Below are 144,179 nucleotides of genomic sequence, written 5' to 3'. Positions count from 1 at the left end.
CGTGTTCATCTGCTTTCCCGTATCACAGAATAAGTGACTTCCCCGGCAAATCTGTCCAAAGCCTGACAAAATTCAGAGTGTATCACAGTCTGCACTTACCTTTATCCCACTGGTAAAATTGGTTCCCATTTTATTCAATCACTTTATTTCATTTATTTCAAAGTAGTTTTGCAGTAGTTAGACTGGTCTGTACTTCAGTATTTGCATTTCTTCAGTAAGGAGAAATCCTGAATAATTTACAGTTGTTTCATGACTGTACCTTTACATGCAAGGAAAACTGGATAAATCTACAGGGTTCTGGGTGAGATGTTGTTTTCTTTTTTATGCAGCTTTCAATAAATTAGAAATGCAATTTACTTGAGAACTTTTTCACGTCTCCTTGTTGAATAGTGAGATTCATTTTGGCAACTGGAAAAACTTAGATTCAGTGCCACCATGTAGATTTTCAGTTGGACAGAATGATGCCATTGCCTTGTATATTATTACAGAACAACCACATCAAACTATGCAAGTGTCCTGTAATATCATGATTACAGTGTTAGGCTCATACCAGTTGAAAAATATGACTAATTGAATATTAGAATATTCCTTCAATTATATGTTTGGTTGTCCACATAGATATAGGCAATCTGTTAAAATACTATGTCAATTTGTATTATGGCCAGCTTGGAAGGCTCCTGAGAATGGACGGGGAGGCTGGAAGTGCACGTTTTAGTAGTTATTGTGGTATCACCTCATCCTGCCATCTCATCAGAGCCTGCTCGTGGGGAAAGCTATGGAAAAGAAAATCCCAAAGAACCCCCAGATTGGTGCTGGTTATCATCAGGGACATGGCTGCTTTTCCAGCCATTCCTCACTGTGGCACAGAGTGGCATCCTGTGGCAAGATGAGCCTGTTTTGGATGGTGGGAGAAACAGTGGAGCTGGTCATGACCCAGCTTCTATTAGTGTCTTTTTGTGAGAACTTCTAAAATCATAGAATCATTTTGGTTGGAAAATCAAAACCATCAAGTCCAACCATTAACACATCATTTCCAAATCTACCAGCAGACAATGCCTGTAAGTGTCCCATCTAGACATTTACAGGGACAGTGATTCCACCACTTCCCTGTTCCAATGCCTGATTACCCTTTCGGTGAAGCATTTTTTCAATATCCAACACAAACATTCCTGGCACTACTTGAGGCCATTTTTTCTTGTCTTGTCTCTTTGCTACCAACTCCTCACCTTGCTATAACCTCCTTCCAGCCTGTCTGCAGGGCACCCAACACTCCCACCCGATTTGGTGTCATCTGCAAAGTGTCTGAGGGTCATTGCTGAAGATGTTAAAGAACTGACCCCAGTTCTGAGCATTGGGAACACCATTGGTGCCTGGCCCCAGCTGGGTGTAGCTCCACTCCTCAGCACTCTCTGGGCCCAGACGTCCAGCCAGTCTTTTACCCAGTGAACAGTGCGTGTCCCTGTCCAAGCCATGAGGAAAATGCTGGGAGAAACAGTGTCAGAGGCTTTCCTAAAGTCCAGGCAGACACATCCACTGAGGGGTCACTCTGCCCAGGAGATCAGGTGGGTCAAGCAGGACCCATAAAGCCTGGCTGGCTGGGCTGCTGCCCTGCTTGTCCTGCACATGGTGCACGATGGCACTGGAGAGGATCTGCTCCGTGACCTTTCCCGGCACCGAGGTCAGGCTGGCAGGCCCGTAGCTCCCTGGATCCTCCTTCCAGCCCTTCCTGCAGGAGTGTCACCCTGGCCAACTTCCCTTCACCTGGGACCTCCCTGGTGAGCCAGCACTGCTGGGAAATGATGAGAAGTGTCTCCATGAGCACGGCCACCAGCTCCCTCAGTACCCCTGGGTGGATCCCCTCTGACCCCATGGACTTGAAATTCTTTTTGAAAGAGCGTGATTTTCTACTGCCAAATTGCAGCCTCTGTAATTATATTCTGGCTGCCTCCAGGAATCCTGCTATTTCAATTGATTGCATAAATAAATAAATAAACAACATGCTTTAAAAATACTAACTGGACAGAATGGCAGGAGGCACAGGGGTGTGGCCATTTTGTTTGAAAAAGCATACTTTATTTTTTGATACTTTTGCCTGAAATAGCCTCATATTTTCAGGTCAACTTATGGCCAAGAAAAACACAAGTCAAACCAAAGCCCACAGGAAACTCTAACAACTCTAAGAAAGGCAGCTAATGAAGGTTGTAGAAAAATCACTGTGAATGATATCATTGACCACTGGCAGTGGGAAAATCTGAGGACTTTAGCTGATCATGAACAGGGATTGGGGAAATGAAATGTTAAAATATTCTGAATTTTTATTTATTTGTCTTCTGTTTTCTAAGAATCCTGGGAAAAACAACTTTGTTATGATTACCACCCATTGCTTTCTGACTTTTAAGGTCCCACAAATGCAATTTATGCCTCTGAGTTGCTATAGATACAGGACACGAAATCTGTTCCTGGCCTTGCTAAAGTTGCTGGGAGTTTTGCCATTCAGCAGGGGACAGATTTCACCATAGATGTTCAGTGCCACAACCTTGGCTCCTGACAGAATCAAAATGCTGCCACTTCGAAGAGCAACATTTTGCAAAAGAAAGGAGCCCCCATGTAGCTCTTTGTAGAATTCCTTCTGTGACTTTATTGGCATGGTGAGTGCTGGCACAGGGTGAAGAAAGTGCACGAGATAAGAATTTAGGTGGTGCATTGGAAATAGCTTTCCTCAGGTTTGATGTGGACTTCTTGCTAGAAAGCAAAAGTGAGGAAGCACAGAAGCAAATCGAGAGTGCTCCAGGTGATATTGAGCTGAACTTATTAGATAACAATCATCTTCTGATGCCACAAAAGGGCTTTGTGTTCAAGTGTCTTTATGTGACTGGCCCTAATCTTTTGTTAATGCACCTGAATGCCCTGGTTTGTGGGCTACGGTTGTATTGCTCTCCTCTCCTATCTTTCAGAGACTTGATTGCATTCGTGTGCTGGACTACATTTTCACACAAAGCTTGTATCACAGATCACCTTTCCTGCTGTTTCTGAGCACAGACTGTGCTTCTGTGGTATCTGTTGCAATGATTTTAATAGAAATGTGATACTGGGAAAGCAGGAGAGATATTGTATATATGGTTTCCACTGCTCAGAAGTCAAGAAGCACATGCCATATGATGAGGTAATTCTCAGCAGACCTCAACCCGGGGAATGTGGAGAGTAGCTGCACTACCCTGATGCTTTCCCTGTAGCAGAGGTGGGAGCTGGTTTCTGAGCTGTTCCTGTGCTTTGGTGTGAGGGCTTCCTCTGAGCAGCAGTTCATGGCACAGCCTGTCTGGTGCTGTGCTGCTGCTCTTGGGGCTCAGTGCTGTAACACACACGAGCCCCAGCCTGCCCTTGCAGATGCAGATAGTCCCACAGAACTCTGCTTTAGTGAGATCTGCTTTGGTGAGATCACCAAAGCTAAAATTGGAGCAGAGGCAAAGTGAGCCAGGGCCAGGAGTGAGTGAGCCCAGGACAAATCCATAGCTCTGTGTCCCAGTTCAATGCCTTTTGCACCCAACTCGGTGGGTTGGGGCACCTTTCCAAGCTCCAGCATCTGGCTAACACTGAAATTAACTGGCTGAATTTCAGTCCAAACAAACTGAAGGTGACATAGGCAGGTGTTGCTGTGGTTCATCTCATAGAGATGGTGGAGGAACTGTGTCAAATACCACAGTTTCCACAGTTTTCTCCCTATCATTGTTCCCCAGAGTCCAAAATACTTTACAATGTTAAATTATCTGTATTAAAACAGTCTCTCCAATACAACTGGAGACCACCCAGAACTGATCCTAGATACAACAGCATTCTCTCCAAGGAGATAGGCTGAAATTATTTGGAGTTCACTGCCCATAGGGCATATTCTGAGCTGGATTTATGCACGCAGGCAGTGCTCAGGGGACTTGTCTCAGAGCACTCTGTTTCTGGCGTGCTTTGTTTCCATTTGTGTAATGGAACCATTTAGAAAATAAATAGCAGTTTAAAAATAAGTGAGTGATCTTCATAGCTGATGTTTATCCAGGATAACTGGCATCCATGTCCATGCTAAAAAACCTTTGCTGGCTTTATGAATCTGTTTATTTAAGTATCTGTATTTGAAATGAGGCTTATAATATTTGCATGCTGAATAGCATAGAATTTCTTTCATCAGGAAAGCTTCTTCCCTATATAATTCTATGCTGAAAAGAGGAAGCTGTGCTTTATAACAAAGCTTACTGACATAACAAAGAAAATGAGACCTGTCAGATTCTCAGTAGCACCAGTTGCTGCAGTTTTCTTTTGCTCTGCCTTAGTCTTTTGTCATAGAGTCCAGATGTGGTGTTAAATCAAATCAAGAGCCTGAATTTTGTTCAGCTGTACCTGAAAAAAAAGTGTGGGAGGCCGTCACTAGAGGACTTTAGAGAGAGTTTTCTGTGTGATCTTTAACTTAAAGACAAATGTCTTATCACACATTGATTCTGTATACACAGGTTTTATGGTCAAAGGCAATGTGGAATATTACAGGAGGGTTAGTAACAAATTAAGAAGATAAGAAGATGTGAGACACTTTTAGCACCTGTATGTTTTGTCTCTGTATGGATTGTCCTTCACTTTTACATTAGTAATTTTATGAGTTTCCCATATAGTCCCAAATGTTCACTTCCTCAATGGAACTGCCTCCATCCAGGTCCCCTTTTGGGCTGTGAGTGTTAAATGTCGTCCTGCTGAAATATACCTGACACTCATTTCAGCTGTGTAAGCTGGTGTCCATGGTGCTAATAGGAAATACAACAACACAAGTGATGTAATTTCATTATCTAAAGCCATTTTGAAAAAGCTTGGATCTTTCTTAACCAGCCCTAGTGTAAGTTACATTGGAGTGAGCTTACTGAGGGGATTTGAAAGACAGTCGCAGGGATCAGACACCGAGAGTTCATACCCGTACCAAAGGAACAGAAGAATTACAATGCTCTGTGGAGCTTTGATTAACTGTCTCCAGAGTAAATACAACCTCTGGAAACAAAAGCTTTCTCTCACACCAAGCCCCAGAATTGGCAACTTTAGCACATTCTCTTTGTTCACCTCCAGGATGGCTGGCAGGTTCAGCCAAAGGAGAGGGACTGTAAATTACAACAAAAAGGGAATTAGAAGATGTTGTTTTAATCAGGCTACTGAATGACTTAACTGCCGAGCCAGTGCACGGTGTGCACAGTAATCAGACTTCTGTGGGCCCGGGCAGCAGCTTTCTCTGCGGGGCTGTGCCGGAGGAGGCTCAGAAAGAAATCTTTCAGCACACCCTCACGGTTGAATGATCAGGCAAGTCCTGTATCCCTTCCCTTGTACTTCTATTGTATCTACTTCAGACCCCTCTTTGCATAAGCAATAAGGCAGGATTGTTTTAGCTGGCATATCAGGCACCAGTTTTGCAAAACATGATCTACTTATGTAGACCTGAATGCCCGCAAAGAGTCCAACACCATTCCAGAAGTGATTCAGGGGATCCTTGCTGGGAGCTGCTGTTGAATGATTAACTTTCACCCAAGCCCCTGCATTATTTTGAACTCTACCCTTGTTCTTATAGATAAATGCAAAATATTAGAAAGTTCCTTGTGCTGTGCTATGCTTTACATTGTCAGAGCTATAATCTCATCGTTAATTACTGTGTTTAGCATCCTGGTCTGACATAGCTCTCCCATGCAGGCAAGCTGAATTTCCTTGCAGTATTTCAAGTGAGATATTTACTGCCAGTGTTAGCCAAATAAAGGATTTTTGAATGCTCCATTATTTTGAATTATCTTCCCTTTTCTTTGTATGCTTCACACTCTCTTTCCCTAGGCTCCAAACAGCTCTCAGTGAAAGCAACCTGCCTTTCCCACAGCAAAGTTCAGGAGTTGTTCCCCAGACTCTGTTCCTGAGAGCTGGCAGGCTTGAAGCAAAACCAAACTGCAGGCTTGGATTTTTCAAGGGAAGGTACCTGCCATTATTCAAAAGAAAAGCATTTTTTCCATTGAACATTGCCATCACGTAGCTCGCAGCTGCATGAGCAAGAGGGAGCAGGACTAACAGACTGTGCCATACTTAAAAATATAGTTGAATTTAAATTGCCAATTGTGAATCTGTTTAACAGGATCATTTACAGAAGAGCATTAGTCACATGAGTGTTTCTGTGGAGCTTAGTGGAGTGGATAACATGACTATTTGAACTTCTCTTACAGGAGGAGCAACAGGTGGTGCAAATTTGGAATATTCTTCACTACAAGGCTGTGTTTTTGGGGAAAATATGTGTGCACCCCAGGTGAAGAAGCGCACCACTGTCACCAGAGGAGGTCCATATTGCCTCACTCAATTTTCTAAAAGCTTCTCTGCTCAGAGCAATCTCCACCTTTGTACCTCTGTCATCCACCTCCTTTTCCTAAAACCACTGACACAAGCCCTTGCCCTCAAATTTCCCCAGTTCCCTTTGTGTCATGAGGCAGGACAAGGATAACTTCACAAAATTCATCTTCTGCACGTGCAGATGTATGGTGGGGTCCCTGTGTGATGGAGTGACCACATGGGGCTGTGCCTGTGCAGATGTGTGATGTGCCAGGGAAGCAGTCGGGGCTTGGCAGCTCCTCCATCGCTTCTCCAAACACAGCAGGAAGGTTTCCCCTGCCTGGTCTTTTGGGGCTGTCTAGAGAAAGTCTTGAAAAGTCCAGATAGTTTTGTTGGACTATGCTTAGCCCACTCACTGATGGAGGCTGGGACTGATTGGCCCCCACGCTGATTGTCCTTCAGCTCCTTAAAGCCAGGCCACCTCTTGGAAGGGCAGCTGTCTCAGACATTAGGAACTCTTGTTTTACCACTTCATCACTTAACTGGACAGCCACCTCTTGCAGCATACCTTGCTATTGCTGGCATCATGCTAGAATAAAAAAATGCTATAAGAAAAATAAAGTACTGCATAAAAGAAAACCCAAACAAAAATTCAAGATTGTTCCTTAAATATGTGACTTTCTGTTTTTTGTATGAGAGAAATTAGGGACCTGGGTTTGTTCCCTCCCCATTAACCCTCTTGAAAGTAAGTGAGACTTCTGCTTCTGAACTATTTCAGCCTTTTGGAGTGCTGTTCAATGTCTTTGCCATCTGTTTGTCCTCCCACATCTCCTTCTTGCTAATGCTGCTCTCTGGACCATTGCTGCTTCTTGCTGCTGCTCCTGTGCATGTGCCTTTGGACCAAATGGTAGGATCCTGGTCACAGCTCATTGTGACAGCACCTCGGAGCAAATAAATGCAGGACCAACCTGGAGCTCCCTGTGGACGAATCTAAAATCTAGGCTGGAATGACCTGACCAGGGGATGTTGATATTACATGTTCTTTTCTGTTAATCGGTTACGTATGGTGGCCTGGGTAAATGGGTGTATACAGGGCTGGGTGCAGCAGTTTAACATTCAGGAGGCTGTGTCTGCAGGCTGGGGTCACAAACAATGAGGGTGGAGGAACCAGGAGCCTTTAGCAAGCCCACAAGTTGTGGGTGAGTCCAACACACATGGACAGGACAGCAGCTGCTCCTCAGGGCTTGCAGACTCCACAAATCCAGGTAAAAGAGATGCCCTGATCCAGCCAGGCAAAGCAATGCTGCTACAGCCACCCCCAGTGCAAGGAAGCAGCAGCAGAGACCCATTAGCTGCCCTTGATAGATCTGTGCCCAGCTGTAATATAAAGGAAGGTGCAGAAGGTGTGGGTAAGACTGTGGCCTAGCACAGTTGGGGGTTTTTTTAAATCTTATTTTGGTCGAGGAAACAGAAAATGCTGTTATGTAAAATATGACAGAACATTATTTATTTTAAAAGAAAATAGTAATTGACAGGGAGTTTATTCCTCCAGCATTTTCATGTAGAAGTAAAGATATCTGAATCAATGTTTTAAAGAGAGGAATTTAAAGCAGGAAAGCCCAAGACATAAGTTTTACCTAATTAAAAGCAGAAAACCCAATATATGAGTTCACCTAAATGAATGACAAGTATGCATCAGTTCTATCAGAGGCTGATGTGAGGTGCACAAGAGATACTATTGGATAGTGGGAGTTGTTACTCACTGGGCTGTGTCTTTGCAAGTGGGAGTTTGGGGTCATAACTTTATGGCTCTAAATCTGGTGTCACATTGCTCAGTGGAAAATGTTACAATCTCTGCACACTGTAAGTATTCTATGCCACAAGCCTCAAACTTTCACCACTTGACTGTTACACCACCTGGGTGTAATTAGCAGTTTGACATCAGAGGGTAACTAGAAAGTTACGGTAAAATGGAAAACCTGGGCAACCTGATTTCCAATTTTCATTTCATACAGACAAGAACAGACACCACAAATGTATAGTCCCTTGTATAGTCCCTTCCGTGCCCTGATTCTCTCAAACATTTCAGAGGCTTTACTCTTTTAACCAGGGATGTAGCTGGCTGAATGCACATGAAATACATTGTTATTCATGCAAATGTATTCAAATTAGAAGCCACCTGTGGTATATTTTACAGAAACTGTTCCAGTGTTAGCACAGCACAGCCACATGAAACCCACCTGGCCACCCGTGAGGTTTCTGGTTTCAGAGCCAGCTTCACTGAACCTGGCCCTCGCTGCAGAGTTAATTGGAAATATTTGTCCAGGGAACTCGCCTGGCAGATTTTGTGCGTTGTTTGATTTCCTCATTCTTGGTGTTTAATCTGTCATATCAGAATGTGTGGTTTGCTGCAGTTGGTTGGTACCTCCAGAGGAGGGGATGGAGCTGGCAGGCGAAGCCAGCAGCCAGTGCAGGGGATCCCCAGCAGCTGGCAAGCCTGGCAAACAGGAGTGGGACAAGATTGTAGCCAGGGAATTTGGAGGAGGAGGGCTGATGGACAGCTGCCTGCTGATAGCAGGCTCAGGCTGGATCTTTGGCACTCAGTACAATGCCCTCCTTAGGGTAAAAGTGATAGCAGTAGGATATCTCTGTGCAGGATCGCTGGCTGAGTACCCCAGTGTAATTGCCAACTAATCCTGATTGTGTTTGTTCTTTAATCCAAAATTAATCTGAGCTAAGTCATCTGGACTCTGAAAAGTAAAAGCATTTATTTCATTGCTGCTCTAAAGATAGGTAAAGCTATTCTTCCTTGCTCTTTTTAAACTTTTGAACAATACCTTGCCCTTTTTAAGCCCTTTTGCCAAGTTTTTTTCTTAAACACCAGTGACAAGGATATGAAAGAAATTAGAAAATTTTTATGGGATTAAAACTCATGCACAAAAGACATTTGTTGATTTCTCGTTCTCCAAAGAGGGCAGTATGGGTTCTGCAATCAAACCTGGGGGGTTCACAAGGGGTTCATGTGCCATAATGTATGTGGTAGGTAGGAAAGTAATGTGTGGAACAACCTTTGATTAAAAAACCAAACCCTCCCTCACCCAGACAGTGTAAAAGAGACTAGTCAAAAACCTATTTCAATTCTTAGAACTGAAGAAAATGTATTCTTCATTTCTGTTTGTGAAAAAATGTTATCTGTCAGTGGTAAATAGCACGGTGGGTACACTTCTGACTTTACTGATTTTGTAATATGTTATTTCTATCTCTTTCCCATCAGCAAAGAGATGCTTTGCTGCATGGACAGATATTTTTCTAATTCCATGTTAAATTCCCATATAGAGTAAAATTAGATGTGATACAAAAATTATTTATTTGATACTTATTTGAGAGTTGTCCTCCCCACCTGATTTTCAGCAAATGGAAATGTCACTGTCCATATCCTCTTCCTTCTAACCACAGATATGCCAACAGTTTTCATAACAATGCTGAGAGGGGAAAAAGTGTTTTTGGAGGGAATTTACATACAACTCTCTGCATTCCTGTTTGTTACAAAATCTGACCAAGAAATAATTACTTTGAAACTCTACTGTCTGGACTTTGGGCTCTTTGGAACTCCCAGATAACTGAGGGCCAGTCTTAAACAATGAACTCTAAGCTTAGTGCTTGGAAACCATAAAGGTAATTTTATTGGGAATTTTGCATCAGTGAGGGCTTCAGGATGTGGCTGTGTGCCTTTCTCTGTACCTTATCCCAGTTCCTGTTTTCTTCTCCCTTTGAAAGCCCTGTTTGAAGTTGCTCCTTAATCTCCTCAGTTGTTGACTTGAAAATGCAGCAGACCTCCTAAGTATGAGTCATGCCAGCCCTCAATCATCAGTATTGTCCAGAAATGCTCTGTTTCCCTTTTCATCTCTTCTTACCCCTTAACCAAGGGCAGCGATGATTCATAGTGTAAAAGGACTTGATTTGCATTTGATATGAGGCAACAACTAATTCAAGATGAAGAAACAGCATCAAACAGGCCTTGTAAAAAAGGGAAGGAAACTTTCTTATTTAATGTGGCCAAATCAAAAGTACAGGCATAGATATTATTCTTGAAAAATCAAAAGATATATTACATTGGCTAGAAAATCCCCTCATACAGATTCTGCAAGTGTTTGAAATAATCAGTGTGGGTTAAAAAAAACTATGTTCCAAACAAATCAAAATCTTGTTTCTCTTTTAAACATCTTGGCAATGAAACCCTTCTGCTTTTTTGGTGGTTTTTTTTTGTTTGTTTGTTTTTTTGTTTGCTTCTTTTTTTAACACAAATTTTTGTGCTAGGCACTTTACAGGCGAGCAGAATAAGACAAAAAAAAATTCTCCCTTAAGAAATCTTTTTAGGAATCCACTTAAAGTGTACAACTCTCATCTTTATTTTAGACGTAAGTATTATGTGCTTACCTGCAATTGATGTCTTTAGGCATTAATCACATCTTTTATTTCTAATTATTTTCCTCCATTGAGGTCTAAATACACAAAATAGGCAGGGGGGAAATCTAGGGAGTAGGGAAGGATCAAGACAAAATGGCTATAATAAATCTTGCAAGTCTAGAAAGTTACTTCAGGGATCTTGAGCTGCTAATATTGATCAACTCTGAGTGAGAAATGCAGCTGAGCGGGAGCAGACTTTGCAGGACAGCTGCACCCCAGAGTCTGGGGGCAGTTTCCTGGGAAGCAAATTATTATATACCCTACAAATATTATATATCTCTCACCCTCTCTTTTGCAGAACTCAGTTTGCCCAGAAGATGGCCTGTTTCTTTAAACTGTCTTGAAAAAGATTTTGGTGGAGAAGGAAATGGAAACTTTTAGTAACATACTGAAGGAATTAGATGGTTTCCTTTCCCTCTGCCTGTCTCTTGACATTCAGTTTCTGTTCCTTCCCTTTTCCCATCTACCATCATTATGGTTATCTACCTGAACTCTAAGTTCTAGAAGTTCTTTTGTCTTCAGCTGGTGGCCAAAAAAATCACTTGGCATTTTCAAAGTAAGCTAACAACTGCTCAAAGGAAGGGTTTGGGAGAAAAGGAGATGGCTCCCAGAGCAAAGTCAGGCTGCTTACATTGGTAGGTGTAAACTAAAATAAGGTCTTGGACCTCGCTGAGGACTTCAATTTCTCCATGAAGGGGGGACAAAATTCACCTGATGATGCAGCAAATTCTTCAGAGCTGTCTGCCGGGCTCTGAGCTGGTGCTCCTTTGGTTGTAGCTCTCCACAATTTTTTGTTCAGTTCTCAGACTGATGTTGGCCAGTTCCCTCTCCATTTCTAGTCTGCTCTGATGAAGATATTGGAGCCTCAGGATGTCTGCTTGCCCTCCTTCTTTTGTGCAGCTTTAAGGGGGGCATATTTTTGTGGACTTTCTTAGTAATCTCAGAGAAATGAATGAACTTGTTTTACAGGACACGTGATTTTCATAACTGTGTTTGCTGTCAGATATCTTCAGTGTGCTATTGTGTGCGTAAAAAGACTTCTAGTCGTGTGATATACTGTCATAGTGTCTTCTGTATCAGTTTGTTTCAATATATGTATACAAGCTTACAAAAAATGCATTAATACCGTCTCTGGTTCTCCAAGGCAAGTAACTTCTATGCAAACAGAGATTTGGTATGTGTGGTCACAAATTTCATGGTTGAGTACCCTAATGACCATATTTCTGGAAATTAAGAATAACCATATAATCACAGAATTTTTAAGACTGGAAAAGACCAAGATCATCGAGTCCAACCTGTGCCTGATCCCCACCTTGTCACCCAGACCACAGCACTGAGTGCCACGTCCAGACATTCCTCGGACACCTCCAGGGGTGGAGACTCCACCACCTCCCTGGGCAGCCCCTTCCAATGATTAACATCCCTTTTGGTGAGGAAAATCTTCCTGATGTGTAACATAAACTTCCTCTGGCACACCTTGGGTCTCCATCTGCTTGTCCTGCCATCCAAAACATGAATAGTTATTCGTCTATGTATGCACACCTTTATACATCAAATGTGATCTATAGGTCTCACGTTGTTTAAAATCACTGTTTCTCCCACACCCCTCTAGTTTCTGAATATTCCTTTTTTTTTGACATTTGGGCTTTATTCTCCCCTGAATCTGCACTAATTTTCAATAAAATACCTTATGATTTTAAACCAGTCTTCCCCACTCCTGCTGTCCACAGACCTTGCATGTACTCACTTTTGTATTTCCTACGTTGCAATTTTACACACCAATGATCTAGAACCTCTGAGCAATGTGCTGTCTACCCCATAAATTTCTTCTTCAAAGTTGTTAAAAGGAGTAGGTTTACACCCAGAAGTCAGCCAGCCTTAATCACTGGCATTACCTTTTGCAAAGTCTCATTTTTACATTACTCCCTCTTGCAGTGACCGATCACATCCTGTCTGAGACACAGAAAACTTTCTTGAACCTATTTACATGAGCAACATCAGACTCTGGTGTTTGTGCTACCTCCCTTTCGCTGAAAACTCAGACAGAGTGTCTGCTGACACAAGATGTTTTCCAGATTCATATTCTGGTTGAAAATCATCCATCTGCAATTGAAATAACTTTTTCTCTTTGTGAAACTCTTTCTCCACCACTGGCATTAGTGGTTTACAGCCTGCTTTGGCAAAGGAAGAGCTGGAGGGTTGTGCATGCATAAGCACTGGAAGCTTTTAATTTTTCTGTCCGTATTTGCTGGCATTTACCTTCTGTTAGTTTTCCTGCAGCATTACCTACAGTCTGATGATTTCTGCAGTTGCAAAAATGTTTTTGCAAGATCTCATATAGCAGGTCCAGGTGATGATCCTGTATAGCAATTACCACCAGACAATCAAAGGAAGGGTGTGTTCTTCATAAGCTGTTCCTAGGCTAATTATTATTATTAATGTGTTTTGTACACTTTTTTTGTTTATTTGTTTGTGGGGGTTTTTTTGGTGGTTTTTTTTTGTTTGTTTTGTTTTGTTTTGTTTTAGATTAAGGTTGTTTAGATCAACAATTATGCCAGAAAAATTGAATAGAATTTTTTTCCAGCCAAACTTATCATCCATGTGTACTTTCATTCTCTGTAAGTAAAGAAATATTGATAGCCATCTCTAACCCCCCAAGGCCTAGAAGGGCCCCTAGATCAGTCCTGGTTTTCCTATAGAAGTTAATTATTCACTTCTACCTTTAGATTGCTGTCTGTTATGTTCCAGGCTTGCAACCCCAACTCCCTGTCCATGATACTCTTCTATTGTTTATATTCACAGCAAAATGCCATCACTAAATTTCAGTGTATTCCCGTGTCTGGATATCCTTTCAGGAAATTATATGGGTGCAGAGCATAGCCTAATATTTACAGGGAAACACTACGTTTAGAGGGTCTAGGTTAAAATTTCATGGACTATAATTTTCTTTCTAAAGAAATTTTCCACCACCCCAATGAAATAATTAGGGTGAGATGACAGGAAGAGGGAGAAAATGCATTTATTAAGAAACACTCTTCCTGGTAGATATGTGGAGATCCGTGCAGGCTTGGCCCCTTAGGGGGTGGGTAGAACATGAAATCACAGAATGGCTTGTGTTGGAAGTGGCATTCAAGATCTTCTCATCCCACCCCCTGTCATGAACAGGGGCACCTCCCAGGCTGCTCCAAGCCCCATCCAACCTGGCCTTGGGCACTTCCAGGGATGGGGCAGCCACAGCTTCTCTGGACACCCTGTGCCAGGGCCTGACCACCCTTACAGCGAAGAATTTCTTCCTAAAATCCATTCTAAATCTACTCTCTCCCAGTGTGAAGCCATTCCCCTTGTTCTGTTACTCCATGCTCTTGTAAAAAGTCCCTCTCCTTCTGTCTTTTAAGCTCAAGGTGTGGGTAAAAGGTTTCTGCTTCCTCTTCTGGAGCTGGTAGACAAAAGACCCATTCTAAAAATGTATGGGTACTCTCTTCTGGATTCAGAAAAATAAGACTAATTTCTTCCTTAAGTTTTCATCTAAGTGTGCTTCTAAGTATGTGTTGGCACACATGCAACAGGGAATTTGAATTCTGCTAACTTTATTTTGTGCTCTGTTGATATCTTTTCTATGCCATTAAAAACATCTGAGAATATATTTTTTAGCTTTTAATGGCTTCTGTCCTCCTACTGTATTCACTTTCTTAACAACCTAATATCTGGCATTTTCACCCCTTGAGTAAGTACTTCTTTTCCTGAAAATGTTTTATAAGAAAGCAATTATAAATGTTATTTCTTCTAGATTTTGTTTTGCTTTCACATGAAGTTCACATTCACATGGCATGGTTTGATTTTACCCTCGTGTCATCAAAGATTTTGTCAATGCTTTCCCTATAAATACGTTTTCCTTTCAAAATTATTTTGGTAACTACAGCTGACTACTATCCTGTACACACTCTCTGGGTGTGAGAATAACTTATGCACTCAAGTCCAAGCAATAAAAACCTAAAGAGTGAAAGGAGTTCCACAACATTTTCTTCTCTTTTATTTCTCCCAATATTGGCATGCACAATCTCTTGCTTTTTGTCTTGGTACTTGGCTAATAGCTAAAGTTTTGGTTCTGTGATCCACAGAGATAAATCAAAATCTGATTACAGCTTTAATCAGTGACAGTGAAAAAAATGTGCTAAATGCATCAGGGGTCTTTCCATCTTTTTGTCTATCCTAGGAAATTTCTATTCCCACAGCTTGATTTTTCCCAAAACTGCAGCATTGTGATTTCTGTAATTTAGAATGGCAACTAGTTTGCTCCTCTCCTCAAGAAATCTAGTGTTTCTGACCTAGTTCTGTGTAATAATAGCCACTTTTTCCTCCTCCCCGCTTGCTGTCTTCCCAAAGAGGAGAATATTTCTTGAGCCTCTTTCAGCTGTGTAACAGATGCAATGGAGCAGTGCTGTGGCTGACATGAGCCCTGCACTCATCCCTTTATCTTCTCCTCAGGTTCTAGAGGTTGCCTACAAATTTATGGGACCACATCATGCTCAGTCACCGCTCCAGGGAGAGCCTTGCTCTGCTGCTTAAGAGCCACAGTTGGTCTTTTATGGACTAAGCTAACTGTGAAAAGAGGGAATTAGTGAGAAACCAAGGCAGAGGGGGCTCTCCACAAAGTCACTAAACATCTAAGGACAGGATGAAATAAAATGAACTGCTCCATGCCTTTTAGATGGCCAGTTCTCTTGCAGCATGTGTCCTCTTTTGCCCTAAGCCACAAAAAACATTGCCATCAAGCTCACAGGAGCAACAACATGGATTTTTAAATCATGTTCCAGTTGCTCTTATGCATGATCTGCAAAGGAAAATACCTGAGGCCAATACTTGGCACACTCTTTTTGTGTAGCAGCTAAGATTAAATAAATCTACTGCTGAGCTAATAATCAGGGCAAATTTATATCCAAAACCATTTTGGAAAATATTTATTCATTTTTTTAAAAAAAATAATTTCAAACTAGCTTTCCTTCCACAATTTTTCAAAGAAACTAAAGAAATATTAGAAAATACAAAGAAAGATTAAGGACTATTTACAGTGTCTAGATTACATTTTTAATATTTTTTGGGGCATACATTCTGAAAATTATTTTATTTCAGTACTCAAGCTTTTGGGAATTCATCTTTTCCCAATACACTTTGTTGAAGGACAAAAATTAGTCACAAAAATAATTGAGTAAAACTCATTTTAGTATTTCTAATAAGTTTTTTACTGTTTATCTCAACCACTTTTGCAGTGGAGAAAGGGGGAGGCTTCAGGTAAAAGCCAAGAGCCTGTAAACTCATCTTTTTACTCATATAGGATAATGCAGATGCCATGCAGTTTCAGAAGAATGACACAGAATGGGTGTTGCATAGATTGTTAGAATCAGAATGATTTTAAGTCAAAAAAATACAAAGGAGAGCAGGTTGAAGAAGGAGATTAGTAACATTCAGAGCAGGATTCAGGGTTTTTTCAGTATTTATCTGTTCTGATGGCGATGGAGTTATGCCTATGCATATGCTCACAATCTCTTTGGTCTTGCCTTTCCACTCTAAAGAAGTTTACAGTAAATATTTGCGTAATTAAAATACTCACAAGTTAAAGTAATACCTTGAAAAACACCAGGTGAAATAGCACTTTCCAGTGTTCACAGCTGATTTCCCTGTGTGTTGGAGCAAGGTAACTCTAAGCCAGTATGTCACAGTGCATGAAGTTCCTGTGAAAGTTGGTTGGGATATATCCTGAAGGATTGCTACGGAGCATGCAACCACGAAATATGGATCAGAATCATAAAAATGGGCACAGAAATCTGCAACTAGTTTGGGCTATGCAAGACAATGAAAACATAAACTGCATGAGATTTGTTTAGTTTGAGGACTTGTTTGGAAATTCAGAATAAAAACTGCTTTTATCTGAAGTTTTATTCAAGTCCACTAACTTGTCTACTGATTCTGAATTCTTCTTTCAGATAAATCTGGGCTGATTTATAAATTGGTATCAAAATCTCACTGAACTTGTGGTTTTGAGCAGTTTAAACTGGCCATGCTATAAAATCGAGGTAGCAGCCAGTGGTTTTGGCTGGGTTTTGAGTGGCTATTTTGAGTTCAGTAGAGCCCCAAGCTCAAGATGGAAAACCTGGAGGTGCCAAACCTGTCCTGCTCCCTGCCATGAGCCTTTGGCAGGGCTGCAGGAGCGTGCTGGGGAGCTGGGTCTGCTTCTGCATGAAGGACTTCAAGTGGAGGAATCTGTCCTTTCTCCCCCAGAATTCTCCCCCAGCACTCTGAGACTGGTGCTCAGTCACAGAATAAAGTGTGAGTGAGTGTCTGCAAAAGGCTGAAAAGCTGCTCTGGGGCTGAGCACTCGGGCAGAAGAGTAACTGCTGCAAGTTCAAGACTTTTCTCCAGTTGTGAGTTGAGAGTGTTCCTACTTGTGTTATTATGTTATCATTAACCTCTTTCTTCAACTCATGCCAGATTTTATCAGTAATATGTGTTTTGAGAGACAAACAGCTCTTTTTGGAATGGGGCTTTTGTTTCTGTGACCACTTGTTTTGCATCTGTCTTGGGTGATTCAGGAGCAAATTCATCCACTTGTCTCCTCTGCAGTATAACCCTGCTGTGTTTCTATTATGTGCATGATTTCACATATTAAATTTATTTCTCATGCTGCATTTATTTTAAAACTTTATTCAGTCATGTGCCTCTCGGTGCATTTAAAAGGAGCCACAAATATTTATGAGGCAATTTTAACACTTACCAATTACTTTTGTGGGGTTTGGTACTTTAATAGCTGTAGTTGTATCAGCCTTGGCTGATATTTCCTAATTATTCATATCCTGACATGTTATCAGCCATCATAGAGCATTACCAGCATCATTTTAAGCTCTCTTCACCTTCTTCAGTCTGGGTTTTATTTGAAAAGCAGACATGCAGTCCCCAGTGAGAATTAAAGTAGAAGCATTAGCTTGCAAAATATATGCCAATGACCTAATGATTCTGACATTTCCACAATACAAGCTTTACAAGAAGGCATGCAGACAGCAAAGTCTGTTTTTCTATCTCATATTTTTTTTAATGGCTAAATGTTTGGAGGAAACAAAATGGATTTATTCTGCTCAATCCAGGGTATAATATCAGGACTTATCCGGTTCCGGGCCCCAGGGCTTCAGACAACTAACAAAACACATCTTACTTCTGCTCTGCTAGTTCTCTGTTATGCTTTTCACATGCAGGAAGAAAGAGTAAAAGCATAACCCAATTGAATAAAGCAGCATGGCCTGCTATTCTTTGCTTATGAAGCATCACATGATAGACACTAAATTAAGAAGAACCCCCCCACCTGTGGTTAAGTATGTATGCAACTGTCAAGCTGTTTTATCTAATATAGAGGGAATTTTACCATTCCCTTCACTGCCAGAGTACAAGAATATGTTTAAAATGTTAATGCCTTACCAAAGCATGCTTCATTGTTTTTGAATAATCCAGTGATTTTACATAATTTGAATAAAAATCAAAGCTGCTCCCTGATCTATTTTGAAATGCTCCTACCTTTCAAAGCCTTTGCTCTGATATATGGAAAGAAGGCTAATCTGACGTGGTTCTCCTTACAGAGTTTAAGTTGCAATTTGTTTTTGGCTCTTCAGTCTCTGTTTATGTAAGGATGTATTGGGATAGGGCTGTCTGCCATGATATAGTAAAAAAAACAAAACCATCTTTCCTAATAAAAATAAGATGCTATTTAAACAAGAGGCCAAAGGAAATCTATCCTCTCTGTTGACCTTTCAGACTGTGGTGAGCATAGAACACACAGTGCCAATTTTATGACACAGTCACGTCAAATAGATTGTATGTGACATATTTGAGCTGTGATTTCAAAGAAGGTTTAGATGTAAGAGTCAGGAGGGAAAACCCATTCAAATATGTTCTTGTTACTTTTTGCGCAGTGACTTCATGGACCAACCACCTAATGACTAAGACATGCCATTTGCAAGAACATTCCCTTAACCACAGATTTTTCTGGTTCATTTGCTTGAAGAACTCCAAAATTTTCCTGTCATTGCCCAGGAAATCACAAGCAAATCTGATGGTGGTGTCAAAGACTTAGAGGTGCCTGGCATTTGTTCGGGTACTGGGCTGGTCGTTTCCTCCTTTGTGTTTTTCCTTTCCCTCTTTTGCAGCCTTTATCCAGTCAGGTGATGTGCTGGTTACAGGAATTTCTCATACCTGCAGAGAGTGGGGTTCTTGCAGCAAAAGGGCTTAAATGTCAGAGGTGGCCTTTGGACATTAAAACCATATAAACCTGAATTGCTTTCTTCTGATGCGGTGTTCAGAAAACAAGCAATGAAAGAATCATTTCAAATTCAGCAGAAGGAAACATACTGCAGTTCTCATTGCCAAGTTCTGTGACAGAAATATTCCAAATACCTGTCTGTAGACCAGAGACATGCAAGTTTCAGAAGTGGCTTCTCACTGGGTGCAAAACCCCAGTCCTTGCTGAGCATAAGAATCATTAGTTGCTTTCAGGGATTTAGCCTGGAATTAACACAACTCCTTTTCTTCCAGCATTTCTTCCCTGCAGTTGCTGATTCTCCCTGTGTATGTAAAAGCACTGATAGGTTCATCATTAAAGTACAGCACCTCTTTTCTTCTTAACATTGGCTTCTCTTTACTGCAGAGGTGAAAGCTGTGGAAGCCTTCTGCCTTTGAAGAACTACTTAAGATGAAATGGTTCTGAAGTGCATTTAAGGGTGTTTACTTTAGGCACTTTATTTTTTTCTTTATTTTTATTCCTATTGGAACTGGCTAATGTTATTCATTAAACTAACAATTTCTCCCCTGCCTGTTCTTAAGTGTGACTTGTGACCTTGCAATCTGTGTATTTTGTCATCACAATGTGTTACCATGGAACTGATTTTGATGTCATGAATAAGGGCATTGTGAGTTTCCACGTTCCCAAGCATATTTGAGACACAGGTTTGGAAACAAAAATGACTTCACCAGTTAAATATTGTTAGATCCTATAGTATATCAAAGGTAAGAACACTTGTGCCCTATATTCCTTTACATAGAAGAATCTAAGGTTAGGAATTTCAAAGCAGGTATATACAAGAATGACACTACAAATAGCATTTCACAAGATTAAATATTTTGTGAGAGTATTGAACTCTAACCCCTTTATGTTACTGTAGACAAAAATCTTTCATATTGTTCATGGAGCCTCCTCAGACTGTCTAATAGGGATTCTGTATAAAGAGGAAGAAATGCAGAGTGCTGAAGAGCTCCGGGATGCTGCTGGGACTTAACTCCTTCAAGACAATAGTGGCTGAAGGGAATTTTCCACCCAAGATCACTCACAGGCAGACAGAGGGCAATGTACCATTGCTGCTTTTGAAGCTGAGAGCAGTAGTAAGGATTTTTCAGAAAAGGGCCTTACACAATGCACAAAGGGAAAATATACACTTTTGTTGTGCAGCAGAATACATGTATTGCATGCTTTAAATTGAAACAAGCAAGTTCCCTCAGTGATCTACCTACCCACATGAGGTTAAAAGTGTTCAATGGAATCTCTTGTCAAGCTGTTCCCCAGGGTGTTTAATTCATCACATTTAAAGTCTTGATAGCATTCTATTATAATGGAGAAGTTTGAAAAGCCTCAAGTGGGGTTAAAGTCCTGGGTTGCAAAAAAATCTAGTTTAGCAGGAACCACATATATAGTTCTGTTTACTTCATCTGCTGGGTTTTTTTCCAGATGAGGCTTACCCATCCATTGCATTTTACAATCTATCTCAGCAGCATTTTGCTCCTGGCACCAGGCAAATATGTCCTCATTAAGTAAAATTTATGCTAATACCATTCTGATTAGCAGCAGTCATTGATATTCACTCTCATTAGCTAAATTGGTTCACTGGAAGACATCCCGTTGAGGGTTTTTTTTTCTGTTTTAAATGGAATATAAAATGTATGGATTCACAGAGAATTCACAGATGATGATAATTATACCCTGTGTTTACTCGAGCCATTTTTTTTATCCTAAAGCTTCCTGAAGTACTTTGAAGCATTTAGATCTGCAAGGAGGGAGAAGATTTCTTTCCCCCTTAGAGAAAAATCTCTGTCAGATATGAAGAAGCCATTCTGGTTTTACTGTTATTAACACAGATGACACAAAGGAGTCTCCCATTCTGAATGTATGTGCACATTTTGATGACACAAAATGCAGGACACTTCATAGGAAATCTAACCTGGGAATAAGCTCAGTTCATGAAGTAAAGGGATTTTCTACATGCAGTCTTTTTGGAGTAACCTTGTGATTCTGACTTACCATCTCTAGGAGTTGGGTCTGCACTGATGTTGCAAAATTAGCCTCAGTGTGAACCTTTTATGTAAACTACAAGGATCCTCATCTTTATAAATCTGCTCATCTTTATAAATCTTGATTGAAGGGAATGACCATTTCAGCTGAGAACTTTATTATATTTTCTTATGTTAAAACATACAAGATCAGTTCAAGCCATGCTTTGATGCAGTCTGGTATGATGCTGTGATGAATTACCACCTGTTTTCTCTTAACTCTCTTGAAGGGCTCTTGTTGGACAGAAAAGAGTTGGAATCTGTTATTGCCAAGGTGTGATAATCTTGCCGTTAACACTGTTAGGTCCAAAACAGGTTTCTTTGTGTCATAGCCTCCAATTCAAGTGCGAGAAGGAAAGCAGTGCTCTTAATGAATTATATTTTTACTCATATTAACAAAAAATCCCAGTTGATGTCTCTCTCTATATGCAGACGGATCTGTCCTTTACAAACTCTGCCCCTATAGTTGTCTGATAAAGTTCTATTTACCTTTAAATATTGACTCTGCACATACTCCATTCTCTTTAAAGAGGAAAAACATTTCTCTGGTCCATTCAACCCTTGACCTTACTAGAAGGATTATAAACAAGGATGTCTCTTCTTGCTAATTTTTTACCTTTTGGATCTGCAATCAATCCTGCTGCAGCAGATGGCAGCAACCACTGACCACTGGCAGTGGCAAGATGGGAAACTCTGGCCTACAGTGACCTTTGACTGGGCTTGAAATTCCTCAGTTTGCCTTTGAATTCCCGTCACTGAATAACTCACATCACTCCTGTGCAATAATTGCAGTCTTTTCACATGTGCACTTCTGTTTCAAGTCTCTTATAGTGACCTAATCTTTCTACTTTAATCAAAACTAGTTCTACATCCAAAAGATGCTTTGGAGGGGAGATCTGTGACCACAAGCAGCAATGTGAAACCACCCAGATGCAGATAAATTGCCATTCTCTCTCACTGCACAGAGAAATTGGGTCCTAATGGTATAGCAATTACTTTGTTTCCATGGTAACCTGTGTGAGCGCTATAAATAATGTTTGATGTTTATAAACAATTCAGTTTACACTGAATTGTATACACTATTTGTATGCTAATATATGGGATGCACTTCTAGTTGTTTCACAGTAATAGAAGAGCAAAGAGAATGCTGCAAGTTTTTTGAGCACTGCACTGAACCACGTGAGTATTATTTTTTCCCATGTCTATGTCCAAAGGAAAAACTGCATGAGCTGAATGTATTTCCTTTCATAACGTATACACTCAATAATGGGGGAAAAAAATTGAAAGAGAAACTTACAGAATTAGCAGGTGGTTTTGCTCCCCATCATTCATCATTACTGTACTGGAGGTTTTGTCCCAGAAGGTAAAAAATATTTAGGTTGAGATACAGCAACATGCTTCTGTGCATCATTATTTTTAAGCTTGTAAAGTGATAAAATATCTTAGTTTGTTGTTTTAAAATTGCTTTTTTTCCCCCCACCTTTTATTATGTAACAGCAAAATAGTTTCTCTGTTTCAGATTTGGCCTTGAATTTTCACTTTCTTTTCCACAAAACCAATAAGGAGCTGCTGGTGTTTGTCCAAATAACATATACATTCACTGCAACAGCAGTTTATTTGCTAGTCACAGGTAGTGGTTGTAGGGAGAAAGAGGGCTACTACAAGTATTTAATGGGGTAGCAAGAGTGGTTGCAGAGAAGGCAAATTTTAAGAAGGAGCATGTGAATATCCACTGGCAGCTGGAAACACAAGCACAGAGGCACAGCTCTGAAAGGATGAAGCTCTGTCATTATCAGCACGAAGGGAAGCACGAAGGGAATTCCTGCTCCCTCCTCCTGCCTGGCTGGGGAAGCAGAGCTGCCTGGCCACGGGCCAGCACGGCTGGAGCTCTGCACCTACCTGGGCGAGCTCTAATTGCTGCTGCTCACTCTGTGAGCAGTGTTTGTTCTTGTTTGGCTTGGGACCTGGGATAGGCTTTAGCAGCCAGGCTGGAAGAGGGAAGCAAACACGAGCGAACAGATTTATGTTAACAGGTTGTGAGTGTTCACAGGGCACAACACCTGTGGGCAGACACGTAGACAGCAGTGGGCACACCCCTGAAACAGCAAGAGAGTGCCATTTACCCATTGTTAAGGAGTAAATGAAACACACTGCATTAAATTTGTTCCTTGGCAGTCATCCCAGTTGAACTGCCATGCTGGTTAGCTGTGGACACCCCTGTATTTACATTAAAATAGTTCAGAAAATTTCGCCTTTCGAGGTGTACTGAAGGCTGAGATTACACCTCCCTGGTTCCTGGTTCCAGGCCATGGCTCTTTGCAGGTAGCAGGGCAGCTCCCAAGGGCAGCAATCCCAGCCCATTCCCCTGAGCAGATGGAGTCCCCTCTGCCTTTGATTTCCTGACACAAGCCATGGCCAAAATTACACAAGTGGAATATTTGCTTTGTCATCTGGGCAAGACTTGTTTGTTTGCATCATCCACACTCTGAGTGACTCCTCAGCCTGTGCTGAAGATGTGTAGCAACAGGCAGCATGTTTATTTTCCACTGTTTGGTTGCTGGTTTGGAAAAGAAAGACACTTGGCTTTTGGGAAAGCACCAAGAAAACAAATATGAGCCAAATGATGAGGCTAGATAATGTGAGGTTCAGTAGAGGGCTGTTGTCCTTGTGACAGGGCTGCAGGGTCACTTGGGGGTTCTCCTTGGGCACTGACTGCATCCTGTCCCTCCCTGTCTTGAATAACTTCTCCATCACTGGCCTCCAAATGTTCTCCTGAGCTCGTGCCACGAGATGCAGAAACAACCACAGCAAGTTTCCCACCAGTGTTCCTGTAGCTCTCAAAGTCTTGCCTTCTGCCCTCTTCTCCCCCAGAGGATGCAGAAGTAGTCATTAACCAAGAAGTGCAGAGAAGCCAAACACCTTCCATTTGGAAATACTGAAAATGACTGAAAATAGTTCCAGCCATAGATTGCCTGTGGAATGGCTGCTGGTATGAGTATCCCTGTGTTCCACAAATAGCAGTGGTGAGGTTTGAAAACCCTGCTAAGTCTGAGCCTTGCTGCACCTGCCGTGTGCTCCTTGATGCCCGTGTTTGACTTGGTCTCTCTGACGTGTCCTCTGCTATACCTGACCCCAGGAATGAATTTCACTAGGGTCTGCTGAATGAAGGAAAGGAGAAACTACCCCCAGGCACTGGGCAATATTTCACAAATGACATCTCAGGTCAGGCCAGTAAGCTCCTATTTAATCAGTTGTATTTATTTTAAAACTATGACAGAATACAATAGCCTGGATTTGTTTTAATGGTAGACTTTGGCCATTTAAATTTTGGGTTCTGTGTTTTGGCGTGTTTATATCTTAATATCTTTTAAAAGTACTTTTAACACCTTTTGGCTTCATATATTTCTCTAAGATGAAGATGGTGGTATACTCCAATTTCGTTTGATTTGCATGTCTGAATTTGCAAGAATAACAATAACAGAATATATCTGAGAAAGCTTAGAGAGAAGAAAAATACAGGACTATCTTCTTTTGGAACTGAAATACGAAATTCCACACTGTCACCAGTCAAGGTTTTTACAAAAATAGGAGAAAATAAAGATTATCAACTGAATTGGGACAGAAATGTTCAAAAAGCTAACATGCTTCTTAACTGGGAGTGCATGATTTCCCCATCACAAATACACACACATACACATACACAAAAGAATCCTGAAAATGGTTCTCTTTCCAAGGAAGCACCAAAATTTACAGTTCCCTTGATTTAAGACAGAGTCTGGTTTGGACCAGTCAACTAATTTCAGTTTAATATTTGTGAAACCTTTCTGTATCTTGTTCCTACTTTTTTTCCAAGCTTTTAGATTAAATATATTGAAGTGTATAATTAAAATAATGCAAAACCTAGGACACTGAGGAAGCCTGCCTTAAAAAATGTCCTCACTCCCTAGTCTTCTGGTTTTATATAGAATTTGAGAGATGCGTCATAACTCTATTTTGGTCTTGATTAATCTGTCTTTTGTCACCAAATAATTTTTCTGCAAAGTTTGAGAGGCTCACCAGACTTAGAAAACTTCCTTGTTTAGTTCATAGCATCCTACTATCACCGTCATATTTTCTGAAAAAATCCCTTTGCCAAGATTCTTTTCCTGGGAAGCTGAGAAGCCTCAGAGAAAAAGGAAAACAATTGTCTCATTTGCTTCTCCTGTGTTTTTCTGCTTTGGAATGTGGTTTGGAGATTGTTTATCCAGCAGGTGATTGTTTCATTGGTTTCATGGGAATGGTTTTTACTTATTGGTCAATCACAGCCAAGCTGTGTCGAGGCTCTGGAGAGATTCCCAAGTTTTTCTTTAGTATCTTTTAGCCTTCTGTCTGTATCCTTTGTGTGTTCTTTAGTATAGTTTAGTATAGTTTTAGTATAGCATTCTTTAATATAATATATGTCAGAAAATAATAAATTAACCTTCTAAGAACATGGAGTCAGATTCATCATTCCTTCCTTTGTCTGGGAGCCCCGCAAATACAAGATCCTCTAGTCTGGCTTTGCTTAGTGTAGAGTCAGAGCTGGATTTGGTGGAAACCATCACCTTGGACAGGTTTCAGGGCAGGAGCTTGAGCTGATTTGATTTATTGCTCCTTAAGCTGATGTGCCTTACCTTGCAGTCCTCCACAGGGGAAGGGGAAGCTCAGCTCCCTCCTCTTTCAGCTGGAGACGAGGGGAGCAGGCAAACACTTCACTGCTTTGAAGTGCCAGCAAAAAAGCTTTCAGGATGGTGGCCAACACCCTCTGCAAGTGCATTTGGATCTGTCTCAGCTTGAGTAGAGACATTTGAACAGGTATCAGGCTGGGAGAGAGTGTAGCCAGCTAAAAAGCTGAAGTGGAAAAAGAAGCTCAAGTGAACCCACCTAGGGAAAAGAGGCAGCTCTTGAATGCAAAAGGCTTTAAACAGAAAACTGAGGGTACTGTTTTTAGAGGAAAGCAAATGCAGGTCCTTGGGAAAGCATTCATTTGGCTAGGCTTTGAAAAAAATTATTTCTGTTTATTCTCTTTGCTTGTGGGTAGTTAGGGATAGGGAGAATGTTTTAGGAATTATCTAAAACAAAAAATTGACAGTGCTGGTACTTTCACTAAATGTGTTTGAAGTATACATGACTTTCTAATGCAGAATCAAAAACTACAAAAGTGGTTCAAATACTAGTAGAGGCCATTCAATTCACTAAATCTTAACTTCCACTTCAAGAAAACATCCCCAAAGGGGTGTGTTGACCTCTTATTATCTGCTTGCAAAATTGCAAATAATCAAAAAGAGTTCTAGCTCACTTTAAAAAGTAATATGATTTGAAAAATATGCACTGATTAAAAATTAACATTTTCCACATCTACCCTTTCATTTTAAATTTGCAAATACGGTCAAAACATAAAGTGGCATCACCAGGGATTGTTAAAGGCTCATTGCTTCTTCTTCCAGGTCTTAGGGACTGAAAGTGGATATTTACAGATACCTCTAAAATGGGGATACCTCTGGATAAGTTAATGGGAGCATTACAAATCCAGGAGTTTCTGGTTTATGATCCTGAAGACTAGAGAAGCTGAATTTGAATAAGGTGCTTGGGAACAAAGAAATTTGATGTTCTGGCCTGATTGTCCTTTTGCTACATTTTTTTTTCTTTTCTAAAATTAACTTTATAAGTCTATTGAGCATCTCAGGGATTCTTTCCATTTCATGGAAACATTTCAGCAGAGACTGTATGAACTGTTGCAAAGGGTTTGGAGACATAGAGTGCTAGGAGTGTAATTAGCCAAAAAAATAGTGTGGCTGGAAAAGTCCAGGATATTCAACTTCTGTAAAAAGACCTTCAACTTGAATAAAAAACCAGAGGCTTATACCAGGAACATTAATGCTTAGGAGTGGCTCTGTTTGACTAAGAAAATGCCATTAGAACCAAGTATTTATGACTAAACACACTTGAATAGAAAACATGCAGAGAAAACTCTTGGTAGTTCATTTGTCAAAAGCTGGCTGAACTGTAGCCCTGTAATAATTATGTACTGGATATCACAGCCAGAGAAGCTGGTAACCACAAACTGACTTCCTCATTCCTTCTCCTTCCTCCAGGAGTGGTTTGGATTAAGTAGTCAGCTGAAATTTCCAAAGCACGTATTTTCTTACCGTGCTGCTGTGACCCATCTCCAGGTACGTCTTGCTTGGATTATCCCTAACACCTTCTTCTTTTGTTTCTTTCATGAAAAGTAAAGTTTATTAATGCATTGACTGAGTAAATCTTTCCCAAGTCCCTCTGCGTGTGTGCACATGCACAGAGAGCAACTTAGGCACTAAAAAAAAGACAACTGGGCACTGTTGAACACAATCCAACAACTCTGTGGTTCCTTGTCCTGAACAACAGATATTCTATATCACCTAATATTAACAAACAAAAGACTTTTTCCCACGCCATTATATATTTACTTTACCCTACTCTTCAAGCTTGGCATGCTGGCTTCCTAAGACTATTTCATCCCAGATGCAGCTCAGTGCCAGAATTGCTGGAACAAAATGCAGTGGGTGGACAAACCTGTCCTGCTGCATTGCTTCTGGCCTTTTAAAAACAGAAAGCATTTATCTGACTCATTACTGTAAATGTGCTAACAGAGCATACCAGTGATGGTTTTCTGACTGAAAGTGCCTGCATCTGCTCAAAAGGTTAACACGGGTGCAGATCAAGTGCATATCATGACACATTTGTTGATATCAGCCAGGGGCAAATATTAAGTAGCTTATCTTTTAAGGAGAGAGATAAGGAGGAAGGGTTGTGAGGTGCTTGCCAATAAATGTGTATTCATCACAACTGTCGCTCCTGTGCGCTGCAGGAGCCATGGCAGGTGGGGCCAGTAACAGCACTGAAAACCACGACCTCTGAATTCAGCCCTTGCTCTTGGCCTCTGCTGGGGCCTTTGGCAAGGGATTTAGAATGGAATTAGGCTGCCTTCTGCTCCCGACTAGGTGGAGGGAGAGTGGTTTAACACATTTTTTAGCAAGCGCACAAGCATAGAATCACAGAACAGTTTTGGTTAGAAAAGGCTTGTAAGCATCATCTAGATCCAATTCCCCTTCTGCTTTCATCGAGACCTACTAATAATAAAAGGAAAAAAAACCATCTACAAATAAAAGAAGGAAGTCTTATCAGAAGTTAGTGGGTGCTGATGATGCAGATATATGGAAGACAATATAGAAAATTTATATCCCTATATTTCAGTAGGAGGCCACAAAACCCACTCCCCTTGAAAAGCAAAAATTGAGGAAGGAGCTTATAGAAATTGTTCTGAATATCTGCAGTATTTTTCAGATATGCACACCCATATGTATTTTTATGTATTTACATGTATCTGTACGTGTGCATGGAAATACATGGATAATGTACATGCATTTTAGGCTTTTTACTTGGGATACAAGATGCAATTTGAGGATTACACCTTTTCTCCTCCTCTCTGGGTATGTTAATTCCTTCAAGTATCATAGAATCATAGAATATCCTGAGCAAGAGGAAACCCAAAAAGATCATCCAGTCCAACCCCTGGCCCTGCACGGACACCCCTCAATCCCACCCTGTGCATCCCTGAAAGCATTGTCCAAACGCTCCCGGAGCTCTGGCAGCCTTGGGGCTGTGACCATTCCCTGGGGAGCCTGGGCAGCGCCCCACACGCTCTGGGGGAAGAACCTGTTCCTGATACCCAGCCTAAACCTCCTGCTATGTGTATATTTCTGTCTTAAAAGAATGTAATACTTACCTCAGCAAAGTGCTGAGATGATGTTTAGCACTATGGAAAATTCTGTGTTATGTCCAGAACTACTGAAAATACATGATTCTTAAATTTCACTGCACTTTGAACTAGCCTAACCTGGAAGCTGAACTCAGCTGTGTGCAATGGCAGGGTGCAATCCTTGCAGATAATTGGGATGCAGTTGCTGTGACAGCCTTTCAGTGCAGCCTGGATCCACTCTGGTGAAAGAACCAGGAGAGAACTTCTATGAACATCCGTTAGGATTGTCCACAACCCGTATCATGACACTATTAAATGTTTACCCCTTGAATAAGAGTTCTCTGGACAGCTTATATGTTTAGAAGAATTCAAAACCATAAATAAGATGCTTTGTAGGAAACTGCTTCAATCAATCACTGGATATTAGTCTGGCTTTTACAATTCTCTTTGAAATAATTTCAGTGGGGAGACAGTCTATGCATTAAATCAGGATCTGGAGATTGGTTGGAAGAGAGAAGAGGGTGGCAGTAAAAAGCAAAAGCAAAGCAAATTTCACTGATGTAGTAGAGTCAATATATAAAATAATAAAGATTGGACTTAAGAAAACCCTAGGGAAAATGGAATTGGTGCCCAAGAGCAACTAAGGCAAATGGTAGAGGGGAAACAGAAATTCATTCCCGTGATACAATTTTTGGTGTTTAATTTCAGCAGTTAAATTATCCAGCGTTGTCTTCCTAGAGTTTTTCTCTGGATGAGAGGGAGAAGGTCTGTCAGAGCTGAACTAAGGCCCCCCCTGGAGCAAGATTGCTCTCCCCATTGTAGAGGGACTCCAGAGAGGCCGTCACTTCCCTTAGCCTGTCCTTTAGTCTTTTAAGTTGAGTGGTGTGAATAGCCTTCAAAATGCCTTTGGGTTTCCCTTTACCCAAAGATTGAGGGAATGCTCCTTTTCATTCTCAGCCACAGGAATTAAACAATAAGATCAAAATCTTGTAATCTTCTTGGGAATTCCTTTTAGTTGTATGGGATCTAAAATGCAGGGTTTTCCCTAAATTGCTGGGCAAATGAAGGCAGAGGCTAATCATACAGCTGGCTTTAGATGCAAACATTTCCAGTGTCTGGTGTGGTTGCCAGTTGTTTGGGATGCCTATGAAACAAATATCTTAATAGTTTTCATGACCTATGCAAGTTTAAGCCTCATTAAGCTGCTTTTTTATTGATCTGAGGATCTGTTTGCGTCAAGAATAAGAGGACCTGGAAACAAAGCAAACTTTAATATTTCAATTTTTGGTCTTTCACAGCACTAACTTCTGAAAAGGATGGTCAAAACAGACTCACACAGAGGTCTACAAACAGCTAATAATTAATATATTGCTTTTAGTAAAAAGAGCACAACAGAAGATTTTGAGTTTACAGTAGTACTGTTCCGTCTGTCTTTGTGCTCTATGGAACACATTGCAAACAACTACCATGTATTATGTGAACTGCCATTCTTCACTGATCAAATCTTTCAAAGCAAACATATCTGTTCTGCAGGACTGTGCAGGAGGGAAAAACCCTAAATCTTCATTTAAAAAATGAGATGCAAATTTTAAATTTCCGAACATATGTTCCCTACCAGAAAATGATCCCCTAACATTTCCTAATAGCAGACAAAACACAAAAAAAAGGAAATACTTGCCAACCTTTGGGTAGGCTTGTTGAAGTCTGAATGTGTAGACATGCAGACAGGGACTTTGGATCTGAGGGGAAATGAGTTTGTGGGTGAAGTGCAGCCTACAATGCGGTTTGTTTAGCACACAGGAGGTTTCTTACAATATCAGTAACACAAACTGAAATTGCATACAACTTCCCCAGCCTTTCCAACTTGGATGTCGGGTTTTTTTTTCTCAGGCATAGTTTTTGTTGTGTATATCCCACATCTTGTTGTGGCCATCACCCGGAGAGAAGAATGTTGGGTCTTTGCTGTACCATCGACTCTATCGCCTTCGCTGTGGGAACTGTCATTGCAACAAAAGCTCTGAAGGGCTGGAAAGGAAATGTGCAGTCATTCTCTACAGTTATGAAAATTGCTATGAATGCAAATTAGCTTTATAGAAAGCATTTTCTGCTGAATGCCAATTTTGCCTTCAATAATGAAAGCCACACTGAGTTATTTGCACAGGAAAGCTGCTATTAGGGAAGGTCTTGATTTGTTAGCTTCAGTATCACTTTGGGGTTTTAGTCTTCAACTAACAAAGAGACCCAAGGAAATACGTTTAAAACTTTAGGTGACCTGCTTACAACATGCTTTAGATTTGTTAAAAGATTTGCAAAGCTTTTGATGAGTTTCATCTAGTTTCCAGATGTCATCGTAGAAACAAATGTAATATTACCACGTGCTATAAAAACTTCCTGCAGCTCTATTAACAAGTTTCCCATGATGTAATTAGAAAGAAGGTGCAGTGTTTTCTTTGGCATCTGTGGGTAAAATAATGTGCATACTTATGCTACTGTAAAACCCAGGCCAACTTAGTTCATTTTAATGAAGTTATTTTGGACTCAGTTCATGTAGAATTTCACTATAGCACTATCTGTATCTGGATACCTTCCCTGAGGGGTAAATACAGTAAAAGCTGTACAGTTTCTTTAGATTTTGTATAGGAAGACAGTATTCTCAATATCAAAGAAGTTGTAACTATTCTAGCCCAGGTAAATGCTGTAAAATCCTTCAGGTTCAGATTCAGGTAGGGTTTTCAGATGTGTCCATAGCTGGCTAGAATAAGCTGGAGCATGTACAAGTGCCTAAGTCAGGACATTCAGCCCTCTCCTCCACAGCTCTTATTCCTCTCTGCTTGCTAATCTGTTATGTGAGGTTCATGGTCAAGTGCCATTTTTGAGTTAGATGCCAAATTTCTATCACAAATCATTTATTTTCTTCCACCAAAAAACTGATTTATTTATTGTAGCCAGCTAAAGTCTCTGGTAGCAGCAATGTTGGAGCTGGTTGCTCTGTAGCACTGGTGTAGGTAGATGGCTCAAGACTGATTCCACACATAGTCATTTCATTACTATTTTCCCTGAAATACAAAAACTGTTTAGGACTTGGAATTCACCTATCATTTCTCATGTGGAAAAGCCTGTACACAAATGGTCTTTTCATAAAAGCCTTTTGCCTTTTTTTTTTTCATTAACATAGAACAAATAAAAGGAAATGGAACTGGAAGGGGAAAAAATTAAGTTTTAATGGAAACACATTTCATCTTTTGTTTTCTGCTTGCCATAAAACATTAACATAGTAAACAAATTGATCTTTGCTCTTAAGTTCTTTAATAACATAAAGTATTTTGAGCTTTGTCATGGCTAAGGTATGGTTAAACCACATGTTGCTGGTCGTGTTCCAACCTCTATTGTCACAGGTCTTTGACATCAAACTACATTTTTAAAAATAAAAGTTGTGTGTAACCCACTTCTATTCACAGACACCTTTGTTAAAAGTCGTCACTTTGGGGAGCGTTTCGGTATATTAGTGGTAATGGTATTTTCTGACCAGAACTGCTTTTCCATGGGACATATTTCAAAGTCCAAGCATTTCCACTGCCAGCCCCTGCTTTGTGCCATACAGCACCGTTTGGAATGCTGCACCTCCACGTGAGCAAAGCTTTTAAAGGATGCTCTGAAACATTACATTCTAGACTGCTCACCCAGTCACGGGACTGTTACAGTGGTCTTACAGTAGCAGACAGAGCTATTTCAAATAGGGGTGTGGAAGAGAGAAAGTGTCACTTTGGTCCACTTTTTGGAGTGGTTGGTGTTATAATATATAACCTTTTTTCCTTTTTTTTCTTTTTTTTAATGCAGTGTAGTTCGCAATAATTTAAAATACTCTATAGACATTTAAACGATATACAATAATATAACTTAATTGGATTCCTCAATTGTACTTAACAAATACTATTCTAATAAATTTACAGTATCTAGTACCATAAGACTGTGCATTACTGTGTTTGGGAGCTTTATTTGCTTCCTGTCAAGAATGTAGTGAAAGTACAGTATCATCACTATTATTCAACAACAATACCCATGAATCCAAGGGATTTTAAATTACATGGAGTGAATCTAGTATTTTGGGGGCCCCTGTTGACTTCTGTGAAGTTGCATTCATTCATGCTAAGGCTGGTATTTAGAAATCAACAGCAACATCAAAAAAAAAAAAAAAAAAAAAAAAAAAAAAAAAAAAAAAAAAAAAAAAAAAAAACCAAAAAAACAAAAAAAAAAAACCCACAATTTTACATTACTCTGTGAGGGAGTCATCAAAGGGGTCTGATTTTCAGAGGGTAAGTGCTTGGGGTCAGAAAGGCAGGTCCTCACAAGTGTTCAAATGAAGGTCCCCAAATCATTAGCTAGCTTTGATGATACAGGTCTGCAAATTACAGAGGTAATTCTGGCTCATTCACATATCCAGCACAGAAGCTGGTGGAGCTCTAGGTCCACCAGCCCCTTGCCCCAAGAGCACCATGTGGATGGACAAGTGCTTCCATGTCAGGTGGGGAGGGCTCATGGCTCTGCAGCCCCTCAATATAAGGAACAAAATTAAACAAAAGCTAAAAATGCAGATATGAACATGTAAGGAAATTTTTAATCCAAGTTTTCAGAAAATCAGGCAGGGACCCTTGGGACAAGCAAACAATTACATGGTTAAATGGGCTGTGTTCTAAGTGGGCATATCTGGGCTCTTGGGGTTAAAACACTAGATTTTACAGCAGTAAAATATCTGAGGCTGTTTTTAAAATCTCTCATAGGGAAAAGGTGTGGGAATTAGGATTGAGTGCTATTAAGAAGTGATCTTCTTTCTTTTAACATTCATGTGCTTACTAGGAGGTACATTATTGCCAACCTTAAAATAATGATGACACAGACTAACCCAAATTTTGGCTTTCTTATGCTCATGAAGCCATGACAGCTCAGAGGTTGCAGCAACCTAGAGCTCAGCTGCCAGCCTTTTATCCTCTTCTGAGTGCATACTGAGCATAAGTTTCTTAAAAGTCTTGACAATATTAACTTTCAACCATTAAAGGGAAAACACAATGCCTGGAAGACCCTGCCAGTGCATTCATTGTCAAAGCAAAACCTTTGATACTTGTTGAAGCACATCTTTGTATCCTAAAACTCCCTATGAGGAGCTGTGAGCAGGTGCTCCACACCTCAGGCCTGAGTCTGAAAAAGTCATTCTTATTCAGGAGGCAAGTGGTAAAAGTCGATATCAAACATTGGTAACCAAAGTTTCATGTGATGTTTTCGCTCAGTTCTGGCAATTGCTTAAGGCCTACAGTAATTGAGCTCTCTAATAGTGGAGTGACAACAGATCAGTAGCATTGAAGAACTTAGGCAGAACCAAATACAAAAGTCATAATAAAGTCAGAGTTCCAATAAGTTTACATTTAGTACAGAATTAAGACATAGCTACCCGTTAGTGCTTAGAATTTTTTGATACTATTAAAACCATAAATAATTATTTTTAATGTTCGTTCAAAGAGTTCCAGTGTCACTGGCAGCTGATGTAATTTTGTGAATGCTTGTTGGGGTTTATTTCCAAACTGATAGTGGAGTATTTCTGCCATAGATTTTGCTCCCTACCTGTCGTTTTCTCTCTATCTGCTTTCTTAAAAATTTTGGTTTTTGCAGAGAGAATGCTGTGTTCTAGTCAGTGAAGATTTCATTTCCTTAAAAAAGTCTTTGTTTGCACAGGGCCAGACAGTTTTGTTGCTGTAAAATAGGAGAAAGTGTCTTTTTCTTTTAAACATCATGGGAGCTGCAATGCAATCAGCTTCTCTGATATGTATAATTTAAAACACTAAGAGAACTCTACAACACCCAGATTGTAGTTTCAAAAAAAAAAAAAAATAATAAAAGGAGAGAGAGACAGAGAGAAAGTTTCATGTGGTTGTCAACATCACCTTAATCCTGTTGCCCTTGTTTCCAAAGCAGTTACAACAGCCAGCCAGCCAAAATGCACCATCCTTAGAAGTATAGGTAGTTGTGGGGAGGGAGTGGTTGTTGTGGTGTTGGCTGGGGTTCTTTCCCCCAAGAGGACCAGATGTGCAAAATGATGCTGTCGTTGTTTGTTGTACTCCACTTTCCTCGCTCGTGGCGGTTCGCTCTGTGCGCTGGTGCACGCTGCCGCTATTTGCAGGTGAACACCTCTGTCCGCTCGCTGCACGTGTTGCACTTCACAAAGCAGCACCAGTGGAATTTGCAATTGCATTGCCACACCTTGGTGTACTGGTGTGTGTTGTAGCCTCTTCCACAGCACATCATGTCGCACCCGTCCGCGTTGGGAGAGGTGCGGTTGCAGAGTCGTCCCTGGGTACCGACGCTCCCTGTGGAAGCATCTTCCTCACAGTAGTTGGGTGACTTTTCAATGTACACTAAATCCGTCTCCATGGGTTTCTGGTAGCTCTTAATCTGCTTGATCTTCAGGAAGGTTGGCTGTCTCAGTCTGCTGGCTCTTACCACCTCCACTTGCACCGCGGCATTGTATTTCTCTTTCAAAATATATCCAATCTCTCTGAATTTAGGAAGCGTGGTCCAGCAGGTCTTAGTTGTACAGGAACCTGAAACTCCATGACACTTGCACTCCAATTTCATTCTCTCTTCGAGAACCTATGTGTACAGATATTTGCATACTGTTACTGCAGGAAAACAATGTTGCAAGCCTGCCTAAACCTCAGTCTGTTTAGGTCACATGAATACTCTTTACTGCTGGTTGAAACTTTTCAAATGCTTATAAATATGCCTTATAATGCTTATATATGCTTCATAATGCCTTATAATGCTTATAAATCTTCTCACCTCTCACCAGAATGCTCATAACATTTTGTTTCAAGTGGCACCTGGTTGGAATTACAGTGTTTTGTCACTTCCAATTTTTTTCCAGATATTGGAGAATATTGACTTGCGTTTTAGAAGATATTTCTTTAGAGCCACAGGGGACTTCAAATTTTTCAAAACATTTTCATTTTGAAAACAGAAAACAAGAATGGGTTTAGGGGTTAAGTGGCATAAGATTCAAAATACTTAATTGCTTTAAGTAATGATCAAAGAATGCTTAAGAAGAACAGTATCTACTGTGTGGCTGAATCAGCCTACATGCAGGGAGCTGGAAATAGATGATCTCTAAGGTCACCTCAACCCAAATAATTTTACAATCCATATTCACTGCATAATTAAAGATTTTTCTTATGTACCTATACCAATACCACCAGTGGTAAACTTACGGCCTATTCCACCCACAGAATGTCCCATCGCCTTTAAAAACAGCATTCATTGCAGCATTTAGTCCAACTATTCAGCAAATAATCAGCCACAAACACATTTTTTTCCACCAGGGCAATGATAACAGGGAAAAAAATCCACTGAAGGGTCCTGCTCAACAGTGAGCCAAAGAGAAATGCATCGCTGCTGTAGAGGAGGCTCAGCCAGAGGGGTTTAATTCAGAGTCAGAAGGGACACAGACGTGTGGCTGCTCAGGCTCATGCTCCCCTGTCATCCTGCCATTCCCGCCCGGCACATCCCTCCTTCCCCGGGCCAGGTTGTGCTGGGGGCAGGCAGGCTGTGTCCCCCCGCCCCGCGTGTGCAGCAGGGGGAAGGCAGCCCCGCGGAAGCGCCTCTCTGTTTTTCTGCCCTTGCCTTACCACTTAAGCCTGACCATAATTACACCCACAGCCATCATTAGCTTATGAAAATCACGGCCTAAGAACAAAGCGAGCTGATCTTTCCCCTTCGCAACGGGATGCTAACAAAGAAATATGAGCTAGCGAGCTTGTCTGAAAGCATTACTGATGCTGCAGACCATCTCCTGTAGTGGTTTCACTGCAGATCCCAGAACATGACTGAAATGGGCAAAGGATAAAAGGGCCGAAATCTGAGTACAATGGCATAATGAAGTAGGAGGGAGTAAAAAATGCTTACTGCTTCAGAAACTGGCCTTAAAATAAAAGCTGTACAGATCTGGTTATCCCTGCAAATAGAGGGCACCCTCCTGAGTTGTTTGAGTTTCACTTAAATTGTATGGTTTGTTTTTTCCCAAATTTCTGGGGTTTCAATATTAAAGAGAATATTTGGATTTGATTCGCCCTTACCAACATACGGTAGCAAGTATAAGATAGCTGAGCAACCTATGCAAGAATCATGAAATATCCTGAGTTGCAAGGCACCCTTTGAGTCCAGCTCAGGACAACTCCAAAATCCCCCCCTGAGAGCGTTGTCCAAATGCTCCCGGAGCCCTGGCAGCCTTGGGGCCGTGACCATTCCCTGGGGAGCCTGGGCAGTGCCCGACACCCTCTGGGGGAAGAACCTTTCCCTGATATCCAGTGTGACCCTCCCCGGAGCCAGCTCCAGCCGTTCCCTGAGTCCTGTCCCTGGTCCCAGGGAACAGGGCTGCTCCTCCTCTTCCCCCCGGGAGGAGGTGCAGCCCCTGCTGAGGTCTGACCTCAGTCTGGTCGTACCTTAGACCTTCTGGAACCACAGGCTTTATGATGGTCAAGGTCAAATTATCCTATCAGAGGCAGAAAAGGTGTTTCCCAGCAAGGTTTACTGAGTTGGGGAAGAAATTCCTATAGCTGCAACTGCTCTAAAAGAAGAGAATCAGAATGGCTATGATGAGCTGGGCTTTTTGTGGACACTGGAATGCACTGTATCACCTTCCTGCCTTCCATACTGATAGAAGAGAAAACTTGCCACCTTCTGCTGCAGCAGCAGCATTTCAGTGGCAGTGAGGAGATGGATGCACTGTGACACACTCTGGGGTCTTTTAGGGCTCTCCTGGGTCTCCTCTGTATCCATTTCTGGCCTATGGAGAAGGTCTTTTTCCAAAGACCCCTAAATAAGATTTCAATCCTGTTCTATGAATCTGGGTTCAAATAATCTATTGATATTTAGATGTGTTTTTATACATACATACATATATATATATATATATATATATATAAACTATATATGCATATTCTATATGCTTAGAAATTGTGCTTGATATGAAGTTGTGCTGAAAAATGTTTGGTTTTGTTGAAAGTAACCCATGCCTACATCTTTCTCAACATACAGTTGCAGCTGTAAGAACTTCAGCAAAATCCACAGCAAGAGGTGGATGGATGCAACTTTTACACCTCCACCACCAAAGAGCACAAGGATCTAAGGATTTCCAGGAAAGCATTGACAATGGGATCTGTCACCCCTGAGTCATACTCCTCCCTGAGCAGTAAATCTTGCTGTAGGGTACATATTTTGTCATGCCCTGCCTGTGTTTCTGGTGTCTACATTTTGGTACATTTCACGAGGTTCCTTATTCTTCTGTGGGTTCATCACTGTGGGTACTGTCCCAAGGAGCCTCTGATGTGCTTCCCTGATACACCAGAAAGTGTCACTGCTCCTGAAAGACAGACACCACCCATTGCAGTGTCCTGGGTGACATCTTTGGAAATGTATATTTATACATGGATGCCTGTCTGTCCATATAATAATTGTTTGCCTTTGCGTATTTGGTTGAGATGCTGATATTTATATACATTATTACATACATTATACATATATTATTTATAGAAGCTGGCAGCTTCTACAGTACAATCTTTATCCTAAGTCTTGGTATTATTTTCTTTTTTGCCATTGTCTTTCTGAAGGTCCAATTTTTGTGATTCATTTTGGTGAGCAGAAACCTGATTTCACTGCTGTGTTTTTTCAAAGATTCCCACTATTTTTGATGGTGGGAATCTTTGAAAAAGATGGTGGGAGGACTTGCAAATGCAAGTCATGGAGGCCCAAAAAATCAGAGGTTTCAAAAAGTATTAATTCATGCTCCTGAAGCCAATCTTGCAGGTTTTTTTAATTTTTTTGGAGGCTTCTCTCATGAATGTGGAATGCTTGGGGTTACAACACTGAGCAGAGGCCCAATCATCAGGTACTTAAATTCCTGAATGCTATAATTTGTGTGCCCACAGTCAGCTGTGGGTATAAAATTGTGCCCAAAGACTTGGAGGTCAGGGAATACGAGGCCCACACTAAGCAAATTCTGAGCAACATTTTTTCCCCTCTTTCCACCCAGATGCTGCAGAGTGCCCTTCCCTGCTGACAGGCCAGCATGTTCTGACCCTCCACAGGAATGTCTTGAGCAGCTTCCCACTTGCCAGGGAGGTGCCATGGGACCTGGCAAAGGTGGCTGGATCTGACCTTGTTTGCTCAATGCTCTGAATGAAGAGTAACTAACATTTTACTTCCTAAAAGTCTCCCCCAGCTTAGTTTTCCTCAGCAAAATTCCCATCAAAGCTCTGACCCTGAACCTTAAAGGTACTTATTCACCCAAATCTAAGACACTATGCCAAGCTAGGTGCTTAATTAAAGATTGAAAATCATTAGCTCATATGAGCCACTCTCTCAGCAGTTTAATTTGTCATATGTCAGTGCCTCATATCTAATCTTGAATGGTTTACAGCAAGATCTACCTCCCAGAGCAAATTCCCATCATTGGGCTGTGCTGCCTCAGATTAATCACAGGAACATTTCTCAGGTCCCTTTTCCACACAGAGGCCCACTTCCACCCCAGAATGATCTTGCCAAGTAAAATTTTCTAACTACTGCTACTTTGTTAAATGAATTGTGAAATAGAATGTTAAAGCTTTCTTAATCCCACATCTTTTTATACCTATATAAATCATACATTTAAAATGTAATTTGAGGGCTGTCTGCTGCCAGTTAAGTAGAAAAAGACTTGTGAAGACCAAAATAAAGCAAAATTATATGCATTAAAAGAAATTCACCTTTTCAAGTTCCATATCTAGACCCAACTGCATAACATCAGATACAGTTTCTGTACATAGTAAAAATCCTATTTGGATAAAGTATGTGAAAACAATAGTTACATTTTGTGTGTGTATGTGTTTTGGCTCACCCCTGCTGGTTTTTGTTTTCCTCAATGGAAATGCACATTGTTGGACCAAGTGTTGAATGTAACAAAATCCATATAACTTTTTGACTGAAGTATCAAAAAGAAATAAAAGACTTGAGGAGTTTTCCCTCATCAAATATGCAAGTGATCAACTTTTGTTTTGGGTAATAACTACCAAAAGAGACAGATTCTGGTCACAAGATGTCACCACTTCTTTGATGCTCATGCAGCTGCAGCCATGAGAGCTGATGGCTTGCTGATGACGTGTGGGCACTGGCTAACCCAAGCCTCAGTGCAGCCTGGGGCCCACCTCTGCTGACAAAATGCTGGTCTCCTGGACCCCTCTGGGAATCCAAGCTCAGTTTGTTTGGGTTTGCTTTTCTATCTTGGATAGGCAGGGGTGTAACTGAGATTAGTAGGGTGTAATGCTACTCTTCTAATACAAATGTCCTGAAATTACACTCTGTTAATAGCAGATCACAGAGCCCAAAACTGAGCAGTCCGTGGTGTGTCTCCTTGGGTTGTGCCCAGCCCTGAGAAGAGGGAGCACAGAGCCAGCAGGAGAGGAATAAAGTTACTTCAGCTGCATGGCTTGCTTTCTGCTCCTCTGTCAGGCTGTTCCATCAAGTATTTACATTGTGTGGAATGGGGAACTGAGTTACTGTGTTTATTCCTCTTGCCACGTCCTTGCTTTCCTTGTTTTTCAGTTTGATGGGAGCAGGGAGCCTCTGCTTTGCAGCAGGTCAGTGTCCAGACACAGCAGGAGGTGGTTTGTCCTCAGAGCTGAGCAGGGTTGGGGACCATCAATTCAACCCTTCCTGCCCTCCACCTGCCTCCCTAGCAAAGGCACCCTCTTCCAGAGTGTCCCCACTTAATGCATTGGAAAAGCTGAGGAAGGCCCACTGCACTCTTTACACAAGTTCTCCTTTGGCTACCAGGAAAATTAACCCAACATTTGGGGCTTGCTGCCCATTTGGATGACCCTACTGTTGTGAGAATGAACAATAGCCTAATCCATCTTCTCTACTTTCTAGGAGAAGAAAAAAATAGATGTTTGAGCAACAAACTGCTGCAATTGGTTAAAACATTCTGAATATTATTTTTACAGTGAAATGTTGCAAAGCAATTTCCTCCAGAAGCATCCTCCCCATCATCCCCAAAGCAAGTATGCTTGCAGAGTTCCACTCTGTTTTCTATGGATTTTGTTGTAAACCTTAAAGGTAAAATATCACCTGAAATAGTTAAAAATATTTCACTGGTAGTTTTATTCTGTCGGGCAGAACAGATGTGTCAGGTTTGAGGTCGTACAGTGATATTTCACTACATGTTTGATACATGCCTTGCATGCATTACATGGTATGCATGGGCATGCACATTTCTTGAATAAAACCATTTAGCAAGTCCTAAAATATTTGGCTATTCCCCCCTCTAATTTTAAAGCAAATTGTTCAAAAAGTAGGGTAGTACCAGATGTAGCTGCTGGCAGTCTGTGCTAAGGGTGTGTTTCTGGAAGGAAAAAATAAGCTAACAAATCCAGCCCAACTGGAAGCAGGAGATCTATCCTCATGAGATTTTGTGCCAAAGCTTGTATATTCAGGACATATGGATAAGTCCTTAGTTATCCATCTGACCCACCCAAGCTGTAACACCAAAATTTTTGAAAGTGGATTTATGTGACTGTCTGCAAGTCGCTTTAAGCGGGAAGATGGAAAGTATGGCATGAAGCACAGCTATCAAAAGCTTTTCTTTCATGACTGGTCTCACAAGGGATGTCTAGTGAAATAATTTGTCACTTTTAGAGAAAGAAACTTTCAGCAAATGATGGACCTGAGGCTGTAAAACCTGGAAAGTAACATTCTTTGCATCCCTGAAATGACTTAGGAAACAAAGAATTTTAAAGAATATTTTAGGCTTATAAGAGCATAAAATTAGTTGGCTTTCACATTTGAAACTGGGATTCAGCCTCCACTGTGACTTCAGAACATTTTATTCAGAGTCTTTTTCTGGGCATTGCTTTTTATTTTTACATCCTGTCAGGTGACAGTGTGGGCAGCCTGCAGCAAATTAGGCACTGTGCATCTTTCAGGAATGAGCTGACTAATTACAATGCTTCACATGAGGAGAAGGGAGCTAACACTGTCTTACATAAAATATGCACAGACCACAGACATAAATATGTTTAAATATTCATAATTATGTGCACACACACTACATATATTTATGTCTGTTTATGTATATATAATACAATAGATATAAATTGTGTATCTTTATTATATGTGTATATATGTAATGAATGGTAATCAACAAATCACCTCATCAGTGTTCTACAGCCAAAGAAGTGAGCAAAAGAAACCCTTCCCAGTACCACAGGCTTATTGCACCAGAAATGATGAGAAAAACCATAGCTTAGGTGGAAATGTTGTCCCAAGTAATTGAAAAATCTCTTCTGAAGAGAGCCTGAATGATTTGTTTTTTCCCTGCTCTCTTATTGTTTCATATGTAAAATAAGCTGTTGTCATCTTCCAGGCATTCCAAAAAAAGCAACAGGAAGAACCCATTGCTGTTACAAAGGAGTAAATACTGGGATGGTGTCAGGCAGAGCTGCTGGCAGTCAGAGTGATGGGTGTGTTTCTGGAAGGGCCAGCTTTTTCTCCACATAACCACAGTCACTGTCTGTTGTAAGAGCCTAATTGATTGATAAACTGTTAGAAACATTTATACTTTTTGGTAAAAGCTGCAATCTGCTACCAATTTGTCAGTTTGTTCTTTTAACTCACCCCATAAAAACAAACAGAAACATCCATTTTTATAAATGAGATTTCCCGTGGGAGACAGTCATTGTTTTGAAACTTTCAACAAAATGTTGAGCTTAATGATGTGTGTTCCCAGATGTTACTCTAAGTTCATTTATCCCAGAATAAAGATACTTATTTCTAAAAATACATGGTAGAAAGCTGTCTCATAAAACAGCATCAAAGCTGACTTGGTTTGCTGGTATTTAATTTTTCATTACTCTGTCAAAGTTTTGCCCACAGATCTCTCTGTAATCTTTCAGATTTGCAACAAAACGTTCTTTCAGTAACATTTGTGTTAGACTTATACTAGTCCTCCTTTGGGGGCTTGTTTTCATTTACCACGCTTGTTCTTTCCATCCCAAATCATAGCAGATGTTTAGAAACTGAGGGGGGAGTTTGTTCCTCTGCTCTTTCACACCATGCAGTGCCACTTTGCCACCAACCCTAAATCTTCCATCAGGAGAATCCTGTGTCACCAGGAATCCCTGAGCATTTATTTATTCCAAATTACACCAACGACAAGATAATGATTTTGTCACTGGTGCTTCTTATTGCACATTTAGCAGAAACTTTGCAAACCTGCCATTAGCTGAAACAATTCTTAGAAATTCAATGCAGAGCCATACAGGATGCAGTGCGGGGCAATTAGGGTATTCATTCATTCCACAGTCATCAGAAATTCCCTGAGAAGCCTAAATGTCATTTTTTCCAATGAGATAATTTGTTAGAGGGTTGTATTGAATATCTCAACCCTAGACAGAAGTAAAAGACCCTCCAAGACTGTTTTTCCCCTTATCTGTTTGCAAAATTTATGCACTTATTTTTACAGCATGCTGCTTGTTCCACAAAGAAAAAAATTCCTCTGGGCTCTGTTTTTAGCAGCAGTGAAGTACCACCAGGCCAGCTTTGGAGAGCATCCCAACCAAGGCAAATTATTAAAGCCATACTGCTGTACTTCCAAACCCCTCTGACACCCAGGCATGTGGGGGACAAGTGCTGGAAGAGATGGAGAACAAGCAAGATTCCTGAGAGCACATGAGAAAGTCCTTGTGGTGGTATAAAAGAACATTCAAATAGTTGCTGGGGGGGCAAAACTGGTGGCCAGTCTTGACTAATGATCCTAGCAATGAACCTTTGCCACCTGGTAGATGTCTAGTGAGGTCATGTAGGGCCTACCACTGACTTCAGAGCAAGCTGGAAACAATTGGATGCGGGCTTGGGAGCTTTTTGTGTCCTTTTTTCCTCATGTTTCTGTCTTGGAAGGCTCTGAGATTCAAAAGGAAGACTAAATGGAAGGTAGCATATTTGTTGGCTAAAAGTTGTTCTTCTTAGCTAATTCAAAAAGCCAATTTGGAATGACTGAAAAGGAACTGTGAACCTTACCATTACAGATGTGAATGCAGAGTTTTTTAAATTGTGAAAGTGCCATGAAATCTTTGTAGGAAGCTACAAAAGCTTATATTTCCTTTACTGTCTTTACTGTCCATTACCACTCTAAGATAGAAAATACCTTATTTGAAAATATTTGAGAACTTTGAAAGCAATGAAGGAATTACAAAATTCCTGTCGCCTGTGTTTTCTTTCTTACCTTTTCTTCCTATTCATAACATGGATAAAATATCCATAGTTTTGTTCTTTATAATAGCAGTAATGAACCAGAAACTTGGCTCCAAACTGTTTCCAAATTTTAAGACAAGCCACATTCAGATCAGCAGGATGGCACTGACAGATTTTCTCAGAGCAGTACAAGCATTTCCCAGTTGGGTTATGAGAGTTTTGGAAGGGAAAAAGAGAAAGATGGAAGTTCAGTGTTGTACCCAGGCAAATGGAGGAGCCAACAAGGGAATGTGTGTGCCTGGACCTGGCTCCAACAAACAAGGAAGGTCTTGCTGGGGACGGGAATGTCGGGGGCAGCCTGTAGTGACCACAGGATGATGGAGTTCATGTGGAGCAAGGGATCTGCAGCAGCTGGGGCTGTCCAGCCTGGAGAGGAGCCCCAGCTGAGAGGGGCCCTCAGCCCTGGGTGTCCCTGTGTGCAGGGAGGGTCAGAGCAGGGCCCAGGCTCTGCTCCAGGGCCCAGCAATGGCACCAGAGGAACGGGCAGGGACTGAGCCCAGGAGGTTCCACCTGGCCATGAGGCAGAACTTCTTCCCTGGGCAGTGACCAAGCACTGAACAGATTGTCCAGAGAGGGTGTGGAGTCTCCTTCTTTTGACATACTCAAAAACCATCTGAACACAATCCTGAGGGACATTGTCCAGGGGATCCTGCTTGAGCAGAGGGGTTGGACCCTTCCAACCTTACCCATTCTGTGATTCTGTGATTTTTGACTTGAGTGTGAATAAGGACCATGTGGAGTATGTAAGAATGACACCCATGCATAAGCAAAATCCCCTGGTTTCAGGTTTTGTGTCAGGTTCACAGTGCAGTCCAGGTTTACCAAGGACCCCCAAATCAGCCAGATTTCAGGTGAATGTAGGTCAGATTTCAAGTCTGCCTGGATTCTCAGAAGGAACTTGTGATTTCACACTGAAATTGCAGAAAATTCTGTAACTGCTTCTGCAAGGGTCCAACTCGATAACACAGAAAGCATATCTTAGGTTCCAGAATTTTGTTCTAACCTTAAGCTTCAGTCAGTCTTGAATTCAAAATGTATAATTTATACAAATAGCAAATTATCTCAGAAGAACCAAAATCACTAAATATTATTTACTGTACAACTCTGAATATTCAATTAAAGGGAATATATATCGTAACACCAACATTATTTCCAAATGTAACCCCAAAACCATGTTTTACATTAGCACATTCCTCTGGATTTTATGGATTATACATAAAAACAGAAAACTATACCAAATCCTTTCAGTCATCCTTAGCTTTTGAAAGCAATACAATGAATTAATGAATAGCTATGGCTATAAATAACTACTGAAAAATGCAACAAAAAGTTAATAAATTCCAAAATACAATTTCTATTTTTAAAAATGGAAAAAAATATATTTTTGGTACTGCAAGCCTTTGTATTCCTTTCTTAAAATATGAAAGTACTATAACTTGTTTTTTATAAGAAATTTGAAAAAATATTTAGAATTGTAAATAAAATTTATTTGCATGAATTCTGCTTCCAGAAGTATCTGTAAAAACATGCACTTATTTGGTTTGCTTATGTCCCTCTGCTTATGAAATTCTGATGAAAAGTAAAATATAATGTGCTTAATAAGAATCAGCAATGTGGTCTGGTGGTTACTGGGCTGTATTTAGAATTGGGGGACCCATGATCAGTGCCTGGTTCACATAATGAGCTCTTTCTATCCTTGGGACTTCACTATTTTCCATCTCAGTATCTGCTTTTGCTCTTTTGTCCCTCTTTCACGTCTAGACTGTGACATGTTCCAAGCAGGACCTGCATCAGGATCTCCATGGGGGAGGCACAGCACACACCACAGAGGATGCCAGTTTAAGCAGGGATGATAATGCAAATAGCAGGAATAAATTCTCCCTGGCAAGTTTAAGAGTTGGCTTCCAACTTGTTTTGCCTCCAAACACAATTTATGATGCTGAGCTGAAATTCCCAGCCTAAGTGAAGTGATCAGACCTTGAGCTGGTCTTCCAATGTGACGGTCAGCTGCTGAATGAAATTCTTTTATACCGTGGCAGCAATTTTTAGGAAAAAAGACTGCGTCCCTCAAGGCTGTTTTTCTCTTTGGCTCTTCAGTCAGCTTTCTCCAGCATCTGGAAACCTCTGTGTGAACTATCACTGAAGTACCCATCCTGTCTCCACACTTGAGATTATGCCTCTCTCACCACAATGAATTAGTGTAGCATTTCCATCCCAGTGAACTCCTGCCCATACAGAACCTTTTTTATTAATGCATGGCCAATGCAACTGCGCTGGTGAGAAGATCCAGGCAGTAAAATAATTGCATCATTTCTGTCACCACCAATTCTACTCTCTCTGCCCAGTGCTCAGTACAGGACTGAAAGCACACATGGTTTTAGAGGAAAATTCAGTCTTACTTTGGGGACTTGAGAAGGAGGCAGATTTTATTGGATTGCTACACTGCTATATTGGATTTTTCTGCAACACTGAAGCGGAGGGCTTTTCCTAGGGGAAAACACTTTGAAGGCTATAATCTCTCCTGAGGTAGGTATATATGACACAGAAAGATTTGTTACACTTTTTAAAGGACAAGCTTTGAGAGCTATGAGGATTAGTGAACATAAATCAGAATAGTTCCGTGATGTTTGTTGTTACCACGAGAAGCAATTCAGTCATGGCTGTAGACATGAAGCCGCTTCTTTTTCTGCAGCTCTTTGTAGCTTTGTAGTTACAAAGACAGAGTTGTGCATCTGCTAAGAAGTTCACTGTGTACTACTACGTGTATTTCACTAGAGCTGGGGTCAAATAAGTGATTTGGGTTTCAATGGAATAAATATCTGGAAGTGCTGTGGAAGTTGAGCCATGCAGACAACTCGGTTCTGTCCCATCACAAGCCCCAACATCCCTTGCTGGATTTTTTGCAAGTCAGGTGAAAAGATGTGATTTGTCATTATGCTAAACAGATCCAGCAAGGTCCTCCCTGTTTTCGGGGCTGGAAAGAAGGCTTAGAAAGCAGAAATTTTACATAGGTATAGGTAACCTATACCTATGGTTTAGGTTAGGTACCTATAGGTTTAGCTATATGTACCTCTGCCTAAAAGATATAGGTACTGTTATAGGTGTATATACCTATATACACCTATAACAGTACCTATACTGTTATAGGTGTATATAGGTATATACAAGGTACTATTTTTACATAGGTATAGGTAAAAGGAGTTTACTATATAGTTTCCTATAGTTTACTCCCATACTATTATAGGAGTAGCTATAATACATGGCCAGCTCTGAATAAAAAGAAACAGCAGAAAAAGGTGAACAACAGATGACTTTGTGGGTGAAAGATAATGTCAGAGAGAGGGGTGAGCTCTCAGGGAATGCCTCCTGCCACCAAGCCAGCCTCCCCCCATCCTCCAGCACACGTTCCCATCCCTCATCCTTTCTGGAATACCTTTCTTCCAGCCTCATTGTTGTGCAAGTTCATCAGCCTCCGTGCATTCTTTTTGATTTCTCGGGCATCAACAAACCTCCGGGAGAACTCAATGCCGTATCTGATATCCGCAGAGCAGCCTCCCCACTTCCAGCCCTCCTCCTGGTTGTAGTAGCCCTGTTTCTCTCGGTCACAGCCACAATTGCTGAGGTTGCCCTGGCTGCAGGCGGCCGTGACAGCGTGTGCAACCCCGGCAGCAGTAATGGCATAGGTGAACGCAGCCTCCCTGCTTCCTGTGGAGAGAAGCCAAAAGCTGATGGGTTGGCAGAAAGGCAGCACGTACTCACTAAAGAAAGCACACACATTATCTACAGCAAGGGGGTCAGGCAGCAAGGTGAGGAGGGCATTGTTCCTCAGCGTGGATTTCTCATCCTACAGAATTCCACACATATTTAAAATGCTTGGCTCAGCTCGGGCATATTACCCCAGGTACGCAGCCATGGGATGGTCCCACATAAACCCCTTCACCAGAGGGGAACTTGGCAATGAATCTGGACAGTGGTGAGGTGAGGCCACAAGATTTGTTTTCACACTGTCTAGTCAGGTTTGCAAGCTTGAAGTTTATCTGGTTCAGATGAATAAAAAGTGAGTTAACAACTACCTCTGAGCATTGGCACTGCATGGAAAAAGAACTGTTCAGACAACAACAACAACAACAAAAAAAAAACAACCCTAGGGCACAAATGGGGCTGATTATTAATCTAACTTTATAAATGCTCCAGTAGCATCCATTAGTGATGCTGAGTGTAAAGTTCTGCAAGAGAGACCTATAGAGACAAGAACTGGGTAGGTTTCATTTTCTTTCAAGGCAGAGGTTACCCCTTTCCCTTGCAGACTTCTCCTGTGCATTAGTTTTGCTGAAGTGACCCTTTCCCACTCCCACTCTGACTCAAACCTCTGCATCACCAGGGTTATTGAGCATGGAAAGGGCACAGAAGTGCTGTGACAGCACTATTCTCTCTCCAAAGTAGGTGAGATACTGTCATGGAAGCACAGACTTATTTTTAAAAATAGCTGGTTTAGAAAATGAGTTCATTTATTTTTTTTTTTTCTGTGATGCTGCTACTTGCAAAGGTTCCTGATTGCCAGTTCCATGCAATAGTTGTTGATAATGAGTATATCAGGAGAGGTGAATAAGGCCCCTTTCTACACGGATTGGCTGGGGTGCCTGTGAGGTGCAAGGAGGCAGAGTGATGGGAGGGGAAGCTACAGCCCATCCCTGCTCTTATGTGAGACCACACTGTGTCACTGACTCCACACTGGATCAGATCGTGGTGTTTTGCTGTTGTTATTTATAACACTTCCACACAAGTTCCCTTCTCAATGCTTTCCCCATAAGTTCCCTTCTCACTGCTTTCCTCTGTGTGCTTCTCTGGTAATAAACAGACAATCCTGTAGTGCTGCAGCTAAAGAATAACCGTAAGGAATTTGCAGAAAGTTGCTGAAATGCTTTAATGACCACACACAGCTCTAGCATCATTAGTGGATTTGGGTAGTGAAAAAATAGGAACAAATTTTCCAGAGGAGGAAAAAAAAAAACAACTTAGAAGCAAGTTTTAATTTTTTTAATTTTTGGATTCGTAGATCTCATAGTTATTCTGGAATGATAACTCCACAGTATGGGGGGATTTATATTTCTTATTTTCATAATTAGCTTCCTGAAAGATTACACCATTGCCAGATATGAGGAAGACCCTACAAGAAACAATCAGAAACTGAGGCTTGGCACCATTTGCTTGTTTCTCCAAAGAAATAAAAAAACAAAGTTTGGGTAGGGAAAAAAAACAAAAGGGTTTTGTGTTCTTCAGCTACCAAGAAGGCTGAAGTGACATGTGCATTATGTGAGTGGCTGGTGCAGTTGCAGGAGTGCCTCTCTTTCACACACAGCGGTGTTTTGTTGGGGTGGACGATGTGTGCAGTCTGGTTCAGCGCTCCGCAGAACACTGGTGGTCCAGGAGGCCACGCTGAAGGGCTCACAGCTAATCCACAGAGCCAGATTAAACACTATTTTAAATAGTGTTTTCAATTAAAAGTTTGATGATAACGATACCTGGTGGTCTGTAAGATTTTCTGAGGGTTTATAGCAATCCAAAACAGCTATGGAACCACTGTTCTAGTTCCTAGTGTGATCTTCACATGTTGATATTCACTCCTCTCCTCTTTGCTTGCCAGCTAAATTCAAATCTGGGACTCTTGCTTTAAAATGTGTTCTGTTGACTTGCATGATTTCTTTCTTCTTTTTTTTTAAAAAAATTCTCTTTCTAATCTATAAATTAAAATATTGGAAGTATGAGATGTAATAGAAGCTACATGTATAGATACAGTTTGCTTTTTTTCAGGATGAGGGTAAACAACAACACAAAACCAGACCCAAGGAAATTTTTGGTCAGATACCTTTGAAATATGTGTAGGAAGGCTTATTAACAAGAAGAAACTTATTCCTGTTAGGGAACATAGCAGCTGTCACCTATAGTTCAGAAGATTTACTCAGAGATTTGGTGATAGTTGCTCATATTTTGTGTCTAAGCTCAATATATTCCCCATGTCTCCAGAGTATGTGGTAAAAAATTTTATTACAGCCACTGTGTCTGTGCCTTCTTTGTAAACTGTCACACATTGCTTCCCTTGATCAATTTTATAAAATGAAAGAAAATCATGTCTTTATCTTCCTTTCTCTCTCCCTCATTCCCATTACACCCCTGCCTACCCTCAACAATAAAGGAAAATATCTTTCCTTTCTCCATGTGAGAGCTAACAGCAGTGATGGAATTTTCTCAAGTCATGGGATAATAGCAAATGGAAACCACACTGACTCTCTTAAGAGATTACTCTCCTGTTTCAATGCAGCTCTAAAATAAGAAGGTCTCAGAAATCAGCAAGTTAAGTTGTCCTGCTAAGAATTAAGGTTTTGGGGGTATTTTTTTTAACTAGAATACATTCTAAAACTTCACTTGTGTTCCTGAACAGTTCACTAAGGTCCCAGGACCAGTGGAGTATATCAGAAACTGCTGATGGAGGAGGGAGGGGAACCTCTGTGCTCAAATAATGTCTGCTGTACACAAAGCTTTTCATTAGCATGTCATCACTTGGAATCAGTTCTAAGCAAGTCTTTGTTAGGCAGCTAAAAAATATTTAAGTAATGATTGCTGTGATACCTTAATGGAGAACAATAATCTCGTTTTATGGAATTTTCTGAGATTTCAAAAATATTCTTGGTCTGCAACAAAAAGGAGACAGGTCTTTCTAGAAATGTTCATGAAATGAAGATATAAGTAGCAGCAGATTTGGTTTCATCCAAATTTGACCCAAATTTGGGGCTAGATATTTCTTTTTCCAGTGAATGTCCTGATTATCTAGTTATTTGGCACTGTGTACACTCAGTTTCTCAGTCTCAGAAGAAAAAATCTTGTCTGACTTCCAAAGTTTTCTGTCACATAGACCAGAAAAATTCTGTTGAGATTTTTATTTTGGTGGAAAAGACACTGCTTTGGCTTTATTGCAACCCTTGGATTTGTCCATTTCTCTGTTAGAAATGCCTGCCTTGGTGTCAAAGATGACAGTTCTGACTTTATTCCCAAAACATAGAAGGGATGTTTTCATGAGTAACATGAACTAATAACGATCTGATCTGATAACTGTCTAATCTAATAACTTCAAAAGGAGATGACTGCCAGTATTAATTTAAATTAAGCCTTTTTTTTCTTTGGTGAAGGTGCTCAAGGCCACTTCTAGCAATCTACCAGGCTATCAGATGAGCTGATAATCTGTCATTTGTCAGTCTTAGTGCCATTTTCTTGAGTTTATTTTCATTCTGACAGAGGGATGAACTTTAAAAATGTTCTAACAGCCAGCAATGCAGGCAGCTGCTGCTCACACAACTGATATTGAACCAATAATTCCTTAGCACATGTCTGCAGATAGGCAGAGAGGAGCCTTTATCTGGCCTTGGAGTCAAGGAGTAGCCTGTGTTTATTCCTCATTTATACGTAATTTCTGGCAAAGTTTTAAACTTCTAACTGAGCACTTAGTATGGTTTGACGTGGAAATTCTTACAAGTTCCACAATTGCTGTAGTTTACCAGCCTCAAACGTGCACAGATTCAGCAGAGTATTTTCAGCCTGGAGCCACAATCAGCTGAGAATCACATAGGCTAAATACATATTCAATTACCCAGCTGTGAGCACAGGGCTGAAGATTTAACTGTTCCACAGCTAGTTGCAAGATATCTATTTTGTCAGAGTAATTAGATGAGAATTCTGCTATTGCACACGCCATGCCTGAAATGACTCATGTCAGCAGCTGGATGAATAAGGCTGCCACTGAATGTCAGCTATTAGAACTGTAATGTAACTTGAAATATTTAACTGCAGAACATACAGTGTTTGGCCAGTCATTTCCTAGATCTTGCATCAGCAATGATAGAAAAAAGTACTACACACTGTTATTAGACAAAACAAATTCTTCATGCGCTTACAGAAGACACTGGATTGATTATATGACACAGCACAACATAGGTCAATGGGAAAAAGAAATCAACCACAGCAGAACTAAAATTGTTTTTTGACAAACCTACCCTTTTCAACAAGTCTGGTAAGCTATGACAGATTGAGTCATTTTTTATGGCAAAAGACAATCGATACATCTAGATGAGTAAACTAAAACTCAGACAACAGCACCCTAAGTAGTGTTGGATGAAGGCTTTTATAGACAAGTTTATTTCCTTTGTAATTTTGTATTCTATTCGACACACATATCAACAATTCTCAAGGAAAATAGTGCAGGCTCTTCATTTTGGATTTGATCCTAGGACAGTACAAGTCCCAGGGAGTTTTCTCACTGTCTGGAACAGATCCTTTATTTGCATTTGCAGTGTAATTAACTTTGAGTTTCTTGGTTTATAAAAGCAGGGACTAATTTAATTTAATTTAATTTAATTTCTCTGTCCCTCTAACTTTCTGTACCCAGTGCTACATGTCAGAACTAAAGTCTACTGAAACCACTTTGTACAGGCAGAAAAATTAAGGCAGAAGAGCAGAAAACTCAGGAGGGTCTTTACTCTGTCAACCTTGACATAAGCTAATAAGACAGATGTTCTTCACAACAGCTTTCATTGTTCCTGTTCTTAAGGATCTTCAGTAGAGGAGGTTCCAGGGTCTAGTCCAGTACCTTAGGACCTCTACTGGTATGTATTTCACTAATATCAACCTGAAACTGTCTTTCTGAGTGCAAACCCACTGCTTCTCTCTCTAGAGCTGCCAAGAGCAGATTATTCCCTCCTTCTAGCAGCAGCCTTGAAATATGCAAAGACTTCCACCCCTTCCCAGATGTGTTGCATCATCAGCTCTTGCCCAGCACCCCCAAGGGCTCTGCTCCTTCCCCTGCTCTCCCTGCTGGCTGGTTGGTGCTGCAGTGCTGCAGATGTGACAGCTCCAGCTGAGGTCTTGCCTCCTTGGGGCCAGAGCAGAAGGAGCCCTTCACATGCCTTGTATGCTGTAGTCCTGTTTATTCCTGCCAGCATTCCTTATTTCACAGCAGCAGGACACTTTTACTCAATTTGCTGCCGTCTTCTGTACAGCTGCTCTCCCTCCAGATGTTTCTCATCTTGCATTTGTGCAGATGATCATTCCCATGTACAGATCTTTGCCTTCCTGATTTGCCTCCTCTTTCTTTGCTTTAAGGCCTTTGTTTTAAGGCTCCTCTCTAGAATAAAGTCTAAAACTGGTTTTAAGATTGGCTGACTAAACTGAGAACAGTATTTCTGATGAGGCCACATCACTGTGAAGGTATCAGAGCATTTAATTGTTTGACATCCTCTTTCTTACAATGCCAATCTGCTGAATGCACAGCTTTCCCCACACCACCCAAATACCAGTTTTCAGGATCTAAAAAATGCCATACTGAGTCAGAGTCAAACTTTCAAGATGCAGTTCAGTTTCCAACCATGCCTAGGTTATTCAGTGGGAGACACACGAGACCTACAGCAAGTAACCAAAATGATCTTCTCTCTTCCTATTACAGAGATCTCCCTTATCTCTGCTGGCTGGCTTTTGTTTAAAATCTTTTTCTGTGGTGATAGGGTAATTCAGAGTTCCCGATATTTCCTCCAAAAACATGTTATTTTCTAGCCTTCTTTTAATTTTATCTGTCATTCATTTCTGGACCACTTTTTTTCATTCATTTCACTTTATTTCATTCATTTCTGGACCATTTATCCATGATCTTGTTCAATTTTGATCCAAACTACCTCCAGCTTCCTTGTAGTCCTTCCCAACATAATGTAATTCACAAATGCAACGTGCGCAGCTTGTTCTCTTGGTCAAGCCAAGAGTATAATGCTGACTGTACCAGCTCCAGCACAGATTACAATAAACACACACCTTTCCATTTTGATAACTACCCTCCAAGTACAATTTCCAGATGGTCTGTAGCCATCTGGCATGTTCTTATTTTTTGTCACATAAAGCAGGGTCAATAGCTCCCTTTAATCCAAGATGTGTGGTGTAAACTGCTTCTGCTCTGACCCTGAGGCCCTGGGTGGCCAGAGAAGGAAGGAAATTAGTTTGGTTTAATGTGATTTGTTCTTGACACACCCTGGTTGACTCTTACTCATGTCCTTGTTCTTAGTTATGAGCTTACAAATGGGAGTTTGTTCCCATATTTTTTCATTTACTGAAGTCAACCTGATTGGTCCTACAATTCCTTTCTTTTAGGTTTTTGGTGGTTTTGTTTTGTTTTTTGACAAAGGCAACATGTTTGTCTTTTCAATTCTTCTTAGAATTCTCCACTAGTTGTCAGCACTAGTGGCTGTAAGGACAACCACTCACTCCATTAAAGGTTTTGAGATGAGGGACAGCCAACTGGAAAGCAATCAACTCGAATAAATACCGCTCTGTAAAGTTCAGAGGGTTCCTCTGTTGATGGTATAAGTTTATAACCATCTGATGGTATAAGTTTATAACCACCTGCTCACCATTCACCTGCTTAGGGAAGTCTGAGGCAAGAAGTGCTTGGCCTTCTTGATATTATCCTTGGTTTGTACTCTCCTCAGGAGTCCACGGAGTAGTGGATCAGCCTTTGTTCTGCATCTGCTCACTGACAAATTACTACTAACTCATTGATTTCTGTGTAGCCTCCTGTAAAAAAACCAAATAGATCTAGCCATCCATGGTTGTGAGGTTCCTTTGAAGCACCTGTGCTCAGAAGTGTTCCTGAACAATGAATGTGGTGCTGGCTGAATACCTGTTACTGGCAGGACTTTCTGGTCAAGTCTGATGGAACCTACTGATGGTCATGTTCAGTAATGTTCTCTTTGCAGTATTCATTCATTTCACTTTCCCTCCTTAAACCCCTTATTTTCTACTACAGTCTAAAATAAGCTTGTTTAATTTTGTTTCATCCATATAGGTCTGTTTAGTTGAATTAGAGCTAGAGCAGGGGTGATTACAGCAGCTCCTTCCTAGGCTGCCTGTGGTATCTATTTTCAATTACACATGGCCAGGACAGAGAAAATTGCAGATCTCAAAGCTGAGCATGTGTAGTGATATGACATAATGGTTTATTTACAGATTCTTCTCTTACTCAGCATTTTTCATCTCCAGGCTCCCACTAAATTTTTATGGCTGGAGGTGCCAGGATCCCAGCCATCAGTTTAGAATTGCTCTGACAACTGGATTGTTTTCTGTTGCTCATGAGGGTTTGTCAAATCTTATTTTAGAATGGGCTGTACATGAGCCAGAATTATTTCACACTAGGCTTATTGCAGCTTCTTGCTGTCACTATTTATATACTTGAAAGTATACAAATATATTTTAATGTCTATTAAAATATGTATATATTTTAATGTCTATTAAAAAGATATACTTACTCTGCCTCTCCTTTCCACATTTTTTCAAACATTTTTTTGAACGCCATGGGTATTTTCTAAAGGTTTGGTGTTACTTTCAACTTTGATTTCTGTAATGAGTCTTCCAAGGATTTACAGGGATTTTTAAGTTAATTAACCCCCTAATTTATTCAGTTAAGTCCTGGCAACCTTAAACAATAGTAGGCCTTTCTGTTCCAGTGAGCATAATTCTATTATGTTTTTGACTGTCTTTTGGCAATGTGTCCCTTGGTGAAGTTTTTTGAGACAGTTTCTATGAGGTTAGTGAGTTTGCTGTAACCTCTGAAAAGATGTTTAGTAATGCCCAGAGAAATATGAAATTTTTGAGCTCTCTGCTGTAAAACTACATTTGCCATAACAAATATTTCTTACCAACTCAGCTCCTAAGAAGCAAACTGTATCCCATTTTTTGAGAAAATGGCGAAATATTAGTTTTGGTCCCAAAAGCACCACTGCTTATTTTTGCCCGAGTTCAATCAGAACATGGTGCTGAGCACACATTTAAAGAGTGCACGAGAGCATGGCTTGAGGAGCACGAGGGGGGAGCTCCCAGATGCACTGTGCCTTTGAGAGGAGCCTGTGTGCGTCACACACGGCTGTGCTTCCACAATGCTGCTGCTAATACTATCAAAGCAGCATGTGGGAAACAAGAGCTGGAGCAGAGAGATTGTCTCCTGCTTGTGTTCTCTTCTGGACCTGCTGGTGCCCCACTGAGGTGCTCAATGGTTCCCTGATGAATGTTTGGTGCCTCTTCTTTTCAGTGATGACAAGAGGTTTGATATGTCATAGTATGTGAGAGCTCAGCTGGAGACATCTTGCAGTGCACTGAGGTTTAGAAAAGTGCTTTGCACCCCTTGCCAGGGGTGGAAAGCATGGAATCCTGAAGGCATCCCAGGGAAACTGTGTTCTGCAGTATACCAATGTCCTTAAATTAAATGAGTCTGTGAGGAACCAGATGTGTTATACATTCTATTCTATTCTATTCTATTCTATTCTATTCTATTCTATTCTATTCTATTCCATTCCATTCCAATCTCATCTATTCTATTCTATTCTAATCTAATAATTCATCTGCCTCAACCTGTTAACAACAGTTCTTATATACGATTTGACAATGCATCACAGTCTCTCTTTTAGAGGGCATTTCAAAAATAAGTCCATTATTTAGAAAAAAGGGAAGGGAATCTATTAACTGTGTGGGCACATATTTTTGTCTTTTTTTGGGTTTGCTCTTTATAGTATTCCTGCACTATAATGTGGCCTGTTAAAGGTTTCTGAGGTACCTGTGTGGTGCTCAGCAAGGGAAACATTGCCCACTTGGATTTAATAAGTAGACAAGATGCTTGCCACATAATAAAAAACAGGAGGAAAGAAACAAGCAGAAAAGAAACCTCCACTCTGAACCTAAGAAGAAAACAGGACAGTACTACCAATCACATTTTTAAAGTACATTTGCTTTCAAGTCAACTTCATGCTCTGTTTAGGAGATACAAGAGCAGAGGAGGTGGCTGCCATAACCACTGAGATTTCCATGTGCACAGACTTTAGAGGCTTGAGCCTTTCATGAGTGAATCAGTTCAGAATGGTTCCGCTCTAGGTAGGATCCTACCAATCTAAGTTATTCTGTGATTTTGTGACTGTATTTGATTTTGCTGTGGACCCCATACCACAAATATTCTGTCATTCCTTCTATTATATTCATGAGTATCAAAAATCCACAGCCATGCAAAATCAGACCTTCTCAGTGGACTTTCTGATGGGTCAGTATTTTAATTAACTTAAATCATCTCAGTGGTCTGACATAACTGTACTGTGTTGAAGAGCACCTCTATAAAAATAAATCTGCATTGACATTTGCATCAAATTGTCATTTTCTCTATTACTTTATGTCATTTCTAGCCCAGATAACAAATGCCCAAAGGCAGTGGTCATGTCTGTATTCTTTTTTAAATCACTGTGCATACCTGTCCTTTGCTGTAGGAACATGTCAAATAATCCTCTAAAGGGTCCACTGAATTATGGGTTGTGGTAAGCACCAAACTCCTATACCTGGGCATGCCAGATTTCTGTATATTCTGCAGATAAAATTTCTGATCTTGCTTCCTGAGGTGGTTTAGTTAAATCATTAATATTACCTGAATGTTCTATGCAGAGCCTAAGAATAGGCCAGTGCCACTTTGCCAGAATTGTTGAATTGCAAATATCTGAGTGATACCTGGACAAACTTGGTGTTAGACACAAATCTGTTTCTGCAAGAGGCAGTCCCTGCCTTAAGGAGGCACATCATTCAGCTGGAGAGGGCAAGAAAAGAGAGATATAATCACCTCTCTTTCACAGAGGCATGAGGAGGTTAAGATATGTATCCAGAGGACACAAGGGATGTACTCAGAGGACAAGCATGTCCTTTTGCTGGATTCTTTTCGTGAGGAGATAACAGTAATTCAGTTGGAATCTTCTCAAGAGACTGAAATACAAATTCAAGCCAGGGAGAATATCCATGAGCTGCATGGTGGGACAGGAACCCTCCCAGAGAGGAGCAGTAGTCATGGGATGGGGAATCCTGTACTCTGCTCTTCCACTGTTCAATACAGTATTGACCTGCACACCTACTGCCAGAGGCACAGAGGGATCTGACACAGCAGTGCTCAGCATCCCAGTGCCTGCCAGAGAGAGCCATGGCTGTAGGAGCCCCCTCCTTACATTCACACTCACACACGTCCTCACATGCCATACCTGCTCAGCATGCATCCACATCCTTCCTTCACTTTTAATTTGGAAAAAAAACCCAAAAAACTGACCTAAAAATTATTAATATGTCTTCCCAGGAGAATTGCTGAGGTTCTATTTGTTCTGTTTCAGAGAGACACCAAGTGATTCCACATCCCCATTTGGAACTGACATTTCTTGACTACTAGTGAGATACAACTGCAACTTCAAGCTGGATATTGTTTGTACTCACTTTTTGTGTTAGCCCACACAAATGTTTGGAAGAGATAGACAGATGGATAGATAGATGATTGATAGATAGATAGATAGATAGATAGATAGATAGATAGATAGATAGAAACATATAAATCTAGAAACCTCCTTTTGGAAACACATACAAAGCAAGTGTAGCCCAGGACTTTTATCAAATTTGAGATACTGCTTTCAAACTAGGTCCTAATGTGTATGTGATACAAAATAATTTACATCTATAGGGCAAGAGCTAATCACCTAGAGCTAAATCTTTAACAGGGTGTTGGCTCTAGAAGCCTGTCTTTTAGATGTTCCTCCACGTAGAATTTTCCATGTGGCTGGCACAAAAATCCAGCCTCACCAAGAACTGGGAGAGTTAGAAACCAAAAAAGCAAGAAGGTATCAAGCTGCATGGGGAAGCCCTGAAACTGGCAGCAGAAAATGCAAGGAAAGGGAGAGTCTAAACTTATCCCATCAGAGTTAAGCCAGATTTCCCTGCACAGTGAGTCTTTCCAACTTTGCTGGCAGCAATCATCTTAGTGTAATTGCTGGAGGGACGTGGTGGTTTTAGAAAAGGAGAGCCCACCCTTAAAATATTCTGACTGGGGAAAAGACATTTCTTTACATAAAAGCCAGGAGATGACTTTGTTGCTTTCACTGATTAGAAAAAAAGACATTCTTCTGAACATAACTTCTTCTAGTGTATTTTTCTAGGGTTTTTTTTCCAGTATCATTTAACTTGGTTCTGTTAAGTACCAAATTAGGATGAGTTTATATAAAGTACTAATTCTACTTTGTCATGACATTTCTAAAGTAAGATTTATGAAGAGCAGCAGTATCTTTTATTAAACTGAATCACATACACTAGGCATCTATGTGAGCTAGGAAGGGTCTAATATATATATTTATTTATTTATTTAAATTCTCTTTCAGACTTTCAATCTAAATCCAGACAATATCTTGAAATGGAATAATCACTGACCTTTTAGTTCTCACTGCAACAGCAACACAAGATGAGCATTATGTCAAATAACTGTGAAATAATCACCTATAGAAATACCTTGCTCTACACAACATTTCATGGTGAGAGCAGTCAATATGGAGGACATCCTGCTCAAACCAAGAAATAGTGACACCAGGACTGGGAGTTCTGAAAAGCATTTCAGGTCATGGAGAAACAGCTCCTGTGTGCCTAGGACAGCACTTTCCAGGCACAGAGATTGTAGTGCTCTCTAGTCTGGTGACTCTGCTCTTCAAGGTGGCCTTCTTCTTAAGAAGTGCCTAGACATAGACAAAAGACTTACCTATGTTTGACCAAAAAAAAAAAGGGAAAATAATTTGTGTCAAATAGTAGACCAGAATGTTGTCTTCTGTAAATATTCTGCACAGGAGCACAGCAGAGAGTTTCTTGCTGCATTTGCTGGGAATTGCTGTTGGATTGTCTCCTGGAGGATGAAGCTATGAAGGTTGTCCTACAAATCTGTAGCTCATGTAAATTCCTGGCATGGTTTCTAATGCCTGGCAGGATACCTTAGAGGACCAGCTCAGCAAGTCAAATTCCACAAGCAAGTCACTTGCACTGTCACAAGTGACCCATCCTGTAGGTGTGGGGGCTTTCTTGTGTTTGGTGCATTCCTGGCAGAGCGGAGTTTGGAAGGGGAGACAACAGTGAGGGCTATGTGGCTGTTTAGGATGTTCTTACTCTCTGGATATCTCCCATGGCAGCAGATGTGCCTTGCTGGCTTTAGCCCACTCCACCCAGCCCTTCCATGGTGGCTGCAGCAGAGGGGCTGGGCTGGCAGCCCCCAGCACGTGTCTGAGCTCTGCTATTTCTGCTCAGAGGTCACATCTCCTGGGCTGCAGCAGACAGGCTGGGCAGTAACCCTGCAAGGCACTGCAGTCCTGTCTCCAAGCTCAGATGTTGTGGAAAGCAAATGAGAAACTTCTGGTGGAAGGGTTGGGTTGAAACTTGCTTTTGAATTTGCTTAAATATTTTCCAAATGATCTTTCACACTGCTTGTGTGGCTGCATTCACCTTTCTGATACATCTGGCTTGCCTGTACATCTTGCTGGGAGGAGAGACAGGGTCAAGCAATGATGTCCACCCTTCTTGGTGTTTAAAGGGTCCTTGCCTGGTAGTCACATTTGTAACCCCAGGGAGCAAGACACAGCAGAGATCACACATATGAAAGAGATTTAAAAGAGTAAAGAGCTCAGAGAAGTTTGGATACATACACAAAGTTTAGATTCTGATCCAAACCTCTCTGGTTTGCAAAATGAGTTTGGAAGCATCACAAGAGCAAAGTCTGTTTTTTCAGCTCTGAAGTTTCTGGTCCTGACAAGAGTTGGGAAGTGACAAGATTCACATAAACAAGGAATCAATTTATCTGAATCTTCTCAACACTTAGATACTGAATCAATGTTTCATCTGAGCCTGCCCAGCTAACCCCAGTGGGTCAGGTTATCTGATCTTGCTGTTTATTATTTGTGTTGCGTTGTTTGTGTCTTGCCACGAACTGAGCGAGCTCACCCTAAAATGGGGATCCAAACCTGCAAGAGATTGACAAATGGCAGATGCCATAACAACCCTGCAAGCTACCTGCTGAAAAAAACTAAATTTTATAAGAATAAAATGATCAAATTTCTAGCCCGCAGTCTATTGTTTTTAAGCAGTACACCCTAGAAAGGAATGATGAGTTTTAAACAAAGACAAGAAGAAAAACTTCTAGTTTTTTAAGGTACTCCAGCTTCAGACCAGGATCCAGGCTTTATGACCAGAAAAGGAGGAACAAGGCCCTTTCTGCTGTACATGAGTATTTCAATAGATAGATTGCTATTAATACCAGTCTTCGAGATGCTGCTGATATAAAACTGCTCCTAAAACCCACGAGCAAGTGTCTTTACTGCAAATCCTCATTAAAGTGAGAAATGGGTCTCTATTCTTTCCAGCCCCCCACTTTCCAGCAGCTCATTTCCAGATCTGAACTTTGGAGCTGACCCCTGTCTTTGTGATGGGCCAAACCAAAAGCCAGATCTGAACACCGCTGAACTCTGGGAAAGTTCAAATCTATCGTTTGTGGTTCAGGTTCAGCTCTAATTAAAATGGACCAGTTAGAAAGGCAAATGTCTTAAAACCAAAACAAAACAAATGTTTCACGTGAAAAGTTTTGGGCCGGGCTATATGGTACCAAGTAGTGTTTTTGTCTATCACATGATGTCATGTTCTTCTGGTTAACACAAACTGACAGCATGCACACGCTGCTGTGTGAGATATTCCATGCAGACACTTTGAATCCAACTTCAAGAAGAAGGCAGTATTCATGGAAATGCTTTCAGGATGTGCAAAACCCCATCAGCAATCTTCCTGCCACTCAGCTCTGAGGGTAGGCTGACATCTTTCAAACTTTCCATGCCCATCCCTTCCAGCACAGTCGTCCAGGGTCTCTCAAAACATAGTGTCCTCCCTTCTCTGAGTGAAGCTTCTGCCTCATTATGTCACCAGTATGTGGATTATTGCCACTAATCCCTGAAAACAAACAAGAAGGGGGTGCTGCAGAACCTTGGGTTGCATAAGAGGGCAGGGAAAACCCAGCTAAATCTCCTGCTCAGTGCTTCTGTTTATTCTATAGTTAATACTACAGTGTAATAATCAAGATGGTTGATCAGTGGACAAGGGGAAAGCAAACAAAAGGGAAGGGAACTTGGTTTCAGCATTACTGAACTGCTGAAGTGAAAGAAAATGGGAGACAGCAGGGAGAAAGAGAAAGGGAAAGGGAAAGAGGGAAAAGTTGTTAATGCCCCATTTCTGGTGTCAGGATGTGCACCAGTAGCCAGAAAAAGAGGGAACACAGACAGGAAGATTTACTCAAAGAATCACAGCACACATACAAAAAGCAACCCAAATTTACTTTCCCTGTGGGCTTTATACTGTCTCTTTTATGTTACATGTAAGTTCAGTACTGAACATCAGTTCAGTATTTTTTTCTTGGTGAAATTTGAGTGGACAATTACCTAAGGTTTTCAAACTTCCTTCTTCTGCAAACTAAGCCAATAATCCTACTAGGCCTCTTCTACTGGGATTTTTCACTTTGTTGGGTTTTTTTTCAGGCCTGGACTCACTTTTTAGAAGACCTTAATGATATTTCTTTCTTTCCTATTTTTTTTCTTCTTTGAGTAAGAAGACTTTAACAGCAACCAGTTTTGTTTGTGAATACATCCCAAATGTTTAAGTGGAGGTTAGTGCCCGATCATTTCAATTTCTCACTGAAATTAGTCAGCATTAGTTTCCAGAGAGCAAGATATGAAGTGACTTGCCCAAGGTCACACAAAAAGGCACAGCTGGGGGCAGAGAACAAGTCCGTTATCTCCTGGTCCACGTTTTTTACAATAAAATTTATTTTTTACCATAAAATGATTATTCTTACATTGAACTAGGAGACACAGGTATGTGAAAAAGAATAGGAAGAGAATGGTATTGAGCTTCTCAATGTGATTCCTTCCTCTCAGCTTAGATAAAGAGAATGAAAAATTATTTTATCCATTCTGCATGAATACTTCTCGAGTTAAAGAATATTCCAATGTTTTCACTCAGGAAATTTTCAGTTCATTTTCACTGGTGAGGCTGTAACTAAAAGAACAATCTAATTAATCATTCTTAGCAATATACTAAATTCTATTCACGGCATAATTTTAAAGACACCACAACAACAGAAAATAATAAACGACCCACCTTAGCAAAGGAATGAGACAAAATATTTTTTTCTGCATAAGTTTCGTGACATTCATGAAATAGGATTGCCAGGAACCTAGTCATTACTTTGGAATTTTCTTTAAAGCCAGAAGTAGAGTAGAATGGAAATAGATACCAGCTCGAAAATATATGGCAGAAAATATATGCTTGTCAATTTGTGCTAAACCTGCTCTGAGTATGGAGGACCTAAATGCTTAGGAATGATAAGCAGTCAGAAAATAAAACCCACCTGACTGTTTAGGAAAGTTCACTACCTTTACTAAGCCCTTAATGAAATACCCTGTCTGATTCTGCCTGGGATACTAGCATTAGCAAGTTTCCACAATATGGACATCAGGATTATTCTTCAAAAATGCCCTGTCAGGTGCCCACCATTGATAGCCAGAACTGCCTCAGCTTAAAACAGGAATGCACCAGTGCTCTGTGCTGGCCACCTTGGATTTTGGATCCTGTCATTGCCCTTCACCATTACCAATTTTTCCTGGTTTTGGCCCATCCCTTTTCTTTCCCTCTCCCTGCACATGAATTTATAGGTCTGCTTCACTCTTTCCCACTTCCTCACTTCTCCTAGCCAGAGAGTTGAAAGGCTTCCATTGCAAAGATTGAAAACATACTCCATATTAAATGTAACACGATAGTATGACCAGCAGGTCCATGTTTCAAACACATTCAATTTATATCACAACTGAGAATAAAGAGCAGGGGAAGCTACTTGGTGGGTTGCTGGAGGCTGTGGCTTCCATTTTTTTTGTGGAACATGTCTCTGTCACTTGCTAAATAGGTGCACCATCTGGTGGTAATTTTGGACTCCCAAATCTTAAATTTCCAAAGAGCAGCAGAGGAGATATGCCTGTGATTGCAGCATTTATTTTTGGGTTTTGCCACTATCTGTCTAAAAGTCTTCAGCTAAGACAACTTTTGCAGGTATTACTGCTGATTGAGTACTAAGAATTGGTAGGACTTTAAACAGGGATCAAGTTTCCATGTCTGCCATGTGGGGAAGCAGGTATGGCTTTATGAGAGGACCAAATGCTCCCCTGAGGAATTATATACATAGAGATGGAAAAATTTCAAACACAAAGAGAATTTAGGTATTAAGGGAGTCTAAACTCCCAGGATAGGCAACAGGGACCATTGTGCACTCAAATTAAGATGCAAATCACCCTCTGGAAGTGTTTCTCCCTGTTCTTTGACCATACAAGGAAAACAGCCTGACTAGGTTCCTATCTCAGACATCTCAAACAAATGCCTGGAGCTGTGTGATGTGAAACTGGGCCAAGGAAAAGAAGTGAGGAAGGGGCTCCTCATTTTTCTGCCTTTGTTGTCTAAAACCCTTTAATTCAGCAGCAGAAAGAAACCACTTCTACCTCTTGTGCCATTCCCCTCAGGAGCTGCAAGGTTGCACTGACTCTTTCTGATGGGACTTAAAATGGATATCTCCTCTGAACAAGGTGGCTGGAGGCTGAATAAAACAGAATATGAGTTTCCACATATTGGTGAAGAAATGAGTGAAAAGGTAAAAAGAAGTAATGATCCATGAGTGATTTTTTGTTTTTTTTTGTTTTGTTTTGTTTTTTTGTTTGTTTGTTTGTTTGTTTTTGTTTTAACAATGTGAATAAAGCTGTAAACTCTACAGCATTTCTGTGCATGTCTGTTGAGCTTCCATCTAGAGGGAGCAGAGCCTTCTCCCAGTGCACCAGTGAGCTGCCTGGGGTGAGAGCAAACCAAAAAGACACCTCAGTAATTCAAGCCCATCTAACTAACACCGGCCAAGTTTTAGGAATCATCCTTCTCACACAATCCCAGAAGAGGAGTTTGAACATCTGAAGAGAGAGAGCATTATAGATAGCAACTGACTCCACTTGTGGCTAAAAGTAGTCTCCTAGGGTCACTCCAAGTGGATCTGGGATGGGCAGAAGGACCCATCGTCAGCTTGATCTTGCATGCTGGCTTTTACTGTGACTTCTGTATTCTGCAAACCACTTTGTTCTGCCTTTAGAAGAGGCTTTCAAAGCCTCTTTAGTAGCACTTACAATGGAGGGTTTAAAGTTAAGCATATATTGGGTAAAAAAAGCACGGCTGGAGTCAGTTCCCAGTTTGAATATTGAGAGAATGACTACCTTAGAATGCTTGATTCACTTTTTCAAGTCTCCAAATAATAGATTATAGAGTCCTCTTGCTTGCTTGCTTTATTTCTTTTTTTGATTTTCCTCTTCTATCGGTAACAATAATATTATTCTTCACAGTATAACATCAGTAAGAAATAAACTACAGTCATGCACAATTTAATCCAAAGCTAAAAGGTCAGGCATGATACGCACAAAGGAAATTTTGTCAATTAGAAAATGAGGTATTTGTCAGATGTAATATTTTGCAATACACCAACCACTTTGTTGGAAAAGAAATTGCTCGTGACTGGAGGCACGATGGCAAACTGCATGGATCAGTGATCTAATCCTGAATGCTAAAATACTTGTTTGCAAACTAAAATGTGCAGATAACAAATGCTGTGCTTTTTGTAATGTTTGCACATGCCTCTCTCTGCATTTCAAGCTTTTCAATTTAGAAACAGATGATTTACCAAATAGAACCTATCCCTCAGAACAGAGGAGGAAAGGGAGGGATGCTGCTACACATGTAACTCTGAAGTCTAATGTTATGTTTAGCCTGTCCTGCTTGGTGTAGAGGTTGGACTAGATGACCAAACCTATCATCTGTAATTCTAGGGAAGAGATTTTGACAACACACTTAACCGCAGTGGTAAAGCTCAGGGAATCTCCAAAGTCTTTAGGATCTTAAGTTATTAAGGCACCACACACCAGCAGGTGCTGTCCTGCACTCCCTGTCACCCTCCATAATGAATTTGCCCTGCAGTGGCAAGGTTTGGCAGCACCTGCCTGTTTGCAAAGTTGCTCTGCACTTAAAAAGTCAAATGTTGTATGGTTGATTGTCATTTAACTAATTGGGGTTTAGCTGAGTCCCTCTGTGAAATTCAGCTTCACTTTCAACTTCTGCTCATAACCAAAAGCCAGGAGACTTTTTAGTGGTTCTGGTGAAACCAGTGGCAAAATGTCTACTGACAGCAACAGGACAAGAACTTGGCTCCTGTCCTTTTGGATGAAGCCCAGCCCCACTTTATTTGACTTTTAATGTCATTTGCTTTCTTGGTTTAAGCATGCATTACGTTCTAAGCCATTGACCAATAGGACTGAGATGCTGAAGTAACTAATGAGTCAGCATGCTATGGAGCATTTGTACTCAGCAATTTTACTAAAAACTGATATAAAAAAATGACACTAAATGAGCATTAATGTTCCTTGGAGGCACTTGGAAGTAAGGAAATGCCAAGCTTAAAGTTGTTACGCAAAGTTAGCCCTGTGCCCAAACTTTGGGGCAGAATTCAACTAAACCATAGCCTAGAATTTGTACACTATCTTTTCCACAGGACCTCTGACTGACTCATCCCAAGGGAAACCAGAAAAGCAATATGGAAAATGTTACCCTGAATAGCTACAGACAAAGCTAAAAGAGAAGAGGATTTTTGTTCTGGCCAGTGCTGAGCAGGAAATGATCATCACAGACCCAAGGCCCCATCACATGTTCCTGTCCCCTTTCCACTACACCTAAGTACACAAGTAGGATAATCAAATGCCAAAACTCATGAGTACTCACCCATCTCCCCCCAGAAAAGTTTATTTTCCATACTGACACTTAGATGGAGCAGTTCCACGCAATGAAAAGGTCCATTTAGTTTGAACCATGGAAACGATGTGTTAAACCCCATCCCCATTCCAGTGCCTCGGTTTTTCAGGAGATCTGAGGTTTAGGGTCACAGGAAGACAGGGTGTTGTGCTATATGATGTTTAGTACCAAGCTGTGCAGTGTTGTAGGTCTTTACATCCCAGAATACCCATGGAGGCATGTGAGAGCAGAGTTCAGGAGATCCAGAGACTAGAGTCTCCCAAGTTACAGTTCTTGGCATTAATTTACATCAATGCATGGAACAAATTTAAAATTAAGTGTTCTGAAAACAAAAATGGAATTGCTTATAGTCAGGTATGTCAGTGTGTTTAAATTTGAAAATGTCTACAGAAAAGCACCTGTTCCAAGAAAATCTTCACTTTTATATGAAACAGAATGAAATAAAAGCCCTTTTCTTAGAATGGAAATTCCAGATTTCATTGAGATCAGTAACCACCATTCCTCATCCAGCTGCAAGCCACACACAGTTCACCAAGTAATTGTATTACCACACTAGTGCTGTGTTTGGAATAAGGATATCTGCCTTTTAAAGAAAGTCTGCTGCCAAATAGGTAAATATTTAAATGGCAACAAGAACATTTTAATTTAAGAGAACTTATACTGTTCTTCACACTCATGACCCTTGAGGGAAGAGAAAATACAATTGAGCTATACTTGAACTAAGCAGTAAAACCTTACAAGAAGACAAGGAAGTGGAGAAGATAAATTGAGATATATAAACATCTGTCTGTTCATAGTTGGAAATTATTATATGCAGACTATATATGCTTTTATTTCTTTTATAGGGAGACAAAGAAATAAAGATTATAAAATTAATGTAGCAAACTGACAGTTTTCCTAGTAAAGTTAAACAAAATTTATTTCAGTCAACTCATCATTTACAAATGGTACTGTCCATTTATGTTTGTCTTTTCCTCTATGATTTACAATGTATTTTGAAAACATTACTAAGGCCTCCCTGAATCATTTTGAGGTTCTGACATCTAAGAAATTTTTAAAGCACAGAGAAATTATCACCCACAAATGTTCAAATTGATTCACCAAGCTGGAAATCCTCCATCCTGTCAAAATAGGATTTTTTTTTAAAAAACAACAATACTTTCTTAGAATAAAAAGGTATTCTTTTTCTAAAAAATCCAAGTTACAGACATTACGAGTCTGAACCTACCACTCCCACAGTAACCTGTCTCCTCAGTTTAAAAAGTACAAATTCTTAGCACCTTAAGGGTTTCATAACTTTTTTACTACTGCTTCACAACCTCAGTTACCACCAGCTGGGAGGGTTTATTTTCTTATTCTGGTTTGGGTTACTGTCTTACCTTGTTACTTGTGATAGTGAAAACCTTACCCAACCTTCTACAGTAAGAAAGTATGAACAGTTGAACCAACTCCTCAATTTCCCCCAAAGATGATAATGCAAAGTGAAATGTCCTCTCACATACTTGGCCTTGTTATTGCTACGTTATCACACCTTTTCCCCAGTGCTCAGCTTTCAGCTGAGATGAAATGCTCTGAGCAGACTGTTCTGCTAAGGCAGCTGCCTCTGAGGACTTTTCTCACTGCCTGTAGCCTAACTCAGACCAGCTTTGGGTGGAGCAGCTCAGCTTTGCTTCAGAATGGCCTTCCTACCTCTGTAAGGCAACTTGTGGGACAGTCACTGACACACCAGAGTCCTTCTGCAGTAATAGATAGCCAATAAGTGAGAATAAATAGGTTGGACATGCTTAAGGTTAAAGATATTTTGGTTTCTTCTTCCAGCAACAACATGCCAGTTGTGAAAATAAAGGTGCTGTTTGAGACATTTTAAGAGGAGGCTTTGCAATGACTGTTTGTAGGGTGGTAAATCTTTCCTGTAAAATGAAAATGCAAAGGAATTTCCCAGATTTTGGGGGCTTTATCTCTTTACTGCCTGCCTCTACCTGCCAACCACTTACCTTTTTGCTAGAGGTGGAGGTTCATCATGCACGTCTTTTTTTTTTTTTTTTTCATTCAGGCTAATAATGAGAAGACTCTCCCTCTCCAAATAATGAAGAAATATACAACTTATTATGCACCACTATGCTTCTCTTAAGAGTTATGCTTGCTTAAGCCACAGATCATTAAATTTGTCATGGTATTCATAGTTTAACTAAATCAAATGGGCAAATGCAATGACTCCATATGGCATCTTGGGAAATGGACACCAGCAGTCACTCCAAGTTGGCTACATGAGCAATAAAGACACAGTTTGGATTGGTCCTACATCACCTTCTGGAGCTGCACACGTCCTCAGCACAGATTGCAGCCAATTGAATGCATCCTGTGCACCTCTCTCCTGGAATCCCAGACAGCCCACTGTACTAGGAGCTGAAAGCTGATGCCATGCCCTGAGAAGCCACCCCTCACACTGGAAGGCTTTTACTATATCCTAGCACCAACAGAGAAATCCAGTTCAAATTACTGAAAACAGATTTATTTCTGCTCTGTTGCTTGAATGCTCAAAGAACATTGTTGTCTGGGCCCATGCTATACGACAACAACAAAAAACCCCAAATTTTTCCACATTAGGTCCAAAAGCCACTGTGCAATTGAGGTTCCCATAGCTGACAAATGCCTAAACCAATCATAGCACCTACTGCTATGACAAAGATAATTACTGCCTTTCCGTCGGTGAAGTGTGTACCCTGCTCTGTATCATATTTAAAATAATCTAATTCCAACTCATTTTCCCCCTCCAAATTGTTTCCAGCTGTACAATTCCTCTTTTTCCCCCATATTGTTTTTATTGGATATAGTGCAAGTTCGTAAAGATAGATTTTCCCATAATAAATACACAGATGTTAGAATAATAAACATGCAGTCAACCTGATATATGAATATTACTAAGCCTTAACAAACATATAACAAACAACATAAATCGATTTTAAAAAATTGAAAACGAGAACATAAAGTAGCAGAGAAAGAAATGGCAGGAGAAAATAAAGGCAAAAAGTGAGCTAGAAATGTACTTACTTTAGCAAACTGTCTGGATTCATTTATGGTTCCCTTTATTGACTTGCTGATAGCATTAAAGCACAGCTATGGTTGTAAAGCATTCCTAAGAATGCCGCCTGTCTTCATGTATCGCAAGTTTTCTGCTCACACTGAAAGCCAAGCTTTCCAAGCTGGCCAACTCATACCACACTAGACACTACTGTGCTAGATTAATCCATCTGCTTGGACCCAAATATCCATTTTTGGAGAATAATGAGCCTCTCTACTCCTCCCATTTTTGGTAGGAAGTTTTTATGAACATTTGGCATCTCGGTTAAACCATCATCATAGCCCAGAATAAAAATGACTGGATTCATATGTGGAATCCAAATTTAATTTAGCCTATATATGGCCTGAACAAAGAATAATTTACTGGCTGACACCCCCTCAGCATGTAAGATAAGATGCCAACTGCTCCTCCATTACTCCATCACTTAGATATTTTTTATGCCCAATTCCCATGTTTTTTTCAGGCCTGAAGCTGAAACAGGGGATCAAGAGGAGACTGACAATGTTACCTGTTTCCAGTACAAAGAGAGCAAGAATCACTGTTGTTTATGAGTATTTCTCCTTCAGAAGTTGTCCCCCTCCCTTTCCCAGTCTTCTGTTTGGAATTATCCATCCTCTTCCCGGTTTATGTGTGCATGTGTACAAGTGCATGCTTGTAGAGAACTGTGACATTGAAGTTTATGTTCTGATCATGTTTGCCAAAAGCCTTCTTCACCTGGGAGTTAATAAAATCCATGCATTTATTTTGTCTGTTTTTTGAACTGTAGGGTTTTTCTCCTATCCCTCCCCATTTCTGCCTGGAGAGTGGATCAAAAGTTAAATGAATAGGAAGAGACAGGAAACTTCTTAAGATTTTCGTCTCCTAAACCTCCCCTAGCAAGCAGAGCTGTAACTTCCCTTCAGATGCATCCTTTCAACACAACAGAAAATTAAAGATGAAAACAAAGGGTAAGACATTAAAAAAAAAAACAAAAACCAAAAAACCAAAAAACAAAACCCAACAAACAAATAAAATAAAACAAAACAAAACAAAACAAAACCCCAACTTCAGAACTCTCTTACTCCCTTGGGTTTGGCCTACTTGTTAATATTTCCCTGTCAGGTGTCCAATTTAATGATTTTCCAAATCACTGCATCAGTGACACAGCCAAATATTGCTAAACCATGCTCATTTTCCACATCATGAGTCTGAGAAAGGAGACAGGTGCAGATCAGTTTGGATATCTTGACAGATATATTTTTCAAAACACCAGAACAGCTCAGTGTTGCCCTGGATTTAGCACTGCTAAGAGCTGCCTGTTCATAAGCACTTCAGTTTAAATGACTCCAGTGGAAAGGGTCAATGCACAAATAATTAGCCAGAATAATCCACTGTCAAAGAACAACAGTAGGTTTCATTTCTGTTATTGATTCAGACTTCATACTACAGAGCCTGTACTGCTTACTTTTCTGGGGGGAGTCCTTTGCTTTCAATGGTATTAATGATCTGCAGCTTTCAGAGGCGTGTAAGTGACAAATTACTCTGCCCATCATTTGGGGGAATAGAGAGGTAGTGCTGGAGCTCTTTTGTGCCAATAACCCGATAGGACCAGAGGCTTTCCTCTTCCAGATCAGGGTCCTTGCTTTCAAAATGTTAGAAGGGCAATTATCTTTCAACAATGATTACCAGTAATAACATTTGGTGTATAATTGTTTTTTAATTAGTTAAAAAGATCTAATTTTTAATTTTTGAATTCATTTGTTTAAGAGGCAATCTTTAAAGTGACTTAAAGCAAGAAGAATGAGTGGAGAGTACAGAAGAGTATGTGAGAAGCTGGCCTGAAAACTAGGGATGAACACAGGAAGGTGACAAAGACAAAAATGTAGGAGGACAGCATGAGTAAAGTAAGTGCAGGGCTGACTTTCTTTGGGGATGGCATGACTATGGAAGAGTTCCCAGCTATAAATATATCAAAATAAGCTATCCATACACAATGCTTGGCAAATTCATCCCATGCTACAGCCTTTGTTCATGCTAGTAATTTAGATTTCTCTGTCACTTTTATATCTGGCTGCTATAAATCTTTCACACCAACATGAATGCCCCATGATTTCTACAACTGTTATTCCATCTTCTGGACTATTTAAATTGTTTTTAATATAGATTCCATGTACTGTATTAGTGATGCAGCCTTCATTCACTTAAGTACCTCTTGGAATAAATAATTCCTCACTGATCCATCTTAGAGCTTAGCCAATAAACTGAGGACTTCACCTGGCAGAGTAGGGTCCCTAGAAATCACCAGGGGGTACATGTGTCCCTGTGTCATGTTGTCTGGCCTGGAAAACATTCATGGTTAGAACATAAAGGCACCCAAGAGGTGATGGTGAAACAGATGTACATCTGTTGGAGAAACCTCATGTTGGGTGAGTCTGAGTGTTTGCTTTGAGTTTTGAAGGGGGAGTGTTGCATCAAAATACAAATTAGAATAACCATAAATCTATACTTGTCAGTGTGGTGGTAGAGGCTTGGTCAGTAGCTAAAGAGTAGGTCCTCTCCTCACCATGCAGCAAGAGAATTATTAATATGTTATCACTGCTTACTTTCCCTCCCTACCCTGAGACCTGAATAACTCACCTTCAGTGCTCATCTCCCCAGCGGTTCTGGGACAAAGTTTTCCTTTGGGTGAAGTGAAAAACATGCCTGTCTTATTTTAGTTTTAGTCCTTTCTCCAGTGTGTTCAGGAAGAACCAAATAGCTGGTTTAGTGTTTCTGTGTCAGACATGGGTGTGTTTTGTTACACATGTGAATATTGCACTTAGAAGTATCTTGTGCTTTGAAGTAGTTGGGTTTTTAAATCTTTGTCCATTTTTTACCTTTTTCCCCCTTGCTAGTGGAATAACACTACTTCCTAAACCCTACCCTTTTCCTAGGTACTGACCTCATCATCTCTGGGTGCTACTCCAGTAATAAAAAAAATAAGGACTTGTGGATTATGGGATCCTTTATAGACCTGCATGGAACTGATCTGGCTCGGCTGGAAGGGGTCATGTAAACCTTCTGCAACTGTTAGAGTCTGTGTGGTTTCACACCCAACAAATGTCAAAGCAGAACTCGGCTGCAACAGCCAAGTTTCATCTGTGTTTGGGTTAACCCATAAAAGAACCCACCAAATTCCACATCAGTCATTTCAGACTTGCAAGAAACCACCCAGCTTCAGTGAAGAGGTCAAGAATCTGGTAAACATTTTGGCAAATATGGCTTGAAAAGTGGCTCAAGAAAACCCTGGTTTTTTCCAACTTTGTATAGTCTGACCAGCCTGATAACTGGTCCATCCTAATGACAAATAATTTCTGTTCCTTGTAGCTCTTACGTTGCATAGCAACATTGAGACTGAAAGCACAACTACAACTTGTCCTTTTTAAGCATTTGAACTGCCCTCACTTGCAAGTTTTGGAGGATGAAAGGAGTCTCTCTGGTGAAGAGGATTGCTACCCACTAGCACAGTGGTGAAGGTGGTGAGTCAGCACAAGATCCTCAGTTGAAGAGGAGAGCAGAAGTGTGAAAGCTTTTCCGCTGGAAAGCTTCATGATGACACTCACTCAGGTACAACCCTCCAGCGTGGCCCTTCTCAGGCCATAAGGGATCTCACAGAAGGTAAGACAACTCACTTATCTAAGGTCAAGGCATGCCTGCAAATTTTGGCAGATGAAAACAGAGCATGAAGAAGTACAGAACGCTTGGCAGATGTATATTTTCTGACAGCAACGTAATTCTGGTTTACCAACCAAAAGCAAACAAATGTAATACCAACCAAGGAGAACCAGACCATGCTTCTAACAGTCAAGACAAGTGACTAGATTTTTTTCTGGCTCATTTAAATTTGAAGGTAGAAGTCAAAAGTTAGGTTAATTCCTGAATATGATGCCTTGAGAATGTAATGCAAAGCTCACAGAATATGACAGATCCTCTGCAAATCTAAGTCAATTGTCCAATGCCAATGGATTTATTCCAACACTTTACAGCTGAACCACTGTGTCCTTAAAGCACCCAGGCCTCAGCCAGACTCTCAGATTTGGATGTTTTTTCAAAAAATATTCAGTTCCCTTGTTGACCCAAACATACTTCAGTTTTTGGCATTTCATACCAAAAAAAACCCTGACACTTTGACCACCACCAACAACCAAAGCACCACATGAGTCAACACCTCTCTGCACAGATGAAATTAAATGTTATGCCTTTTTTCATACAGTTTTAATGAGATCTTATGTCTGACCACACTCAGCTCTTTTGGAAGCACAAGACTCACCCAAACCATTGAATGTTAAGAGGTATCACCCAAATAAAAATGGGATACGAGAAGAACAGGCTACAACCCCACTGAGAAGCTGGATGGTATCACTTTGAATGCCCTTGAGAGAGCCACCAAGTACAACATGTTATCCCAACCCAGAGCAGCAGACAGGAGAGTGGGCAGCCCTTGGGGGAGAGAGAAAAGGTCAGGAATACATTAAGGATACCCAGCTGGGTGATGAGGAAAATAGTGACCTCAGTGTTGGAAAAAAATTTACATAATCTCCCCTGTGAAATAATACCAGACATAGGGTAAATGAAAAGGTATTGATTTAACTTCTGCCAGCTAGCAGCTTGTCAGGCCAAGACCATGTATTATTTTCTTTGAATATGTTTCCTGCCTCAAATCACTCGCAGTATTTTCTTTGCAGCATGATAGCAACACTAAAATATATCATTGCCACATACTGGAAGGCCAGTGTTGCATGCACAGTACTTCCATCTATTATTTGGGAGTCTCCCATTACTTAAGCTTCTGGGAAGTCTGAAGAGGGATTTTTCTGAGCTGCTTTTAGTTAATTTTTGATCGGCCATAATATTCACCACATGACAACGTGTAACAAGACAACAGTTGGAAACACGCTTTTCATGGGCTGTGACCTTGGATGGCTGTGCCGGCACTGAGGCCATTGCTGGGCCTGAAGTTGCACAGATATGAGTGATTTCATCTACAGATCACTGGAGATTCCATTTGGTCATTCCACTGGTCTCTTGCCAGTTACTTTTCACCAAGTGGAAACACTATTGTCCTGGAAGCACCACTGTTGAGCTCTGAGGGTTATAAAACTTTGCAGGACCGTAGCAAGAAAGCTTAAGAGAAAGCCATCCCAAACAGATCCGTACAGCACCATGGCAGAGACACCCTTACCTACTCGAAGCTCTTGTCCAAAGACTGTTTTCTCTCCCAGCGCAGAGCAGTTCCACCTCCCGTACCGAAACTGGTACTGGCACTCATTGATTCCCATCTGTGCCCCTTCCCCGATCACGATGATGGCATCGGGGCGGCTCTGGCAGATCGCGCGCTGCCGAGGTGCCAGGCCTGGGATTTTGTTGCAGATTATATTAGCGCCTAAAGCCACCACAGATGACAAAGCTCTGAAGAAAAAAGCAGAAAGAGACGTTATAACCAAATTGAGGTGGCCAGGTGCTGCTGTGTGGCTGGCGGGGTGCTGTGCAAAAGGGGAAGGGTCGGAGGTTGGATTCCTGTAATTATGCCAACTTGGCACAATGCCTCTGGTCTGGTATAGCAGCCTGGAAATCTTGCAGTAATTCCTGGTCTGGCTTGTGCCAGAAGGAAAAAAGAAATTTAATTTTGGCACTTTTGTTTCCAGTCCCACACAGAGACATCAGCTTGTGAGATGTGGAAAGAAAGACTTATTTAAAATCGAAATATAGTGATAAGCGATCATCCACAAATCTCTGAAACTACTTTGAATGCAGGTTCAGAATTAGTGTTTTAGTTACTGCAGCCAGTTCATTCACCCCTCATTTGAAACTGTTAAGCACAATTTAGAAAATGACTTGACACTACCAACACTCTTGCCCATTATTATGCTTAGGGTATTGAATGATTAATGAAGCTCACCAGCATAACTGTGCTTTTAGATCTGCCAAACATCATGGAACACATAGGAGTTATCCTTAATATGTGCCATCCAGGCTAGAAACATTTGCAGTTCTCATTCTTCAAGTAAATTTTCAGAATTCATTATGAAGTTTGCATATGACTTGCACCTGCCATATGTTTTCACTTGAGCACATTTATTTTTCATTTTTCAGCTCACTTTTCAACATCTTCACAGGCTCATTTTTCAACATCTTTACAGCTTACATTTTCAATGGTAATATTTTGAAAAATATAGGACAACATGGGTACACATTCAGTGATGCCTCTGGTCACATCTACCTGCCAGGCCCATGGAGATGCTTCAGCCGGCTCTGGACAAGCAGACTGACTGCCCCATGATCCTCCTTCCCACCTTGAACACCAGCCTAGGCCTTTCATCTTACTGTTAAAAATTTCCCACTGGAAATGCTCCCTTGGGGAAATGCTGACTAAACAAAATTAAAGAATTATATAAGAATTTGTCAACTCCATCACAAGGTAACCGCAAGATTGCATAAATGCTGTGTTTCAATGAAATCAGAGAATGAATTTTACCATTTCAATAAGATACAGTAAAGCCAGGGCAAGGAGGGTGAAACTGAGAGCTCTTCCCCGGCCAAAATGAAATACTGCTATTTCTGTGGAATGGAAATTCCATGATGATCCACTCTGCCTTTAGTAGATATTTTTGCATCTTTTCCAAAGTTAACAATCCATGAGAAATTCACCACTTGTGGGTTTTGATTTATGGAGGTGGAGGGGGGTTATGGATACAGAAATGAGGCATCACCCAGCACGTGCATGCCCTGTTGCTCTGCCTATTAAGCAGAAGAAAGAACAAAAGGTAATTGCAGTTTGACCACTCCCAGTGTTGGAGTAAGAGTGCTCAGACCTGCAGTTTTAATTTGTGTTCCTCTGGATGCTGAGCAACAAAGCTGGAGCATCAGCTGGAACCAGAGAGTCTCTGAGATTCATGCAGGTTTTGAGATAAGGTTTTTTTTTTTTTCTGGCAAAAAATATTTCTACTATTTAAAATTTAAAAAATATATAAAATTTAAATTATGATGTCTTTAAATTAGGACTTTCCAAAAGATGTGATAATCTTAAAAAAGTATTATGTTTGGTATAGGGACAAGATTCTCTTTACAGTGGCTTATGACCTTTATGTTATGGCTTCAAAAACTAATGAAAATCACAGAGGAAAGTATCAGTAATTTTTTTTTTTTTTTTTTTTTTTTTTTTTAATCACACAGTTTTCAATACTGAAAAGTAAAAGTGTTATTTTCTTTGAAAGGTCATGGAGCTTTTCTCTCTCTGACTTCATCCACTTTCCACACAAAGTAGGATGGACATTCTGAAAATATTGTAGTAAAATGCAAAGGAAAGCATTTTCCCTTCATAGATGATGTGTCAAAGTCAGAAACACAGACTCTTTGATGACGCTAAAATGCTGTGCCCCATTCTTGCCCCATCTCCTCCACCTGGCTTTGCCCAGCCCCCTGAGACAGACCAGGTGCCCAGGCAAGACCTTCCCACCTGGTAACCCATTTCCACTGCTGCTTCAGACACTGACCTCTCCAGGAAAATCTAGCCCTGAGCACATCTGTGGTGGACTCCTAAGAAAGAGACATGCCCAAGGCATTCAAAATTCCATTTGATGCTTGGCACATGCACAAGACACACAGTTCTGGTCTTGTAGCTGCCTGATGCTCACCAAGTTACTGAGGCTATGCTACCAACTTACTAGCAAAACTTACACATAAAAATTATTTGTATGCTATATAAATACTTTTTTAAAAAATAAAAAATTGATAAAAACTGTGCAATAACGTCCTGACATTTTTTTCTAAACTGCTGGGCTTCTACAGTTTCTACTAACTATTCTCAAGTTGAGCAGCAAAAACCTTACGACTTTCAAAACAAAGGAAAGCAAGAATTGGCCACAGCCTCTAAACGTATAATTTTCAGTTAAGTTGCTTCCTTCATACATGTCCCTGCTGTCTCATAATTAGGTTAAAGAGTGTATTCTTTGGTCTCCCATTGTTTTTTGGAGCAGGCCTTGGTAAAAGTATTTTAATACAGTGGGTCGGTTTATTCATCCAGAAAATAAGCACAATCATACCTGCTTCAGGAGGTATTGTGAGGGTGTTGTGTCATTAAAATTATAATTATTGTGTGTTTGTGAAATGTATCACAACAATTAAACTGCAGTCATTGGGGGTGGAAGGGGTCTTGGTTTTTCTATTACTTCCAGAAACTTCCCCCTGTCTGGCCTGAATTTACCAGCATATTCCCTCAGACTAGTTTAGCCTACTTTTCAATTGTTACACTGCCAAAAGAAATGCTGAATCATGAAACTGAGGTTTTGGAGAGCTTTATTTTTATTAAAGAAATGCACCCAACAGCATTTCAAGCTTCCTCTCCTCTATTTCTTGTGGTGTCCCTCAGTTTGTGCATCCATCACACATTTGGGAGGGTTGTGATGTGCTCCTGCCCCTTGGCAGGTTGAAGGCTACATTATTTTTTCTCAAAGATGGAGATTGTTTCAATTTATAGCTGTCAAAAGGCAGATCCTCCATGCCACATTTTGGCATCTTCTTTCATCTAATCTTTCTTTGTGGTGCAAATTGCCTTGATTCTTATCACCAGAAACTCCTGAGTGTGGCATTTTGTTAAGATTTCTGATGCAGTTTACAGTAATTGCAACCATCCTGCACCACAACAGTCTCCACATGGCTCAGAGTGCTCTGCTGGGTCATCCACATGGGCTATTCAATTAAACACCATCCACATGGCTTATCCAGATAAACAGAGAGAGTGGAATAATGGCACATTTCCTAAGCAATTGGCACTAGTGTCTGGCATATGGAGAGTTTTGACATTTCTTCATGCCTATACCATTAATCCAAGGGAAAGAAGCACCAGCACTGAAATTGAGCAATATCTATAGATAGTGTTATGCCCAAATTCAAAAAACAACAACAAACAAACCCACCACCACCACCAAAAAAATCCCCAAACCCACAGAAAAAACCCAAACAACCCAACAACAACAAACAAACAAACAATTGCCCACACACAAAACAAAAAAACCCCATCAGATCTGGGCTTGGATAGGATCTTGCAGTTCAAATTCCCATCAAATTAAACCTGATGAACAAGATTTTTGAAGGCTTGGAAATAAGAATTCTGAAACATCAGGTTTTTTATCACTTGAAAAAATAACTAGGACTGCGTCACAGCAAGCAGAAAAACATGGCGAGGGGAGACAAGTTTCAGCTCATTTTCTGAAATAATGCTTGCTTACTCATGCAAAGACAGACGAATTTCTCACAAAAAGAGAAATTTCTCCTTCCAAATGTATTTCCTGTAACAGTTGTATCTCCTCTGTAGGATCTAAGCAGCTCCAGATTCCCTTTTCACAAAGTGAAATGAAAATTATTAGATATTCTAAGCAAGTCATAAAAGTAAAGGTCTTTGAAATGCCTCAGAAATTAAGCACTAAGGCCACCTGACTTTTAAGAACTGCTTGTTGGAAGAGAAATGTACTCCTCATTCCTGGTTGGCTTGCTTGAGTCTCCATTTATATTTTCAAAAGCAAGCATTCATTTAACATGAGCATGAGTCATTTCATTGATTTCAAATGTTATCATGTCCTTGCAACTTCTGATTAATTTTACATATAAGAAGGTCATCATGTGAACTGCAGTTTACAGTCTTTGCACAAGTGGAAAATATATTAAGTAAATCCTTATAATGTACATAAGTAGAAAAAAAATTAAATTTAAATTTTATTCTTGTGAAAAGAATCTGAATTTTGATAAAGTTATGAAACAGAACTGTCTACTTATAGATGAAGAGCAGTAACTGACCAATCTTTGGACTTGTCCCCAAACTCCTTCACAGGCATAGATGAGATTTCTCCTAGGAGCTTAATATACCAGTCTGACAAATACATGACAAAAGATGTAAAATAAGAGATTAAGCCAACAACACATTGCATACAGATGAAACAATAAAGTTGATTTTAACCTTTTGGTCAAAAAACCTAAAAAGTTGCTTTAAAAATTCTCTGCCAATCTGTGCTCCCTGGGCAAATTACATTTTATTGGAGCCCAGGACTGGTGTCAAGAACTTCTTCTCCTCCAGCACCCTCCCTCACTTGCATTCCTGGCTGCATAAAAGCACAGCATGCACTTCCCACCGACCCAGCCCTGCTGCAAGCCCCTGGATAGGCAACTGTAGGGTCACTGTGATCCCACCCCAGCTCTGCTTTTTGATATTCACCTGAAACTGCTGCTGGGCAGGGGCTTTGTTTTCAGCAAGGAATGAAGGGATTTAGCCACATGAACCCCATTAACAGCAGAGGAGTTGTGCAGCTTTTTGGCACACTGTACCGAAAACTTACCCCACCATCTCTGACAAAAAAAAAAAAAAATCCACATAGTGGGTTCTTTGTTAGCAGGAGCCACCGAGGTACTTTGTGGTGACATTGCGACACATCTGAAACCGTACACCACTACCAAATGGTTGACTTAATTAAGAATTCCTAAGTAAATATTTTGAGCGCGTATCAGTTGCAGAAATTGGCAGGAGTGTCCTGGGCTCTGAGTGCCACATGCATGTGTTTAGGCTTTCAGTTTTGTTTTGCACCCTGGCTTTGGGCAATCGATGTTGGGCACGTGTGCGATGGGAGCGGAAAGGCTGCGTGGTTCAGCCCTGTGCTGCTCTCCCCTCTGCTGGGGCTGCACACACGCCTGTTCACTCTCACCAAATGAAAGGCAGAGATTTCTTCCAGGGGCTCACCCAAAAAAGGGCCTGTATCCCATGCAGCGTGCTTGCTGGCACGGCCAGGAATGAGCGCGGTGGGATGGGTGAGTTGAGGGATGAGACACACAAGGGTAGAGACTGCCTTGGGGTGAATGCCTGCTTGAGAGAGGAGTGGGGGCATGCCCCCCATCCCTCTGTGCCATAGGGATCAGGGAACACCAGCAAACCCTGGGATCACACCCTCCCCCACCCGCCTGGCTGTGAAGCCAGCAGTGAATCGTTAGGCTTCAGCAAAAGGAGGGGAGACATTGCCTAGGATGCCATTCACAGATCAGCACCAGCACCAACCTCCTGCAAATTCCTGCTGTCCACTGAGCAAGAGAAATCTGATTTTGACACCCATCTTATTTGCTGTATGACTGGTCCACTGCAATAATTTTTAATAATCTTTCAGTGAGGCAACACTTGCTATGTAACAGCAGGATATCTTGAAGACTGTTACATCTGTCGTTTACCTGTATTCAACTTTTTACACCAACAAAAGGCTCATGGAGAACAGAAATGCCTCACAGGCCTCATGTGTCTTATTGTAAAGGCCACACTAGCAAATTTACATTCCATTTTCATTGGATATTCACTGTCCTCCAGAATTTTTATGGCAAACTACTGTATAATGAGATTTTCTTTCCTCTCAAAATCACTCAGTCTCAAATCACTTTACTCTGGGGACATCTTGTTATATGGTGGAAAACACATCCTGTGGATATAAAAATTTATAAAAATATAATTGGGTGTTAAAATATTTGAAGTGTGGCAAATAATGATTCCAAAGGAATTTGTGTTTCAATAAGTGTTTGGTTTGCTAAACCAGAGAAAACTGATAGGCCAGTGTTTGAAAGCTGTAGGAAGGTAGCAACTCTAGCATTCTCCTGGGCAATTCATGGAAGGCTGGAATATTCCTGCTTTGGTCTTGTCAGTGATGAAGGTGGTGACATACATGGTGCAACTGAACTTATCTGAACAGGCTTAATGAAAAATGGTGTTGATATAAAATTATTTGATTCATTTTACAAACAGAGCTTTATCAGATTTAGAAATCAAACTGAAACACTTCTGTTTCACACAGTTTTTTTCCTTTTCTCTCTATAAACAGCGTTAGCAGGACCTTCCAGTCCAGTTCTGCAAACATGCACATGCCTTACCTTGCAGAGTACCAAGCAGCTTCCACCCTCAGTAACAACAAAGTCCATTCCTCAGTGCCATGATGCCCCTTTAAGCACTCACAGCTGGTGTTGATGTCTAGCACTATAATTTGCCTTCCACCCCATTTCTGGCTCCCTTTAGTACTAGAAAGAGCCACACTAATATCTGACAGGGAGGCACAGAGCTGTTTGCTGAGCAGCAGCCCACCACTGTGAAAAGCAAAGTTACCCTGCAGAATAACTGGGGTGGGATATTGCAGTTCTCTTGGCATGCAATGCAGCTTTGAGATACCAAAGCAGCTGGAAAAGATAACTCCCAGATTTTCTGTGTCTATGCAGAAACAGTTCAGTATCATAGAAAAGTGAAAATTTCACACTTCAATATGTGAAATCCACGGTTCTGTCATGTTTTTCTTATAGTAAATAAGAACAAATAACCTTTCTTCAATCACACACAACGTATATATAGATATGGGCATTTTCCAAGCTTTATAAATTCCAAGCCTTAATTAAACTTAAGTGAAGTGCATATTTTGTCTCTGACCAAAGTCTAGCAGTCTGTTCTGTTTGGGGAATGGATTAAGAGGAAGAAAGAAACAGGTAGTCCTCAGGCAAAGTCCAAGATTTATTAAGACCATACCCTGCTTAATTTGTGAGATCTGATGAAAGCCTGCCACAGTCCTAGCACAGATGTCCTGCACAGAAGCAGCTATCTGTTGGTTAGCTCATTCTAAAATGCCAGGTATGCCTTGTGGCTTTAAAATCTTTAAGGTGGACTGTTACTGGCATCTATCTAAAAATATATGCTTAGTGATATTTTTCATTAAACATTTTTGAAAGATCTTAAATTTTTTGCTTTGTTTGCATAGGGCTTTCATGGATATGATACAAAAATTGAAAGAGGAAAGCATGCAATAGCGGGTCTACAGGAGAGGAAGATTCTTCCTTCTCAAAATGAAGTCAGCTGGCTTTACTGCTGTCGTGGTTCAGCTAGGAGCTCATCAGGATCTGAGCAACTGATGAGAATAAATTCTGAAAGTCTACTGAGCCACTGTGTTGAAGAATTCAGCATATTGTGTTGAAATGTTGAGACTCCATTGCAGTGTCTGTTAATCATGAGGATTAAAATGCAGCTCTGAGGTACACCTGAAAAGCCATACAAAGTTGTCTCAGACATTCTTTTATTACAAAGGTGGAGAGGCCACATTGACCCTTGCCATAATGCACTTCAGACTAAATGATCACTGAGGGCTGCTTTTTGCACATGGATATATGACCACAAAACAAGACTTACTGGTCTTCAATTAGCAGCAGAAGGAAAAAAATTAAATTCTCTTTGTCAGTGACACTGAATTTTTATCCACTGAATATGAAGAGCCATGATTTATTTCTTTTATTCCTTCCCTCACCACTGTTTTCATGGTGGTAAAGCTTTCCTAAGTCCATAAAAAGTCAGGATATGGAATTAAGTAACATCCACAAACAAAATTAAAGTGAAAAACCCACAGATTTGGTGCTGTCAGGTTTACTTACTGGCTCCTACATCTGGAATGGGAGCATTGCTCAAAGCAGCAGCAGCGCGTTCTCATCTGCTCCAAGTGCCTCACTGCAGGGCGTACAAGGAGCAGGATGAGTTCTTCTGATGTTCCTCTACAACAGTTGAAGCTTTGGGATGACAGACAGAAGGGCAGCTCCTCCTGCTCCAGTGTGCAAAGGGCGAGGAAGAGAGTGTGAGGACTGGGCACATCCTTGGCACCACCCAAGTGGGACCAGGCAGATCACTGGTGCCTTGAGAGTAGTCCCAGTTTGGTTGTGAAACCTTGAGCCCCTGTTATTTTTCCTCCTCATTTACCCACCTTCATCTTTCCCTCCAACTACAGTAGCTGGGGGACACTCATTCACAGTGAACACATTTGTGTTGTTCTCAAGATGTGGGAAAAACTGGAAAAGAAACATCAAGTCCCAGAAGCAGAAACTGTGAACCTTTCCTGGTTTAGCATGAATGGGTAAGAATGAGGAAAACTGTGGGGTTTTAATTTTTTTGTTTTTGTTTTTATTTCATGTCAGAGTTTATTCCTTCACAGGAGACCTGCAATATCCCAGCAGACATGGGTGGTGTGTCTGCATGAGGCTGGGTGCTGGTGCAGAGCTACCTCTGTCAGGGACATGGGTTGAATGTACAGCTGCTCTCCACCTCCAGCACCAAGGACAGGAGGGAGGGTGCACCTTCCACATCACCTTGGAAAGAAACAGATCTTGCTCCTCAGAATCATGGAAGAGTTTGGGTTGGAAGGGACCTTAAAGCCCATCCAGTGCCACCCCCTGCCATGGGCAGGGACACCTTCCACTATCCCAGGTTGCTCCAAGCCCTTCCAGCCTGGCCTTGGGCACTTCCAGGGATGGGGCAGCCACAGCTTCTCTGGGCACCCGGTGCCAGGGTCTCCCTTTCCACTGGAGCAGGCTGCTCAGATTGGCACAGGCTGATTGCCTGGGTATGCATTCTGCTCCCAGGACAGGTTTGGCAGCCAGGAGGTTGTGCTAGGGCTGGACAGCCAACTTTAAATGACCTCCCTGGGCTGGCTGTAACCTCAAACGAAAGTGCCCTGAAAGTCCCTTTCAGCCTGCATAGCTCAGCTAAGATCTTGCAAAGCCTTGATTTAGGAAGGAGATTGTTTTTAGGACCATCTTACTAAATACAAGAGATCTATCACAGATTTCAAGGTGCTAGATGTATGGCTGACAGCCTTTGTGTTTTCCTGTCACGTGGTTCTATTTGCTTCCATGGAAAATTTGTTGTTAACTGCAAGTCAGCCCAAGTCAATGTACCAGAATATGTCCCTCTACAAAGACCTCATGCTAAACACCAGAGCCCAAAATACATTAAGAAGGTACAGGTGTTATACTAAGGAAGTTGCCTAAGAAATGCAGAGTGCAGAAATGCTACACTTGGTAGGTTTTCTATACTTAATAGTTATTGAAAAGAAAAATTTAAAAATGCAACATATTTTAAGTAAATAGCAAATGGCACATGGAAATAATTTTTTAATAGTCTCTTAGTGTGTTAACTAATTTTGTCTCTCATTTTCTGAGTCTGTTCCCTGATGAGAAAATTATTTGCAGCCTTTCTTGTACCATCACACCAGCTGTAAGCAAAACTGCTTGGCACTTCCATGGAGCAGGCCTGCATTCCCTGAACCCAGAAAAACTCCCCACTGGATATTGGTGATTATTCAAAAAGAAATTCTGATCCATCAGCTAGATAATTTATAATTTAATTCCTTACAGGAATTACCCTAATGAAGTTAGGAAATAGTTAGTCTATTTGAGATTATACACGTTGGTTAGATATGGAAATAGGGTTTAATCACTAGTCTGATCAGACCTTCAAATCAGTACCTAAAAGTTGGATATCACTATAAAATAGCTCCAGTCTGGGAAAGTCTCAAGTGTGGAGAAAAAGGGGGGAACCCCTCAGAAACTGCAGAATATAAAAGTTTATTTCCTATGCAGATTTTCAAGCATTTTAAATATTATTGTATGCTCCACACGGGCTTTCTGTGAACAACAACTCTCTGTTTTATAATCTGAACTGTCAACACTGGCACAAAATAATGTGACACCAAACAGGGCTATCTATGAATGTCTAAGGTATCTTTCAGCTACTTATTTCAAAATTTTAATTCTGAGTGATATAAGAGGCCTGGTAAACCACAGAGTAACTTTTCTAGTTCCCTGGCTCGTTGAGTCTATTCCAGGTGTTCAGAAGGATTAGCAAAAGTCATTTTGAGTTGTTTTTCTAGAGGGAGTTTCTAAATTTGGTGTGCAGCCATAAAAATCTTGCATCTGTGTTATTATCCCAGTGGCCCGTGCTGGGTGTGTCCTTGGTGTTTTGCAAATCGCTGTAAGCTTGTGAAGGCAGCTGGATGGAATATTTCTCCTCCTAAAATCCTCTCTCAAAAGATCCCACACACACAGGCATTTACCTGCCTTTTTGTAAGGTGGCATATTGACCCCAATTTAGCTGCTTCTTGCCTTCAAACTGAAGATGCTGATGACTATGGGCATCTTGATTTCTTTTTTCCTCCAGTTCTCTTTCTGAATTTGATAATGCAAAAAAATCCCTTTATGGCCATGTAATCCAAAGAATGAGGAGGTTTAAAGAGGTGAATGGTAAGGACTGTCTGGGATTCACAGCCGAGCCTGCAGAGGTGGTACTAAAACAGTTCTATCAAAGTGAGTTGTATGCAACCTATAAGGGCTATAGGCAGCTGATGGCACACACAGCATCAGCCAGTGAACACCCAGAGCAGGTTAAACCTGGCTTAACATTCACATCTGAGCCACAGTCCAGCCTTCACCATCAGTCAGCCCCCCACTCTCACAGAAATCTCCTTTCACTGCTAACAAATACTTACTCCCATTTTTCTCCCTGATGCTACCATTCTTTTGATACTGATCTTTTTAACTTTTTACCCCTAGAAAAAAACAGAAATTGAAAGAGGAGACAGCTTTCTGTCTGAATTACATTTTTCTGTTCCACAGAAGAAAAACTTAAGCTAACAGCAGCATCACAGACTACTAGGAAGCTCAGAAATTATTAAAGTTTCCTAAAACTCTCTGACTTTAATAGCTTTTAAGCACTATGGCATACTCAGAAGATGAGTTTGTTTTGGGAGAATATGAGACCATGAATGAATGAGCTGCATTCCCCCAAGAGAGCTTGGTGAGAGAGCAAGGTGGTGAACACATCTGTCTGAGTGGTGAGTGGAAGGCACAGGTTCCACAGAAGGGAGCAAACTCCTCAAGGACAGTAGGTGACCTTGAGGAGACAGTAGTGCATCCACCTTCCCTGGGCAGGATCAGCTGCACCTTTCCCACTGCTGACAGGCAGTTCAAACCATTCATAAATCATCCTACCTAAATTTTCCCTAAAAGGGTGGTTGGGCACCAAACAGGCTCCCTGGGGAATGGCCATGTCTCCAAGGCTGACAGAACTCAATGAGCATTTGAGCAACACTCAGGCACAGGGTAAGATTCTTGAGGTTCTCCTGTGCAGGGCCAGAAGTTGGACTTGATGATCCCTGTGGCTCCTTTCCAACTCAGAATATTCCAATATTTCTATTCTATGAAATTTCTGCAACTAAAGCTCAGTGCTTCTTCTCTGATACCCAATGGGAACAGAATATTTTGTCCCCAGAGGCTTTGCATTGCCCTTTAAGTTGTTCATAAACCTTCTGCAGAACAAAACAGCCCTCATTCAAATTTTCCTCACATGCATGAGACCTCTGATTATTTCTACCCTCCTTTTCAATGTTCTCTCCCACTGGTCCAAGCTTTCTGCACAAGAAGATAAACTACACATCATGACTGGAATTACACTCCCCTCTTCTCTTCTCAGGGATACAAAAACAAGATAACTGCTTTTGCCATTCCGCATCTTTAGCTCCACTTTGTAAAAGAGAGTTGAGACTTAAAGTGCCTCTTCAGTCCTCATTGTACAGTGAATTACCATTGCTTCTGACTTCTTCAGTTCCTGCATGGACTGCATTGCAGCTGTGTAAAACAGACCCAAAAGTATTTTGACTCCTTGTGCCTCACCCCCTCATTAGTGGAACAGTAGCAGTTCAGCAATTAGTGTCCGGTTAGGAGCACTCCTTTGATTTGAAGCATCTGACTTTGAGAACACGGGGCAGATGGAGGGGAAGTATGGTTAAAAGTACCAAAAAACAATTTGCTTAGATTGTGCTTAATATTTACATTAGAGGTTTTACTGTCTGAGACAGGTCAAGTAAAAGTGTCTTCACTAAGTACCTAAAATACACAAAGCTTGTGTTTTAAAAGCACCTATTTTAGGAGTCTTAAAAATATTGCATATATTGCCTCCCACTAATACACAGCCTGAATAAATCTACACCAAGTTTTGGAGGGGTATTGAGTGGAATTACAGCATAAGAATCAATTTTCCCAACAAACAGTAGCCAAAGTAGGCTTGATGTGTTTTGGTTTCATTGCACTTCTGAGAGCTGGAGCAACTGCTCAGGAGAATGAGAATTGCTCCAGCTGGAGATCTGTGAACTGAGAAGATGAGGTGGCATCACCTCCAGCCTTACCAAGTCATTCTCCTGTGTCTCCAAGCAAAGCCAGAGAAGTTTTTCTTGTAAGGAGCTACACGTGTTGGTGAAAAAGTATCTTTCAGTTGTAGGCTTAAATACTGCCACCCTTTGTTTAATTTCTAGGCCAGCCTGTACATTCAAGGGACCCTAGGAGTTCAGATTTGCGGTTCAAATCATTCAGTCCTTCTGAATTTTCTGTAATTAATGGATTTTCTATAGAGTATGGATGATATAAAAGTTTCTATCCAGTAACACTTCTAGAATTAAGCCAGTGTTTTCATCCAACTTCTGAGCATTTCATCCCTAGTAAAAATCAAAGAGACTGATTTTATTGGATTACCATTGCATTATGCCATTACTGTGAATCATTGAACTCTGGTTTCTCTACCTCACACATAAAGCATTTGTGCCATATCCTCAAGTTTTCCTAGCACAGCCTACATGATCCAGGATGAAAGTTTACTGCCATGGCAGAGCAAACATGCAGCATGGGAAAGACATTACTATAAAATAAAACTGAGTGGAGGCTGAAAGCCCAGAGTAACTTAGAGAGCTCGGTTCTGGTTTCTTTGAATCTTTAATCCCCAGAATGGCTCCATTTTTTTTGTCCAAATTGTTCACCCAGGTCTAACGACCATTGAACACTCTGGCAGGCACTACACATGAGATAGGATTAGGAGGTCATGGGTTCAGTCTGTAAGTAGGTCCACTCACCCCTCTCACAAATCTACTCAGTTGACGGACAATTCTTTGTGATGAGTTGGCCACCCATTTGGAGGGTAAACAGAATTCTCACTTATTTTGAAAATTTGACCATGAGACACAATATACCTTTCTGTGTGGGGAAGCCCACCCCACAGACAGGGGAAAAAAAAGTCACAGTTCATGCTGTTCAAAATCCATCTTCCCTAAGGCTCTTCCTGGGATGACCAGTGTTTTCCAAGCTGAGAGCTTTTATTCTGTCTTCCAGTGTGTTCTAAAAAATACTTACAGAATGCTAAAAATCTTTATTTTAAAGGAAAACTAGTTGCAGCAATGGAGCAACATATGTATTTGTTCAGTTACTTTAATGAAGAGAATGTTTTGCATGCTTTCAGGAAAAAAAAGAATTATAAATAATACCTTAATGCCATGTCTTAAAGTATGCTTTAGAACCCTCCTAAGCATCTTGTTTGTTATGCTTCAAAACTTTCTGTCACCAGAAAGGAAAAAAAAAATCAACAGCATTCCTCCTGTCTTACAGAAAGATGAGAGTAAGAAAATCGCCCCTTTGGGAATTTTTAGTTGGTGTAGGGAAAACTGTGACTTCATGAAGGATCTGATAACTAACCCATATGGTGCATGATCCTGATAATACAATCCAAACATCACAAACCAACTCCCAAAAGTTAACAAGAATCAGCGTCTTTGTTGTAGAACAAAACAATGAGATGTCATGCTAACCCAAAATCCAGTTCCTCTGGAGATACCAAATGCCTAATTCACAAGGAAAATAGATGGTCACAGATGATGATGCATGTCCTACAGTTTGTTGTTGCCTCCCACAGATGAAACAGAGGGCTTGATCTTTTGTGGTGTTAAAAATCCTCTGGCATTTTTTGGAATCAAAGAACTGATAGAAAATCAGTTAATTAAAATTGCCTGCTTAGAATCCCTGTAAGTATTAACTATGTGTTCTATTCTTCTGCTCTTTCTGTTTGAACAGTTTTTCTGCATTTTTTCTGTATAGAAAACATCCTAGCTTTTTTTATTCTGGAGGGCAAGAAATCTGCCGATTACTTAAGTAAAAAGGCTTAAGTAAAGGACTGATATTTTCCAGTTCAGATTCAAATGATTCAACCTAGAAGTTCAGAGATGATATTTAACTCTACGGCCCAAGAGGACAATACCATTAATGTAAAATTGAATACATGTGTCAGAGGCCTGCAACTGTTTTGGGACTCATTTGGGAACATAAATATTGTATAGTTATGACTTATCTGTATGAAATGCATACAAAGTATAGGTGAATGTAGGTTTAACTCAAAAAGAAAAGGTATAACATTATTTGTGTTTCTTAGGGTTCTCTCTGGCTGGAGAAGTCAAGTGATGCCAGGATAGATTTTGGTCATAACCTACCAAAGAAGAATTTTGGGTAGCAAAAGAGCCAGACTTATGAAATAGGCTCACTCAGGGCTTTCTAGAAGTGGTAATGAATGAATTACCACACTGCACAGAACAGATTGTCCTCCTTGTTTTACTAATAGAGGCAAGTGTGATTCACAGATCTAGAGACTTCAAATGGGAAACTTGACCTTCTAATGATTTTTATACTGTGAGCTATTTTTGAATCATAACTGTCATGTTAAGTTCCCCATCCAGTTTGGTTATTTTGCTCAAAACCACCATTGTGCTATTTCAGTGAAAGACAAACATTGACATTTCTAGGTGAAGGGATCTCAGCTCTGCCAAATATTCAGCAGTGTATCATAATGTAAGTCCAAACAATATCACTGCATGAAACTAACACGGAGAAAAGCTCATAATTAATAAAAATGTTTCCCATGCCAAAAAATCACTCACTCAGAAGGAAAATGTAAACCCAAAAGACAGATCAAGTAGCTTGCAGTATAAGATCCTAACAGACTGTAGCCAACTAAAGTCACTTTTACTGACTGAAGTCTGCAGCAAGGCTGAAATGGTAATAAATTCCAGGAACAAAACAGAACAGACCAGAGAGAACTGGAAATACTGGGAGAAAGGAGTCTCATAGAGTGAACCTTCTGCTCCCCAGTGTCAGTGTCACTTTGCCATGATGTGGTCCCAGCTGTGACAGCACCAGGAGAAGCTCTGCACAAGAAGGGGGAAGGCGACGCGGCGTGGCCTGAAGGAGCTGCTGGTCCATGCCAGTCACCACTGGCTGCACTGCCAGGGGCAGCCAAGCCAAGCTGGGACTGGGAATGCCAACAGCTGCACTGTGCCAGCGTGCCAAGACTGATCCCAGAAGAGATGGGCACTATGGCAGAGAGGATTGAGCTGCTTGACCTCAGATGACTCAGTGTGACAAATACAGGGCTTGCAGAGAAAAATAAAACTCTGCATAGCCAACATTAAAAAAAAAAAAGTGATAATTCAGTGTTTGCCTGATGGCTTTTTTTCCAGTTATAAAAAGCTTCTTGTTCAGCTTTTACAAGATATAGCTGGTGTATTCTTTTTTATAGAACGAAAGGAGAGAAAAAAATCTCTGGCACGCTTCTTCTGGTAAGTTTCTAGAAACTGATATTCTGCCTTCCTTATTTCCGTACCCACATGCAATGATTGCTGCATTCACTGCTGAACTGGAAAAATCTTCTCTGAGGATGAAGAGAGAGTTCCTGTTCTACAAGTAAATCCCTGAATTCTATATAGAGACTATCAATGAGGCAATGACAGATAACAGCTGTGGTGTTCTGGGTTCTGGAAACTATCCCAAGGCTGGCCAAACTCACATCATTCCAAACGACTAGTTTCATCATGATCTGAATCAAAATTTTGAAAATAAAAAGCTGTATGATATTTGCCTATAATAACTTATCTCACTGGCCACCAATTCTTTGCATCTTCAAGAGTTTCAAATTCTGCACAAAATACCAAAATTCCACCCACATTCCACACGCTTCACTAAATTTGGTGAACTCAAACAAAAGTAAGCTAATACTTTCAAACTGCTGTTACTCCAAGCTAGAGGGGGTGGAATTAAATATCCCTGACACTGAAGCATGGTAAACTGGTGGGCAGCTTTTATTTTTGTCTTATTGACAGACTGTGTTCCTAGTGTCTGAGATCCTTGGGTTTGATTGCAAGCTGTTGACTTGCAAGATTACAGCTGTCCTGGCCTGGATATAGTTATAAGGAAAGCTGTGTAGAAAGCTGCCAAATTGTAACCTGACACTGACTAAAAAGAAAACATTAACAAATAGGTCCTGGGTTACTGAAGCCAGGAATCAAAGCTGGACTGCAGAAATTTTTGTACAGCAACTTTATCAAGAAATTAAGTGGTGCTGCAGGAACTCTACTCCTATCCTGGCTACAATGTGTTAGTTTCCACCATTTCTTCTTAAGTACCATTAGCTGATGGTGGGATCTAAAACATTCCAAACCTTCCTTTGAGCATGGTGAGACACTGTATAGGCAAACAAAATAATCTTCAAACCTATCCTGGGTGAAATAAAGAAAAGCCCAGAGTCTTAAAGAATCAGAGATTGAAATTCCCAGCAACAGTAATAGATGACAAGTGGCACTTTAAGACGTGAATACTGAAGCACAGAACTATGCAAAAAGCTGGTTTTTGGAATTTGAATGTGGCAGTTAATCCAAAACATCTTCTGGTTTGCAAAGGTTTTAATGAATTTTAATGAAAATGCTGGCAAAAAGCCAATCTTAATTGGCTCCCTACCATCTTAACTTAATGACATATTCCACGTGCAATATCTTTGACAACCAACCTCTTGCTCAGCTCCTTGGTGATTACCGAAACTTAATGAATCACCCATTCCTTTTTGGAGCCAATTCCAACTATTATAGCACAATATAAAAGGAAGGTATTGAAAACCCACACAGGAGTTTGTAGAAAATTGTTAGTTAGAGTTTCCAGCAGATGTACATCTTTACAGGATGAAACCCAAGCAGTTGCTGGACATGGGATTGCTGGTTCTAGCCGTCTGCACCAGTATTTCCCACATTTCAGAGGTTTGCTACTTCTAAATGGCATGGGAAGTCTCCATGGCACACACTGAGGGCAGTATTTCACAACATTTACATTCCTGTTGTCTTTCTAAATGAAAGATTGACTATGATGTCAAATCATGGGAATGATAGGCCAGTTCATCCCATAGGTTAGAATTTGAAATGCAGATCTGGGATTGTCCTCTGGAGTCACAGACTCATGGAAAATCAGGCAACCTGACTCAGGTCTTACACTGCTCTGTTCATACCTAGAGCATCAGCTCACTTCCCATGTTTGCAAGCTAAGGCAGGTTGTGGGAAGGATGAATCCAGCAGGTGCCAGATATTGAGAGCCTTCTGGTCCTGAAGAGCAGCCTAAACTTGCTCTCCTTGTTCACCTATTCTTCCAGAAGGTCCACACACGAGAAGTGGAGAGCCACTTCTCCAGTGGCTCCAACTGTGGATCAAAGTAACAAGATCTGATCCTCCTCTTGACTCTGATGTGCTGTGCTGGTTTGAGGAAGCCACCTCCTTGTACTGTGCTGCTTTCCTGCTTCTTTGCAGTCTTACCTTCCTAGACAGAGTGTGAGCCAGGCCAGCAACCCACCCATATTTGCAATCTCTTCCATGCTACAGACTGAGTGCTAGGCATTAATTTATTTGAAAAAAATTAATTAGAATATATACATATCAACTGACTCTCACATAGGTACCACCAGTAACAATCTGACAGGCTGACAGCAAAAAGGAGAGGCATTAAAAAATTAGAGTACTGTCAGTTTCAGGCTTCCTTCTGCCATCCAAACTATCCTTTTCAAATTCTAAATGATCAATTTTGCTGTAGCTGCTGTTATTCATTTGCACAGAAGAAAGATGTTGGGTTGGAATCTAGTCTTACCTCTCCAGCTGCCCATAGATTTTGCCTAGCTGAGCTGGTGTTGTTGCCAAAGTAGTAATTCTAAAACAAACCATCCTCCTCACTCCTGCCAAACACATGTCAGTGCTTTCCAGCTCCAGAGAAGGTACCTGAGTGTAGGCACAGCAAATCTTAAATATCTCCTTCAGGCTGATCAGGAGTACCATCTAAAGGACAATTTTCAAATTCAGCCATGTTAAACAGGCTAGGATACTAATAGGATACTAATATTAATTTGTGGATCAAGTATCTCCCACTAAGGATGAGGACATCCTGACTATATTAAATCTCAAATTCTTAATGTAGATGAACCAAATATAAACCCAGCACAAGTTTTGTGACTTTTTAGGTGCTGACTCCACACTTGGCAATAACACACCTCCTCTGCTCCACTGTCCTTGCCTCCTGCACATTCCACAGGTCTGAAGGAGCTGAGTTCCTACAGAACACTGAAGCCATGGTGCTGTGCCTTGGCTGGTGCAACTACAGGACATCCATATCTGCATTGCCTCTGCCTCAGGAGCCAAGGGGCTGCACAATGCCATATAACACTTTGTAGTATCACCCAAATCCTCTTTTTGACCCCTAAAGAGGTCACAAACCACTCATCTGAGAAACCAAGCTTTAAAGCACATGCTGGAATGGATTTTGATTTTTCATGAGCACTTTACAAGATGAACAGCTCATCATTTCCCATAGCAGTTTGCTCTAGCAATTCCAATTGAAACATAAAAATATGGATTTTTCTGTTTTCTGCCTCCAGTGATTCAGACACACATATTTGTCACAGAATAGAAAATAACAGCCAAAACCAAAACTGAAACATCTGCAATATGAAATTCAGTTCTGCTGTATGACTGACAATGGCATTCTAAGATATAGATGCTTTCTCATTCTTCACTAACCAATCTCACTGCTTTTCCCTGGGTTAGTTAGATAGCAAGAGAGCAGGCTTAACCCATCTCTTTCCCTATCTTAGGTTCTTCCCAGCTGCCCACTTTGTGTGTTCAAATGATACTACAGTGCTCACCCTGCAAGTTTAGCCACAGCCCAGGGGCCTCTCAGAGGGACAGCTCTCACCTTTCCAGGCCTGCCTCATGGCCATGGAGCTAACACTGGAAATAGGGGTGTTAATTACTACTGGTTACAGAAGTGGCCTGGTGGGTCCCATGGGGGAGCTGCTGTGAAGCCACAACATCTATTTTCTCCTCAGCCACCCAGCAGCTGTGGTGTGGTGATGTCTCCCAGCTAATACTTCTCGAGACAGAATTTGGGCAGCTCATTGTGAAGCTGGGAGTTCTCTGTTCAATGGACTTTGGTCAACCACTCTTCTATCCAGATATGTGCCTCAACATCCTGTTTCTACTACCTAGCACCTTTCTTCACTTATCCTAGGAACCACAGCCAAGCTGCTTTGCAGGCTGTACCATTTACAAGGGTTTTTTTCTTTAAAAAAATCCAAAGCAAATCCAGAAAATGCTGAGGTTGAATTTCTTCTTTCAATTAAGACTCAACTCCACCTTGTTTCAGACACTGGCACACACGTACACACGTACCTGTGCTCATACACACCCCGCCATTCACCTTCCTCCCCTGCTCTTGCAGAGTGCAATCAGCCATAGAAATTACAGAGTGTTCTAACATCTTTATCTAAAAATACATCTTGTTTTAATTAGATCAAGAGTTTAGGAGCTAGCATGGATTTAATCAAGAGTTTGTAAGCAGGGTGCAACCTTTAGCAAACTTACTGAAATTATCACTTAGCGGTTTTCCATCACCCATGTAGCGAAGTTTTCATTTGCCATGTGAATGCTTCTGTTTCTTTGGCAATACACAAAATAGTTCTTTTTTTTTGTTTTTTTCTTTTGTTCCCTGTGAAAGCATCCAGATATGTCTCTTTGTTTACTGAGTTGTTGACACAAAGGAGTCCAGTGTAATAGGCCAAGTCGATGTATCCCTTCACTGTGAGCAGGACTAGCAGGATTAGCCTTCCAAAATGAAAGGGGTGCAATAAGCCAAATACCAATGTCATTAGAGCAATATGATGGATGAATTTGAGCAATGCCTCTACAATGCCAAACTGTTAAACTCTAGGATTTAACAGGCTTCAATTAACTTGGTAATTTAAAAACTACTGAGCCAATATATTACGATATAGATAAAGCCTCAGAAAATTAAGTATGAAAAGAACTGTTACTTAAAATTAAAAAAAAAAAAAAAAATCACATCAGGGTTTTATGTCCTTGTTCATTCTGCCAGTCTTTCCATTCAAACCTCTCTAAGCATACATAATACTAAGTGATAGAAAGCAACTCTACACTAACATTTTCAGGTCATGAGGTCAAGCACTTGCAAGTCAGAAAATGCCAGGACAAGGATTGACAGTGAAACTTGAATTCACCTGTCTCCTGTGCATGCACAGGAATGCAGCCTGCAGTTCTACAGCAACACAACTTTTTTCTTCCACAGGACCCTCTCATCCACTTGGTGCACAGGTGGATGCACTCTCTTGATGAGGAATTGCATTGTCTTCCTTCCTCCCTGTTCACTGTGCACACCCAGGCTTTACAAGCATTTCAAACTCCATTTTATTGAAAGATTCTGAGCTTGACCTTACCTGTTGTATGGTGATGATCAATACAATGTGTGAGAATGACAGAAAAATTATCCCATAATACCCCTTTGAGGACAGGAGACATGAATCCTCCCACCTTAGAAATTCAGCAAGATTTAGCCATGAAGTATTCACTGGTCCAAAGAGTTGAGTTTGACAACTCTTAGGACTTCAGCCTTCAAAACATTTTTTGTTGTCTGATCCTTCCGACTACTTCTGCAGCTGGGATCATTCCCTGTTTCATCAAGTCTCATTCTGGGAACCAACCAACCAAACAGCTACTTCTCACTTTAAAAACAAAAAACTTTCATATAGCAACACTCAAATATTTGACTCAGAGGGTCCTTCTGCTCCCCTTCACAGCCCGTGCCCAGACAGAGTCCCTGGAGGAAAGCCTACAGCCCAAAGCCACTTGAAGTAAATGCCCTGAGGCAGAAATACTGTAGAAATACTGTGACTGAGCTAGAGATCAGACACATTTAGGTGGGAACCACATTCAGGTCCATTGGCAGTTGCCAGAAAAAAAAGAAATAACTGATAGACTGAAATTTTAACCCAAATGGGAACTTTCAAATACCAAACCTGGACACAACTTGGCTACAAACTGCAACTCTCTGGTCAAAAGCACATTATGACAGAAACATGAAGGTCAGGGTAGCCTCAGCTTCTGTAGCCTCTTTTCTAAGCATCTTCTGCACTGTCCCATCTGAAATCACTGAGGCAGAAATTTCACATCACAGAACAGGAAAAGTCTTGACACTGTATCAAGTGCATAACAATCCCTCCTATAATTTCAGCTAGAAAGTCTCTCCCCCTGCTCTGGTTTGCATGATAGCCCTCACTTACACCTGTGGCTGAGTTTCCCATGCCTATATCCATTGTGAGTAGTGGTATACTTCACCTGCAAATTGAATCATTGTCAATAGCTGCATTATTGACAACTTCATTTGAAAATCACTGCATTCTGTTCCTCAGAAAATGGGGGAAAAAAACACTTCTGAATTTTGGGAATGCCCAAAATTTAGGCTTTATAAAATTGCATTGTCCTAGACATTGTTTTGCTGTCTTAGCTTCAAAGATGTACTTCTATATTTTTATTTCACTATGTCTGTTTTGTTATTAAAATCTAAAACCTGAGTAAAAAATTGTTATAATGCTTATTCACCTCTCAATGCATTTTCTGAAGAAAGAAGATAAATGAATCACTGATAGGTCATTGCACCCCACAGTGCAGGCCTTTGTAAGGGATAATGTTGCAAGCAGTGAAGAGTGACCTCTGCATTGACAGAACTCCCAGAAAGAAACTTCAACAGTTAAAAATGTTTCTGCAGACTGCCTCGTATTTAGTGCCACCTGAAAACCAAAGCAAGACACATAGCACTGAAATGAAGCAGCACTAGGAAAAAAAATAATGTCCTGCAATGCTTATGGGCAAAACTTACTTAGTTATGGAAAGAAAACCACTAGAATAAGAAGGGGTTTTCTTGTATTGTTCATGCATTCTAGCACCCATTTAATAAGAGATTACTGGGAAAAACAGCACAACATCTTTCTGGAAAAGCTAATCATCCAATCTCGTGCCATGCCACATAATTGCTGCTAATCCGTGCTCCATTATGTCATCCTCCGCAATGCTCCTTCCTTGCATTCACAGTCCTGACATCTCCTCTTCCTCCACTCACGTCGTCTCCTCTGGTCCTTCTAACCACAGGAAACAGTTTTCTTTTATTACTTTCTGAAAATTGTGCTTGCTAAAACCTCTTTGGTGTTTATGATAACTATTAGTATCTATAGGGTTCAATTGACTCACACAGCAGCCCTTTGCTCTTTCATGGTAATTGCTTCCACCCACACTCTCTACCTTCCCAGATCTGAGCTCCCTTCTCTTTCTCTCTCTCTCTGTCCCTCCCTGTGACTCACCCTCACTGCCAGGAAGTCCCAAGCACATGCTGGCAGCTCTAGAGATTATGTTCCCTCTGCCCAAAGTGATGCTGAGCCCCCAACCTGTTTGAGAAACCTTTGCTCTGCTTCCTTCTCACTCGTACATTGATAAACCAAAACAAAGCTGGAGAAGCTGTTTTGCCTCAGGAACAGGAGTGGGTTGGTATAAGTGGAAGCTGTGTCAGGGGAGGTTTAAGCTGGATATCAGGGAAAGGTTCTTCCCCCAGAGGGTGTCAGGCACTGCCCAGGCTCCCCAGGGAATGGTCACGGCCCCAAGGCTGCCAGAGCTCCGGGACCATTTGGACAACGCGCTCAGGGATGCACAGGGTGGGACTGTCGGGGTGTCCGTGCAGGGCCAGGGGTTGGACTCGATGATCCTTGTCTGTCTGTTCCTTCCAACTCAGGATGATACTCTATCCCACTTTCAAAGAACTGTAGCTGCCTGCCAGTGTTGTCACCCTCCTCAGTCCAGCAGCCTAAAGAAGGATGCCAGTGGTGCAGCACCTCAGCACTATTTCAATTTACAAGGGGCTGTTACAGCTCCAGTTTAGCCACCTGAAAATCCAGGCAGCACAAAGACTGCCGTAGCTGTATTTCCTCCAACACTGCTTGGGTTCCTTGGATGTGGTGGATCACAGGCACAGAGCAGATTTTGGTCCTCTGCCTCTTTAGCATCCCATTCACTCCCTTCTAATTCTCTTTCAGTTCAGTATTCAGGCAACCAGGTTAGGTCTAATTAATTTTAAAGGGAATTAAAACCAGATTTTTTTACAGAGTCGTAGAACATCCTGAGTTTTGGTAGAGTTCTTCACCGGGTCCTGTCTTCTGTCCATTCACAGTGCCACTAGATACACCTGAGGGATGCAACCAGGTGCACCAGGTTCCCTCTACCATCAAGGAAAGAGCCAGACACCTCCCAGGATGATTCAGAGCAGAGGTGGATTGAATTACCCCATGGACCTGCCTGTCTCTTCATTAACTACAGAAGACACCCAGGGAGACTGGACTCCAAACTTGAGAACTTCTCTTCATTGCCTAAATTTGGTTGTATGAATCCACCTCTGCATGTTGCTGCAGATAAACATTCAAATACATTGCAACACACCACTGCCTTTCACAGCTCCTTTTGTTCTTCTCTTTGTTTACCCATCTCTTATCATAGAGCAATTGTGGTTTCCGCATATTGAATTTTTCAAAGCAAAAATCCGGCACACAAATATGTATTCCAGTTGACTTTGAAAACAAGTCTGGATTTTAACACTGAGGCCAATTTTCTGTCACTCAAGTCATCTCTGAGGAGCCACTCTGGTATGCTTTGGCTTTAACAGGAGCTGCCAAACATTAGCAGCAATATCTGCTGTCCTTCTGGGCCACAGTGGAACACACAGTGTGTGTTATCAGCCACTCCTGGGCTTGATCTAAAGCTCTTTGAAAACAGCAGGAGTCTTTTCACTGGGTTAATTGGACTGGGAAGTCAGTTCTTATAGCAAAATGATTCCTTTACATGTTCATCAGTACATGACAGACGGGTGGGTTTCGTGGTACAGGGGCCCAGGCTCTGGCCAGATTGAGCTGTCAGTTCCCACAGATCAGGGGCCTTGTGGGTCTGGTGTCACAGTCTCCTGTGTCCATGCCTTTTAATCCTGATGGGTGTGCACTAATCTTCCTTTGCCAGGCTGGGGATGACTTCTCATACACACAGGGGTTTTACAAGTGAAGATAAGTGCCTTTTCCAGCACTAAGCTCCTCTCTATCTGCTCCATCCAGCATTCTGCATTTGAATAACAGGGTGTCAAATAATCTCAGACTTGCACTCCAGTTTACGGCTTAGTTTTTCATTCTCATGCAATTAGAAGAAGTGGTAACATTTATCTGCTTTCAAAGGAGACTATTCCCCCTTCCTCCCTCTTACTGCAACTCCACACCCTCCCCTTCAATCAGCTGCATCTCAAACTGGAAGGGAACTGGACTAATTTCACTCACATCATTAAAGTAAATTATTGTATCAAAAAAAGGCAACCTGAGCCAAAGTCCATTTAAGTCTACAAGCCCCTGGGGACTTCAAAGAAATTACTGTTCTCACTGGCAAGGAGTATACTAGGAAGCCAGGATTAGTATCCATGCTCATGATTGTTGCCTTAGTGTTCCTGTCTTGCCAGTGCAAGACCTTGCCAGTGCATGTTTTCCCTTTCCTTCCCTACCAGACCAGGGAATGTGGGATGGATGATGACCCCACGGGTGCTGATGATTGAACCTGCTGAAGATAGGAGGTTCGGCAGCTGTAGAGCCCAGCTTAAAATAAATAAATAGCAAATGTTAGAATGGCAGTGAATGGGAAAGGACAATGCTGGGGTGACTACCCCTACAGCAGAGATGGAGAAGACCAGGAATAAAGGGTCACATCACATCTTTGTGTATGGATGGGGTGGTGAGCCTGGGAGCACTTCTATGAAAAGAGACACTGGGATGGGATCCAGGCTATAGCCAGAGCCAGGGAATGTGTGCATCTTTGACTGAGTGTGCTGGCAATAGCACAGGCATGCAAGGGAATGAATGTTCTTCAGGCCTTCAGAGAAGGTGACTACCTTCACAAAGCTTTTAGCAGTGCTAGGAATGGCTTCAGAGAACGATAATTAAAAGGCAATCTGCCTAGCAGCCAAATTTTCCAAAGAGCTGAAAGCCATATATCCAGCACAGGAGCACCCTGATTTCCTGAAGAGCTCATGTCTCCTTTGGACAGTACATGACGTTACACGTTCAGCACGTTCCGTATGCAGATTTGTCACTTCCGATTTTGCTGATTGCAGGCAGATTCCCCAGAGGACTGAGCTCCTGTGCTAAAGGCAGCTATTAAAAAGAGCAACACAACTGTGAAAGCAAAGAGGAAAGGGACAAACAAAACATTCCTGGTCAGGAAAAAAAATGCAACTGAAAACAGTCTGGTAAAGCAACCACCCACCCGGGGGACCAGGCTGTGACTGAAGCACACACGTCACTGGTGGCTGCTGATGACACTCAGCCTCTTGGTGCTGGCCCCATGGAGCACACCAGGCATGGGCTTTTGACACACTCTAAAGTGTGTGTGGAAAGATTTAAACACATATATGTTCCCACTGAGCCAGTGGGATACTCCCAGACTTCAGTGTTTCAGTGAAATTAGGCCACAAAACACCAGAACTGACCCTAGACGGGAACCTAGTACAGCAGATTGCTTTGTTCAGCAAGACACTGATATCACTTACATTGTGGTGATATCAGCTGCTAAGCTGTGGAAATCCTCCTACAGTACTCTCCCTACACCTCTTGTACCCATTAATCCAGGCTCCCTGGAGCCACTTCAGAAGCCCCAAACCTAAGCAGCAGTTATAAAACCACCAGCAGATACATAAACATATTTCCCCCCAGAATCAGTATTTCCTATGTCAGGCACAATAGTCAGCCTTGGGTGACCAACAGGCTTCATGTATAATATCTCATAAGTCATTCTGGCTGGAAATGAGCATGCTGCACCCCTGAGGAGATAGAAATTGTCTTCTGTCCATTCATAGGCCTTACAGGATCATATGACTCTAAAGCAATCCACAATTTTACATAGCTTATGTACTCAGGTTGCCTAAAAAGCACCCCTGGTCCAACACATTCTCATTCACTCTGTGGTCTACATCTTATGAGATTTTTTTTATACTTTCAAGAATACAATTGTGTTTTCTCCTGGTTGCAAATTACTATGCTAGACAACAAAATGGTCCCAGAGCTCTATGGGATGAAGCGAGAGGATATGATCATTGAACAATTAAGGTTGTAAAAAACCTCCCAGATCATCAAGTCCAACCTGTTACTAATTCCTACCATATCAACCAAAGTGTTCCTTGGACACCTCCAGGGATGGGGACTCCACCACCTCTCTAGGCAGTAAATGTCTACAACCCTTTGCATGAAGAAGTTCTTCCTGACTTCTGACCTGAACCTCCCCTGGCACAGCTTAAGCTGATGTCCTCTTGTCCTGTCAAACTGAAGCTGAACTTCAATTTCCAGATCTTCACCAAATGCCAAGTCATCAGAGCAGTGCCAGCCAAAAGGATTTTGCACAATTGGGCACTTTCACACCTCCACAGTGCCAGCACTGTGTTACAGACAAGAACCTGAACTGCCAGCATCAGAGACACCTGGCATTGGGCACTTTCACACCTCCACAGTGCCAGCACTGTGTTACAGACAAGAACCTGAGAGCCAGCATTAGAGACACCTGGCTTTGGAGGAAGGGAGCATGACCAGCAGTAAAAATAAGGTTTCACAGCTCTCTCAGGTATTTCCAGGATAAACCCTTTTTCTGCACAGAGCATCACAGAAGAACACAGAAGGCAGGAAGAGAATTGCCCCGGGTGCAGCAATCCCATCCCAGCAAACAGGAGCACCCACAGGGTCTCCTTGTGCCATGTGTGGGGCTCCTTGAAAGCCATCCCTGGAACACACGATGACAGAGGGAACAAGGCTTTGCTGCCAGCAGCTGCACACCCCCAGCAGCATTTTGCACACATGCTGGCAGGTTCTCCCACAGACAGGAACCAGGGCCAGCCACATGAACAGGTCCTCACTCACTGCTGGAGCTGCAGCCCCATTTCTCTTGGACTTAAGGTTTCAGCCTCCACAAGAAGCCTGAAATCTTAAGTCCAAGAGAAACATCAGCTGGCTTGTTCATGCCACAAATCTGCTTTTCCTGAAATCTGGCAGAAATGGTGATTCGTGTGCTTAATAATTTCACTCCTAGTAATGCAACCAAAAGCTTTTAGGCAACATGCTCATGGATCACTTTGGGTTGAAGTAGCATCTAAAAAGGATGCAGCATGAAGAAGATTCTTCAGTCATTGCTGATGTGGGAATGAATGAATTCAAGCTCTGCATCTTTGCATACAGCCCTGCTCCACCTCCTGTCTAAAAGATATCCCAAGGACTCAAACTACCAAAACCCCTTCCTGTGCAAACTTCCCAAGTTTCAAAAGTGCCAGCTTTCAGATCTTTGTGTCCAAATCCCCACTTCTCTTCTGATAGCCTCTTGCATCAAGGAAACAAGGGGAAAGGATTCATATCGTAAAATTAAAATTTGGAGCAACACAAAATGCCATGCATCTTATCAGAATATACAAAAGCACAAAACAAGGCTTTTAACAGACAAGAGGTCATGCCCACCCAGATATAATTTAAATGCAATCTTGATGTGACGTATTTTGCTGGCGCAAGTTGTATGAGAACAGCTCTGTTTACTTTCTATCTCTTAAAACTCAAACTTGTTTCCAAAGCTCTAATGAGATGTGAGATTTTGAAGCGTATTTAAGTTAGTCCTTGGAGCTAGTCCAGCTTCAGAGGTGGTGCAATATAGAGGAGAGCAAGTAGACATGAAAACGCTAAGGATAATGCATTAGGATCTTGAAGGAAGAGGGGCACATGAGTATCATTCTGACATTACTTTCCCTCTTTACTCTTCCAGGATCATTAGCAGCAAAGTCGAGCACCTTTCTGTCTGATCAAACATGCCAGCATACTGCTAGACAATTTTTGAGAATTCCCTGCTCCTCAGTGGTTAAATTTTTGTCCTTTGCAATTTCCAGATTTCTGAGAGAACTCCTAGTGACAGTTGTAATAATATTCTGCAAAATGTTGTGGTGGTGATTCTTTGAATGCCTTTGTGGTTTGCTGTCCAGAGTTATAATAACCTATGCTTGCCCAGATATGTGTTCTCAACTTGGAAACACTGGAGCCAGCATTTACTCCTCTGCCTGGGCAACTGCACGTGTGTGCCTGCCTGTGTTGCTGAACATGGGAGTAAGTCTCTCTCCAGGTATTTGCCAGGTGCTTCCTGGTCCCTGGGAAGTGTATTTTGGGGTTCACGTCTTCGGGAAAGTGAGTGGCTTGAGGTTTATTCCAAATAGAAGGATACACCAAAGGGAATCATAGGTGGTTTCTGAGCCTCCTTTGAGTTTCATGTGTTTCTCTATCAGTCATCTCCTTCCTTAAGCATTTTATTTTAGAAACAACAACAGAGGGAAGAGAGGAGAGGGAGAGAAAGAAAATATAGCTCTCCAGCTGTATGGCAAGACTGAAATGGCATAGCTACACTGAGACAAGCCTTGGTAAGATAGCCTACTTCAGATACCAATCTTCATCTCAAGGAGTTTGAGTTACTGAGAAGGGTGAGATACAACAGCCACCTTTGTTAGCATTTGCCTGGTCTCAGGTATACACATACATGCCCTTGGTGAAAACTGCTGAGTGAAACCCTGAGGATCAGGCTTGGACACACACCAAAATCATATATGTATGGATGAGGCACCAATTTCAATTAAAATAGTGTGTAACTTTGAAAAAAGGACTCCAAGAAAAACTAAAAAGAATATCTCAAAACCACTCAGTCAGACCTTCTCTGGAGTCTTCCTATACCTTATAAATATTTTATAAATATTTGTATCCATGAAGAAAACAACAGAGAAGAGAGATGTGAAATATTAATTGTTCTGAATTTAGTTTTATATAAAAAATATATATCCCAAAAACACTTCACAAAGTAATAAACTTGACCCTTGTAGTGCATGAATGCTATAAAATCCAAAGTCTCTATTCTGTGCCAAGCAAAGGCTCCTATATATATATTTTAAAAACTGGATCCCAGTCAGCTGAAATATTGAAAATAGTTCTAAAGATGGCAAGGAAAGAACTGAATTTAATTTGGGGGGGAAAAAAATCCCTTATGGTTTGGCTGCACACAAGCAATGCTATACTCCCTGAAAGCTGGCTTTTGAAATTAATTCATGCTCTAGAGGAAGGCAGAGCTGAGCACCCACTCGGCAGTGACTGTGTGAGTTCCACTTCACACACCAGTGTCACACCAAAGATTTGCAATACCGTGTGTTCCCAGCACACACTGCAGTTGCAGACTCTCAGGCCAAACAGTATTTTTACCCCATGCCCACACATTAAAACCTGTAAAGACAGCCCTTATTCCACATCTCTTTTGACCATCAGTATTAGAGCATTTCTGAATCTCTAAGTTTAGAAGTGCACCCATGTAAAGGCCTTATGTTTCTCGAATGTTAAATTGCAAAACTGTCCTTAGGACAATTCAACAGCCTCATCAGAGACTCCAAAATCCTGCAGCTGTAGAACTGAGCACAATTTATGTGGAGCAGCCGTGCAGAAAATCTTCTTCAAATACCAAATTATTGATGTAAACTGTACTTTGTCTCTTACCTCTTTTACATTCCCTCTCCTGTACTCTCCCCTCAAAAAGGGGATCCTGCTCTGCTAGCTAAAACTAGCCAGCTGTGACCTGCACTCTGTGCCCTCTCCCTGGCCAGAACTGGTCAGGCACATCCTGCCTGGGGACAAACAAGCCGCAGCAGCACATCCAGTGTCTCTGGGCTGAGCTTGGTTTCCTGAGCCGCTCTGCTCACAGCTCCTGAGCATGCTTCCTAATGCCCCGCTTGCATTCTGCTTCCAGGATATGAGCCCCATGCTGAGGGGCAAAAAAGCTGCTGTCAGGTGATTAAATTTCAGACCAGCTGATGGGGTCATGACTTGGACCAACAGGACAGGTTGAGCAATGGTTTAGCTAAATGCTGAACCTCCCAAGAACTGGCTCCCTCTCTGGCAGCTATCCTAAAGCCTCTTTCATCCTCCAGATCCACCTTTTCCAGGCTTCATGGACTTGTTACTTTCTTCCTTTCAGTTGCTAGTCTCCTTCCAGATGGGTTTTTCCACCCCACCCTTCTCTCCATTATCTTCTTCCTGAGGAACAAGCCCTTTCCTGGCTGTCCCTCCCATGCCACCATCACTCCCCATCATCTCTCATCTCAAAACTCCTAGGATGGTACGCTTGGTCCTCACTCACAGCCAACAAGCTGAAAGGAAAAATCTGACTTACTTAAATAAACTTGTGTGTCCCAAACTGAGACTTCTCTGACAAAGTACACTTTCAGTTCTCTTTCCATGGGTTTGGAAGGGGAAAAGTAAAATTGAGACGCCACTCAAATTTAGAGCTTGTTTCAGGAAAGAGTTAAGCATGTTTTAGAATCCCTTTGTACTCAGGGAACATACAAGGGTGCTGGGCACTCTGTATATCCTGTTTTCTACATGTGTGACATGGTCTGTTTAAATATGTGATGTAACTACAAACTCTCCAAAGCCTGTATTCTTCCAGCTCTCCATGAACTTAAGCCTCAGTTGTCACTAAAAGGGAAGCTTCTACTCTGGAAAGACAAATTAAAAATAAAGGGCTCCAAATAAGCAGAGAAATTTCTAAAAGAGAAGAGACACACTTATTAAAAAAAAATTAAAGAATTATTATTACTCTGTGTATCTATGTGGCTACATATAATCTTTCAAGCACAATTTCTTAAATACTCTTTTATCTTCCTCTATTTCTCTTAACAGGGATAACTTTTCACAACAGATGGATACATAAAATATTTTCACTTTATTTTTAACAAAATAAAAGGAAATCCAACATGCTTCACAGTCCAAGGCTAACAAAGCACAGGTAAGATGCCTCTGACACTTCACCTGTGTGCAAGAAAGGAGGTTCTACCATAACCTCACAATACCATCAATAAATACCATTTTTTCCTCTGTTTGTTGCTTCTGAACATCCACAGCTGCAAATGGATTTTGCTCAGAATTCTCTATCATCTTAACAGTCACTCCTTTGTTATCCCAGCATGCGTCACTTCCATGTGTAATAGGGAAAAGACAGGTGACTCACTGTTCCAAGGAACTAAAGCAATGAAAGTAGTGCCCTCATGTAAATTACCCCCAGAAAAACAAAACCAGTTACCCTTCAGGAACTGCTTCAGCTCAAGGGAGAGGTGGTGGCAACACTGCATGGTTATATATTACCTGAGAAAGGCCAGAATATTTCATTTGGCATGCTGAAAACCTGCTGCTCACCTTTAGAGTTCCCTGGGGCTGGGTCTCTTCTGGGCAAGAGCTATAGCCCCAGGAAGTAATATCATTTATTGCCAACAAAACTATTTCAGCTGGCCCTAATTCCTCTCTCAGGTGTGCTGAAAAGAACTTATGGTTTGGGGGTTTGGGGGTTAAGCTGGAACTCCTCTCCATTTCTGTGCCCTGCTGGGCCATGCAATTTGAGCAAAAAGATTTAGTCTTTATCTCTAAGAAATAAATCACCTCCCAACAACTCAGAGTGCTAGAGGGCATGCACAGAGACCAGCAGGGGCCACTGACAATATAAACAGCTGCTGGAAATGCTACCAGATCTGACACACAACTAGGTATCTCTGAAAGAATAAGAGCAACAGAGAATCTGATCTTCAATTTTAATGGCAGTTTTTCTCCTAAGGGATTATGAGATAAATTCCAAGGTGTGAAATCAATCTTAGGTCAAAATATAATGTAAGCCGGGGTGCCAGTGTGTAATCACTAACTCTGAGAGCTTATTTCAGATCACACCACATGGGTCTGCCACCTGTCATCTTCCAAAATACTTCCCATCATCTGAGCCCCCTACAATCAAGTAATGAAAATTATGTATCTTAAAGTGCCAATACGCACACTAAAAATCAGCAGATCAAAGTAGAATCTAGGACAAAAAATAATGTTTTCCTTCTTTAAAAAAATTATTTCGGGAAACCGTATGGCTCAGGGGCTTGGTATTGGGATATGGAGCCTTTCATCGCTGATCCAAACATGACCCAAGTCGGTAGTGACCAAAAAAATGGTTATTGGTTGGCAGAAGCTTTGTGGCCTAGAGTATTTGAAACTAGTTGATGGTCTTAATCCAGCTCCCAGTGGATGACTCTCCACATCACAGAAACCACCACCACAATTGGCACCCTCTTTGGCAGCCTTGGCAGGTTGGCCAAGGATTAAATAAGTACAGAGACTGAGCCACCCGCTCATGCCTAGCTAGAGGTTGCCCCTCTAGGTCATGGATGAGACATGAGGATGGGGTGGAGTGGGGAAGCTCACACACCCTCTGCTTGTGCTGTCCTGGTTTTGTGGGTAAGAAGAGGAATTCATTTTCCAGGGCTGTGATTCAGGCACCCTTCACAAGCAGTATATTCATATACATCTGTTTAATTTTAAAAGGAGCCAGAAACTGAGAGAATTTCAAGACTTTTTTTCTCAAAAAATAAGGTGCCAATTTCTGGGGAATTCATTCAAGTCAGGGTAGTTGTGTCTGGGCTGCATTTAACAAAACGCACACAACCAACCTGTAAAGTGGCTCTGCTTCAAGAAACATTCATTCTGCTGTGCTATGTTTTCAGTCAACGCTTTAATTATCTCACAAGATGTCTTAGAGTGTACATAATCTGTGCCAGCTATTGTCAGAAAGCTAAAGATGATTTCTAATTAGGAACACAATGGCAACTATCATGTAAAGAAAGATCTGATACACCTCAAAAAATTCTATCTGGGCATAACAAAGAAAAGCGGGACTTTGATAAGTGCTGAAAGAGGTTTTCAGTTTTAAAGAGGTAAAAGGCACGAGTCTCTCTTTCCAAAAAACAGCGCTCTCCTAACAAAATACGGTGACCTAAATCCTGAAGTTATTCAGGCGATGTTTGTGTGGAACCAAAGTCTAAACTTCAACTCCAGGTAGTACCCAGATGGCTGTGAGAAGGGCAAATAGCACAAGCCTTGCACGTGCTTCCCTGCATGAAGGCACAGAGCCACCCTCCCCTGCCTGCAGGTCAAGCAGGCCATGCTGGAAGAACTTTTCTGTGCACTGTCAGGAAAGGCTTCCCCAAAGTTGGAGCAAGACTTGGCAGCTCTTCAAGCCACTTCTTGGCTGTCTCATTTCTTGCCTCCTACAGCACTGCAGCAAACATGGCAAGCAATGACGGCTCTGCCTGAGGAAAGACACAGAGAATGAACATGCAACTCACTGGAGGCCCCCCCTTTCCTGTTCACCTCCATGATAGCCAGAGCACTTCATTTTCTGTTGGACTTTGCTACACCAAGTCTTTGATAAGAAGCTGTGACTGATTCAACCTCTGGCTTCCACACCAGGAGTAGGGCAGCAAGGCAAGCCAGCCTGGGACAGCAAGGCATTTTCAAATTACAAAAAGGAACTGTCATTTGATCTGTCCTGCTGTGTGGCAGTCATATGTCTAAGATTTAAAAGATCTTCTTGCAAAATGGAAATCCCAGGAAGCAAAAGTGGCAAACTCTTAAAAGGTTCCTCATCTGTTGCACACAAAATGGAACAACATCTTGTCCAAGGGAGCAATGTCATTATTTGCACCTGAATCAATGCTCAGACTACTGCCTCTTCAGGAAGGGAAGGTCCAGATTTGGACATAAGAAGATATCAAAGTGGTGACAAGTGGGATCTCTTCCCTGTTCACTGGAGGAACACCCCTCAGCCTAGTGCATCTCCTGGCCCTGGGCATCCCCACGTTTCTCCCTGCCAACAGATGTTAGGTGTGAAGAGCACCCTAACAGAAGTACTTGGCCCAAACTGAACAAATTTCCAAATTGCAGTAGGACAACACTTGAGGGTGTGGTTACAACAGAAAATCACACCCATAGAAGGATCAGGAGCACCTGGCTGCACCTCATGACTCCTAATGTCCCAGGGGCACAATTATCTCATCTGGTGCCACCTGCCAAGTCTTGTTGCTGAGGAACTGGCTTTGGCACACTGCATAACTGGGGTGGGGAAAAGAGAGGAGCATACAGGGCCAGGCACACATGCTTGTTTTAAGTGCATTCCTTAAAAGTGAGTATTTACACCAAGAAGTGAGTATTTACACCTTGCCTCTGCTCAGAAGCATGTCTGCATTTGGGGGTTACAAACAAAGGAGCAAGCTGCTGTTTCTGAATCCTGTCCTGCACCTCCACACCCTTGGCACAGCTTGCATTCTGTGTTACTGGTTAATGGACATCCCTGAAATTGCAACTCTCCATCCACAGCTTTTCTAACCACTCAGTGCAGTTTTGCCCTTTTTCTCCAAAGAGAGCACAAAGCCACAGTGGGATGCAGACTTTATGACTTCCAAAGTGCTCTGGCCATGGATACAGCACTCTGACTTCAAAGTCAGTGTCCAGGTGAGGCTATGCCACACGCGTCACCTCTGCATGCCAGGCCTTCTCATCTCCCCTGCTCTCTTTCATCCTTAGCTCAAGGTGTGAAGCCTAACCTCAACACAACAATTAGAGGATCATGGCCCAGCAAGAGAAGACAGAACAAACCTCTGCCCCAGCTGCAGAGCTTCTCTGGAACAATGGAGATCACAAAGCACATAACAAAGCTCTGTGCCTAGAGGTAAGTTACTCTCGGTCGAAAGGATCTGTCTAGGGGACAAATTTTTAGAGATTAGCCTAATCCAGAGTCTGATGACCTTTAGGTCATAGTGCAAGAACTTCCTCTTTGATACATCTTTTACAACATAACCAGAGTGACATTGACAACAATAACCTGACCCCATCCCTCCCCTCAGAAGCACCTACCCCGGGCAGAGCTCCCCAGAGACAGAGTAGGCAGAGGAACAAAAGACTCCAGGGAGTCTACTTGAGATGTGCCAATCTAATTATTGTGGGCAGTGCCAATGGAAAAAAGCTAACCAAAAACTGTAAAGCTAGTTGATATACCCTTTAGGCCATGGGAGTGGAGAAAAAGGAATTCACTGTGAATCAGAAGCCATATTTATTTGTGCTTCCAACTTCAGCCCTCTTGATAGCATCAAAGTCCACTGGGTTTGAAGTTACCCTGAGAGATTTAGCAGTAGTCCACAGCAGTAGGGAAGGGATTTAAGTCCCATCCTTTACTTCTTGCTCACTGTGCTGCAGCAAAGCTGTTCTCCATCCAGCAAAATCATCTTCTTCTTTAAGGCCCAGCACAACAGACCTGATTCAGGAATGTTTCCCTTCCTCTTCATTCCCCTTGAATTTCTCACCCTGAGTCATCGTACTACAATATAACTTTAATGTGGAAAGTTTTGTGGGTACGTTTTGTTTTCTTTTAACTTCAGAAAAGAAAAGGTACAACCAGAGGGGGGAAAAAAGTGTCTCATGGTTGAGAGGACTCTTTTGACCAAGGAGTCACATGGCTCCCTGGCGAGCAGCCAAAGGAGTCATGAGAGATGCAGCCATTCCCCTGAGCACTCCCTTAACCATGTCCTGCCTGCTGCCCAACGCTCCAGCAGCCGCCTCGTGTCCCGAGGCCAGCAGCTCTCCGAGGCCAGGACTTGCTCCACGCTGCCCAAAGTGGCTGTCTGGCCACGGAAGGAGAAGCCACTGTCAGAAGTGATGCTCATGACTTTGGTGAGCAGCCCTTTCCCCTGAGCTCTCCCCAAGGCCACGCTGGGCACGGTGGTGAAGAGGGCAATGGTGACGCCGTGCTGAAGCAATGATGAGTGCAATCGCATCGTCTTTGTGCTTGTGGTCAGAAGGAGAGTCACTGAAAGTAATGATGCAGCACTTACACTGCGTTTTCTCTTTCCAAAGTGCTGTGGCAGCTCTTGCTCTCCTGCCCCTCCCCTACTTTCAAGCCTTGCCAGTGCTGTTATTGCCCTATTAAAGCTGTGGGAAACTGAGGCAGGCAGAAGTCACAATGCTGCTATTCAGCACCTCAGACATCAGCCCACTCTCAGACCGTTCCTATCTTCACCACAGAGTGAAACCCACCAAAAAGTGCAGTATTTAGAGGGACTGGCCCTGGCCAGGGTCCAGATCAATCTGAGATGTGCTTGGGCTTTTTCCGATGCTTTCCTGCCTTGCTGCCAGGAATGTCAGGACTGGTGCTGGTCCTGCACATCCATACAGCCCTGCTGGGTGCTGCACAGCAGCTGCTCATTCCACCCCAGCAGTGAGGGAAATGATCCTTGCCCAATACACTTGAATACTGCTAGGATTAATTCACTTACAATCCCTGATGAAAGAAATTATTATTAAATAGTAGTCACATTTGATAATTATGTCTCACTTCAACCAGACTAGTAAGGTGTATATTATATTCAGTCCCAGTATTCCAGCACTTTAAAATTTTTAATTGGATACAAGTCAAAACATTTCCCAGGTCCTCCTTGCATGCAGACAGTGGTTTATATCTTTCTGGCTTATGCTTACTTCTAGCTTTGGGCTTCTCTGCAATACTTCACATGCAATAGTAAATGCTTCAAGATTTTTGACTTATTTCTACCCTCAAAAAAATTAAATAAGGTTTTGGATTTATATCTGGTCTTGCTGATTCCAAAGGCCATAATTCTTTCAGTAGCCCATGGAACTGATTTTGGGGTTTGTCTGCATGGCCTCCTACTAATATTAAAAGACAAAGGTAAGAGCTTCCCAAAATTCTACACAGCAATGGCCATCCAGAAGGAAATTATTTTGAATGCCTTTGTTGTGCATTCCAAGTATGTGCTGGTGGAGACCCAACTCACCAGCATCACTTTTTGCATCACAAATCTGCCAGTAAAGTCCACAGAGTTCCATCAGCTTTGAAAGTAGTCACTGCCTAGTAACAGTGTGGCTCTGCTTCAGATAAAACATGTGGGACACGCAGGAACCAGTGGACTTGGTGCCACTACACAGGGGAAATTCTTCTGCCACCTATCAAACTCCTAACCCTCACTTCTTCCCTCACTTGCACACTTGCTATACCACTGGATGTCTTTTTTCTCCTTATTAGGAACTCAGGGTGAAATCTGACCTTGGACAAAGAGCTGGAACAAAGACTGTCACCATGATGATTAAGTGGGATTTTTGCATAAGCATGAAGTTTATCCTTTCCTTTTTTTATGGGAAATTTGATCCACAAGCATAGGCTGAAACAAAAATAAATGTTCAAACTGTAACAGTGATATGGGTACAAACTGTATGCGCTATTAAAATTATTTCCAGAAAAGAAAAATACAATCACTCTCTGATTTACCCTGTCTTGAGACTTCCTAGAGAAGGTATGATTTGCTGAAAAATAATTAGTAGGTGATAATCATCTTATTATCAGATCCTAGTGGAAGAAAGATGTTTTTATGATGAGAGCAACTATTTGGCCTTAACTATCTTAACTTCAGTAAAACTGTCCATACTCTACTAGAACTGAATAAGGCAGCAAACTTTCAGCTCCATCCAGAAAACTGCTTTCTAGAAAGAAAGCCCAAGAGGAAAGCATAGAAAAAACAACTCAGCATGTTATCTAAAGGTTTGTCCTAAAAACATCTTGGCAGTAACAGAAGGGAGAAGTCATAGAAATGCATACAGACAGAAAAACCTACTGGTCAAATATTTAAGTCTCTGTATCTAGAATTTCTTTCCATTTTTGCTAATGCAGAATTTTCAGTGTTCCTTAGGTATGTGTTGTAGCAAATGCAAATACATAGGAATTGTCTTAGGAAGAAGTTAACAGCAAGTCCTGTGCAGCTATCCACAAGGGAGAGAAAATTGATCTTTCTACATTTGGGGGAGGATTGAAGGGACAGCAAAGGAGGAGAGGGTTCTAACAACCCTTAAAACACTGAAAGACATTCTCCAGAAACATGTCTGCCTTGGCTTTTCTTCCAGAGTACTCCTGTGCCTACACTCCTGGACTTTCTTATCCTCTTACATAATTCTGGGCTTGTAAACCTGAAGCTTTTGGTGACAAGTTTCTTCAGCTCATTGATGGGGTGTTCCCATGTGCATGGCACAATTCCAGAACAAAAATGTCATGGAGATTTTGCTTTTCTGTCATGGTTCTCACAGAGAGAGGCCTGTCTGGTTCTCACAGAACACTGCCATGTAGAGTTTTACTGTAATACTGTGAAAGTTACATACCTGGGGTAGGTTGGAGAGATGCTCTACAAAAGGGCAGTGGAGCATCAAGGGGGAAAGGGCAAAAATTGTGAGAAGAGCCAAACCAACAGGTGAACCTTGATTGCAAAAATTCATCTGTCAGGTAATTAACGGGTAGACATGCTTTGCCAGCAGCCATGAAAGGCACTGGTGAGAGTCCACTGAGGGTAGAACAACATGCAAAAGTTGTGGGCTGAAGAAACTGGGCTTGCAACATTAACCAATTCTGTAACTCACAGTGTCAGCACATCTGTAGAACTCCTTTGATCTACAGCTTGTCCTAGGTTTTTGTTGCTTGGGGTAACTTGGGAGGACTAGAAGGTTAAACTACATTTTGGGGTCAGGAGGCTCTCTCACTGCATTTCAGCCCCAATTACACAGTCCTGTGCACTGACAAAGCATATGCTACCACTTTACCCTCAGCATGCCACATTGCCAGGTGCACATGGCTCTTTTCCCATTGCAAAAAAGGTGTTTGTCAGTCTACCTGCATAATTGCTGGTCATTTTGTTTAGCACTTTAGCATCTTCTTTGAAAGACTCTCTTCTGAGGGATTAGCCTTGTTGGGTGTTTAATATGCAAACACATCTGTCCTCATCCTTACCTATTCATATTGCTTTTTACCCACTTTTTATTTTATGTTAGTAATATAACATATGTAGTAATTCTGTGCTGTCATCCTACACATTTCTGGCCACCTTTCCTTATAATTTCTAATGGGTTTTTTTTGTTTTTTTGTTTTTTTGGTTTTTTTTAATGTCAAGGTGTACTCAACATCTAATTCCTGGAACCTGACTGTTGAAAAGTATTGAGACAGTTGCCTTCATCCAAATGCATTTGGATTCAAGGACATTCAGGACTTCAGGGCTTGATCTAGACCTTGGTGGGAGGGGAGTGCTCAGTCCCAGATTTACCAGATCTCTGTGATTTTAGACAGGGAATTTTATTCTGGGTCTCACAGCGAAATGCTGGACTTTACCTCCTAGAGCTACCAAGAAAACATATCACAATCATTCTCCCATCTTTGTGTAGCTGCTTCAATACATGGAAATTTCCTGTGTCAAGCCAGTAAGCCAAGCTAATGGCAGTCCAGCATAAAAAATATCCTTTATCTTTCTCTTTTCTGCTGAGCAAAAGCATTAGCTTTAGATGAGCCTGAAAATACTTGATACTCCTCAAAGATTGACCTGTTCTGTCTATAAGACAACATATCTTAAATCCTCTTATAGAGAATCATTATTACAGTACCACATAAAAGGAGAATATAACAGCAGAGCTCTCCTTGGGCATTGTACACTGCATAACTAAAGGCTGAGAGAGCAAGCTTCCCCTAAAGTCTCAGTTTTAAAATTAACAAGGTGCAAAAGTGGGGAAATGATGGATTTACACTGCAGCTCAGTGACTGAGCCAGAGATAATCCCACCCCCATAAGAGCCAGCTTAAACACAGAGGTTGATCCTGCCCTGATCTAACCAGGACAGGAAGAGTGGGCCAGCCTGTGTGGCTCTGACTGCACCAACTAAAGTGGGAGCATCAGTCAGGCTGGCTGGCATTGCTGGTGAAGCTGTGCCCACCCACTATCCCCTTGAAGGCTCTGCCTCACAGAGCAGCCAGGTTGTTCTCTGCCTCTGCAGCTCCCTCCAGCACTGATGGATTAAGAAGCAAACTCCAGAGACTCTCTTCAGGAGTCCCAGTCTTTATGGATTAGGCATGACCACTTTCCTGTAGGCATATGAACAATCTACATTCCTTCTAATCTGCTTCCCACAAATGTTGAGAAGCCCTGTGTTAAGGTTACGGAATTGTAAGGATGTGGAAGCACCAGCAGAACAAATGCAAAACAAGCAGAGGATTTTTCTTCCTCTACATTTCCTAACCAAGCAGTGATATCTACTCACCAGTATAAATTATTTGCTGTGCTATGATATTAGAAAATGTATCTGCTTTGAACACTTGTGCTGCTATTACTATACATGCACACACTCTCTTAAGAGTAATTCCAAATCACTTTACAGCAAATAACTGAATTAACTGTATCTATGTGCCAGCAGATAATCCCCAAATAAGCTTCTTCAGAACCGACTCTCCTGTTGCTGGTGAATGCATCCTGTGCTAAATAAGATGAACAGTGAAAGGGGTGCACCAATGGAAAACCAACGAGCACCATCTTCTTTAGAAGCAGCTGAATATGTGTATGTGTACAGACACATGCACGCTCTCACATGCACTGCAAGAAGCAGTGCCAGTGTTCTTCATAATCCTGGCATTTAGACATTTATGCTAATTACACTGATATTATTTAATGGCAGATTTATACTTTAAATATTTCATTGGATTAACAAAATATTAAAATTAAAATGCATCAGCTATTAGAGCCACAGTCAGTTGTTTTTTTCAGAGAGGCAGACACTAATTTCTTCTGGTTGTAAAAATGTTCACAGTGCCTCAGCAGGCCAAAGGTTACCAGGCAAGCACACTGAAGAAGATGACTTTATCAGATAGCACACTCTACAATATAGAAATCAATATTATAAAGGAATCGGGTTTTAAATTAATTTTGGATGTAGTTGACCATAATTTAACTTTGTGCCCAGCTATTGCACAAAAAACACTGAGGTGTGGTGCCCATTTCATTTCATTTCATTTCACCATTGCCTTTTCCATTCAGAAAAATCTGATGGGATTTTTGCTTGACAGGTTTTCTCACAGAATAACAGGACAGCATCCCATCTCCCCCGGCCTGCATTCCCTGCACCAAGAGAGGCTGAGCACCGACACCCTGCACTCCATTTGCTTGCCCGCTGAAATTCACCCCCTCTGTCCCCGAAGGAGCAGCAATGCAGAAGCTAAGGAGTCGTTCCCATAGCCAAAAGATGATAGAGACCTCGGGGGAAATTAACATAACCATTGACAGTCCCTGAGAGCTCACTAAATAGCAGCTTGGGAAGCATCCTCCCCTCCGGAGAGCGAGGGTAGCAGAAACAGACACCAGCAGATAATGCTCCAACAAACTCTACTATGCTTTAATCTTCAAAAGCTACCATTAGTAAGCCAGAGAAGTATATTTACCCACCAGACAAACACCACAAGTTCAGTAGGCTACTCTCCATTAAGCACTGAAATAACTCATCTTTCTTTTCACTTCCTACGGAGAGCGAGGCGCAGCCCGCCCGGCTCTCCCGCCGCTGCCCCCGCTCTCTGGGAGGGATGGGGGGGACACAGTGGAAAAGGAGCAAGTGTGGCGGGGGGCTGGTGCCGGGGGTGGCACGGAGGAGAAGCGGGGGGGAGTTCGGGTCGCGAACACCCTGTCCCCAGCGGCCCCGTGCGCGCTGCTTTCTCCCCGGGAAAGCCGCCGGCTCCGTCCCTGCGGAGTGATGGATGGAGGGAGGTGGGCGTCGCTTTGGGGCTCCGCTTTGTTGGGTTTCACCTCCTGATCCCTTTCGCTTCTGCTCTGCTGGGCTGCAATAGCCAGCTCGGCTCCAGCTCCGCGGGTCCAGCTCCGAGTGACCTGCCGCGGAGGGGATGAACTGGGGACGGCCCAGGGAAAGGCGAGAGAGCATTATTTATCCACCACAACTTCTCATTGTCGCGGGGCAGTGCTCAAAAGATCCGCAAGCAGTTGGCTTTAAATAAAGCAGGCATTGCTTCCCTTGTATTTCCCCTCAGCAGTCGCCTTAGTATTATTATTATACTTCTATAGCTTTTGCTTTCGGACCTTATAATTATGTCACACAGCAAGGGAAACCGCCAGCATCCCAGCATCTGGTGTGCGGTTGCAAACTTTTGTTTTAAGATTTGAACTATTTATAGAAGGAAAACTTTGTAGGATAGTAATTTCCTACGGTTTTGAGAAAAATATGGCTACGCTTATATTAAAAGGGTGTATTTATTTATTTATTACGACTCCTTCCTCCTGTATAAAAAAAAAAATAACCACAAAAAAACCCCAACCAACCAAAGATAGCACGGCAAGCTTTTTTACAAGCTATCGGTCACCTACGCAGCAGACATATCCCTCCCGTGAACAGAAACAGGCAGCTCTGGTTGAATTAATCTAACGTGCTTCCATAAATCTAAGCGCTTTTAAAAATCGGTGGCCAAGACATGTGCATTTCATTAAGAATTAAGAATGCAGAAATAGGCTTTTCGTTTCTTTTTATGGGCGTGTTTATTCCTACTTTTCTCCCATAGCAGTGGGATATGTTTTTTCCATAGCCCACAGCAAACAGACGGACACACACACGGAGGAACACACGCACACGTGCTTGTTCATGTGCATGTGCTCCTGTGCGCGCATACAGAGGGAAAAAAAAAAAAAAACCAAATACATATAAATCCACGTACAGTTCAGTGATAGGACCACAAATTCGCATCCGTCGGGGCACAAAAACCTGAGGTCGGCTTGAGGGTAGGAGGGTAGGGAAATCCGTCCGGTCCCGGCAGCCGAGATAAACGAGGGGCCGGGGATGCCGAGACGGGGCTCCCCATCACGGAGAGGGGTGAACCCCTCTGCCGCAGCCCCGGCAGCCTGGGCAGGCTCCGAACCGCCCCAGAGCTCCCCCGGGCCCGACCCCCGCGTTCCGGCACGGAGACTCTTGCCCCGGGGCTGGAGGGATGCTCAAGGGAGGGGAAGGCTCCCCGGTTTTAAAGCGGCTCCCTCCGCCGGGTACCTGCCGCCGCAGCGCCCTCCTCTCCGCACGGCTGCCCCGCGGCGCGGGCAGGTCTCCTCCGGAGTGCAGGAGAACAGCAGCCCTTGACAGGACCCCGGCAGCCCCTCCGGACCCCGGCTGCGGTCCCGGACGGGCCCGGCTCCCCCACGGCCTGCGCGGGGACCCCGGCCCACCGCCCCCGCCACCCTAACGCGCGGCCGGCGGGCACAGAGACCCGCCGGGGGACCTGCAGGAGAACGACGGCGGACACTCTCTCCGCAGCCCTCACGGACTAGCCCAGCCGCTTCTTATCCACCGCAACGATAGATACAGATATAGATATTAAAAAAAGAGACCGAAATTCCTCGCAGTCCCACCCACCGACTCTCATTTCCCCCACCCCTACCTCCACCCCCTTCCTCACAAGGAAAAAGTCCTGGAGCCAGCTCTAACTGCGGGACTGGAGATCCCTCCGGAGCGAAAGCAGCCGGCCGGCGAGCGCCTCGGCGGCGGGGACTCTCCGCGGGCGGCCCGGGCTGGGCGCTCGCCGCCGGCTGCGGCAGCCCCGCTCTCCCCGGGACCTCCGCACGCAAACAGCCTTCCCCCGACGGGCGCGAAGCGATGCCCATCTCCGGTTTGGCAGGAGGAGGAGTCGGGGTCGGAGTCCCCAGGGGAGACGCCGGCCGCTCCGCGTCCCGTTGCCCCGCCGCCCTCCCAGGTGCGCCGCCCCCGCTGCGGGCACGCCGGGCCCCGGCCTCGCCGGCGGGGCAGCCCCGGGAGTTACCTGGCGGTGCGTCCCTTCCCCCGGCGGGGTCCGACCAGCAGCGCCAGCACCGCCACCAGCACAGCATCTCCTCCTCCTCCGCCGCCACCACCACCACCATCCTCACCACCACGCACCGCACGGAGCTGCCGCCCGTGCTGGCTTCTCCCGGCTCCCTCTGCTCGCTCTGCGCATTGCCCCTAGGTAGCTGCTAGCGGGGGCATTGCAAACAGTATTTGGAAAAAAAAAAAAAAATCTGGATCACTTACAGGTAACTCCCACTGGTAAGGATGAGGAAAATCTGAGGGTAATACACTGAGAGTAACACACTGCGAGATGAAAAAAGGATCATGGCTGAATCCCGTTTACACTCTTGAGTTCTCTTCCTTGGTTATTCCTTTCTGGCCCCCCCTGGTCGTAATTCCCCACCCTTTTTGGTGTCAGCTGTGGCTTGAATCTGAGTTGGAATCCAGTCCCTTGGGCTTGGGGGGGCTTTGTCTGTTTGTTTGTTTGTTTGTTTGTATTGTTGTGTGTAGTATTCCCCTGGTGCTAATGCTGCTCCCTGTGCAGAGTGTGTGCTGCTGCTGTTGCTGCTCTCGCTGCTGCTGCTGCCTCTGGGCTCCTGCCTGTCATGTCTCAGTGGTTGGAAGTTGTTACAGTGGGTTCTCGTGTCGGAATGAGGATGGTTTAAGGGATTTGGATGGCAGAAAGTGCCTCTCTCTCTCTCTCCCTCTCTCTCTGTAACTCTCCTGAGGCCCGGGGCTGCCATTGGGCAGTCAGGCACTGCAATCCGCCTACTTTTTTCTCTCCCTCTCCTTTTTTTTTTTTTTTTTTAGGGGGAGGATGACAATGGAAAGACACTGATCTAGCCCGGACTGCAATGAATCCGTGCTCCCTGACTGATCCCGCTCCGTACACCTCGCCCGGCAAGAGCTCATTTCTCGGTCCGTGGGGCATTTTTAACTCCCCCCCACCAGCGCTCGGTGGGCTGAGAGTTCCCTGTTCTGCCGTGGCACCCTTAGCTCGCCCCAGGAGAAGCTCAACGAGCTGGCAGCTTCCAACCCCACTCTCGGCTAATTGCTTTATTGTGGCCGGTGTCCCGGTTCCACCGAAGCGTTCCGCCTTCCCTCCAGCCTCGGCGGGGGTTTGGCTGTTGTTGTCCCCCCGATATTAAAAACTAGGCTTCGATTTCAGGAGCAAGGTCAAGAAAAAAGGAACATGTATGTAGTCATAGCCTTACTGAGTGAGAAATAAAGACATGCACACTCGTAGCTTCCTGGCGAGATTGGGTTTCGCTAGAGAGCAGCGAAGGGAAAGGACTAGCGTGGAACAGCCGCTGTAGGGAGCGAGCGGGGGGCGGCTGCCGGCGACTCCCGGCTCCCCACACCTCTCGCCACCCCCGCAGAAAGAGCTTTCGTCTCCGCTCTTTCCTCTTCTTCTCTCGTTTCCGAGAAGATGCGAGTCCGAAGAGGCGTTTCCCGGCAGGTTTGTTGCCTCTCCCCCGCCTTCCCCCTGAGCCGGGAGACTCCTGCCCCTTGGCACCGCCGCGCCCCGCGGCAAAGAGATGCCCGACCCTTCCCGCTCCGGCGGGCCTGAGCGCTGAGCCCTGAGCAGCCCCAGGCTTGCAGGAGACAGTCGCTCTTCCTCTGCATTGTTAGGTGTCTGTCCTTTATTTCGGAAGTGCTGAGAGCGATGGTGAAATACGTGCGCTGCAGATACCAGGGCTGGGGGTTGAAAAGGAACCCCGAAAAATAAACGGCCACCGAAGACACTTAAACGGAAATGCAGCTGAAACGAACAAGAACCAGGCTCCGAAGTGTGCTCGGTCTGTAAATGTTCGTCTCAGGTTAATTGCCAATTGACCGAAGAAGATGTCTTGGCTAAGAGCTCTGCCTGGTAACACCTCCTCCAGTTAACCAGTCCCAGAACAGGGGTGCAGCTGTCCCAGCGACACAACGAAATACGCCCTCAGATGGACTGGGAATTCCAGAACTGGTGCAAAAACGTTGTATGCCGCTCAATATGCGATAAAAATCTTCTCGGGGTTTGGTTGCTTTAACCACTTTCGTCTGCAAGTTCAGCACGGACGTTGGGGCAGTCAGTGTCCTTTCGAGAAACGCTGATGTCGATTAACAAGAGACGGAAGCTTAAGCCTTTCAACGACTATTTACATCCCAGAACCGTCTTATTTATAATTATTTAAGATTCTAAAATGGACGTATTTATACTTCTGTAAGTGTGCATGCAAGTCTATATATAGCGAAAGAGTTAGAGATGCTTATCTCCTCAGTGCCCTTTTCCCTGCTAGACATGTGGCTGGGGCAACTCTGCTGAACGTGAGACCAGGAGAACGAGTAGCCACTTTGAATGTTTTATTTCTAGCATTTGTTCCTCTTCGGATAGGTGTTTTAAATGTGCGTCTGCTTTTAAAGACGTGCATGGGGGGGGGGAGAAGGAGGGGGACAGCGAACTGTAAAAATGCAAATAAAAGTTGGCACTGGAAAACTTCTGACTTGTGCTGGCAAAGTTTGACCCACTTCACCTGAAACGAAGACGGTTTGCCAATTTCCATAATTTTCAGGTCGAAACTGACTTTATCCACAAATGTGTTGTGTAGGGGAAGAAAAGTCGTATAAAGAAATCAAACCGTGCAGTTTCTTTTCGGGGAGTTAATTTTTATTCTAAAACCACGGGCCGGTTATTATGGCGAAAAATTATTGATGATGAATGATGATGATGAGGAGGAGGATGAAGATTATAACGATGATGATGAGAACAACCTTGCAAATTCCATCCAAATGGTTTCTATACATATATCAGCCGGGGCAGCGAGAACCACATTCATTCTGTTGATTGAAGATGGAAACATTCCCTTCAATAAAATGTCACACTGGAAAAGAGGTATTGTCGGCAACGTCTTATATGGGCACTTCAGCATCTGTCGCTGGCTCCTTTTTCCACAGAACAGTGTTTTGGACAAAATGGGGCAGAATTACACTGAAATAGTTGCCGACACTATAGTCGGGCAGACACTAATAAACTATTTGCATTTTTTTTTCCTCCTCCATTATCTATCTATTCCCAGCCGTGGATCCTTTTTTACCCCAAGCCTGAGGAGGGAGAGTCCGGCAGACGGGCACGTCGGAAGCCGGGAAGATGCGCCAGGCGGGCAGCACACCGGGTCCTTTCTGGGCGGAACCGGGCTTTTGTTGTATCCCATCGAGCTGCGAGTCCAGCGCCGGCGGAAAGAAGGCAACAATGAGTCTCAGAATGAGCGGTGTGTGGCCGATGGGAGAGCAGGGAAGGGGTGGCGGCAGCACAGCGGCAGGTGCCCGTGGAGGGGCGGGCAGCAATGGTCCCGGCGGGACGGCGCCGGGCAGTCCCGGGCCGCGGCCGCTCATCCCGGCGCTGCGGGCGTAAATCGCTCGGGTCTCCTGTCGGGGCCTCGCCGCCGCTCCCGGCGCTCCACGTGCTGCCCGCCGTCGAGGCTGAGCTCCGGCCGCTGCCTGCCGAGGGCCGGGGGCACAGGGCCGGCACGGGCGGGCTCCCCGCGGCCGGACAGCCCCGGGGATGGCGAGGGCAGCAGGATTTCGTTGGCCTTTACAGCAAAGCCAAGGCGAACTTCGCGAGTGGGACCGGCTCTCGCGTTCCTCGCCGCAGCATCCCTGGGAGCCCCGGGAAAGCGGAATGCTCCGGCCTTCCCAGAACGGGCCGGGGTCCCCGACGTCCGTAGCCCTATGTGCCCTCAGCTCGGATGGGCACGAAAGAAGCGTCCCTGCAGCCCCTCAAAGGGGTGCCGACACCTTTCGTTGTTCCCTTGGGCAGCGCCAGCTCCCGCCGCCTGCATCCCGCTAACGTCATAGCGACCCTCTCTCCGCGGGAAAAGGGGGACCTTCCCCGCTCCCTTTGGAGATGCCTCGCTGTTACCTTTCTTTTCCTCCAGAATGAAGAGGAAAAGGGTGGGGTTTGCCCCGTGGGTATTGTCCACGACTTCATCTTTCCAAAAGACACATCACTCATACCCAGAGCTCTCGCTGTCATTTGCATGTGTAGTACTGCTGTAATTGTTAATTTCTGACGTATTTAATAATTAAAACGGTATGAGAATTAAACGGTATCCGAATGCTCTGTGGTCTTGACAGGAAATATTTCTGCTTCAGTCCTGCCTGAGGTCAATATTTGATGTGACCTGCTATCGCGGGGGGTTACATGAAGTCAGCAAGGCTGCAGATACTTAATGCTTCGGTACCTGGAAACGTCATCGACAGAAATATTAAGGGATGCTTCACCTCACCCCTGCTTCTCCAGCAATTCTGGGGGACCGGAAATAGAAACGGGAACGACGGAAGATCCCCTAGAGGAAGGACTGCTTGTGTGGGACCTGCTCTCTTCTCCTTACTGGAGGAGATAGTGGCTTCTTTATGGGATCCTGCCATCTCACCCCATGCAACACCCCGGCCCGTCCAACAGCTCATGTATTGCGTTACTTTCTCTCCCCACGGCGTCATGTTTGCCACCGCAAGTGGAGCTTTTAGCACGTTTTATTAAGACATGAAGACGTGCTCAGCAGCAAAAAAAAAAAAAAAAAAAAAAAAAAAAAAAAAAAAAAAAAACCAAAAAGAAAAAAACCTGCCAAGGCTCCCCTCCTTGCCGTGGTTGACACGACGGCTCTCTCCTTCCCGCTGAAAATCAACCGAATGCCCTGGAAGACATTTTATCCACCTTCACCTCCCCCTTTTCAAAGCAAAGAGCTCACCAGAAAAGGCATCATTACACCCAAAGGATATGGTTTCAACAAAATGGTAGTTCCAGTGGCTGATGAAAGAGGAAATAATTGCATCCCACATGCCTAGCCTAGAAGTAGCCCTGGATTTCAGAGCGAATTTCTCTCCTATTGTTCAGAGAAAGTGAAGTATCCTCATCGCCTTACAGGCATGGTGATGGATCTGATAGGGTTTCCGCAAAGGCTTTTACTGCTCCTGTTGTCCGCTCAGTTTCACTTCCAGGCTCAGTCCGACAGCATTCTTGTGATTTTTTGCTCTGAATCCCCTTCTAAAACAGCCAAAACCAATTTCGAAGAGAGATTTGCCTTCCAGACTGCAACATGTGCCCAGTCCTCTGTTCCCTTCTGCCGCAGCGAAGGCAATTGCTGAACCATTGCCCTCATTTTGCAAAGCGTTTTCCTTGAGCTCGCCTGCCCTCTGTGAGGGGTGTGCTGTACGAAGTCCTTACACTATTGAAGCAGACTGGGTACCCTGTCATCACTTCATTTATGGATACACAGCCTCAACAAATTCACCACACATGTAAACTCCCGGCAATCCGAGCCTAGAGGGGGACAGAGCCCATCGCTGCGACAAAGGGCGGCGCAGGTTGTCGGCCCCGCAAAGGTCAGAGCACCGAAAGGACCTGTCTCCAGCAGGCAGGGTTTGGAGCTACCCCCGGGCATGTGGCTCAGCCGGGGCAGGGGCGGACGAGGCTCCCCAGCGGCACAGGGCAGGGGGCAGCGCGTAGGCCGTGCCCCTTCCGCATCCGCGCATCCTCCGCGGGTCTCGCCTGCGGGGCAGCGTCCTGCTCCGCCGGCCACCGCGGCGGCACCTGCGGCTGCAGGGGCGGGCCGAAAGCCGTGCCAATAATACCTAAATAAGCAAGCACAAAGGGATGCGATCCGGCTGGTGCCCGCCGAGCAACCCGCTGGGAACGCTAAGGGAAGCAGCCGGTTTCTTTTCAGGGTCTCGCCGGCACCCTGAAAATGGGACAGCTCTGCCCTTGCTGCCCGCAGCTGCGGGAGCTCCTGGTGGGCTGTACGGAGCCTTTCTCATCCCCGAGGAGCCCAGTTTAATTCCTTCCCCCCGCTGTTCAACCTTAATCCTCGGCTCTGGCGCGCTCCCTCTTGCCGATTCCCTCCCTCTCCTCGCCCCCTCCTCCCTGGGCTGCTGACAGCGGGGACGTGGCTGTTCCATCCGCGCATCCTGCACGGAGCAGCGCCCGCGGCGGCGGCTCCCGGCGGGCCGGGCCGCTCCTCGCTCCCCGCCGCCCTCCCGCTCCGCTGCCCCGGCCGGGCTCCAGCCTGCCCGTCACTCTGGGGAACTCCCGCCCGTTCTCCTGCCTTTGGGAGCTGCCCTTTGGCTTCCCCCGTCCTCTTCTACGTATTGATTTCAAGGTGGGAAGTGAGCGTCTTTGGATTGCAACTCACCTTATGTATTCTTGATCATTAAAAAAAAAAAAAAAAAGCATAAAAAATCCCGCAAAGACAGGATCTTTAAAGAGTTTGTAGTTCGACAGGTAAGGACTCGGCTGGGGCTCAGGAATGTGGAAATTCAACTCAAGTCAGCCTACTGCGACGAGCAATATTAATAAAGGCATACAGGCACTGGGGGGAGAGACAGAGGGAAAGAGGGCGAAACTTGGCAACCAAAATAACCTCGTGCACTCGATTGCGGTGATCAAACACCGAGGAGCAAACAGCGGGCTCCCCGGGAGCCCCCGCCGCACCCTCCAGGGCCCCGGGCCGGTCCCTTCGCCTGAGCCCGCTTGGCTTCCCGGGAGCACCAGCGCAGAGGTAGCCGGACCAGTTGTCAAGTTAATTTCAACACGTCCGTGTGATGGATAGAAACGCAAATTGTGTCTAGGCCTGTATAAACCAAATCCCTGAGCGCAGGTTCAGAGCAGGGATTCCCCTCCTCCCGCCCCTTTCGCCTAATACCTCAGCTCTGCTCTATTGTCCCAGCAGCAGCGCCTGAGTTAACTCTGTCAGGCTGCTATTTCTGTTTCTTTTTTTTTTTTTTTTTTTTTTTTCCTCTGAGGGTACTGTAAGCCAGAGATAATATTTAAGTTCGCTTAAGCAGTACAAAATAAAAGGATCCGTCATCACCCGCGACCGGCTCCCTGCAGGCTCGGGGCGGGCGGAGCGCTCCGCCGCCGGGCATGGCCCGGGACCGGGGAGACGGCCGTGCTTCGGGGGGCTGCCGGCGCTTGGACACCCGGAGGCGGAGAGAGAAATAATCACATATTTTCTTTTCCTTTTTTTTTTTTTTGGTGTTTTTTTTTTTTTTTTCTTTCCTCCTCTGCAGTATTTTGCTCCCAACTCCGCACTAACGTGACCCAAAAGCCAAGGAGATTTGTCGTGCAGAAGGACTTACCCTAATTTGACATAGATGACTCCAAAGCATAGAAACACGTAGAAAATCCACTTCCGAAAGTTTCTGTGCATGATCTAGAAAATGGACTGAGCCATAAAAATTGCACAAAAAGCCGAACTGATCTTGTCGATTAAATCCCAGTCAAGAGCATTGCTGAAGCTACCCAGGAGCAAAGCCGGCCGAGCTGTAAAAAGTCAACTCCACGCAGATAGGCAGCTCTTCCCAGAGCCATGGTGACCGAAATCGGCTCCGATATTAAAGCTAAAGAGGAAGAAAAAACGGAAAGGGCTGCTCAAAACAGTAAAACAAAACCCCAAGACAGACAGTCTGAGGGAGAGAATGAGCAAGCACTGATCTTGATCAACTGCCTCATAGAGCCCTGAAGTTCAATCTGTTTTTACTTGTTCTGACTTCCTCAGGTAACACTACGTATCTTGCAATCTATGGCTCCAGGTAGGAGGATCTCTCTTTCTCTTTCTCTCTCTCTCTCTCTCTCTCTCTCGCTCTTCCCTCCACCCCGCATGTGTCAGGATCTAATACATATCTTATCTGTGTGTGCGTGTGCGAGCTGTGCGTGTGTTTGTGTTTCAAAAGGCATGTCCTTAAGCCGGAGTGTTGGGGAAAACACATGAAACGTATCCAATAAGGGAAATAAAGGACTCGTCCTCTCAAACCGAAGCATTTTTTCATTTCCTTTAGTATGGTAACGCGGCTGGATTCGCAATGTACGGACCTCACAAAAGAAACTGTTAAACTTTTCTATTTTTTTTTCTTCTTCTTTTCTTCTTCTGCTTTTTTTTTTTTTTTTTTCCCCTTTTCTTTCTTTCATTCTAAACAAACAGAGGCAGGCGCTAATTCTCACTTGCTGGCAGCTGTATCCTAAAAAGCAACAGGCGTCCAAACTACTTCTTCGGCCATTTGACCCTGCTGGACACCACTGCCTGCCACCAAATTTGATATCATTTTCCACAATAAGAGAATGTGCTTCCTCCTTTGAGCAACAGATACACTTAGCTTGTAACACTAGCTTAGGATAGTCAGTTTGCTGCTCCTACAGAGATTAATCGGTGGGACAAAACCTCACTTTGTGTTCAGACACTAACAATGAAGCAGGGCTTCCTTTTCTTTCTGTTTTTGGGGTTTTTTTCTCTTTCATTACTTTCTCTCTGTGTTTGGTTTTTTGGTGTGGTTTTTTTTTTTTTTTTTTTTTTTTTTCCCTCTATTTTTCTTCCTCACTGATTTCTGAGCTGCTCCATTTATTCCTGCATTCTGTGGAATTATCTGTTCCAGTCTACTACACAATGTGTGCCTGTCCGGAGGCACAGATCTGCATGCATATGCACGCTTAAATAGCACTCCGATACAAGTCTGTGGGCTGCAGGGAGTTACACAGATACGGAAAAACTCGTGCACCTCTGCCCTCTCCTACACATACATTCATATACGTGTAGCAACAGTCAGCACAGATGGCTCTAGGCATCTCTCAAAGAGATTCGGCTAAACACACACCAGGAAAGCCTGAAAGGAAAGCAGGCAGTGACAAGCAAGCAAAAGAGGCTGAACATAGAACTTCATCGTAAAGTATCTATCCTGACGGAGAAAACAAAGGATTGTTTAAAGGCCAGCCAGGCTGCCGTGGTTGAAGAGGTGCAGTGTGAAATCGCAGGTCATGTTCAGACTCCCACAGTAAAGGCTGCCCGCACCTTGTCATCACCCACTCAGCCCACAAGAACAGGGTCCTCTCCAGGCGTCCTGCAGAGACCCCAAGCCAGTCCCTGTGAGGGGAAGGGGGAGCGAAGCGGGACAGAGAAGGGCCGTGCTGGGGAAGGGGGGCTCAGAGCAAGTCCCCCAGTAGCGACGAAGGCGGCCGAGACTTCCCACTCCACCGCCAGCTCCGATTCCTCTGCTGCGGATCGGTTTGGCTCTTTTCCCCCGCATTCCTCAGTTTCATTCTTTAATAATCAGCACTCCGGCTCTCGGAGGCAGCCAGCTCTCCTCCAGTCCACTCGGCTACACTGTCATCAATACTCAGCTACAGACAATTTGTCCTTAAAAATGCCGAGTCTTCCCTTCACACTCATTTCCTTGTATTTAAATGTCATTTATTATTCTTTTTTTTTTTCCTGACTCAACATAAGGATTATTTTGTTCTTCATCCCCATTATTTTTTAAGCAATTTTTTGTAAGATGAGGCTGTGTTTCACAGAATCACAGGAATCCCAGGCACATGGTGCGATTCTTGGGACTGTCCTGTGCAGATCCGTGGGTTGGACTTTGAGAATCCTTGCGGGGCCCTTCCAACTCAGAATATTCCGTGACACTTTGTTTCTATGTTTTGCTTTTGCAGAACTATGTCTCCAGCAGCCTCGTAACTTTACCCACAGCTGCCTCCCAAACTCTTCGACCAAAACCAAAAAGTCATTCACGATATAGCCCCACCACCACCCGCCACCTGTGAATCTTTTTTCCGGTTTTTGAAACTTTTTGGAAATGAAGTGTCATGTGTCCCTCATGAGAGTCGCGGGGATGTGGTGGCGGGAGGAGCGGGGTACACAAAGATCTTCCCTGCGGGGCGGGACGACGAGGGCGGCAGGGCCGGGCGATGCCGAGGGCGGCGGCGGACCCGAACCGCGGCAGCGGGCGGGTGCCGCGGGGATGCGCCCCGGGGATGTGCCCCGGTGACCAGGGATGTGCCCCGGTGATCTGTCCCGAGCGCTGCCCCGGGATGTGCCCGGCGGTCTGTGCGCAGCGCTGCCCCGGGATTGCCCTGTCTATCTGTCCCGAGCGCTGCCTCGGGATGTGCCCGGCGGTCTGTGCGCAGCGCTGCCCCGGGATGTGCCCTGGCTATCTGTCCCGAGCGCTGCCCGGGATGTGCCCTGGCTATCTGTCCCGAGCGCTGCCCGGGATGTGCCCGGCGGTCTGTGCGCAGCGCTGCCCCGGCCCCGGCACCGGGCGGCCCCGGCCGGTCCCGCGGGGTCACAGCGCCACCCTGCGGCGGTGCGGCGGGCCCGGGGCGCTGGCGGGGCCCGGAGAGCGGAGGGTGCGGGGCTGGGATGCGCTCCCGTGGGGCTGGGATGCGCTCCCGTGGGGCTGGGATGCCCTCAGAAGCCCCGGCGCTGCCGGGACGTACAGACGGGTCCCCCCGCAGCCGCTGGCTGTAGGAGCGCCGCGCCTGGGAGCTGCCCGTGCGCTACCTCCCTTTGCCCCCGCAGCCGAGCACAAACCCGGGCGTGGGTGCGGAACCGGCGTGGAGGGGCAGGCTGCCTCCCCCGCGTGAGGCCATGAGCAGGAGCTGGGCATTCACCGGCCAGGGACATAAGGAGGAGCGAGGGGCTCCGCATCACAACTTTTTGTTGTCACAAGTCTCCCCTACAGACCCCTCGAGCTTGTTTTGCCACAAACCCCACGGATATGGGAACACAACTCACATTGTCTCCGTCTCCTCAGTGACTGTCAGGCTAGTACATCCCACTTGCTTCTGCGAACTACTGAGTACTCCTCATGCAAACCCAAGAAGTTTCAACCACAGAAACTAGACTAGGTTGTAGCATCGTTTAGAGGGCAAAAATTTTCTGTATTTTTGACCCTTACTCTGCTGTTATCTTCAGCTAATTGATCGGAAGATCCTGAAATGGGGGGAAATGATGTATTTTCTTACGTTCGGAAACTAGACTAGGTTGTAGCATCGTTTAGAGGGCAAAAATTTTCTGTATTTTTGACCCTTACTCTGCTGTTATCTTCAGCTAAATGATCTGAAGATCCTGAACTCTGGGGGGAAATGATGTATTTTCTTACATTCAAATATCAGTTTGACTATTCCTGAAAACTTAGGCTGAGGATAAGAAGATGTAATGAAGCTTAATAATTCTGTGATTTAAGGAAATCAGTTTGACTATTCCTGAAAACTTAGGCTGAGGATAAGAAGATTTAGTGAAGCTTAATAATTCTGTGATTTAAGAAAAAAAAAACTAGGTAGAATATTAAAATGCTTAATTCTCACATTAGGATTCAGAGATTCACCTTATTACTTTATGTGCAAAATATATGAAGCTCATTTAATTACTTTAAACAAATACCACCTTAATAATGCTAAAAAACTTTCTGGACCCAAGGTAATATTCCTAAATAGAAAAGCATTGGTAGATGTGGGCTGAAATCATTTGCTAAATGGTCTTCTAGTACACAATTCTTATTTATTACTCATCCAAAACAATTGGATAACAAAACATAGCAGGGGATATAGTCAATTAAAAATTTAGTAATTCATTTTCTCTTGCACTGACTTTCTGCTGACAAACCTCAACATTCCCACCTCCAAAACCTGCCAAAGGAAAGGTCACCTACACACACTGCTGCTGGTCCCGACACCTCTCCCACACCTCCCCACAGCCTTTTGATAAAGTGGTTCCTGCGGCAAAATATTTCAAAGCCCTATTGAGCTTCAGCTTTCCCAACACATCACAAATGCATTTACCCCCACTCCAACTGAAGAGCCTTTTCCTTCACCTAGGGAGGAGAATCCAAGTGACCTTCAGAAGCCACCTGTCAGGCTGTGAAATCTTAGTCAATAGGAGGTAACTATTGGGTGCAGGTACTCAAGAGCAACTTAGGTGTGCATCTCTTTAAAAAATGAAAATGATGGGAATCAGTCACTGGCTCAGGCATGGGTCCCATCTGTTCCAGGATGTTCCAGGATGGGACACAGTGCTGTTTGTGTGACCTGGGGCTTATAGGGTTTCACAAACAGGAAACTCTGCCCAAGCAGGAGGAGCAATCTCCACAGTATGGGAAGAGCCTGCAGCCTGTACAGCTCTGTAAATGGAAGTATGAACAAGCTGGACCAAAGGGGAAAGGAACTGTTGGTCAGAGCTCACATCATCTTCCCTAGCATTTTTCCAAGAATACTGTTCAAAATCAGAGTAAATCACATGAAATTTCTAGGGAATGCAGACAACAGAGATAATTACTCTGTGACAGGCCACTTTACATGCCTCTCTCTTCTTTCTGTACTGCTCAGATCAGCCACTGGACCAGAAGCTGGACTTTGATGGTCCTTGTGGTTCCCTTCCAGCTCAGCATATTCTATGATTCTATGTGTGTGCTTGTTATAAATCCCAAAGGCTTAACTACAAGGCAAATCCAGCTGCATTTATCCCAGCCGGCCACTCTCTGGCACTGTTGCTCCACGCAGTTGTAGATGAAGGCCCCCATCTATCACTAACAAAACAATCGCACAAAAACATTCCTGAAGGGAAACCCCCAGAGCATACGGGGCTAAAAAAGAGAGGAAAAGAACTAAAAGAAGAAAAATGAAAAAAAAAGAAGCACACAAAAATAGGTATCTTGCATCTGATCAGGACCTTACACACAATTTATGCACGTTCTTAACAAACGTACACATTAAGCACATGCACATACTAGTAGTCTTTAGTATTTTGTACATGTGCCACCATGCTTTTGTACTGAAGTCTTTTCTTAAACCACACTACTGCATTTACCCACCTGCTTCCTATGTCTAAGATGTCTCTTCCTTCTGAGACTACCAAACCCACTCTCTGATGCCAGTTTTTTTCAGGCTTGGGATGTCCTTCAGTGAGGTTCTGGTGCTGAGATGTGTTACCAATCATCTGCTCTTTCAGCTTTGATTCAGCAGAAGGGTACCAAACTGCTAAAAGATTATGGTTTTGGCATGTGCATCTAGCATGGTAACGACTTAATGGCAATAAAACCTGCACCATAGTCAAGGTTTGAATCTGGTCTTACATAGTAACTGACCTGTCCACTGCTCTCTTAGTTTTTCTCTCACTTGGTATTATGCAAAACAGCATCTGGCCATGTCTTTGATCACCACTGGCTTTCATCTCAGTTCCTTCCGTCTCAGATCCTTCCTTTCTCAGTTTATCTCCCTCTTTTTCTTTCCTCTCTTTTTTCCACATCTCATTATGTGGAATATGTTCCACTTTCTCAAGCTATCAGTCTTTCTGTAATTCCCAAACCTTTTAAGCCTCCATCAGTTTAGCAGACAGCTAATTAAATTAATAAGTAACACAGTTGTCTGTGCTCAGTTGTTTCAGGTGTTTCATATTTACAGGTAAATGCTGGTTTGAAAATTCTGTTTACTTGTCTCATCCAAGCTGAGAGTCAGTGTTCAAGCAGAGGTACAGTACACATCTTTATAGCAGGATGAAATGGAATTTACAGACTTTCTCACAAACTCCTCCCTTGATAACTGAAGCTTTCCTGGCTTTGTTGCACTGGACTTAATATAATTTTAGATTCTTTCTTCCGTTCTTCATTAACTGATTTCTTACTTTGCTGACTCTATTACTTTGAAAAATTCTCTGCAGAAGAAGGTTGGGCAGTTAAAAGGGAATGTGAGTCAACAATAACATATGGTTGCAAAAAAAGAGAAATACTATGAATAAACAGGCATGTTGTATGGGAATGAACATAACAGGCATGTTGTATGGGAATGAACATAACATGTTCTGTTACTCTGCAGCAGTGGGAAGTCCAGACCCATGTATGAAATTGTTTTCTGGGCAGTGAACTTCACTAAGTACATAGATCAGCTAGAGATGGCCCAGAGGTGAACAACAGGAAGATGATCCACTACAACAATGAAATATATGATCCATGAGGAAAGGTTGTGTTGCTTTATTTTACAGAAACACAAACTGAGCAGGGAGAGTGTAAGAGTCTTCAAATATGCAAAAACATGTTGCAAGGACAGCAAGGTAAGGAATTGTACTTGTGATAAATGGACTTGAGCAGCATTTAGATAAAATTAGTTTAATGGTAAATATTGCCAAGATTTAAGATCAGGTTAAATAATCATCAACAGAAATTCAGTAGTATAGGATCTTACCACAGGCCACAAACATCCAGGTTCCTTTTAGACATGAGGCCTATGATTCTGTGACTCTGCTTTCAACCACTGTGCTGTCAAAATTCCTTTCACCTTCACAAGCTTCCTTTCACAGGTGAAATGCTTCCTGACTTCTTCTGAAAGTGTTTCAGAAAGCATCTAGCTTGACCAGAGGAGATGGACTTTGCATCCAGGAGTTTAAAGGAACACCCAGAGCAGACATCTCTAGGCTGTATTTCATGAAGCAAGTCCTGTCATCCTGTCTTGCAGAAACAAACGTTCTCCCCAGTCCTCATGAAGCAAATGTCTAATGAAAGGAGACTTTGCACATTTCTAATCAGTGCAGCAATTCAGAGACTTAAGGTTTGAGGCTGTAGATTCTGAAGTTCCATGAACAACTTTTATTCCATGCTTCAGATAATACAGTGAGACACCACCATTGAACCCAAGTCCATGATTTGCCTTACTAAAGAAGCCTTATACCAAATGAATGCAAACTAAATACTGAGTTTAGCAAGATTTCTACTGGAGTCAAGATAAAATAATTTTAGACTAGCAATTTAATCTATAATCAGCAAGTACCTAAGTCCTACAACTACATACAATGAAACAAAAGGAAAAATCAGGACTCAGAAGTGATTTTTGTTGGGATTTACATGCTCATTCCTATTTTCTTAATATATTCACAGACATGTCTAGATGGGCAAACACGTTTTTAGTTATCTATGGTTTTGAAAGATGACTACAAAAGATACCATGGTGGGATTAGATTACACTTAACCTTTACAAAGGAAGCTTCATTGTTAAGCAGTTTTTTCTTCCTAACTGATCTTCTCTATTGTAGCCTCACTCCATCTAGTGCAAAATGCTTTTAACTTCTGAGTTGCAAACCAATAAGAACTGATACTCTGCCTGAGAAGATTAAAGCTCTACCTCTTCTGTGTGTCTGGCCTGATGTTCTGTCCTGTGTTGCATCACTGTAGATTTCAAACACAACTAAGAACTACAGTTTGCATCAAGGAGAAATCTTGAAATCTCACTGAGGCAAGCAACCTATTCCCCTTGGCTCACACACAGTGAGACCCACGGAGTGTTTGTCACCAGGGCAGCATCCCAGTGTGAGGCCAAAGTGGCCACAGTGCCAAATTTGGAGATGAGCTTGCAGATAGGGAGCATGGCACTCTTCTATCATGCTTCTATCAAGGGAAGATTGCTTCTTAGCAGAATTATAACAGAAACCTTCCTACCCTTTAATTGCAAAAGAGAAAAGTCTACCAGATCCTGCTGTAGGTTTTTCACCACTGCAGCTGTCCTCTTACCAGACATTGGTTTTATCCCTATTGTATGTAGAGAGATTGTGAGTCTGGAGTTGCAGGGTCCTTTGCAGTCCTTCCTCAGGTAACCTTCCAGAGATTTACTTTTCATTGTAAGAAGACAGGGTGCCTTAGTAAGAGAAATATAAGGGGGAAGAGCATTATTAATTGACAAATAAAATGTGACAATGGTTCTCTCTTCCAGTCGAGCCAGACGTCAACATTTTTAGCTCTAAGGCATCATGAGGTTTCCACTGACACTGCCTCATCTCCATCCATCCATGTTCTGGCTCCATTGCCACACACTGAGAGAAAATGTACTTGTTCCTAATTTGAGCAGTGTGGAAATCCCTCACTTCCCACTGGCTTGACCACAATGTGGATGAGTTTACCTCTTTTTTCATTTGTCAGTACATCACTGGTGATACAGTTTAATCATGTTAATCTCCTTTAGCAATTCATCTTACTGCCTTCAAAGGTATTGCTTATAATCTCTCAGATAAATGCTTAAATGTATTTCTGTCATCAGAAGAAATGTGATTGCCCCCAGACCAGAACAGCATCACTGCATGTAACCACACAAAAATCTTGCATTTTCAGTAACTGCAAATACAAAATCTTGTAGCTTCATTAACTGCAAAACCAAAAACCTTGTCATTTCAATAATTGCAAATAACCATCTATACAAGAGAAAAACCCTGTGGGCATTTTTTTTTTCTTTCTGATTTCTAAACTACACTTTCCAGAAATCTCAGGTCTAGAGTCAAAGTGCCTATTTGTGTCTTGCTACCTGGTGAGTCTCCTGCCAGGGAAACATCCTGAAAGGCAAATAGTGCAGATGTAAGAGTGTATTTTTTTCCCTCTCATATCAAGAAGATATTCAATTTATTTCAGCAACCAGTAAGCAACTCCGTAATTGCAGACCTATTTTAGGTCATATTCGTTATCTTTTAATTGAGCCTTTAAACATTCATTTTTCTCCTAAGAATAAATCATCAACAGACTTGATAACCATCTCTTCACAAAAATACAAGACTTTACAGGCTTTATTCATATTGAAATTATTAATTAGTTTTATTGTATACTGCTTACTATTTTGAGATAAATCTGTGTGAATATAAACCCTCCTGTTTGGAATAAAAATATCATCTCTCAATTTTAAGCGTGGTTGTTTTTAAAAATTACTCTGATGATCTGTATTTATCTACATTTGACAGTACATTATTTCTAGATTTCAAAAGCTAATCATATGCCTTCCAGTGCTTGATGTTTTAAAATGATAAATGAAAACCTCTGGATTATTTTATTCCATACATGTGAGATGCCAAGAAAAACTCCTAAATGTGATTTTTTTTTTCCCCCTGTTTACAGACACTATGGCCTTCTAAGAAAAACAAGCATACCTAGAATTGCAATATTTAAAATTATCCTGATTTTTAAAGTAAATCTAATAATGGAACTGGGGGGAGGGAGAGTCCAGACATTATTTTTGAAAGCACAGGATTGATGATATTAATGCTGCCAACCTAAACATGAGAGCATTGGTTTGTTTAGCTTGCTGTCTTTTCCACCAGCCATTATTTAAAAACATCTACTGCTCTTGCTGAGTAGAGTCTGCAATTTATTTACAGCTATGGTAAAGTAAATGGAAATAAATGTCCATTCATAGGCTACTTCTTAGGAGTTAGAAATATTTCTAGTGTCTTAAATCAAAAATAAATGCCCCATTAAAGAAGCTTTCAGATAAAGATGACCTCTAGTGAGTAGTTTTATAAGGATGTGCCCAAAAAAGTTTACTTTTCATTCCTCCTTTATCTGTTTTCTAGAATATTTGTCTCTTTTACATGGATATTTTAATCACTGCCTCTCTGTATCAGGGTTTGGCTCACCTAGCTGTGTTGTAATGCTGCAGTTCTATGTCAAAGCAGAATCGGATATATTAAATATATATATATATATATATATATATATATATATATATATGTATGTAATGGCCAGACTTTGGAAATTATCTAAAAAGGTTTGCCACTCTTCCCTTTACAGCTTTCAATGACTCATCAAATAATGTTGTTTGCATGTCCTCCCCCAGGTCACTGACTTAGAATGGTCACTTATCTACAAATCTTTCCTACATTTTCTTTCTATTACAATAAGCCTCTCTTTCATCAGGATTATCAGCAAAAGCTGCAGGATATTTTATCTGGCTGCAATTCAGCTTCATGTGGGGGTGCTCACATGCACCCTGCGGTATTTTGTGCAGTTACAAGCAATTTATGAAATGTTTAAAAGTGCATACTTCACTTTACAGATTTAACTCTTTGCTTGACTCCAGTGTCTCCTTAAACTCAGCACAAGATATTTGTAGAGACCAGGGTTTAAATCTCAAATGGTGTTGACAGCTTCTACTCTTTCATCACCTCCTGTGGAGCTGAAGGTTCTCTGCAGATTGTTTGGATGCAGCCCTAACATGCCTCATGTGCATTATAAAAATCATTAAAAAATTCTTTCCAAAGCAAGCAGGTGGGATTCCACACACAGGCTCCCTGAGCAAGGGCCCAAAAGAGGAAATTCCCCATTAAGCATTTCTGGCATGAAACCTGCACTCCTGCTCTGAGGTTGGGCAAGGTCACCTTTAAAGGTCCCTTCTAATCCAAACTATTCTACGATCCTGTTTATCTGAAATCATCGTGTGGCCACCCTAGTGCCTGCCTCTCCTCCCACCGATTATCTCGCTGGAAGCTGCCAGGGTGTGGACAGTCACCTAAGGAAGCACCCCAAACCAATCCTGTAAGAGACTGGGCTGGCAGGTGCTGGCTCCTGCCATGCCCAGCACTCCTGAGAGCAAAACTAGTCAAGCACAGAGCCGAGACCAGTTATTTAGTGTCTTCAGCCATGGCCTTGCCACAGCAAGTCTTCAGTTCTCTGTGGTTTCTAGAATCAATTTATCTTTCTGCTTTTTTAAAAGAAGGGGGGAACTGAGAATAGGTGCCACTGTGCCACTGAACACCCCTACCTGTGCTTTCAGAAAAGGGAAGAATTGAAGAATCTTAGAGGAAGTACAAACAGTTCCTGTAGGATGAACGTGTTTCACCCCAGGGTATTAATTAAATTCTTTCATTGTTTGGGTGCAGAAAATTACTTTTTGCTACAAGTTCGTATGAGGGTTAGCAAATTGGAGCCTAGCTTTGTGACCTTCACAGAACTGAACACAAAATTTCTGATTAGTGAATGTAAATGATTAATCCCCAACATCCTCCCAAATCCAGAGCACAGCTCCAACCCAGTATTGCTCTTGGGAATGTTCTTTTCTACTTCACATTGTCCGTGGGGTCTCTGCACCTGGGGGAATTTTATACTGAACAAATTATTTTATACTGAGTTAATTATTCCCTCTAAAGTGACAAAAGGCTTTATTCACTGAGTCATTCTGGACTTGTTGGTGTGCATGCCACAGCTAATACAGTTTTTTGCCCTTTGCTATTCGGGACCTTTTAAACTCCAGTTGATTGTTATGAATTGTCTACTGAGCCTCCATGAGCCATAGAGTGAGAACATATTTATTGCCTTGATTAAATACAGTCTCTTAGCTAACTGTCTTTTTATTGTATCTTTTCACTACATTTCTTCTTCTTTGAAAAAGTCTTAACTTGGATTGATTGTAAAGGCAATGGCCCATGGGCAGCATCTTCCACAATCATGAGGCATAAACAGGGATAAAAACCCCTCTTTTGGCTGATAGCTGTAGGCATCCCCTTACTTTAGGCAATTAAGAAGAAAGAAAAGCAATTTCCTAGAAGTTTCCTTCCAATTACCATATTGCTGTATGGGTACTTTTCCTTTGCAATGTGAAAATCAAAACTTGTCTTTTTTACAACTGCACTGTGCCAAGTCTTGCAAAGCTTGCCCTGTTAAAAAAAATCTTACTTTTATTCCTGTCATAACACAGAGCAATCTATTTTCTATATGTAGCACAATTACATGTTTTGGAAGAATCCAATTTAGGACAATAAATATTTAGAGAGCTTTAAGGGTGGCTATTATTTTTGCTTACATATTGACCAAAAAACAGAGTCTGCAAGAGAACAGAAAATGGAAGGTAGAATTGAAGAACAGTGATATAAGAGAAAAATGATATGCAGAAGAGAATCGGCAAATAGAGGAAAGAGGACTGAAGGAAATGGGAGTTAACTGAAATAGGAGTAAAGCAAAGAAAGATTCTGGAACTAAAAAAAATCAAGCACTTTGATAAAACAAATCATTGTATTAAAAATATACAGGAAATAGGGCATTTCTTTGGTATTTCTAAGAATTTGTTGTAAATCAACAACTATATTTTGAAAAGAAAAATGAAATCTGCGTTCAAGAGTGTAATCTGACAGAAAATGTAGTATTTCTAGAATCCACAAGATGCTGTTTTCTTTACAGTTTCCATGGCTAGAGCTCTCTTTTTGAAATTAGAATGCTACCCCTCCTTTAACTGGCTTTTCTGGTCTTCCTTTTAGATGCTGACAGACCAAAGCACGTCAGCTTCAGCTCAGCCATTTTAAGTGTATTACATTGTTAGTCTGCCAAGTCATACTGCTGATAATGCAGTAAAATAATACAACCATAGAAATCAAACAACAGGCAAGTGGGTGCCTTCTACCTTTTGATTCTTTGTCACAGATTACTTCAGCTCATCATTGTTCCTGTGGTTTGTCATGACTTCAGGAAGCCTGAGGATGCTGAATTTGACACGCCTCAGTGCTAGTCTGCACTGAATCACTGCCTTGCTAAATGACTGCGAGTCACTTCCAGCACAGTGCTCCTGCCTCAGCAAGGAGACGGGGACTTTCCTGCCAGTTCCCTCTCTACAGGCTTTACTATCTACCCAGAACCAGAGCTAGAAAAGACAGCAGGGGTATCAATAGTGGGGGAAAGCTAAACACGTGGCAGTAGGTTTGGCTGATATGAAAGAAGTGATAATAAAGCCAAAGGATGTAAATATTCCACAGTCTTTGGATGTGTGAGCTAGTTTTGCCAAACACCAAACCAGTGACCTAGGCCTCTGCATTCATGGCTTGCAAAAAGCAACATCAATGTTTTGATGTTATTACTGAAAAAATTGTTAACACTTTTCTACATAAAGGGCAGGGTATTGGTCACTTTAGCACAATTTGTAATGAAGGCACTTCTACCGAAAGCATCTGTGAATGCCAGCGACTGCATCAGGTGTTGCTCATTAAAGGCAATTAAGATGTTGATATTCTCACCTAAGAGGTCTTCCATAAATTATCTTTAATTACTAATATGTATGAAACAAGGGAAAATTACCACTTCCTCCCACAGAGAGAAACTAGTCAGGAGATCAGGCTTACCTTATTGAAGACACCACATGTATTTTATGAGATCTGATACTCCCTGAATCACTCTTGGTTTGTTCAGGGAGCTTTTTGGAAGTACAAGGACTCTGATTTCTGTGGCTACTTCTACTCCCTTAAGATACCAAAAATATTATTTACCTATTGTTCCTAAAAGCATTGAAGTTTCCAAAGACACTCAAAAACCTTTCCTAGAGAGATGATCAATTATCAAAGTCAGACTTTAAGACCTTTGGACAATGATAACATGTTTTAACTTTTGGCCAGCCCTGAAGTGGTCAGGTAGTTAGATCAGATGATTGTTATGCTCCCTTCCAACTGAAAATATTCTATTCTATTCTATTCTATTCTATTCTATTCTATTCTATTCTCAGTTTGCAAACAGTTTGGATGAAAAAAGTACTTTTCTTTCCCAATTACTTAAGAGAAAATGAATCATGCTTAATTCAAACAAGATAATGGAGATACTGGCATGTAGACATATATTGAAGGAAAGAATTCAGGATGATAAAAGCATAGTGCTGGTGCAGAAATAATTTTCACACTTCTGCCAAAAGACCCACTGTGTGTTTGTTGCACTAAGCACAAAAAAGTAAAAAAACCATAAATATAAAAACAAGCTTCCTTAGACCTTAAAATACACAGAGCATCTCTCATTTTACTCAATTCCAAATCAGTGCTCTGAGAGTAAACCTTTATTCATAAGTAAGAGCAAGGAACTGGACACACAGTGTCAAAACACACTCAGGTTTATGGATCATTCTGGGTTTTGGTGGTGGATTTGAGCATGAATCATTAAATAACAACTCCACACATAGAAATAATTCTCATAGCTTAAGACATATCTTCACCTATGTAAACCTCAAGGACTCATTTAAAGGAGCTCCCTTGTATTTCTTTTGACAGGTCTACAACTTTCTGTTTTTCTTCCAATTCTTATTGTTTTACCACTCTTTATGTCCTGCATCTGGGCCTACAAGATGCTACTGACCACACATAATTTAATATCCTGTCTTTGGTTTCCTACCAAACCACCAGACCATATATCCTATTTATTTTCTCATTTTTCTGTTTTTGTTTTTTTTTTCTTTTATGTAATTCTCAGTCTCATATGAACAAGCCCAGCTCTCTCTGTTGCTGGGCTAATGTTACTGAAACTCAGATCTACCTTTTAGAAATTCACACTCAGTTTCTTCTATTGACACCAATAATACTTTTTTTCCGTAAACTTCCTCATTATCCCATTATTGTTTAATGTTACAGCAGAATATTATTCTAATCCAGTCATTTTCAACCAATCTAATATAGCCCCAAAGTGGATTAGCCAGCAGGCACTGGTAGGCTGTGCATCCATCAGTTGACGGCTATAAAATCCCAGGATAATTAAATACAGAGAGATATCCAGAAAGGGAAGGGAAAATTAATTTGCCTCCTACTTTTCCATCTGCTGCTGCTCACTCTGTACAACCGAGGATCAGCTCCTTGCCTTTTCTTCTTCCATCCACCCAAAGCTGGAAGTGGCAAACAGTGCTTTGAGAAACTGAACTAAGGGCAACCACGAGATGTCTGATCCCCCACCTGCTCCTGTCCCTAGGCAGGAAGTTTCTGCAGCAGTCCCAACACTACGGTACTACAGAGGGTTTGCACCATGATGGCTACATCAGTGTCAGCACAGTGAAGCATCCAACCCCGTGGCTGGCATGTCCTGAGGGTGAGCGCTCTGCAAACCACCTGCAAACTGCCCTGAAAGCTGGACATTATATGATACCTTACTGTTACAGGGAAGCAAATCGAGTGCCATAAACCCATTACTAAGCACTGATGCTTGTGTCCTTTGTGTGCATGGGCTTTTTCCCCATGTTCACATTTCATCATGGGACAAAATAAGAGGATGAATCAGATTTTTTTTGTGAGTTTAATTTATCTTTCTCTCTGCCCACCTTTTTCTTCCTTAAGTACATGTCACCAGAACATGCAAGTTTGCACATTCTATAGTCATGACTTCTTTTATTCATGTTCCTTTTCTCAGCATTTTTTTTTCTTACATTGCAGAACTTATTTTCAAAACAAAGAAGGAGCTTGAAACTGTATGTTTTGTCCATAACAGGATGTCTTCCTTCAAGCTGGCTAAACCCCACTATCCCAAAGCTAATGCCAATACTGATTAGTATGAGCACTACTATTTCCATTATTTGAGGTTATTCATATTTGCAAGGAGTAAATTTATATTTGCTATGAATATCTTCTGTAGCATTTTCCATGTAATCAATTGCATTGTGATATTCATCTAACCGAATGTAACTGGTTATCGAGCACGCAGACTTTTCCCCTGCTGTATCAGCATCCCCCACCCCATCTTTTCCTTCTGACATTGTCACAGCCACTACTGCTGCTGCTTAACTACCACTCTCATCAGCGAGTCAAAAAAGTAAAACTTCAAAGAAAGTAAGAGGTCCATTTCTCCTTCTGGCTATCTGCCAGCAGTGTAGTTGGTGGGGATTAGTGTTTGAGGGGTTTTTTTCCTCCTGCTTTAAGGAGTGGCTATTGAAAGATGCTTGAGGAAACTACTTTGGCAGGGAGAAGCTAAAAGGTTTTGTTAGGGCTCTGTGTGTGCATGAGGTGGACACTGTAGCAAATTTTTGTCAGTCTGAAATAAAATAGCCTTTTTAATGGTGTGGACTCCTCCCTGCTGCCCAGAAGGTGCCTCAAACAACTGCAATGGAATGGGAGCTCTGGGGAGGGAGGAAGATTAAATGAGTCATGAGGCCTTCAAAAGACTCAGGCTCCCCCATTCCACAGGCCTTTAACTTTTAACTCTGACATATATATAAAAAAACCTCTAATTTTCTTCTCCATGGACAGCAAATAAGAAAATTCTCCTTGGGCAATGAATAAGATAATATTACTCCTTACTTCTAGAGACCCAGCTGTTTTGACAGAGGTATACAACATTCCCCGTTCTCCAACACCAAAAAAGCCCTTTGTAGGGTATGGCTTTATTTCCATACCTGATCAAAAGGGACTTGTAATTAAGCAGCATCCAAAGCAAGCCAATCTACAAATCTTGGCTTTCTAACTTGACATGCCTTAAAGCCAGAAGTACTGAAGTGACCAACAGCTTTTAAGAGACCCTTGAAGCAGGTACTGGCCCCCTCTCACCACTCCCTGCCCTAAGCCTCACTATCTTCAGGGACTAATGCTCAGCTGCACAATGGAATATATGAGTCTGAAGGGCTGGGAGAAGGTCTTTCACAACACATCATAATCCCACTGAAATCAGTCATACTGAAGATACAATGCCACTTGTATATCTGGAAAGTATACAAGCATACCCACCATCTTTAAATAAGGAATTGCTAATTGAAGCATCTAAGTGTGATTACAGCTGCAAAAACGTTTAGAAATGTAACCAGTCCTCACTGATGGTGCCCTTCCGTGGTACTCTTGACAGCATCATTTATTAAATGATGCAGAGCAGTGTTTACGCACAGAAGTTGAGCTTCTCCATCTTACAGTCTGCAACTGTTGGATTTCTGTGCTTTGGCAGCCAAACCAAGACAGCCAATGCCAAGACAGAGTCTGAGCACTAAATTGCCATGGTGCTGTGGATGCAGCACCTTCTTGGAGGAGACAGACCCCTGAGGGCACCAAATCCGGCCCCTGACAGAGGCCAGTCAGCTTGACAAAATGGTGTGATTAATGGCCTTCCCTTTTCCTTGTACTTACACTTCTTTCCAATCTGAAACATCCTGTGACCTCCCTGCTTCACGGCACACTCTGCAGAATGTCTTTTTGTACACAACACTGAGGGGAAGAGTTGTTCTTTAGCTGGAGGAGACTGAGGCCAGACCTCACTGCGGTCTGCAGCTTCCTCCCAAGGGGCCATAGAGGAACAGCTCCAATCTCTGCTCTCTGTGCCCAGGGACAGGACCCAGGGAACGGCTGGGGCTGGCTCAGGGGAGGGTCACACTGGATATCAGGAAAGGTTCTTCCCCCAGAGGGTGTCGGGCACTGCCCAGGCTCCCCAGGGAATGGTCACGGCCCCAAGGCT

General features: G+C 42.3%; 1 protein-coding gene across 2 annotated transcripts; it reads right to left on the bottom strand.

Annotated features, from left to right (window-relative positions):
* Positions 1-34,818: 34,818 nt before the first annotated feature.
* WNT7B (Wnt family member 7B) lies at positions 34,819-126,730 on the bottom strand. Of its 2 annotated transcripts, none has more exons than XM_041398624.1 (4): positions 126,588-126,730; positions 75,271-75,497; positions 47,658-47,929; positions 34,819-35,539 (listed from the first exon to the last, which is right to left on the bottom strand). In XM_041398624.1, the coding sequence occupies exons 1-4, from the start codon at positions 126,656-126,658 to the stop codon at positions 35,060-35,062; spliced, it is 1,050 nt and encodes a 349-aa protein (XP_041254558.1). In that variant the 5' UTR covers positions 126,659-126,730; the 3' UTR covers positions 34,819-35,059. The 2 variants fall into 2 exon arrangements, with proteins under 2 accessions (XP_041254558.1, XP_041254557.1); XM_041398623.1 differs by lacking the exon at positions 126,588-126,730 and adding an exon at positions 119,715-120,126.
* Positions 126,731-144,179: the final 17,449 nt, after the last annotated feature.

The sequence above is a fragment of the Onychostruthus taczanowskii genome, unplaced genomic scaffold (genome assembly GCF_017590055.1).
Source record: "Onychostruthus taczanowskii isolate IOZ18803 unplaced genomic scaffold, ASM1759005v1 scaffold15, whole genome shotgun sequence".
Lineage (NCBI taxonomy): Eukaryota > Metazoa > Chordata > Aves > Passeriformes > Passeridae > Onychostruthus > Onychostruthus taczanowskii.
Note: the sequence above shows the minus strand (reverse complement) of the source record. Positions and strands in the feature narration are given on the sequence as shown.

Coding starts and splice junctions, on each gene's coding strand:
- WNT7B (XM_041398623.1), bottom strand. CDS start 119,797: ATGATCCTTTTTTCATCTCGCAGTGTGTTACTCTCAGTGTATTACCCT. Junction 75,498..119,714: donor CTTACCAGTGGGAGTTACCT/GTAAGTGATCCA, acceptor TTTTTTCTTCAG/AGCTTTGTCATCTGTGGTGG. Junction 35,540..47,657: donor ACAATGAGGCTGGAAGAAAG/GTATTCCAGAAA, acceptor CTGTACACATAG/GTTCTCGAAGAGAGAATGAA.